The 114,332-nt window shown below is 41.5% G+C and overlaps 3 protein-coding genes and 1 pseudogene across 16 annotated transcripts; 1 reads left to right on the plus strand and 3 right to left on the minus strand.

Moving 5' to 3' along the window:
• Positions 1 to 1,590: 1,590 nt before the first annotated feature.
• On the minus strand, positions 1,591 to 49,202 carry GTF2H1 (general transcription factor IIH subunit 1). Of its 7 annotated transcripts, XM_063671098.1 has the most exons (17): positions 48,720 to 48,916; positions 47,176 to 47,239; positions 45,314 to 45,520; positions 38,196 to 38,364; positions 35,473 to 35,665; positions 33,143 to 33,308; positions 31,756 to 31,849; positions 30,000 to 30,149; positions 29,803 to 29,882; positions 23,669 to 23,796; positions 23,465 to 23,552; positions 19,519 to 19,607; positions 19,025 to 19,142; positions 10,637 to 10,727; positions 10,038 to 10,153; positions 7,954 to 8,046; positions 1,591 to 2,868 (listed from the first exon to the last, which is right to left on the minus strand). In XM_063671098.1, the coding sequence occupies exons 4-17, from the start codon at positions 38,347 to 38,349 to the stop codon at positions 2,782 to 2,784; spliced, it is 1,647 nt and encodes a 548-aa protein (XP_063527168.1). In that variant the 5' UTR covers positions 38,350 to 38,364; positions 45,314 to 45,520; positions 47,176 to 47,239; positions 48,720 to 48,916; the 3' UTR covers positions 1,591 to 2,781. The 7 variants fall into 7 exon arrangements, with proteins under 7 accessions (XP_063527168.1, XP_063527170.1, XP_054293777.1 ...); XM_063671100.1 differs by lacking the exon at positions 7,954 to 8,046 and having other exon boundaries at positions 48,720 to 49,202; XM_054437802.2 differs by lacking the exon at positions 47,176 to 47,239 and having other exon boundaries at positions 48,720 to 49,160.
• Positions 48,957 to 92,977, plus strand: HPS5 (HPS5 biogenesis of lysosomal organelles complex 2 subunit 2). Of its 8 annotated transcripts, none has more exons than XM_063671092.1 (25): positions 49,009 to 49,328; positions 53,621 to 53,777; positions 59,516 to 59,626; positions 60,092 to 60,156; positions 60,610 to 60,802; positions 62,478 to 62,611; positions 65,162 to 65,374; positions 66,005 to 66,076; positions 67,637 to 67,712; positions 70,028 to 70,098; positions 70,559 to 70,647; positions 72,532 to 72,710; positions 73,785 to 73,943; positions 74,512 to 74,698; positions 75,374 to 75,497; positions 76,326 to 76,475; positions 78,540 to 78,617; positions 79,502 to 80,079; positions 83,541 to 83,661; positions 83,864 to 84,019; positions 84,840 to 84,959; positions 86,151 to 86,264; positions 87,707 to 87,813; positions 89,389 to 89,659; positions 91,805 to 92,977. In XM_063671092.1, exons 2-25 carry the CDS (start codon positions 53,670 to 53,672, stop codon positions 91,863 to 91,865), a joined length of 3,537 nt encoding a protein of 1,178 aa, XP_063527162.1. In that variant the 5' UTR covers positions 49,009 to 49,328; positions 53,621 to 53,669; the 3' UTR covers positions 91,866 to 92,977. The 8 variants fall into 8 exon arrangements, with proteins under 8 accessions (XP_054293771.2, XP_063527162.1, XP_063527161.1 ...); XM_063671091.1 differs by having other exon boundaries at positions 49,151 to 49,515; XM_063671093.1 differs by lacking the exon at positions 49,009 to 49,328 and adding an exon at positions 57,029 to 57,126 and having other exon boundaries at positions 53,654 to 53,777.
• An 8,832-nt stretch (positions 92,978 to 101,809) lies between these two features.
• On the minus strand, positions 101,810 to 105,547 carry LOC129007229 (serum amyloid A-1 protein-like). Its single transcript, XM_054437804.1, has 4 exons — positions 105,461 to 105,547; positions 104,782 to 104,876; positions 102,452 to 102,590; positions 101,810 to 102,057 (listed from the first exon to the last, which is right to left on the minus strand). The coding sequence occupies exons 3-4, from the start codon at positions 102,577 to 102,579 to the stop codon at positions 101,919 to 101,921; spliced, it is 267 nt and encodes an 88-aa protein (XP_054293779.1). The 5' UTR covers positions 102,580 to 102,590; positions 104,782 to 104,876; positions 105,461 to 105,547; the 3' UTR covers positions 101,810 to 101,918.
• A 3,276-nt stretch (positions 105,548 to 108,823) lies between these two features.
• Positions 108,824 to 109,964, minus strand: LOC129007230 (hsc70-interacting protein-like; annotated as a pseudogene).
• Between the last annotated feature and the right edge of the window lie 4,368 nt (positions 109,965 to 114,332).

Below are 114,332 nucleotides of genomic sequence, written 5' to 3' on the forward strand. Positions count from 1 at the left end.
TCTTCAGTTGTGGGAAGGAAGTGAGATACAGCAGAAAAAGTGTTTGGCACAATGCTGGTTTACGGCAGCCCTCAACCATCAGTGGTGCTATTATTTTCCACAAGAAGGAGAAGGGCCATAAAAGGCCTATACAGCTGCTGAAGTTCATTGTTAAAGGTATCCAAGGCTCAAATATTTCAAGTGCAAGCTAAACATGAAATTCACAGCTATCTCTGTGAATCACCCTTGATTCCTTCACTCCCTGTGAGTTGGTCACATACACTGTAGAAATGCCTTTACTCAGGCCCTTCCTATTTACCAGGACTTCATTTTAATGTAGACCCTTTCCTGTGTGGTTTATTCAAAAAGTCTTCTAAATCTGTCCTAATTGCCAAGTTATTTAACCCCTCCCTAACCCCCCACCACCAGAAAAACCCCCCATAAAAGCAACTTGCTTAAAATTTTCTCTCAAGTCTCCCATGCCTAGTAGGTAAGGTCTGAGTATTTTCCTTTAGCATACAAGGTCATTCACAACCTGAATTAAAATGGTTTTCTGAGCCTTACTTGTCACTCCCAACTCTCCAATCTAACACATTTTTCCTGTTCGTCTAAGATAGTTCAGTCTTTCTAACCTTCTCACCATCATGCTCTTCCCTCCGTCTAGAAGAGATGACTATCTTCCCTACCTCACAAAATCTTACTCAACCTTCAAGACTTAGCTAAAATGCTCTTTTAAATGAAGTCTTTCCTTCAGGCTTTATATATATATATATATATATATATTTATTTATTTATTTATTTTTTGAGACAGGGCTTTGTCTTACTGTCCAGGCTGTAGCGCAGTGGTTTGATCATAGCTCATTGCAGCCTCAATCTCCTGGGCTCATGCAATCCTCCCGTCTCGGCCTCCAGAGCAGCTGGAACTACAAGCACATACCACCACGCCCAACTAACTTTTTTTACTTTTAGTAGAGATGAGGTTTTGCTATGTTGCCCAGGCTGGTCTTGAATTCCTGAGCTCAAGTGATCCTCTTGCCTTGGCCTCCCAAAGTGCTGGGATTACAGGTATGACTCACCATGCCCAGCTTACAACTTAATTTTCAACACAGCACTCAACAGAACATTCTATTTCTTATGTCTGCTTTCCCAATAGCCATTTTTTTAATTTCCACCATTTTTCTATTTGCCCCACTGTGGCAGTAACACATTTAAAAATACTTTGTGAAAGTGTAAATTTTAAGGGATTATACCATTATTATACTGATCTGAAACAGAAATGGGAAGACTGAAGGCAGAAAATGATGTGGCCTCTTTCCCTTTACCAGTTCAAGGTCTTGATAAATTTTTCTTTTTTTTCTGTAAAAAAAGAGATGAAGTCTCACTATGTTGCTCAGTCTGGACTTTTGAACTTCTGGGCTCAAGTGATCGTCCTACCTCAGCCTCCCAAGTAGCTGGAACTACAGGCATGTGCTACCATGCCTGGCTTAGGTTCTGACCTTAGCAGTCATTATATGAAGGATAACCAGTTTGTAACATGGCCTAAAATACAATGAACAGTTCTCAGGCAGCCCACCCAAGGAAATTCAGACATAATGAGAAACCAGAGATGTGTTAGAGTTAAAAGAGTAAGTATAAAAAGTTTTACTTTTTTTGTGTAATTTTTAATACAAGACATCTAAAGTCTTAAACATTAAGTTGATCCCATCAGGAACAAAATATGGCACGAAGTTCAGAAACAAGAACATCTTTTTTTTTTTTTTGCACTTAGGCTTTTCAGTCATTATGCAATGATTATCGATTCGCCAAGGACAGTAACAGTCAAATACTAGAGAAAAGGAGATAGGAGAAACATCTTTTATTTCTTCTAAAGAGGTGAAAATAAGATTTTTTAATATTTCTCACTCATAAGTTTTTAAACTCTTAAAAATGCAATATCCTCTTTTCAAAGCACATGCCATCTTAAAAAAATCTTAGCAATGTACATTTGCACTCAAAGAAAAACATGCAGCGCCACTGTCTTCTGACAAAATTCTGCATAAAAAAACCCTATGCAACTTTCTGCAAATATGTTCCCTCTTTATTATTCAGGGACTCCAAACCACAAATATTCAGTGCAATATTTATTGTTTCTTATTTCCGTAGGAAACAAAGGACCAATGATGTCTTCTGACAACTGTTTCCTGATGGTTGAGCAACAGTCTCCCTTTGCTTTATTTCAAAGTACTCTTTTTAACTTGCTGATGTAAGGTATAACTGGAATTCATTAAAACTTGAGGATCCAATGGAGGGTGAAGAATGAAGGATGGAAGAGGAATACTTAAGGTCTACCCTGTGCCATAAACTTAGGAAAAAAATGTACACAGAAAAAACAACAACAACTAAAAAACCTCAGATTTTATCAATGCACCCTTTAAAAAGTGTTTTTTTTTCTAAATTTCTGAAAGCAGCTTAATGTGAATCAAAAGCAGTTCCTGAGCAACTGCAGTAAACAGTCTTTTAAAATATATATATGTACATACACATGTACATATATATGTGTGTGTGTATGTGTATATATATATATATATTTGCAACTTAGCTCATTTGGTTCTGTCTTAATTTACCTCCCCAGCATTTAGTCCCTTCTTTCCTTTCAGTCTCCAATGTGCAAGTACAATAGCATCAGCTCTGGGAGTTGGCATGGAGCAGATGTTTCTTATCACTCCTGTGAGGTCATCTGCTTGTCTGTCAGGCCAGGTTTCCAGAGTTGCTGCAGGTCATAGTTCTCTCAATCTCACAAAACCTGTAAGCATCATGGCCACCTCACGTTTTCTTCATCAGACGCCGTGACTGCCATGTGTGGAGCTTGTTGTAGGCTGTCTGGAGCATCTCTTCTATGTGACTTACCAACTGAAAAACACAGCAAGACATTTAACAACTGGGCAAAAACAGGGGAAGTTAATCCTTCCAACCCAAATCTGGCACATACTTCAGAGTGTAGTTTCGGAGCTCCTCTGTATTTGATACACCCCAGTCAATGAGGTAATGTGCAAGCCCTCTGAGAAGGTGCTGTCAGACACATTTTGTATGGAAAGGAAAGACAGAAAGTAGGGGGCAGTGAAAAGGCTGCGGTTGTAATGGCTGTCCTGTCATTAACCAACAATAGGACAATATGAAAGTCACAACTGTGCTCCAGGCCTCAATTCCTTCTGTCAAACGAGGGGTCTGAACTGTATTTATGATTTTCTAGATTTGAATACTGGTCAGCCAACTAAGGCCAGGATGGTAGTATACACTTTATTTTATTTTACTTTTTGAGACAGAGTCTTGCTCTGTCACCCAGGCTGGAGTGCTATGGTGTGATTTTGGCTCACTGCAGCCTCCACCTCACAGGTCCAAGCAGTTCTCATGTCTCAGACTCCCGAGTAGCTAGGATTACAACCATGAGCCACCACACCTAGCTAATTTTTGTATTTTTAGTAGAGATGGGATTTCACCATGTTGGCCAGGCTGGTCTTGAACTCCTGGCCTCAAGTGATTCACCCACCTCAGCCTCCCAAAGTGCTGGGATTACAGGCCTGAGCCACCATGCCCGGCCACATTTTTTTTTTTTTTTTTTTTTAAATAGTAGAGATGGACTCTTGCTATGTTGCCCAGGCTAGTCTCGAACTCCTGGGCTCAAGCAATCTTCCTGCCTCAGCCTCTCAAAGTTCTGGGATTACAGGCGTGAGCTGCTGTGCCCAGCCTTGTATATACATCTTGGCAGAACATTGGAAAAATGCCTTATTCTCCTGAAGATTCTGATTCAACAGGTCTGGGATGAGACCCAAGAATCTTTGATTTTCAAAAGCTCCTGCAGTTAATTCTGCACAATTTTGTGAAACAGTTTGCTATTTTTAGGGTTTTTCCAACTCCAGCATTTCAGGAGTTCAATATAACTCAGCAGATTACAGAAAACCTAAATGGTTTCAATGCTTCACACAATGTGCTATGTCATGTCTTGGGTCAGGACTATAGATCTTTGAATAGATTAAGAATTTTGCCCTCATCATGGACATAGCTAGAAGTCAACAGGATCATATGGAATCTTTTTTATTTTTTTGAGACACAGTCTCACTACGTTGCCCAGGCTGGAGTGCAGTGGCTATTCACAGGTGCAATTTTAGTTTACTGTAGTCTCAAACTCCTGATTTCAAGTGATCCTCCTGCCTCAGTCTCTTGAGTAGCTGGGACTACATGTGCATACCACCGCATCTGGCATATACTGACTTTTGAGGTAGAAGTCTCTGGAATATGTTTCCTTGGAGGTGGACAGTGTTTATGTGTTTAGAAGTAAAGCTTTGCCGAGTCTGGGAGGATGGAGATGGAGATCAGGAAGTCCTAAATTCCTTTGGCTTGTCAATGTTTAGGTTTGAGGGGTACAGAGTTAAAAAAATTACCCTTACTGCCATACCTGTTTATCATTATGGGGGATAGGAATGTTTAGCTCTGTCTGGAAACTATAAAAATTACTTATTCTGCTTGATGGGCAGCAGTATCTATATTATCAATTGGAAGAGATGAACACCATATCCTTCTGTAAGGCTGCACATGGCCTCAGCATCCTTTTCTTTCTTTTTTTTTTGAGATGGAGTTTCACTCCTGTTGCCTAGGCTAGATGCAATGGCGTGATCTCAGCTCACTGCAATCTCCGCCTCCCAGGTTCAAGCAATTCTCCTGTCTCAACTTCCCGAGTAGCTGGGATTATGGGCACCCGCCACAACACCCGGCTAATTTTTTGTATTTTTAGTAGAGACGGGGTTTCACTGTGTTGGCCAGGCTGGTCTCGAACTCCTGACCTCAGGTGATCCACCCACCTCAGCCTCCCAAAGTACTGGGATTACAGGTGTGAGCCACCGTGCCTGGCCCTCAGCATCCTTTCCAACACAGCACTCCAAGCAGTTATAATCAATTGAGAAGGCACATGACCTGAAACCTATCTGCCATCCTTGCCCTGCTGTGAGAAGACACTCCAAGCTTCTATTCTGATTATAAGTAACGCTGTTTTGTATTTTAAGAAAACCCACTTAGAATATTTAGGAAATAAATACAAAAAATCTTGCTGATGATTTTTCAGCTTTCAATTGTAAAACTCCCCTTTTAATTATCCTACTTATTGAATACTGATTCTTAAATTTGTTAACTAGAGTCATGTGCCACATAATGATGTGCATATATGATGGCGGTCCCATCAGATTATAATAGAGCTGAGAAATTCCCATCATCTAGTGATGTCCTAACATCATACAGCAGCACATTATTCACTCGTTTGTAGGGATGCTGGTGTAAACGAACCTATTAAGTAGCCAGTTGTATAAAAATATAGCATGTACAATTATGTATAGGACATAATACTTGATAATGATAATGAATATGTTACTGGTTTATCTATATACTGTATTTTAAAATCATTATTTATGGTGTACTCCTATTTATATATATAAAAAAGTTAACTGTAAAAGAGCCTTAGGCAGATCCTTCAGGAGGTATTCCAGAAGAAGGTACTGTTATCACAGGAGATGACAGCTCCATGTGCATTACTGCCCCTGAAGACTTTTCAGTGGGACAAGATGTGGAGGTGGAAGACAGTGATAATGATGATCCTGACTCTGTGTAGGCCTAGCCTAAATGTGTGTTTGTGTCTTAGTTTTTAACAAAAGTTAAAAAAAAAAAAAATTAAAAATAGAAAAAAAGGGACTGGGCGCGGGGGCTCACGCCTGCAATCCCAGCACTTTGTGAGGCCGAGGCAGGTGGATCACGAGGTCAGGAGTTCGAGACCAACCTGGCCAACACAGTGAAACCCCGTCTCTACTAAAAATACAAAAATTAGCTGTGCGTGGTGGTGGGTGCCTGTAATCCCAGCTACTCGGGAGGCTGAGGCAGGAGAATCACTTGAACCCAGGAGGCAGAGGTTGCAATGAGCTGCAATCATGCCACTGCACTCCAGCCTGGGCGACAGAACTAGACTCTGTCTCAAAAAAAAAAAAAAAAAAAAAAAAATATATATATATATATATATATATATATATATATACACACACACACACAGACACACACACACGGAGAGAGAGAGAAAGGCTTATAGAATAAGAATACAAAGAAAATGCTTTTGTACAGCTATACAATGGGTGTTTTAGGTTAAATGTTATTCCAAAGAATGAAAAACTTTAAAAATATTTAAAAGTTTATAAGGTAAAAATGTTATAGTAAGCTAATTTATTATTGAAGAAAAAAAGCTGTATTGTAAATTTAATGTAGTCTAAGTGTACAGTGTTAGTAACCTCTGCAGTAGTGTACAGTAATGTCCTAGGCCTTCACATTCACTCACTGAGTCACTCAGAGCAACTTCTAGTCTTGCAGTCCTGCAAGCTCTATTTATGGTAAATGCCCTTTACAGGTGGACCACTTTTTATCTTTTATACTGAATTTTTACTGCAACTTTTCTATGTTTAGATACACAAATACCATTGTGTTAAAACTGTTTACAGTATTTAGTACAGTACTATGCTGTATAGGTTTGTAGCCTAGGAGCAATAGGCTACACCATATAGCCTAGAAGTATAGTAGGCTATATAGCTAGGTTTTAAGTACACTCTGTGAGGTTCATACAACAAAACTGCCTGTCAATGAATTGTTTAGAACATATCCCTGTGGTTAAGCAACACGTGACTGTACCATTCTTCCCAAGGTACCTCTGGGAGGGCTTGTATAACTGCACATACAAATGATCTGATGTGGTTGCTCTAACCTTGTTTTAAATACAATGCTAAAAACGCTGGGCATAAAGTGACACTTCTCAATACCTCATCCACTGACCTTCCCCACTGTAAACAATCAGGGAAGCTGATGCCAAATAGAACCCAGGAACAGTTTTGCTTACTGTGAGTAGCGGTAATTCTTTCCTTACGCTGCTAGGTTTGTGCTTGCTACTCAGTTTTTCCAAATTAATAAATTAGTAATATGTATTTTTCAGAACATACACATAGATTATAAAACTTTTTGAGACAGAGTCTCACTGTGTCACACAGGCTGGAGTGCAGTGGCATGACCTCGGCTCACCGCAACCCGTCTCCCACGTTCAAGCAATTCTCCTGTCTCAGCCTTCCGAGTAGCTGGGACTACAGGCATGCGCCACCATGCCAGGCTAATTTTTCTATTTTTAGTAGAGACAGGGTTTCGCCACGTTGGCCAGAACTGGTCTCAAACTCCTGACCTCAAGTGATCGGCCTGCCTTGGCCTCCCAAAGTGCTGGGATTACAGGCGTGAGCCACCGCACCCGGCCAGATTGTAAAACTTTTCTAAGGGAAAGCATGGAGATGGTTATCACAAATGCTTTGGTTAGTTATGACCTCTGGAGGGGAAGAGAGAGTGGTATGCAACTGGACAGGGGCACTCAGGGAATAACTATGGGTTATGGCAACATTCTACTAATTTTCCTGATTGGTGAGTAAACAGACAGTTATTTTATTATTTTAAAAATATGTATGTATTTTATATACTTCGGAATGCATGACACATTTCAATATTAAAAAATAGTACTTTGAGCAACAGAAAATAAAGTATTGGCTGGGTGTGGTGGCTCATGCCTGTAATCCTGGCACTTTGGGAGGCCAAGGTGGGCTGATCACCTGAGGTCAAGAGTTTGAGACCAGCCTGGCCAACATGGGGAAACCCCGTCTCTACTAAAATACAAAAATTAGCTGGGCGTGGCATAATGCACTTGTAATCTCAGCTACTCAGAAGGCTGAAGTAGGAGAATCGCTTGAACCCAGGAGGTGGAGGTTGCAGTGAGCTGAGATGGAGCCACTGCACTCCAGCCTGGGTGACAGAGTGAGACTCCGTTTCAAAAAAAAAAAAAAAGAAAATTAAGTATCTACTCATTTACATGAAAGCAAAGTCAATTTCATCATTTTACTACAAAGAGAAGATCAGGCAAAAATCAGATTGCTGCCTTACATTTGTGCTTAAATACTGTCTCCGAATCTTTTCTTGGAATGGACAGAGCTTCGTAACTTGGAATCGTTCCAAATTACTTTTCATTTTCACTACCTAAAAAAGATGAGAAACAATAAATTACAGAGAAATCTCAAAGAAGCTGTAGAGACCAAGAGAAAAACAATCTTCTACATATGAAAGTTACTTTTCTTGTAGAATTTTTTTAAATGTAAAAATAAAAGAAAAATATACCAATTATATCACATTGTTAACACTTCAATGTGAATATCTTTCAGTCATAAATACTCATTTGGCCGGGTGTGGTGGCTCACACCTCTAATCCCAGCACTTTGGGAGGCCGAGGTGGGCGGAACACAAGGACAAGAGATTAAGACCATCCTGGCTAACATGGTGAAACCCCGTCTCCGCTAAAAATGCAAAAGTTAGCTGGGCATGGTGGCACACGCCTGTAGTCCCAGCTACTCAGGAGGCTGAGGCAGGAAAATTGGTTGAACCCAGGAGGTGGAGGCTGCAGTGAACTGAGATCACACCACTGCACTCCAGCCTGCCGACAGAGTGAGACTCTGTCTCAAAAAACAAAAACAAACAAACAAAAAACCCCAACTCATTTAAATAGTCACTCATTCATTTATTCATTCATTTAGAGACAGGGTCTCATTCTGTCACCCAGGCTAGAGTGCAGTGGCAAGATCATGGCTCACTGCAGCTTTGACCTCTCTAGGCTCAGGTGATCACCTGAGCTACTTTTCGTAATTTTTGTAGAGACGGAGTTCTGCCATGTTGCCCAAGTTGGTCTCAAACTCCTGAGCTCAAGCGATCTGCCTGCCTTGGCCTCCCAAAGTGCCCGGTGTAGTGGCTCATGCCTGTAGTCCCAGCTACTAGAGAGGCTGAGGTGGGAGAATCACCTCAGCCCAGAAGGTAGCAGCTGCAGTGAGCCGAGATCACTCCACTGCACTCCAGCCTGGGTGATAGCGTGAGACCCTGTCTCAATAAATAAAATAAAATAAAATAAAATAAAATAAAATAAAATAATCATTGTCTTTCAATGTGTGAATATACCAAATGCTTCTCTAACCAACCCCCTTCTGGTAGATATTTAGGCCATTTCCTCTATCTTAGACAGTGGTAGACCATCTCCAGCTAAGTATTTGCATTCCTAATTATTTCCTAAATTTCTAAATGTTGAATTTCATTTGAAGTTTCATTTGAATGCTAAAGTAAAAGCATCTAAAAAAACACTAGCAGTGGAAGAAACGACTCTTGGCAACTTGGTCAACATTGATCATTTTAAGATTTTTGTTCTTTTGCAAATTAGTAGGTGAAAAAAATACTCTTTTAAAAAATTTATTTATATATTTTTTGGAGACAGAGTCTTGCTATGTTGTCCAGGCTGGTCTCCAACTCCTGGGCTCAAACAATTCTCCCGCCTCAGCCCCGCCAAAGTGTTGGGATTACAGGTGTGAGCCACCGTCCTTGGCCAAAATGTTCTTTTACTGTAGCTGTAATTTATCTGCATACTGGTAAGTGTGAGCATTTCCCCTTAATCTTCCCAGGCCACTCCATTCTTTAGTGAGTTGCTTGTAAAGTGTTTGCCAATGAGGTCTTTATCTTTTACTTAATCATGGTTTATAAAAGCAATTTATAATATTACTATTAATGTTACATTTTTCCATTTGTCAACTGTCCTTTAATTGGTTAAAGCGGTTTTAGTGTTAAAAAGCTAGTGCTATATTTGTTGTCAGTTATTTTGGATTTTGCTATCCCTGAAAAACTTATCAAATATAAATAATTTTATTGCTGTAATTTGTTTTGGGTCTCTATTCACAGTGGCTTGGAGGTAGATACAAGTTTTAAGTTGTATGATTATTAGTTATGGAACTCGTCTGGATCTCAGTTTCCAAATCTATAAAATGGGTACCAATAGCTACTCCATAAAGATGCTGTGAGGTTTACATGAAATGATGTATGCAGAAGAGTTATCCCAGTGTCTGTCACATGGTAAGACTTAATAAAACTTTCCAATTTCAAAACATCTTGTAAGTCACTACCACAATTATCTGGCTGTCTTCAGAACTGGTTCTAACCTTTTCTTCTAGGAATGGCGTATTAACAGGAAAGCAGGACCAGAAATGCCGTAGAAGTTCTCCAACAGCTACATATAAGTGTTTCAATTCAGACTGAATATCATTTGGCACCATCTCTGCAAAAGAAGAACGAGGCCCATAGGTTAAGAGCTATTTTAACATATACGGTCTCGAAAAAAATGACCACTCAGAGAATAAACTTGAACGTGTACTCTTTGTCAATGCCAAACCAGGATATGCTATTTTCAGATAAATTAGTAATTTTGTGGCTGAGAGATCATAAAATTTAAAAGCTCTTGGGATTTTAAAGAAACTTTCAGGTTTCCCCTTTATTCTAAGAGGTAGGGGAGAAGAAAGCAGCTTTTAGTATGATATTAGAGAAACTAGCAATGTACCACTATTTGTAAATAGTAAGACAGTTCTGAAACCTAAGATCTTGTCTAGATGTGTTTCAGAATCTGAATGTATAAAAACAAATCTACAAAATAGAAATCCCAGGATTATTCCAAGGAAAAACCAATAAAAGTTCAGCACTCCTCCCAGCTTGCTTTTTAAAGCTGATTTAGGCAGAAAGTAGTAGAAGATGGCCCGGCACATACGGTTAATGGCTTGCTGTGTTCCTCCCTGCATAAGTGCCCCTCCAGGTGACAGTGCTGTGATGGTACTACTGGCAGCACTACTTGAGAGAACCTGAAAAAAATGAAGATGCATTAAAACTGGTTTTCCTCCCTTTTTTTTTTTTGCCACCTTTCTTTCTTAACATTTTAATTTTAGAGCAAAAGATGAAGCGTTTTCCTTTTGTTTAAATACTACATCATTTACAGTGGTCAAAGTGAACTATTTTCCTTGAGGGCAGAAACACAATCCATGTAGAAAGAAGATACCTACAAATCTTCCAGGCATGCCAGGCAAGTCCACAGGGACCTCAAAACTCCCAAAGTTTTGCCTAGTTAAAGCCCTTTCTTAAGTACCAATTCAATTTAACTTGAGAACTCTTACCACTGAAGGTAAAATTGAGTTTAAGGAAAGAAAACAGGTAAAACAACATGTTAACCTATATCCTTTGTTTCTGTTAAATTTATTTTTCTAAGAAACAAAATCTTGTTATGTTGCCCAGGCTGAACTTGAACTCCTGGGCTCAAGCAATCCTCCTCCCTCAGCCTCCTGAGTAGCTGGGACAGACTACAGGTGTGTACTCCGCACCTGGCTTTGCTAACATATACCCTTGATAGCAGATTGGGGGAAAAAAAATCAACAGAGCAGAAATTTATTAACTGTCATTTAATTTTCAAGGAAGTGAATAAATATAGCCAAAAGGGGGAAAAATATACTCCCCACTGTATCAATATCAACATTTAGGAAAAAATTGACCTATCTATTCAATGAGTGCCTATCAAGTGCCAGGCACTGCAGGGAGGCACTGCTATAGGGAGGAACAAATAATTTGTGAAACAGCAAGTGCAGGGTTAGCATCTCTAAGATTTTCCAATGAAGTTTTTATGAGTAGAAATCCATCCATGTATAGATTGGATGAAAACATTTTTTCAACTTAGTGTAAAAGTACAGTATGGGACAACCATGAGTGAAGGGGACATTGGACTCACTTTATTCCTATTTCCTTTTGTCAGATACCAGCCTGGGCAATATGGACTCACTTTATTCCTATTTTCCTTTTGTCAGATACCAGCCTGGGCAATATGGTGAAACCCTGTCTCTACAAAAAATACAAAAAAATTAGTTGGGCATGGAGGTGCATGCCTGTAGTCCTAGCTACTCGGGAGGCTGAGGTGAGAAGATCATTTGCGCCTGGGGAAGTTGAGGCTGCAGTGAGCTGAGATGGTGCCATTGCACTCCAGTCTGGGCAACAAAGCAAGACCCTGACTGCAAAAAAAAAAAAAACAAACAAAGATTGACTACAGTGTAAAAAAATTACTTGGGGAGAGCTGGGCATGGTGGCTTACAATTATAATCCTAGTGACTCAGGAGGCTGAGGTGGAAGCATCGCCTGAGCCCAGGAGTTCAAGGTTGCAGTAAGCTATGATAGTGCTACTGCACTCCAGTCCGGGTGACAGAAACCTCATCTCTAAATCAAACAAACACCACCAGCCCCAGGACAAAAGTTATGTGGGTCTACTTGGGCCCAAGGGCCAGATATTGGACAACTATAGTCTACATTGAAAGAATCTGTCAAATAATCCCAAGTTGGTTATGTGTGCATATATGTACACATATGTATTTTCTAGCTTTCTGCTGAAGGGACAATGACACCCCAATGTATACCTAGTGCCCAGATTTTTTTTGTTTTGTTTTGTTTTTTGAGACAGAGTCTCACTTTATTGCCCAGGCTGGAGTGCAGTGGTGCGATCTCGGCTCACTGCAACCTCCGCCTCCCAGGCTCAAGCAATTCTTCTGCCTCAGCCTCCCGAGTAGCTGAGACTACAGGTACGCACCACCATACCCAGTTAATTTTTGTATTTTTGGTAGAGACGGAGTTTTGCCATGTTGGCCAGGGTGGTCTAGAACTCTCAAGTGATCTGCGTGCCTCAGCCTCCCAAAGTGCTGGGACTACAGGCGTGAGTCACTGTGCCTGGTCCCAGATCTTGGTTCCTACCTTAATCCACTCAGTGCTAAAAAGAAAATTCCACGCCTGGGACAGAGCAGATATAAGATAAGCCTGGAACATCTATCTTACTATACCATTAAGTAAGGAGGGGCTAAGAATGATGGGGATATTGTCAGAAAGACACAGGAGAGCCTGTGTGAAGGGTGTAGGAAGGGTTTGACTATAAAGGGGCATGGGTAGACTTTCTGGGGTGACAGAACCAGTTTTTTTAAATCTTGATTTTGTTGGTGGCTACACAACAGCATGTGTTTATCAAAACTTGTAGAATAGCAGACTTAAAACGATAAATTTCATTTTGGGAGGCTGAGGCAGGTGGATCGCTTGAGCTCAGGAGTTCGAGACCAGCCTGGGCAACGTGGTGAAACCCTGTCTACACACAAAAATATAAAAATTAGCCAGGGGTGGTGACACATGCCTGGAGTCCCAGCTACTTAGCTACTTGGAGGGCTGAGGTGAGAGGATTGCTTGAACCTGGGAAGTTGAGGCTGCAGTGAGCCGAGATTGTGCCACTGCACTCCAGCCTGGGGGACAAAGTGAGACCCTGTCTCAAAATAGATAAATAAATAAGTAAATTTATTTATTTATTTATTTTACTGTATGTTGAGTTGTACCTTGGTTAATAAAAAGAAAAAAGGCCGGGCGTAGTGGCTCACGCCTGTAATCCCAGCACTTTGGGAGGCTGAGGCGGGTGGATCACGAGGTCAGGAGATCGAGACCATCCTGGCTTAACACGGTGAAAACCCATCGCTACTAAAAATACAAAAAAATTAGCCGGGCGTGGTGGTGGGCGCCTATAGTCCCAGCTACTCGGGAGGCTGAGGCAGGAGAATGGCGTGAACCTGGGAGGCGGAGCTTGCAGTGAGTGGGAATCGCGCCACTGCACTCCAGCCTGGGCAACAGAGCAAGACTCCGTCTCAAAAAAAAAAAAAAAAATAAATAAATAAAATAAAATAAAATAAATTTAAAAAAAAAAAAAAAGAAAAAGAAAAAGAAAAAAATGGCCTGTAATCTCAGCACTTTGGGAGGCCGAGGCAGGTGGACTGCTTGAGCTCACGAGTTCAAGAACAGCCTGGGCAACATGACAAAACCCTGTCTCTACCAAAAATACAAAAACTTTGCCAGGCATGGTGGTGAGTGCCTGCGGTTTCAGCTACTTGGGGGGCTGAGGTGGGAGGATCGCTTGAGCCAGGGAGGTGGAGGTTGCAGTGGGCCAAGATCATGCCACTGCACTTCAGCCTGGGTGACAGAGTGAGACCCCAACTCAAAAAAACAAACAAACAAAAAGAAACAAAGAAAAAAAGATAGCAACAGTGTTTAACTCATAGAATAATAAATGAATCCATGCTGATATAAGTAACAAACAGAGAAGAAGGGAATGCTCTTCCTTTCATGTCAGCTGATAAACATAGAAGGGCTGATGGAATTAGAAAATCATCATTTAACAACCGCTCTTCAGGCAAGAATCATCAATGATTCTAAAAAAACTACCAGATGAAAGTTTGTTGTGTGGTGACACATGCCTATAATCCCAGCTACTCAGGAGGCTGAGGCAGGAGGATTGCTTGAGTCTAGGAGTCTGAGGCTGAACGGAGCTATGACTGTGCCACTGCACTACAGCCTGGGCATCAGAGCAAGACCCTGTCTCTAAAGATAATAATATTAAAAAATAAAAAATTTGGTGACAAATGGGGTATTTATATAGTCTCAAAGTACAGCTTCACAAGATATTTATTAATTACAAAGGGAAAAATAGTTAACTTTTTGGTGGAGAAACGAGGCAAATACTACCTTTAACCAAGTGAAAAAATTTAATATCACAAGCTAGGATATATACAAATCATTTGCCTCCTGATATGACACACTGAGTAGGATACAACATTACTTCTGTGGAATTTCTGGCAAAAATGACTAATGTGAATCTAGTCATGAGGAAACATTAGATAAATTTAAGGTCATTCTACAAAAAATTGCCCAGTACTCTTTCAATGTCAAAGTTATGAAAAGACAAAGATTGACGAATCATTCCATTTTAAAGGAGACTAAAAACACATGAGAAATAAATACAACTCACAAACCCGGCTTGTCTGCTGGACCAAGAAAAGTTTTCTTTTGCCACGTAGAACATTAGTGGTGTAACTGGTGAAAATGTAGTAAGATCTATAGACTAGATAATACATCATCAATGTTAACTTACTAATTCTATAATTGTATTGTTATTTAAGAGAATGCCTTAGTTTTCTGAAAATATACATCGAAATATTTAGGGGTAAAGGGAAATTATGCCTGTAACCTTCTCTCAAAATGGGTTGGAAAACATATTTTTCTGTCACTTTCTGTAAAATCTGAGATTTCAAAATAAAAAGTAAAAAAGTAAGTCTTGATGTATGATACATACCGTAATATAGGTATACACTCAGTGCCTCAGTGCTCATAAAAACGGAGAAAAGGAAAAAACAAATTCTTCTTTGCACAAGTTAAGGATTACTTTCCAGAGGCAATGAAACTGGAGCTGACTGAAATTGTGGCAATAATCAATAGCTTACTAACCAAAAAGAGTCCAGGACCAGATGGATTCACAGCCGAATTCTACCAGAGGTACAAGGAGGAACTGGTACCATTCCTTCTGAAACTATTCCTATCAACAGAAAAAGGGGGAATCCTCCCTAATTCATTTTATGAGGCCAGCATCATCCTGACACCAAAGCCTGGCAGAGACACAACCAAAAAAGAGAATTTTAGACCAATATCCTTGATGAACATTGATGCAAAAATCCTCAATACTGGCAAACTGAATCCATTAGCACATCAAAAAGCTTATCTACCATGATCAAGTGGGCTTCATCCCTGGGATGCAAGGCTGGTTCAACATACGCAAATCAATAAATGTAATCCAGCATATAAACAGAACCAAAGGCAAAAACCACATGATTATCTCAATAGATGCAGAAAAGGCCTTTGACAAAATTCAACAACCCTTCATGCTAAAAACTCTCAATAAATTAGGTACTGATGGGACGTATCTCAAACTAATAAGAGCTATCTATGACAAACCCACAGCCAATATCATACTGAATGGGCAAAAACTGGAAGCATTCCCTTTGAAAACTGGCACAAGACAGGGATGCCCTCTCTCACCACTCCTATTCAACATAGTGTTGGAAGTTCTGGCCAGGGCAATTAGGCAGGAGAAGGAAATAAAGGGTATTCAATTATGAAAAGAGGACGTCAAATTGTCCCTGTTTGCAGATGACATGATTGTATATCTAGAAAACCCCATTGTCTCAGCCCAAAATCTCCTTAAGCTGATAAGCAACTTCAGCAAAGTCTCAGGATACAAAATCAATGTACAAAAATCACAAGCATTCTTATAAACCAATAACAGACAAACAGAGAGCCAAATCATGAGTGAACTCCCATTCACAATTGCTTCAAAGAGAATAAAATACCTAGGAACCCAACTTACAAAGGACGTGAAGGACCTCTTCAAGGAGAACTACAAACCACTGCTCAATGAAATAAAAGATGACACAAACAAATGCAAGAACACTCCATGCTCATGGGTAGGAAGAATCAATATCGTGAAAATGGCCATACTGCCCAAGGTAATTTATAGATTCAATGCCATCCCCATCAAGCTACCAATGACTTTCTTCACAGAATTGGAAAAAACTACTTTAAAGTTCATATGGAATCAAAAAAGAGCCCGCATCGCCAAGTCAATCCTAAGCCAAAAGAACAAAGCTGGAGGCATCACGCTACCTGACTTCAAACTATACTACAAGGCTACAGTAACCAAAACAGCATGGTACTGGTACCAAAACAGAGATATAGATCAATGGAACAGAACAGAGCCCTCAGAAATAACACTGCGTATCTACAACTATCTGATCTTTGACAAACCTGAGAAAAACAAGCAATGGGGAAAGGATTCCCTATTTAATAAATGGTGGTGGGAAAACTGGCTAGCCATATGTAGAAAGCTGAAACTGGATCCCTTCCTTACACCTTATACAAAAATTAATTCAAGATGGATTAAAGACTTAAACATTAGACCTAAAACCATAAAAACCCTAGAAGAAAACCTAGGCATTACCATTCAGGACATAGGCATGGGCAAGGACTTCATGTCTAAAACACCAAAAGCAATGGCAACAAAAGCCAAAATTGACAAATGGGATCTAATTAAACTAAAGAGCTTCTGCACAGCAAAAGAAACGACCATCAGAGTGAACAGGCAACCTACAGAATGGGAGAAAATTTTCGCAACCTACTCATCTGACAAAGGGCTAATATCCATAATCTACAATGAACTCTAACAAATTTACAAGAAAAAAACAAACAACCCCATCAAAAAGTGGGCGAAGGACATGAATAGACACTTCGCAAAAGAAGACATTTATGCAGCCAAAAAACACATGAAAAAATGGTCACCATCACTGGCCATCAGAGAAATGCAAATCAAAACCACAATGAGATACCATCTCACACCAGCTAGAATGGCAATCATTAAAAAGTCAGGAAACAACAGGTGCTGGAGAGGATGTGGAAAAATAGGAACACTTTTACACTGTTGGTGGGACTGTAAACTAGTTCAACCATTGTGGAAGTCAGTGTGGCGATTCCTCAGGGATCTAGAACTAGAAATACCATTTGACCCAGCAATCCCATTACTGGGTATATACCCAAAGGACTATAAATCATGCTGCTATAAAGACACATGCACACGTATGTTTATTGCAGCACTATTCACAATAGCAAAGACTTGGAACCAACCCAAACGTCCAACAATGACAGACTGGATTAAGAAAATGTGGCACATATACACCATGGAATACTATGCAGCCATAAAAAATGATGAGTTCATGTCCTTTGTAGGGACATGGATGAAACTGGAAATCATCATTCTCAGTAAACTATCACAAGGACAAAAAACCAAACACTGCATGTTCTCACTCATAGGTGGGAACTGAACAATGAGAACACATGGACACAGGAAGGGGAGCATCACACTCTGGGGACTGTTGTGGGGTGGGTGGAGGGGGGAGGGATAGCATTAGGAGATATACCTAATGCTAAATAACGAGTTAATGGGTGCAGCACACCAGCATGGCACATGTATACATATGTAACTAACCTGCACATTGTGCACAGGTATCCTAAAACTTAAAGTATAATAATTAAAAAAAAAAAAAATTGAACTGCAAAAAAAAAAAAAAAGCAAAAAAGAAACTAGAGCTGAGTCTTGAGTGATTATTAGTTCCTTGGGGGAGAAACAGTGCTAAGGGAATTCTAAGGAGAAAGAGCATGAGCCACAGCACAGGAAGCATGAAGGAGATAATGTGATCAAAAGACTCTGGACAGCTTAGTGTGTTAGGCTGGAACCCTTGGCCATGTGTGGAAGTGAGTAGTGGAGACTATCGCTGAAGATGAGACTCGAGTAGTAGGCTGGGGCCAGACTATAAAGAGTTTTGCAGGCCAGACAAAGGCACTCAAACTACTGCAGTGAAGGGAGGCAGTGAAGGTTTTCAAGCTGCAGTGATAAAATACATGTTTTTATTTTTAAATATTTAAATATTTATTTATCTATTTGAGATGGAGCTTTGCTTTTGTTGCCCAGGCTGGAGTGCAATGGCGCGGTGTCAGCTCACTGTAACCTCTGCCTCCCAGGTTCATGTGAGTCTCCTGCCTCAGCCTCTTGAGTAGCTGGGATTACAGGCGTGTGCCACCACGCCCAGTTAATTTTTAAATTTTTAGTACAGACGGGGTTTCACCATGTTGGTCAGGCTGGTCTCGAACTTCTGACCTCACGTGATCCACCCACCTCGGCCTCCCAAAGTGTTGGGATTACAGGCGTGAGCCACTGTGCCTGGCCAAAATAAGTGATTTTAGAAAGACAACTTGCAGTAGCATTATGGAAAATCAATCAGGTTTGCCTAAATAAGGGTGATAGAATCAAGAAGTATTATTGAAGGCAGAACTGACAAATTGCTGATCAACTGAAGTACGAAGAGAAACAAAGAACAATGATGAGCTGTTTTACATATTTTAAGCCTGAGTCATGCAGAATATTCAGAGAATAATGTCCAGACAGAATTTGGAAATCTGGGAGATTTTACCAATAAAAGTATATGGAAGTAAAAATCACAAAATTCATCACCTTTTTTCATTATCATCTTATCTTCAGATGCCTCTTGAATATGCCAAACACCTTTTCTTGCTACCTCTTGATTTTTTCAATTTATTTAGCAGAACTATGTCTTTAAGCCCAATTAAAATATTAGTTGTATAGTTCAATCTGCTTGTGCTCATAAACTGAGGAAGGAACTATGGGAATTCTGGCCTTCAAACAGTAGAAGTCACCTACCTGAGTTAACTTGGGTGTATAAGCTTCCATTTCTTGTCTAATACTTTGAAAAGAATTAATAATGTCCTGACTTGTTGCATACTGTAGTGACTGGATTGGAGTTGGACCATGATAATACCTGCAGTTTAGCACAGAAGAAATTACTAATCACACACAGTAAAGATGCTCAACATTTGTCTTTGCAACATTTTAGCAGTCAGTACTAAGTTCCCCTCAAGGCAAGAAACGATAACTAAAGAGATTTCAATAAAATAATTTCAATAAAATAATTTAATTCCCATAAGGGCAGTAAGAAAGCAACAGCAGAAAGATCCAACATTTATTGTCATGGGTTTGATCATTTTTGCTTCCTGAGAAGCCTACATTTTAAACAAAAAAGGATATTGTACTTTGATGGTGACAAACTGATTAAAACATGAGTGCTATACTTGCAGGATATATTTTGGACTGAATTGTGTTACATAACTATTCTGCTTAATATTGACCAAACTTACCTATCTGACTTCTTGAGGTTTAGTGCAATCGTTTTTACAGAATTATTTTTCCCCAAGTCTTCATATTCAATGGACTCTTGTAATTTCGCCTATAATTATTAACACAGTACTTTTTATTTTGTCACAACTTTCTCTTACACAATAAACATGACTGAAAAAACAAAACTGTACAGAGGGTAAAAAATGAAGTCTTCCCACCATGAGCTTCTCTTCCTAGAGATGACTGTCCTACAAATGGTTGAACCAATTTTCTCAACAACTACTTAACAATACTAGTTTTCTTACACTCTGACCACATGAAGTATTATTGAACTTTTTACTTTTGCCAATCTGGTAGGTCAAAGTTTGCATTTTATTATTTTTTCCCCAAATGAGTGATCTGTTATGCTGTCCACTATTTTTATATTGGGTACTTTTTAAAAAATAAGACTTTTAAATATTAAGGAAACAGTCTTTTACGTGTTGTAAATACTTTATCTTCCAGTTTGGTGTTGTTTTGTTTTGTTTTAATTACTAAAAAATCCATCTCCTCGGCAGGTGCCTGTAATCCCAGCTACTTGGGAGGCTGAGGCAGGAGAATCGCTTGAACCCGGGAGGCAGAGGTTGCAGTGAGCTGAGATCACGCCACTGTGCGCCAGCCTGGGCGACAAGTGAGACTTCATTAAAAAAAAAAAAAATTCCACCTCTTTGCCCGCTTTTTGCTTATACATTTGTGGCTTAATTTTATTTTATTTTTCTAGGCGCATTCTCACCATCTCCCCAGCCAAACTCAGTCTCCTAAATTGCGGAGATTACAGACACATGCTACCATGCTCAGCTTGTGGCTTCATTTTCGCTTGAATCTTGGATCCACTCAGAATTTATTTTGGATTAGGAGTAAAATAGGGAATCTAAGTTTCTTTTAACAAAATTATCAATCAGTCCTTCTAACACCATTTGTAAAATAATTTACCTTTTCCCACTGATTTTTAAAATGTCATGTGTATCATATATGTGCTTAATTCCTCCATGTATTTGGGTTTACTTCTGGATTCTTTATTTTTAGTAATTTTATTCATTAATTTTATTAATCTGTTACCCCCTGTGCTATTAACAACCTGCTTAAATTTTTACAGCCTTGTAATAATAAAAACATATTACTTATGAAAGATACATGATCTATGTAAACATTTGTGCAAATCAGCCTTGCAATATTTCATCCTCTACAAAGCTATGAAATTCATCTGGTCAACTCTTATTGACTACCAAGACTAGAATCAGAACGTTCAGGTTATTAACTATATCTCAAAAAATGTCAATTTGAAAACCTAACGTTTTAAATTGCTCCAGCTTTAAGATTCCAAATAGTCCCTTTATGGTACAGGAACAAATCTGACCTCACAGGATACTCGGAGAAACACATCCTTACCTAGACTCAGCCTTTTTTTTTTTTTTTTTTTTTTTTTTTTTACTACTTTCTCAACTCTATACCTTTCAGCCAACTTCAAGGATTACTGATGTCTTCATGATTTTTGACATATGTCAAGCTTATCTCTACCCCTGCTGTTGCCTTACCTATGACATGTCCCTACCCAAGCTCCCTTAACAATCCAAATCCTAAACTTATGCCAAGACCTAGTTAGGTCATCTGACTTTCACACTTAAATGAAAGCTCCATCAAGGCAGGGACTCTGTCTGCTATTAATTCTGAATCTCTCATTCTACAAGTGAGAGAATCTATACATTGTAACCCTTTATAGAATAAACAGCAGTCAACCACTGACTTGGAAGAATAGTTAGAGCCAGCATTTACTACTGAATACTGATAGCCCCGACTTGCAATGGTTTGACTTGGAATTTTTCAACTTTATGATGGTGTCAAAGTGATACACATTCAGTAGAGAAACCATACTTTGAGTACCCACACATTCTGTTTTTCACTTTCAGTATTCAATGAGTTACATGAGATATTCAACATTTTATTAGAAAATACGCTTTATAGTAGGTAATGCTGCCCAACTATAGGCTAATCTAAGTGTTTGGAACACGTTTAAAGTAGGATAGGCTAAACTATGGTGTTCCATACATTAGGTGTATTCAATGCATTTTCGATTTACAGTATTTGCAACTTATGATGAGTTTATCGGGATGTAGCCCCATTTAAGTCGAGAAGCATCTGTATTGTAAAAATTCACACAAATAAATAAATTTCTTTTTTATTTTTTCTTTGAGATGGAGTCTTGCTCTGTCATCCAGGCTGGAGTGCAGTGGCGCGATCCCAGCTCACTGCGAACTCCGCCTGCCGGGTTCAAGTGATTTTGCTGCCTCAGCCTCCCAAGTAGCTGGAATTATAGGCGCACGTCACCATGCCTGGCTAATTTTTGTATTTTTAGTAGAGACAGGGTTTCACCATGCTGGCCAGGCTGGTCTAGAAATTCTGACCTCAAGTGATCCACCCACCTTGGCCTCCCAAAGTGCTGGGACTACAGGTGTGAGCCACGGCTCCTGACCAAGAAATTTCTGATAACTTGTTCACCACCAAGAATCAAGGGTACTCAGTGCAACAGTACACAAAGAAAGTATCACTTAATAGATTTCTTCTCTAACTTCTCTATAACTTATTATTAGCTTTGCTTTAGTTCAAAAAAGAAATACCTCACTGGTTTTATTAATTTTATAGGTAATACATGCCTGTAAAAACATTAAGTTACTGAAATAGGCCGGCACAGTGGCTCATGCCTGTAACCCCAGCACTTTGGGAGGCTGAAGGGGGCGGATCACATGAGGCCAGGAGTTCAAGACCAGCCTGGCCAATATGGCAAAACTCCATCTCTACTAAAAGTACAAAAATTAGCCAGGTGTGGTGGTGCACACCTGTAATCCCAGCTACTCCGGAGGCTGAGGCAGAAGAATCGCTTGAATCCAGGAGGCAGATGTTGCAGTGAGCTGAGATTGCACCACTGCACTCCAGCCTGGGTGACAGAGCAAGACTCTGTCTCAAAAAAAAACAAACAACAACAACAAAAAAAACATTAAATTACTGAAATAAATGAAATAAATTAAAACTTACCCATAATCTCTTTATTGAAAGATAACTGTTTAGCATATTCATTTGAAGGCCCTTTTAAAGGTCACAAACTATTTTTTTTGTGTGTAAAACTGTACTGTACAATCTGTTCTGTGAACTCTTTGATGCAATATATTAATGCTTTCAAAATAATGAACAGTTGCATCAATCTCTATTGTATTAATGCAACACAGTTAACAGAATCCTTGCTACTGTCTTTATTATGATACTGTAATGAATATTTCTATCTAAATCTTAGTATACATCTTTCTTAAGAAATAAATGTCCACAAGTAGAACTAAGGGTGTAAAGCTTTAAACATTTAATACACATTGCCTAACTGCTCTCTAAGAAAGCTTTATCATAATTAGGAAGGGAGGTACAAAATAGCGTGGCAAAGTTGCAGGAGAAGAATAAATACACAAGAAGCTAATCCTGTCCATCCTTCTCCACACCCTCAAATGATTTCTTCAAAATTTAATGAGAAGACACTTTCAGCTCCGAAATGCTAGGTTTAACATGGCCAATTCACTTTCTTTTAAAAATCATATATATGAAACTTCAGTTTTTCTGTCATATTGCCTCTGTTGAATGAAGATTTTATTCCCAGAGAACAAAATCATATATAAGAACAATCTGTATGTATGTGTACATGTGGGGAAAACAAATAAACAAACAAAAAACAATAAAAATGGCTAACAGGCTAGAGTCAATGGAAAGTTGGCTGGCAAGCCAAAGCTGGGGAAATACTCTTTGTAATTCTATACACTTTAAGCCAAATGCTTAACATCTTAGTCAGAAGAACTGAGTCACAGGAAATAAGCGTATACGGTACTTGCAGTCACATAAAGTATTTGGAGAAACTTGAGCCCCAAATGGTTCATATTTTTTTGCCCATACCCTTTTGACTGCCGGCTGAAAGCAGTCTGCATCTCCGGAATATCCATCCATGTTGCTGGGCTCACTATTTTGTTCATTTTGTGCTTCTCTTAAAATAAAGGGAAAAAAAAAGTTAATGTTAAAAACCACAAGCAAAACACCACCACAACTCCATCTGGATATCCTGAAAAGCCCAGTTACTGCACCTCTGCATTTATACTTAACTGTTTTCTGAGTCCAGCTGCCAGGACCATGGCACTGTGATGGTTAAATCTCTTGATGATGGCAGCATTACTATTCTCTTTTATGGATTTAGAATTGGAAGCAGATGGCACAGAGGAAATGCCATAGCCCTGTGAGAAATAATTCAGTAGATTAAAAATTTTTTAAAAAGGTTCTGCTTTTCTTATTATAAGACACGCTTAGCTGAAAAAATTTGCTGGATGATGGGACTTTTATTACTTCTCACGAACATTACTAAATATTTATGAACAAACATTTAAAAACAAGTGACGTCATGCACATAAAATATTAACAAATAGTACTAACTCGTTTTAGCATTACAAAATACAACTTAAACTGAATTTCTCTCTCTTTTTTTTTGAGATGGAGTCCCGCTCTGTTGTTCAGGCTGGAGTGCAACCTTCGCCTCCTGGGTTCAAGTGATTCTCCTGCCTCAGCCTCCTGAGAAGCTGGGATTACAGGTGCCTGCCACCACGCCTGGCTAATATTTTGTATTTTTAGTAGAGATGGGGTTTCACCATGCTGGCCAGACTGGTCTTGAACTCCTGACCTCAAGTGATCCGCCCACCTCGGCCTCCCAAAGTGCTGGGATTACAGGTGTGAGCCACCATGCCTGGTCTGCATTTCTCTTTTAAAGAACAATTTGGATCTAGTTATCAAAACGTTAAATAAAAGCAATAGAGGTCAGGACACCTGTAATCCCAGCACTCTGGGAGGCCAAGGTGGGCGAGTCACCTGAGGTCAGGAGTTCAAAACTAGCCCGGCCAACATGGTGAAACCTCATCTCTATCAAAAATACAAAAATTAGCCAGGTGTGGTGGCACACACCTGTAATCCCAGCTGTTCGGGAGACTGAGTGAGGCAGGAGAATCATTTGAACCTAGGAGGCAGAGGTGGCAGTGAGCTGAGATTGCACCACTGCACTCCAGCCTGGGTGACAGAGTGAGACTCTGTCTCAAAAAACAACAACAACAACAACAACAACAAAAAAAAACCAACCAGTAAATAAAAAGCATAGAATATAGTGAGAAAAACATACACAGACTATGGATTCAGAAAGATAGAATCAAATTCTTTTTCTAACATTAATCTAGGCAAGATAAACTTTTCCAACCTCTATAAAGTAGGATAAAAGAGAATAAAATGAGATTATATTTTAAAACATGTATTGAGTGCATGCTACTTGCTAGACCATGTAGATACAAAATTGATTAAGACCCCAGGCCATAGGAGCCTAAATACTAGTTAGTGGGAAGCTGGGCTGGACAGAATTACTAATCAATCCTACTGGAGAAGAGGGTTCGAAAAAGCTTCACAGAGAACCATAAGATAAACTGGTGCTTGCCAAGTAGATCCGGGAGACAATAACATTTCAGGGAGAGGAAACTGCTTAAACAAAGGCAAAGAGGCACTGTGGTCCTGATTATTTGGGAGGCTGACGCAGAAGAACTGTTGAGCCGAAGAGTTTAAGTCCAGCCTGGCAACATAGTGAGACCCTGTCTCTATTTAAAAATAAAACAAAACAAAAGCAAAGAAGCAATGTAGTACATATTGTGTCATGAGACTGTATATGGTTCAATACACTAATAATGGTGGTCCAGGAATTGGTGAGGCTAAAAAGGTAAAAGAAAGATCATAAGACTCAAATGGGCCGGGCATGGTGGCTTATGCCTGTAATCCCAGCACTTTGGGAGGCCGAGGCGGGTGGATCACGAGGTCAGGAGATCGAGACCATCCTGGCTAACACGGTGAAATCCCGTCTGTACTAAAAATACAAAAAATTAGCCGGGCGAGGTGGCGGGCGCTTGTAGTCCCAGCTACTCGGGAGGCTGAGGCAGGAGAATGGCGTGAACCCCGGGGGGCGGAGCCTGCAGTGAGCCAAGATCGTGCCACTGCACTCCAGTCTGGGCAACAGCGAGACTCCGTCTCAAAAAAAAAAAAAAAAAGACTCATATGTGCTGGATGTGGTGGCTCACGCCTGTAATCCCACCACTTTGGGAGGCCGAGGTGGGTGGGTCACCTGAGGTTGGGAATTCAAGACCAGTCTGGTCGTGGTGAAACCCTGTCTGTACTAAAAATACAAAAATTAGCTGGGCATGGTGTGTGCCTGTGATCCCACCTACTCAGGAAGCTGAGGGAGGAGAATTGCTTGAACTCGGGAGGTGGAGATTGCAGTGAGCTGAGATCACGCCACTGAACTCCAGCCTGGGCAACAGAGCACGACTCCATCTCAAAAAAAAAAAAAAAAAAAAAATCCATATGCTGTTCATCAATGTATCAAATAATTACTAAGTGATTATTACTACATGACATGCGCTGGGAACAGGCCAATAAACAGAACAAAGTCAGCTTCATGAAGATTACACTCTGAGACGAGAGTGAATGGAATTATCAAGTAAAACAAGGTAAACACAATTTTTTTTGAAAGTGGAAAACGTCATTGAAGAAAACAGAGGGTAACATGACGAAGTGACTGAATTTGTGGGTGGTTAGAGAAAGCCTCTCTGAAGCAAGCAACTTTATTATTTTTAATTTTTAAATTTATATATTTTTTTGAGACAGGTTCTCGCTCTGTTGCCCAGGCTGGAGCGCAGTGGTGCAATCACAGTTCACTGCAGCCTTGACCTCCTGGGCTCAAGTGATCCTCCTGCCTCAGCCTCCCGAGTAGCTGGGACTGCAAGTGTATACCACTATGCCCAGCTAATTTTTAAATTAAAAAAAAAAAAAAAAGCTTACAGATGTGGTCTTCAATGGACTCAAACGATCCTCCCACCTCAGCCTCCCAAAGTGCTAGGATTAAAGGCATGAGCCACCCCACCTGGCGAGAAATGACATTATAACAGGTATCTAAAGATAGGCAGAAGCTGGTTAGGGGACAAGCAGGTAGAAGATCAGTTAAGTGCACAGGCCCTGAGGTAGAAAAAGTGTGGCATGGAAGTGAAAGGTCATTATGTCTAAAGCACGAATGAGTAGAAGTGGCCCCATCTGAGAAGTATGCAGGAGCCAAATCAAGCAGTCTTGTAGGAGTTTTGATTTTATTCTAAGCTCAATGAGAAGATAATGAAGAGTTTCGCATAGGGGATTATTAGGATCTGATTTATATTATAATCCTTTTTTTTTTTTGAGACGGAGTCTCGCTCTGTCGCTCAGGCAGGAGTGCAGTGGCACAATCTTGGCTCACTGCAGCCTCTGCCTCCCCAGTTCCAGTGACTCTCCTGCCTCAGCCTCCCGGGTAGCTGGAATTACAGGCATGTGCCACTAGGCCCGGCTAATTTTTGTATTTTTAGTGGACATGGGGTTTCACCATGTCGGCCAGGCTGGTCTCGAACTCCTGACCTCAGGTGATCCACCCGCCTTGGCCTCCCAAAGTGCTGGGATCACAGGCACGAGCCACCGCGCCCGGCCTATATTATAATTATTACTGCTAGGGGAGAATAAACTATAAAAGACAAGATAGCAAAAATAAAGGTTAGGAGGCTAAGGCAAGCAAACAGGCCAAAGATGATGATACCGTAAACATGAAAGGATGTAAGCGTTTGTGCAGATCCCACAGATAAGGGGTGTATTGTACAAGGCTTGCTGATACATTGAATGCTGGACATAACAGGAGGAAAACATGGCTGGCTGCAATGGTTCACGCCTGTAATCTCAGCACTTTAGGAGGCTGAGGTGGAAAAATAGCTTGAGCCCAGGAGTTCAGACCAGCCTGGGCAATATAGGGAGACCCTGTCTCTACAAAAAATAAAATTAGCCAGGTGTGGTAGCCTGTGCTACAGTCCCAGCTACTCAGGAGACTGAGGCAGATTGCTTGAGCCCAAGAGGTCAAGACTGCAGTGAGCCATGATTGTGCCACTGCACTCCAGCCTGGGCGACAGAGTGAGCCCATCATAAAAAACAAGAGGAAGAATCAAGGAGACTCGCCGACTCCCAGGTTTTTGGCTTAAGCAAATTGTAATGCTTTTTACTAAGAGAAGGAATACCCACGGAGATACGTTTATGAGGATGGGAATCAAAGATTCCATTTTACATGTGAAGTTGAGATGTCTCTGAAATACGTGAGAGGAGATGTCAAGTAGGCAGTTAGAGCTCTGCAGTCAAAGACACAGACTATGGTTATTCAGGATTCATCATTATTTAACAAGAATGTTTTTATTTTTATTTTTACTCCCTCCCCTGTTACCCATATCTAGTAAAGCAATGGAATAGAGAGAATGCATTCAGGAGGCCAGAGATCATAGCCTGTGATAGTTATCATAATCAGAAGATTGATAAAGGATGAAGGAACACCAAAGGAAAAATGGCATCAACCAACATTTGTAGTAAAAAGATTGGTTATATAAATGTTGATATACCCATACCAATGGAATACTATGCAGGCATCTAAAAATACAGATAACAACAATAATGCCTATTACCTACTACTTATTACGCACTAGGCTCTTTTAACTCATAGAAATCCTATAAGGCAAAAGTACTATTAGCCTCACTAAGGAAAAAAAAAAAACCAAAAAACTGGGTTTGGACCAGGCGCAGTGGCTCACACCTGTAATCTCTGCACTTTGGGAGACCGGGGTGGGCAGACCACTTGAGGTCAGGAGTTCGAGATCAGCCCAGCCAACATGATGAAACCCCGCCTATACTAAAAATACAAAAATTAGCCTGGCGTGGTGGCATGTGCCTGTGATCCCAGCTACTCGGGAGCCTGAGGCAGGAGAATCGCTTGAACCCAGGAGGTAGAGGTTGCAGTGAGCCGAGCTCAGGCCACTGTACTTCAGCCTGGGCAACAGAGTGGGATCCCATCTCAAAAAACAGAACAAAACAAAACAAAACAAAAACCAAACAGGGCCTAGAAATGTTAGAAAATATCAGAATCTAAGTCAGCTAGTTTGGTTTTAAAGTCTATGTCTTAAACTACGGGATAGTTTATACAGATATTGATACTAAACAAGATAAAGTTACGAATGTACATGTACAATATGCCATCATGTTTATTTTAAAGAAAAAAAAGCACTAAAAAAGTCTTCCTTTCAAAGTAAGTTGTAAGTCTAAGCGCCACTAAGCTTTATTTTCTCAGGATAATTAAAGAGGGCCATGTTTGTATAGATTCTTCTTCACTTCTGAAAGGGTGATGTCCTGAAAAACTCACCGTATGATGAAAGCATAAACTGAAAATAACATTGGCTGGGTGCGGTGGCTCATGACTATAATCCCAGCACTTTGGGAGGCCAAGGCGGGCAGATCACCTGAGGTAAGGAGTTTGAGACCAGCCTGTCCAACATGGCAAAACCCTGTCTCTACTAAAAATACAAAAATTAGCTGGGTGTGGTGGCACGTGCCTGTAATTCCAGCTACTTGGGAGGCTGAGGCAGGAGAATGGCTTTAACTTGGGAGGCAGAGGTTGCAGCAAGCCAAGATTGCACCACTGCACTCCAGCCTGGGCAACAGAGTGAAACTCTGTCTCAGAAAAAAAAAAAAAAAAAAAAAAGAGAGAAAGAAAAAGAAAAAAAATAAGAGCAGGAAAATGAAAACTCAGAGTAAAGGGAATAACTGAGGAAGACAGGTTCTGGCCTAAAAGATAGAGGCAGTGATAAAATTATCCTTGATCACACACACAACAGGAACCATCTCTTTCTCTGCAACTAATCTGTAGGTCTGGAGTCATGATGCTGAGGTAGGTGGGTCATATATGATGGCCTACTTGCTGAAACATTGGGGTTGGCATGGTATAAGGGTCACGAGCGTGCTTAAGGTTTGGCAGATAGTAAGCAATCAACTAATGTTTGTTATCTTCCTTATTTATTAATTTATCCATATTTCTTTAGATTAAATGTTAGCTAGAGCATAAAGCTGAACTCATCACGTTAAGCCTTTATTATTACTAGGGAACTGCGGATGAGGGAGCTAGAAATTTATTTTTAAAAGGTTTTAGCAACTCACACAGGAATTTCATTTCTTCTAGGCAATTTCAATGGCAAACAACGCTATTTCAAAGCACTTCTGATAACAGTATTTTGCTTATCTGACATTCTCACAAGTGGAATAGGTCTACGCTTAAGACAATGTTGAAGACTAGGAAAAGACTCTTTTCTCTCAAAACTTCTTTTATTGCTTCTTACCTCATCTAATGGTTTATCTTCCAAAGCTGTTAAATCTAGTAGTGGGTTTTTCACTCCTAATGAAACCATTGTTTTTAGGCCTAGAAAATCAACAAAATAAAAAGTTCAGCATGTCTTATCTGTCTCAGAAATTAACACCTATAATGTCTAGAGGGTGGCAAGTTAAATACCAGTGTCTATCAGAGATAAACAGTTACCTTTTTCATCTATTTTGGCACATTCTGCAAAGAGATCCTTTGACCCTGTATTCAGCCGATCCCTGTGAAAATAATGGGACTGGAAAAAACGTGTCCAGAATTCCTTCTCTGTCATGTTATGGGGAACGTTTTCTGCGTATTTCATTTTTACTGTGGAAAAAAACCCACAAATATTATATACTGAATTTCCGTTTTTAAAACCTCTCAAATTAGGTAACTGAAATACAAATAGCAAAATCTAGACCATAAAGCTCTCAACTCTACATACTATATGTTATAATCTAATTATAAATATGAAATGTAACTTGAGAGATTAGGTGAGGTATGACCTTTATAAATCTTACAAATTACAAACAAAACCTTATCTGCACCAACAGAATAAGGTTTTGAAGTTTTAGTAGAAATACCAAGAATCTCATGAGTCAGAGCCGAGTCTGCTTGTTTGCTCATTTATATATGTGCTCTCTCAATCCAAGGCACCGTGTTAGCTGGTGGGGTAACAACAATCTCAATATCCACTGGACTGTCAGCTCAGCACTCCAGGGGCTTACACCCTAGCAAGGTTAGAGTTCAACAGCATTGTTTCCTGAGCTCTGAGTTTAAAATTCTAGGTCTGCCACTTTCTATCTGTGTGACCCTGAGCAAATTACTTAATCTTTCTGTACCTTGGTTTCCTCATCTGTAAAATGAGGGTCATAACAGTACCTCTACTTCATAGGTTTACGTGATGATTAAATCAGTTACTATAGAAAAAGAACTTAGAAAAGTGTCTGGCACATAATAAACACTACACAATTATGTTACTATCAGAAAGATACAAAAGAGCCAGGTGCTGTGGCTCAAGCCTGTAATCTCAGCACTTTGGGAGGCCGAGGCGGGCAGATCACTTGAGGTCAGGAATTCAAGACCAGCCTGGCAAACAGGGTGAAACCCCATCTCTACAAAAAATACAAAAATTAGCCTGGCGTGGTGGCACGTGCCTGTAGTCCCAGCTACTTGGGAGGCGGAGGCAGTAGAATCACTTGAGCCTGGGAGGCGGAGGTTGCAGTGAGCCAAGATTGCACCATTGCACTCCAGCCTGGGTGACAGAGCAAGACTCTGTCTCAATTAAAAAAAAAAAAAAAAAAAAAGAGATAGGGTCGTTTTGTTGCCCAGGCTAGTCTTGAACCCCTTGCTTCAAGGGATCCTCTTGCCTCAGCCTCCTGAAGTGTTGGGATTACAGGCATGAGCCACTGGGCCTGGCCAGGATTTCATAGAGGTGGCAAGGAGGTGATGCTTGAGCTGAGTCCTGAGAGAGAGATTCCTAAGGACTAAAGGGGTAAGAGTGGGGAAGAGGGAAGCAAGAACAGAATACAGCTTAAGAGAGTACTGCTTAGTCAGAAGAATGACTGACACACTGGCTCTCACCCTTGTCTACACATAATAAATCACTGAGGCTGGGGTCAAGGAATGTATACTTTTAGGATGGCATCTGCATGGGAAGTAATTTGTGGGTTAGGAAGGTCACTCTGGATGCAGAATGAAGAATGATCTGAGTTAGTAGTATAGACAGACTCGGATGGCAGTCATATTAGTGAACTGATGACAACACATTATTTACTGAGCCCCTAGTATCTACCATATGTCAGGCACTGGGTAAAGTACTTTACATAATTTATTGCACTTGATCAGGAATGTGAAGCTTTTTGTTTTTCACTGATATACTATAGAATACATCCATATATTTTAATCATCTGAAAGAACTGATTCTTCTTACCTGCTGGATAGGTCCTAAATATGGACTCAATGATATCAGAAGTTAAATTATATCTTAGACCATTACACCCATCAGTTTGGGGCCGGACATCAGCCTAAAACAAAGCCCATACACACATACACGTTAGAGCATCAGGGAAAGATGGCTAAGGTCCCAGTGGACACTGGACAAAGGTGGAAAAAAAAATTTCTAAACTAACTGCATAGACAGACAAAGTCCCTCACCTTCACTTTTTGCACAGAGGCAGGACTCAAAGAAGCCTGACTGGTTTCTCACGGTCTTAAGTGACCTATAAAATCTGCTTCTTTGGAAGTCTAATATGGTCAAATAGGCATGTTTAAGTATGAAGGCAGAGAGGCAGTGGAGCTTTAAGATAAAACTTGTACAGTCACAAAAACCACTACAAACCTTGGTTAGTAAATAATTAAATTAACATTAACGGACTGACTTCTTTGGGAAAGGCCTTATTAATTCACTTGACTAATAAACATCCAAAAAAGATACCAAACATACAAATAGTATTCAAAATTTTGTTGAATGTGTTCATACTATTCTGGTTCCACTAGAATACCAACTGACTGAATTCCATTCCATAATTCCACAGATAAGGTATTCCCAATTGTTCTAATATAGTTTACAAATCTTACATTTTCTATAATATGCTCATGATACATTTAACCTTGTATTGTAAGTAAAATATGGCAAAGATTTAAAAAGGCACCAGAAAGCCCTACATTTGAAAATATTTGAAAAAGTAAGTATTAGTCCCAACTCTGAAAGAGTCATTTTCAAATTCCATTTGACTACCAGCATGCTAGGGTCAAGTCCAAAGGCCAAGAAAACATAACTGGTAAAAAGAAATAGAAATTTTAAAAAAATTATATGTATTTTAAAAACATTCTGGAAGAGGGCTGAGTGTGATAGCTCATACTTGTAATCCCAGAGCTTTGCAAGGCTAAGATGGGACGAACTCTTGAGGCCAGGGATTTGAGACCAGCCTGGGAAATACAAAAAGAGCTGCCCCCCGCCCTATAAAAATAAGAAAATTTAGCCAGGCAAGGTGGTGCACACCTTTAGTCCCAGCTACCTGAGAGGCTGAAGCAGGAGGATCGCTTGAGCCCAGGAGTTTGAGGCTGCAGGGAGCTATCACTGTGCCACTGCACTCCAGTCTGGGTGACAGAGTAAGACCCTGTCTTTTAAAAACAAACAAACAAACAAACAAACATAATAATAATAGTTCAATAACAGTGAAGAATACCATGGATACTCAATTTTCCATTACTTTCCTTTAAGGAAATGCTAAGTTTTACAAAAGGAATAATGGTCTTAAGACACATACTGGGGTTTCAATTTTTATTTTCTTCAGAAATCTAGAAGGGTCACATACCAGAAATGCAGCAGAAATGCCAACATCCTGCTTATGATTGGATGTGGAAGAACTATCTGTTGCATTCACATTTAAACGATTGGCCCAGAATTCCTCAGCACTGATCACTTGACTCACAACAAGGTCTTTATAAAGCTGAAACAAAACAGGATCTTCTTGCAGCATTCTGTAAAGCAGAATATACTGAATATAACTGAACTTCTAGAATAAAACACCATTTAGGTACATTTTAAAAAGATTTTGGCAACACAAAACATTGAAACACACAACTTTTATTTTGTGATGTTTGAGTAGCAGAGGTCCTTCAGTTCACTTTTCAGTAATTAAGAGAAAAATACCCCACATTTTTGGAGGAACAAATGAAGTGGTGATAAATGGAGGTAGGTGTAAAGGAAAGATTAAACCCTTTGAGGACATGGGTTTGATCTTATTCATCTCCGTATCCCAGTGATTCAAAGATCACCACGTCTGCAGTGTACTGTCTGCTGGTACCTGAAAATGCTCAAGTCCCTTAGATAAAATGGTGTATTTACATACAACCTATACATATCCTCCCATATACTTAAATCTTATCTTATAATAATAACTATTTATAATATCAAATACAAGGTAAATAGTTGTTATACTGTATTTTTATTTGTATTATGTTTAATTATTGTACTGTTTTTTTTTTCCCAAGTACTTCTGATCCAAAGTTGGTTTAATCTGTGGATGTAGAACTCCTGGATATGGAAGGCTGAATATATTCTCTTTCACATACAGAAGTAAATGGGCAGAAGAGGAGGTATGCTTGAAAGTTTCCAGCAATGAAGTTTTTTTTTTGAGACGGAGTCTCGCTCTGTCACCCAGGCTAGAGTGCACTGGCATGATCTCAGCTCACTGCAGTCTTTGCCTCCCAGATTCATGCGATTCTCCTGCCTCAGCCTCCCAAGTTGCTGGATTACAGGTATGCGCCACCACACCCAGCTAGTTTTTGTATACATAGATATATATTTTTTTTAGTAGACATGGAGTTTCACCATGTTGGCTGGGTTGGTCTTGAACTTCTGACTTCAAGTGATCCACCCACCTCAGCCTCGAAAAGTGCTGGGATTACAGGCATGAGCCATTATGCCCCGCCTTCAGCAATGGATTTTTCATGGCGCTAAGCATGCACAGATATAAGCACTGCTGGCCTGAAAGATATTGGTGATGGAATAATTCATAAGGAAATTGTGGCCAGGTGTGGTGGTTCACACCTGTAATCCCAGCACTTTGGGAGGCCCAGGCGGGCAGATCACTTGAGGTCACGAGTTTGAGACCAGCCTGGCTAACGTAGTGAAACCCTGTCTGTATTAAAAATACAAAAATTACCCAGGTGTGGTGGCGTGTGCCTGTGACACCAGATACTTGGGAGGCTGAGGCAGAAGAACTGCTTGAACCCAGGAGGTGGAGGTTGCAGTGAGCTGATATCACGCCACTGCACTCCAGCCTGGGCAACAGAGCAAGATTGTCTCAAAAAAAAAAAAAAAAAAACTCATTATTTTACATACTGTCTCACTTTTTCAGTGTGAATTATTTTAGGTTTCTTGTTCGTAAGCATACTTCCAATGGCTTAGCGTCTTCTCTGTGACAGAGAACTGGGAAAAGAAATTAAGGAACTTCAGCACCTTCCAATCCCGATTCTGCTCCTAAGCAGATGTTAAGCGTGATGCAGTTAATTCAGCTTCTGGGTTTGCACATTCTCATTTCCCAAAGTCAAACAAGCAGTAAGATTTTAAAGCTGAAAACTAAACACCAAGGTAAAGACACTAGAGCCCATATTTTCCTACATTACAGTATCATAGCAAAAGTGAGGATAGGTGGCCAGGCGTGGTGGCTCATACCTGTAATCCCAGCACTTTGGGAGGCTGAGGTGGGTGGATCACCGAGGTCAGGAGTTCGAGACCAGCCTGACCAACATGGTGAAACCCCGTCTCTACTAAAATTACAAAAATTAGCCGGGCGTGGTGGCACACGCCTGTAGTCCTAGCTACTCGGGAGGCTGAGACAGGAGAATTGCTTGAACCTGGGAGGTGGAGGTTGCAGTTAGCCAAGATTGTGCCACTGCACTCCAGCCTGGGCAACAGAGTGAAACTCCGTCTCAAAAAAACCAAAAACAAACAAACAAACAAAAAACAACCACCACCAAAAAAACCCCAAAAAACAACAAAAAAAAAACCAAAAACAACAACAATAAAAAACCAAAACCAAAACCAAAAAAACGTGGGGATAGCTAACAAGCTATTACCCTACTAGGAGACTATAGAGAACCCAGTATCTCTTTCAAAAGGCTATTCTTTTCCTCCCACCTGTTCTTCTCTTCCAGTTCTTTATTTGCTTTCCTCTTGAATTTGGGCAGCAGCTGCTGAAGAAGGTCTTTTACTGCATCTCGCTCTTTCACTGCTGTGCTTTCATTGGAAAAATGGAAGTTAGTTGTGTCCCCTGCATGTAGGACCAGCTGAAGCTGAATTTTAGCTTTTCCTTCTGGACTAATTTTCTGGCCTAAAAAGAAGCATGAGGGCAGTTAGATGATGACTCTTACACTGTGGGAATAACCATACAGTAAGTTACTTCTCCCAAGATGATTCAGGATTCCTTTGGGCTTTAACTGCCCTATTCCAATACTGATGCTTTTGTAGAATGCACTCTTCTTAAATGATCCCATACAACCAGAGCATGCTCATCAAACTCACTAACACTCTGCTTCCTTCTTTGGTACTCTTGTTGTGCAGCACTTCTCACCCACTGCTACTACCTCCAGATATTAATGGGCTTTTGTTTCCATTCAACTAGGACAGACCTCTTTAAAGCTTCCTGAATGTATTTTAAACAAACTCCCCCAAATCAACATTATCATTAATAAAAATGACCTATCATGATCCAAAAGACTGCAAAATGCGGCCCATGGCATTTCATTTTGCAAGGGAAATACGTAATTTTATATTCGAGAAATCTGGTGTCACCACTTTAATAAAGTTATCAAACTTAGCCTCATTAAAAGTGAGACAACCTGACACTATATGCTTTCTGAGATGATGGAACAGGAAGTGAATGTCACTATGTATGTTATTATTCTTGCACAAAATGTTTAAGCTGAATATATTCAAGCCTTTAGATCTGATTTTTAGCTTATAAAAAAATACAGGTATACAGGAATAAATTAAAACCTTGAGGAGACAATCAGAAATATTCAGAATGTTTGATATTTGACAAGGCTATATACCCTGAAAAGGACTAAAGAAATGACAACTGCAAGAACCTAGACTGGATATCGTTTTTTTAAAAATAAAAAAAAAAACAAAAAAAACCAAAAACCACAACTATAAACATTATTGAGACAACCAATGGAAATGTAACAATGGCTATTTTTTATTAAAATGTTTTCAGTGTGATAATGGTATTACAAGCAATAAAAGTGCACACACATATAATAAAGCAAATATGGCAAAATAATAACTGTAATATCCAGGTGGGGCATATTACGTAGGTTTTCACTGTATCATTCTTTAAAATTTTCTGTAACTTTGTCAGCTATGATAAGAACTAAATCAATTTCAATTGCTTCTTTCAGATGTGGGCATTCCTTCAAATATTCAACTTGAAACTGTTCTGGTGCAAATCTAGTTTTGGGTATGCACTGCTTTCACCAATAACTGAGAAGAATTGCAGAGAAATTGGAGATGGGCATACTGTTTATTGTACACTGTGGTTATCACAAAGTGCGTGTGTATTACACAAAGCTATGGGGCTAGCTTCCCATTTGAGACAGATGTTAATACTCCTAATTTATAAGTCTGTTGATACAGAAATGTTAGCAGCTAAGGCTGTTAGCTACTAACAGAAATTTGCAGGGCATTCTCTCAGAAATATATATTTATTTCTTTTTTTGAGAAGGAGTCTCGCACCCAGCTGGAGTGCAGTGGCGTGATCTTGGCTCACTGCAAGCTCCACCTCTTGGGTTCACACCATTCTCCTGCCTCAGGCTCCCGAGGAGCTGGGACTACAGGCGCCCGCCACCATGCCCAGAGAATTTTTTTGTATTTTTAGTAGAGATGGGGTTTCATTGTGTTAGCCAGGATGGTCTCGATCTCCTGACCTCGTGATCCGCCCACCTCGGCCTCCCAAAGTGCCGGGATTACAGGCGTGAGCCACCGCGCCCGGCCCTTAATTTTTGTATTTTTAGTAGAAATGGGGTTTCACCATGTTGACCAGGCTGGTCTCAAACTTCTGATCTCAGGTGATCCACTCTCCTTGGCCTCTCAAACTTCTTGGATTACAGGTGTGAGCCACTGTGCCTAGCCCATGCCTGAAATTTATAAAAAAAAATTCCACCATCTACATTCACTATAAGGTTGAGTCTTCTCAAAAGAAGATGGCCACATAAGCAAAGATCAGACAACTTGCCTAACTGGTACAATTTTAGTGAAGGAATATCTGGCATCATCTATCAGCATTTTAAATGCATAAACCTGGCCAAGCATGGTGGTGCATGCCTATAATATAATCCCAGAACTTTGAGAGGATGAGGCAAGAGTGTTGCTTGAGGCCAGGAGTTTGAGACCAGCCTGGGCAACACAGCAAGACTCTGTCCCTATCAACAATAACACAAAAAAACACATCAACTATTAAACAGGAAATTCTTTGCAGAAATGTATCCTACACACACAACCTTGAAATGATATTAGTGCAAACACTGCAATAAAAAAATTCTGGAAACTTCCTAAGTGTCCAACCACAGAGGGCTGGTTAAATACATGATTGTGTATTCATTTAGTGGAGTATTATGCAACTCTTAAAGTGTGTGGAGATCTATACGTCACGTAGATTTACATATTATATGTAAACCTGTACCTGTTTTATTAAGTGAAAAGGTCAGGTTATAAAACAGTATATATTCAGTGACCCCATTTTGTAATTATTTCTACATGGTTGATTTTTTGATATAAAATAAAGATTATTTATATAATCTTTTTACAAAATTACTAGCAACTATGACATACAAATACATCAGAACTTAGTAGAGCTGACTTACATTTAATATCTGCATACATATGGCTGATTGTAAATCTATCTTTGCCTTCAGGTGCCCAAGCAATTCTTTCTGCCATGAGGTATAGAGCTCCATCCTGCTTCTTTTGACGCACTTTCTTTACAATCAGCAAAACTTCTTCAGATGAGGTTGCCATGGTGGCTAGAAGGTGCTAAGAGAGAAAAAAAAAGATGAAGAAAAAAACTATTCCACACATCAATTAGGGTTGAATTTGTTGACTTCTAGAGTCCCTTTCAAATATAAAATCTAAACTGTAGGAAATTAACGGGGAAGAAAGTCTCTTTTCTCATTCAAAGTTGAAGATAAAGTTGCACGGCATCATTCCTCTACAGTTAAATTTCATTTTGCTCATACCACAGGTGTAAATTTATACAACACTCATATGCTAATGAGTATTATCAATTTATTTTCCTCAGTTATATCCTTATACACACACAATCTGAAAATATGTAGTCTTTCATACAGTCTATATTTACAATTGTAAAACTGTAGAATTACAGTCATATTTATTATTTAGTTCAAATTTGTTTCAATTGAAACTAAAGTCTGCAAGATTTGTGGGGACTTCCCAGAACCATTCCCAGAGCTGAAACCATACCAAAGTTTCCTGATTTCTGGTCTGTTTCTTCTGTATAAATAAAACTGAGAGAACTAAATATTTAACACTTCACATGCTAATTTCCTATCTTTTAACATTCAAATGTCTTCAACTGCTCTCCACATCTTGGCCATGATTCATTGGTATAATGCCTAACTAGTTACCTAAGAAAGAGTCTGGTCCCTCCACCTCCATCCCCTGCCTCTGAGAATCTTAAATGCCCAACCCAAATCCTCCAGGCTTGAGTGTGGCTGTCTGGACTCAGTGAGAAAGACTGCTGACTGATGGTGCTGTCTGCCATGGGCCAGGATGGGGAAAGTTGTGGCACCAATGCCACATATATGCCATTTCTGGTGAAGTTATGACTTTAGTTTTCATCCCCAGAGGAATGGCCAAAATATAATTTAACAATTACGTTTGCCCTGGGCAAATAAGTGAAGCTTTACTGAAACATTTTTCTGAGGGTTAAAACGAATGAAAACAAGCCAAGTGAGGTGGCTTACACCTGTAACCCCCGCAATTTGGGAGGCCAAGGCAGGAGGTATCACTTGAGCCCAAGAGTTTGAGACCAGCCTTGTCAACAAAGTGAGACCCCGTCTGTACAAAAAATAGGTCTAATTACTTTGGGAGGCCAAGGTGGGAGAATTGCTTGAGCCCAGGAGTTTGAGGCAGCAGTGAGCTATAATCACCGCACCGTACTCCAACCTGGGTGACTGAGTGAGACCATGTCTCTAAACAAATAAAATGGGAACAATGAAATACTGGATCTGCCATTAGTTCTCCAAAATAATTGAGAACTTCTATTTGAACATAATGGGAAAATAAGTATTAGGAAGGGGAGTATGGCAGGGATTAAAAACAATAGAAATCAGAAATTCTTGTTATAAAGTTAAAAAAAAAAAAACCCCAAAAAACTACTTAAACCATCACCTCTTTTTTTTTTGAGATGGAATTTCACTTTTGTTGCCCAGGCTGGAGTGCAGTGGTGTGATCTCAGCTCACCACAACCTTCGCCTCCTGGGTTCAAGCGATTCTCCTGCCTCAGCCTCCCGAGCAGCTGGGATTACAGGGCATGTGCCACCACGCCCAGCTATTTTTGTATTTTTAGTAGAGACGGGGTTTCTCCATGTTGGTCAGGCTGGTCTCGAACTCGTGACCTCAGGTGATCCACCCGCCTTGGCCTCCCAAAGTGCTGGGATTACAGGTGTGAGCCACTGCACCCAGCAAACCATCACCTCTTAAGATTAATAAATACGGCTGGGCACGGTGGCTCCTGTCTATAATCTCAGCACTTTGGGAGGCTGTGGTAGGTGGATCACTTGAGCTCAGGAGCTCGAGACCAGTCTGGGCAACATGGTGAAACCAATTCCCACAAAAAAATACAAAAATTAGCCGGGCAAAAGGATGTGCTCCTGCAGTCCCAGCTACTTGGAATGCTGAAGAAGGAGAATCAGGAGAATCGCTTGAACCCAGGAGGCAGAGGTTGCAGTGAGGTGAGATCGCAACATTGTACTCCAGCCTGGGGATGAAAGTGAAACCCTGCCTCAAAACAAAACAAAACAAAACAAACCACTGGATTAAAACAATTATTACTTCTTATTCACTCAAACAATGAGTTAGAAATAAAAAATACAGGGAAAAAAGTGAAATCTTGCTTTCTCTGAAGTTGATTATCTCAAGTATGAGTAGTCAGATATCCCTTTTATAGGTCTTTACAGGCTATTCTATCCCGAGAATAGAAAGGAAATAGGTCAGTGTGAATACATTTATCCAACAAATCTGTACTGAGCCAAGGAGCCTGGGGACTATCCAAAGATGAATGTCTGTTGATTTCTGCTTTCAAAGATCTTCCAGTGCAGCAAGCAAGTGTGTATATGTGTGCTATTTGTTAGTGTATACTAATTAGAATGTGTGTAGAGTCCTAATTAGGGAAAAGGAGTCAGGCTGGTGGGAGCAGGGGAAAGCAAAAAGAAAAAGCAGATAAGCTACAAGTCAGCCTTTCTTCGTGGTCCAGGACACACAGCCCTCCCGTGCAAATAATTCACAATCTTCCTGTGCCCCACAGGAAGATTCTATCCTCAGCGGATAGAAAAATGCAAGTTAGCTCACTGCAGCCTTGGGTACTTCATGTAGCCCTCTTCAGCAAAAGCACAATCCTATAAAATCCCCTGGAAGCTTTTGTCTCCTTGCAGTCAGCTCTCCTCTTGCTAATCTGCATGCTGCTTTCTTGCAACATATTTTCCTACTTTCTCTAACAAATCTGCCTTTCTTTACCTACAACTGTCTTGGCAAATTCTTTTTACTACTGGGGCCACCAGCCTCAGACAGTTGCTACCCACGACATGAAGTCCCAAAAGGGACACAAAAATGTTCCAAGTTAGGACTCAGAGGCAGTTTCTTCACCCAGAAAGCCATGAGAAATGTTTGCCACAGAATTTTTTAAAAGCCATCTTAAAAAACTACGATATAATTAACAAACCAACAAATGCATAGGTCTTAGGCATTCTGTTCGACGCGTTTTGACAATAGTACACACCCATTTACAGTTACCCAAAATGAGACACAGAACATTTCAGTCACCCTTGAACATTCCCTCATGTTTCCTTCAGGTCACTCTCTTTTCCCCAACCTCCAGCAACTACTCTGATTTCTATCACCACAGATTAGTTTTTATCTGTTCTAGGATTTCATATGAAAGGAATCATACAGTATGTACTCCTTTTGTCTCTAGTTTTTTGCTTAACATGTTTTTTGAAATCCACCACATTGTTGCATATGTATCAGTTCATTCTTTTTAATACATAGTTTGGTTATAAATTGGGTCTTGAAGAGAGGACTTCTACAGAGAAAGTAAAGGGAAACAGGTGTCAGAGGCAAAGGGAATAGTTTGGGGCAGTGGATTGAAACTCTCTAGGAATGAGTAATCTGCTTAGGATATAGCATAAGGTTCATGAGATCAGTAGGATATAAGGTTGGATGGTAAAGATGGAGGCATATAGCGGAGAAGGCCACCCTATGTGGCAAACAACAGAAAACTTCTGAAGACTTTTGAATAGGGAAGTGATTTGTATTTTAGAAATTAATCTGTGAGCAGCAGGAGAGACTGGAGAGGAAGGGACAAGGAGGACCACTGAAGCAGCAGAATGAACACTTGTTCATTTAACAAGTGTTCAATGAGCACTTGTTAAAGTGCTGAAGGAAGCGTCATGGTTGCTTGCCCATACCCCATTTCTGAGCCTTACTGACATGAGCACAGTGGTACCATTTTCAGAAATTAATGAGAAGGAAGAGCAGATTTGAAAATGAAGATAAGGAATTCAGTTCCAGACATGATGAATGTGAGGTACTGCTGAGTCATGCAGGTGGAGATAGTCTGCATTATGTGGGCATTTGCAAATGCTGGAATAAAGCCCGATTAGATGACTGCTTTTAATTTAAAAGGGATTTAAAAAATTCCATAATGTCACAACCCTAACATCAATTTTCCTCATTTTTAATTGTGCTTACCTTATCTGTACCCACCTTACAAATGTAATCATAAAATACATTCAAGTCCATTATTTTGTGATTTTTACTCACCAGTGAGAATTTCTCTGTGTTTTCTTACAATCCCATTTTGATATCCATATATCAAATATGATAAAGGATCACAATTCTTAATAAACGATACCACCTTTCAACTGACTTATTTGCTGTCTTAAGACTTTTGAGACTTTTCCCTTCTTGAAGTTTAAAAAACTGTTTTAAGACTAATGACATGAAAAGATACACAGAAAAAAAAGGCATGTAGTTTGATTCCATATTCTTTTTTTTTTTTTTTTGAGATGGAGTCTCACTGTCACCCAGGCTGGAGTGCAGTGGCACGATCTCGGCTCACTGCAACCTCCGCCTCCCGGGTTCAAGCGATTCTCCTGCCTCAGCCTCCAGAGTAGCCGGGACTACAGGCATGTGCCACCACGCCTGGCTAATTTTTTTGTATTTTTAGTAGAGATGGAGTTTTGTTGTGTTAGCCAGGCTGGTCTCGAACTCCTGGACGCAAGTGATCCGCCCGCCTCAGCCTCCCAAAGTGCTGGGATTATGGTGTGAGCCACTGTGCCCGGCGTGATTCCATAAAATTTTTTTTTTTTTTTTGAGATGGAGTCTTGCTCTGTCACCCAGGCTGGAGTGCAGTGGCGTGATCTTGGCTCACTGCAACCTCCTCCTCCCAGTTCCAGGAAATTCTCCCTGCCTCAGCCCCCCAAGTAGCTGGGATTACAGGCTCCTGCCACCACGCCCAACTAATTTTTATATTTTTTAGTAGAGATGGGGTTTTGCCATGTTGCCCAGGCTGGTCTTGTACTCCTGACCTCAGGTGATCCACCTGCCTCGGCTTCCCAAAGTGCTGGGATTACAGGCGTGAGCCACCATGCCTGGCCCCATATTCTTTTTTTTTTTTTTTTGAGACGGAGTCTCACTCTGTCACCCAGGCTGGAGTGCAGTGGCCCGATCTTGGCTTACTGCAACCTCCGCCTCCCCAGTTCAAGTGATTCTCCTGCCTCAGCCTCCTCAGTAACTAGGGGGTTAGAGGCACATGCCACCACAGCTGGCTAATTTTTGTATGTTTAGTAGAGATGGGGTTTCATCATGTTATCAGGCTGCTCTCGAACTGACCTAGTGATCCCCTGCCTCAGTCTCCCAAAGTGCTGGGATTACAGGCGTGAGCCACTACACCCGGCCTGCCCCACATTCTTAAATTTAAAAAAATCTAAAATTTAGGCTGGGCAGGGTGGCTCACGTCTATAATCTCATCACTTTGGGAAGCCAAGGCGGACAGATTGCCTGAGACCAGGAGTTTGCGACCAGCCCGTGCAACATAGCAAAACCCTGTCCCTACAAAAACTATAAAAATTAGCTGGCCCTGGTGGTACACATCTGTAGTCCCAGCAACTCGGGAGGCTGAAATGAGAGGATTAACTGAGCCCAGGGAGATGGAGCTGTGATGACACCACTGCACTCCAGTCTGGGTGACAGAGTGAGACACTGTCTCAAAATAATATTCTCCATCATCTAGAATTTGCTGAATGCTTAATAATGTGTCAGGTGCTGGACTAAGTTTCTTATAGGCATTATCTCAGTCCCCAGTTAATAATCCCATGAGGTAGGTTCTATTATTAGTTACATTTTGTAGATAAGGAAACTGGGTCTGAGAAATCAAGATGCTTTCTTAAAGCATCAGGGAAGTAGCAGAACTGCGTTTGAATCTGGGTCAGTCTGTCTCTGAAATTCCCCTATGTTACTCTGAAAATATATGCGACTGAAGGGATAGATACCAAATTTAATAATGATTATCTATGGGTGATAAAAATACAGATGATTTAAATGTTCTCTTTTCTCATCTATAATAATTATGTATTTTATACTAACGCAGTTATTAAAAAAAAAAAAGTCTTCCCAAGAGTTTCTTCTCTATCAAACCAAATGTTTACAAAGGTAACCCAGGAAAGTGTTAGGGGTGCTAGTGTGAGAATTTGAAAACAGTATTTTCTATTTTCAATAGTTTAACATTAATTTTCTAGTATTCTTTATAAAAACATATAACTATGCAATTCTTCTGCCAGAACCTCCCGAGTAGCTGGGATTATAGGCGTTTGCCACCACGCCCAGCTAATTTTTCTATTTTTTTTTTTAGTAGAGATGGGGTTTTGAGGCAGGTGGATCACTTGAGGTCGGGAGTTAGAGAACATATTTTAAAAAGCCCACTCTGTAGAATATGAAACTGGACTGCAAACCATACAAATTGGGAAACATGTTTTAAGAAAAATGAATTAAAATCTAAGAAAGATGAGAGGGGAGGATTTGAGGGGGAAGTTGGCAAATAATTTTAAGTATGTTGATACTTCATTATCCTACTTAAGTAGGATAATTTTAAGTATGTCAGTAGTTGGAAGAGAAGCAGTGAGCAAGGACAGCTGATAGAGCAAGTCTCCAATTAACTGGGCTTACAGGCACAAATAAAGTGTTAGCATTGTAAAATAATACAAAAACCTTTATGAGTTGAGAAGGTAAAAAAATGCATGAAGACAGAGAAACTGCAAAGTGGAGAATACATGAGACAGAACTGACTACATCAACTGGGAAAAACATAATCTTTTTTTTTTTGAGGAGTCTTGTTCTGTCACCCAGGCTGGAGTGCAGTGGCCTCATTTCGGCTTACTGCAACCTCCGCCTCCCGGATTCAAGCGATTCCCTTGCCTCAGCCTCCCAAATAGGTGGGATTACAGGCACGTACCACCATGCCTCGCTAATTTTTCTATATTTGGTAGAGATGGGGTTTCGCCATGTTGGCCAGGCTGGTCTCAAACTCCTGACCTCAGGTGATCTGCCTGCCTCAGCCTCCCAAAGTGCTGGGATTACAGGCGTGAGCCACCGCGCCCAGCCATAACCTCTTATATATAACATATAAAACTATTTTATCAAAATTCATTTATGGGGAAATTTAAAAAATAAATCTGAGATAAATTACCGAACATTGGGCACAACTGGTCAATTGTCTCACAGCTAATTTGCTTGGTAAATTTTCCTGGTCATCTGTAGCACCTCTTAATTGTTCAAGGACCAATTTCAGGAGGTTTAACAGAACCACTGTAGCTATCTTACAATGCCTTCTGTGATTTCCAGGTTTTTCTTGAGTGTATTCCTTGAGTGGCAAACACTTCTTCCCAGGAGAACTCTATAAGAGCCACAGAAATTTATGAAAGTTATTGGTGTAGGCTACATTTAAACAGATCAGGTCAATGAAGATCTCGCTTTACTAAAAGACTATTTACTTTATGAAATGGTCTGTTATAAGACTTCTTTAAATAGCAAGATCTTTAGTAAAGGCATTAACTTATTTGCAGTTAAAAATGTATTTGTCCGAATCTAAATTCATATACCTTGCTCTGAGCCTTTGTACATTCTCTTCCTTTCCCATCAACTGGCTTTCACTCATTTTTTTTTTTCAGTCTATGTTAAGCTTCAAAGTTACCAGCTAAAGTCTCCTATTATTTTCTTCATGGCACTTACAACAACATAACTTTTAATGTAATTCTTTTAATGTACACGTCTCCTGACAGATTGCAAGCTTCATAAGGGAGGGCAGAGGCCATATATGTCAGGTTCTCTGTAATATAGCACCCAGTAATATAGTGTTTGGCCTATAGGAAGAGTCCAAGAAATATCAATGACATCATTTAAGATTTTGCTGTTAAAAGAATACAATCTCTTGCTAAGACATAATAAGGAATCTTTGCATATACATCTTTGCCTAAACTCCAGGAACCACTATAGTTTTCAATTCACAGATCAATGTACCATCTCTCATACAGATTCTAGTAACTGGATCTTGCCCTTAAAAGGCAACAGTGATAAGGAAGAATTTGAACTGGTTGAACACAAATCTTTACATTACTGCACCTCTGCATTTCCATTACCTACATCCCCTTTTCCAATGTGCAAGAGATAAATGGAGGAGAGGAGATAGGGGGCAACAAGTGAAAGAGAAATCTTCTGAAAGAAGGATTACTAGAGAGCACTGTTATATCTGCCAGCATACAAAAATGGAGATTTGGAATGCTGCTTGCCATCAAGCAATCCAAAAGTGTTTGAACAATTCAGCATTATAGGGAATAACTTTATAAGTATGTAAAGAGTGACCAAAATGTACTGTTTTAAGGATAATTTCACAGACAAGGAAGTTATTAAGGAGAATAACTGATGTGGCAATTTTAGGACTGAGCACTTGTACATTTTACAGCAGTGCAGGGAAGAGGCAGGAGGAAAATGCGACAGAGATGCATGACAGAGGAAAATATGCTCATATCCACTAATAAATACTGCATGCTGACAAGAGTATATTACCAAAATTGAGAGAAGAGTAATCAGTTGGTAATCAAAGTGGTGAAAAGAGGAACTACTAGGTCAATGGCTGATACTGCCACACTGAAGGCAGGAAAGAGAAAGAAGGAAGGGCACAAAGATATCTCTATCAGCAGTATCCATAAGGCAGAGATAAATGGTGGCCAAAATGCTAGGAAAGCTCAAGGTATGCCAGACAACATTCTGATGGTAGGGAATAAAATAGCACAGAGAAGCAGGTTATCAGAGGGCAGGACACATGGTACCAGCAGGGAGAAGTTACAAGCCTTGAGGGCAGTACACACAGAAGCATTCACAACCCAGAACTGGTGCTGGTCGCCGGCTTCACTACTTTTAACTGATTCTTCTCCCACACTGCACCAATTTGCCTAGTATTTTTCAAAAGCCCTCTCTGAATTTGCTTTGATTTTTTTTCACATTTGTACTGCAATGTGTATGTAATATCACCTAAGAGAGACTCAAACTTACCAATCTGTCGCACTGCTACAAGTCGGCTGAATGGCCTGGTCAACATGGTGAAACCCCGTCTCTACTAAAAATACAAAAATTAGCCAGGCATGGTGGCGTGCCCCTGTGGTCCCAGCCGCTGGGGAGGCTGAGGCAGGAGAAGCCCTTGAACCCGGTAGATGGAGGTTGCAGTGAGCAGAGATCGCGCCATTGCGCTCCAGCCTGGGCAACAAGAGCAAAATTCCGTCTCAAAAAAAAAAAAAATGTCGGCTGAGTAAGGATAGCAGACCATCTCTTTTTTCTCCTTTCTGAATGAGGAACTTAAGCCTGCTAACAGGTACAAAGTTCTCTCCAGAGTCTAGTCCTTCTGTAAGCCCAAGGCCTGCTACTAGAGGTTACCTTCCCTGCGGTTGTGACTTCTCCATCTCAACTGCTCTGGTTTTGTCTTTTAAAAAATCTTAAGGTTGGCAACTTTGGCTTAATTACCTAAGTCCAGGTTCAGCGGTTTTCAAACTGTGTTCCAAGGAGCAGCCTCTAGGATAGACGTTAAGTGGGGTGGTGGGGCCTGGCCCTCTTAAATATAGTTCCACCAGAGCATGCTGCTTCATATATTGGGTTCCAGATAAAAATTCATGGGAAGAAATTGTTCCACTCCTTTAAAATGTTTGAAAATCACAACTCTGGATATTGGTTTGTATGGAGTCAATACTCACTGCAAAGCATATTTCATTCAAATCACTGTTTTTTTTTTGTTTTTAAGACTGGGTCTTCAAATGGACAAAATGTGTATTTTTCATATCTTCTTTCCCCATCCCCATTTTACTGATGCTAAAATTGGAGTTTAGGGGTCATTTGGGGCCAAGCACTGTGGCATAATTCTGGCGCTTTGGGAGGTCTAGGCAGGAAAATCGCTTGACCCCAGGAATTCGAGGTTACAGTGAACTATTATCACGCCACTGCATTCCAGTCAGGACGACAGAGCAAGACTGTCTCTTAAAAAAAAATAAGAAAAGTCACCTCCTTATTTAATGTGGCCTTTGAGAACACTGGGGGATTTACAAAATAATTACATATATCCAGGTACTCATGGTCTATTTTTCATCATTACACGACAATCAAATGACCAAAACTAGGAGTGTGTGGACTGGCACGTGTTAAGAAGGTTTTTAAGAGAGGTAGATTGACAGGTGGAAGCAAAAGGTGTGCAGACACCAAGGTGACAGCTTTTCTCTTACAGAATCCCAGACTCAACAGCACATTTCCTGACCGGAAGGGCTTCTCTGTCTGGGAGAGGCCTCCACTTCATTCTCATAAGCCAAATCTGATCCTGGCTTTGGGTAAACCTGCTCTCAATCGAAGAGCAGGCTTCCTTTAGACAAGTAGATTAGGGGTCGCCTCTTCCTCGCCTCGGGATAAGGGCAAACAAGACGCTAGGCTTGGGCGTTGGGAGGACGGCGACAGCGACGCTGGGAAAAGGGGTAGAGTCCACGCCGTCCTGCGGCCCCCAGGCCTGTCAGCTCCTCACCCGCCCACCCACCCGCCTGCATTCTTCGGTCTAAACTTACCAGGTGGAAGCTACAACTCTAGACAGGAAGTAACTAACTGGGTTGGATCCGGTCGAGTTCCGCTGCGCTTCTTAGAGCCGCTGCTGGGAAGAGACCGAAACCCAGTGGCCGCAGCAGTAGCCACCACCTCTGTTACTGGGGGGTCTCGCCTCCATCGCGGACTGCGAGGAGTCTGAGGGCACGTGACCGGAAGTAGCAAGGCGGGCCCTAGACACGTGACTCAAGAGCGCGGCCGCCATGACACCTTCCGCTAGTTCCCTCCCTCCCCCACGGGTTCCCGCCTGTTTCGTTTCCTCTCTCCGGTCTCGAGCGGCGAAGGGTCCTGGGATCCTGGCTGACCCAACCATTTGGCCTAGAGCTCCTCCGGTTCCAGTCGGCGCCCTGTCTCCAGCCCGCAACGGTCCTCCGGCTGCAGGCCGTAGAGAGCGTAATCGCGACCGCGGCCTGAGGGGGAGGGACCACGCGCAAGGAGGGGCGTGACTCGTCACGTGATCAGGAAGTGCCGTTAGTAGCGTTGTCTCCAGTCCGCGGCTCTCCTGGATGACGTCAGCAAGGAAGGGGAGGAACGCGAGGGGAGACTGAAGTTCACGTTCCGCTCTTTAGCGCGCGGTGAGTTCCCCGGCGCTAAGCCGGGAGACAAGATCCGATCCACTGAGAGCTGCGAGGTGCTGGCCTGGATGTGGTGGAGCTGGGCTGGGACCTCCGGGCTGCTGGTCTGTGAGCCTGGCTTTGAAAATTGGTTACTGGGTCTCCTCTCAAGAGATCTCAAGATATTAAAATTACTGCTGTTAAAAAGGTAGTAGTTCCACTAGGCAAGGAGCATTTTGTGGGCAGGGATTGTGTTTTGTTCATCCCTGTGTCTCTAGCGGCGTGTTCAGGTCCTGGAACATAGTAGGGACTCAGAATATTGAATGAATGAATGTATGAATGAGTCAGTCGCCATTTGTCTGAGGCAGAGAGTTGTTTTCTGATCATTTCTTCTTGGTTAGAAAGATCCCATTGTGAAAATGAGGCAGTCTGCAACTTCCCCTTCTCATTTCTTCAATTTTTGCTATCTTTCTTACTTTTTGCTATCTTTCTTCTTTCTACTCTTCTTCCACGCACCTACTGGGGCAAAAGAGAACATATTTGCATTTGATGTGTGAGCAACAAACACTGAACTATTTTACGATAATGGAAAGATGAGATTTGGATTCAGGAGACGTGTATTCTAATCTCAGCTCTACCGTTTATGAACTCTGTGATCCTTGGGCAAGCCAGTCTCCCAAAAGTTGTTTCGTTTACTTTGGTTAAGCATTTGTCGCCAACTTCTATGTTCTTAGTTTTTGGTAGAGTGACTTCACAGAAGTAACATTTAAACTCAGCTTTGCAGAAAGGTAGGGTTTTGGTAAATGGGGGAAGATTCCATAAACATCATATATTAAACCATGGAGGCACAGCAAGTTTATGGAATGAAAAAGAAAAAAAGAGTCGAGTCCAATGTAGTTGAAGAATAGAGAGGTTAAGATGGGAAATGAGGCTGGAAAAAGAAGTAGGGAGGAGATACCAGATTTTCAAGAAATAGAGCCATTGAAGGCTTGTACAATATTAAGTATATATTTTTAAAATTTTATTGTGGAAAATTTCAAACGCAGACAAAAGTAGGATAATAAATTGAACCCTCATGTACACTTAATGCAACTTGAACAATTACCAGCATTCTGCTGTTCCTGTTTATACTGTTTGTACATTTCTAGGTACTTTTTATATCCATTGTTGCATTTGATTAATAGCAGCTTTCAATTTGAGCTCAGTTCTGCTGTATGTAGCTACTGGCTAAGAAGATTTTATTTATGTAAACAATTTCTTTGGGTTTTAGTTGACCACTTGCTCTGTTGAATCAACGTGTAACATGGCCACTTAAACACAACTAATACTATTTTTAGGTTGTAATATAGAAACTTAGTGTCTAGATCCAGGAAGTTAGTGTGTCTACTCTATTCTGGGCTCATCTAACTACTTAAGGAGTATTATGCTCAGTTCTAGGCACCTCATTTTTAGGCAAACTAAAGTGTCTCTGTAGAAGGTTGACTGGAACAGAGGGTTGGAAAATGTCATGTCAGGAGTGATGAAGGAACTGAGAATGTTAAATTTTTAGAAGACCTGATAATGCTTTTCAAATACAGAAGGATTGTTTTGGAAAGAGACAGCTTGTTCCCTTCAGCTGTAGAAGCTACATACAATTAGGAATAATGGTAGAGCTCTAAGTGATCAGGCTTCAGCACAGTATTAAAAAGAACCTTATAATAGTGAGCCTTGTGGAGGACTGGAATTGGCAGCTTCATGAGAGTGAGTGCTTTCTTTCCATGGCTGAAAATATTCAGGGATCTAGGGCAAAACTAATTTCTGAATTAGGTGGACATGTTCACTGAATTACCTATGAATCTTTTTCCATCTTGAGAATTCTAGGAAGTAGGGCTCATGTGCGATCTTGAAAGCTGGGTATGGTTGGATAAGAAGATCTGGAAGGGAAGCAGTCATTTCAGGGAGAGTAAACATAAAGTATAAAGTTGAAGTTGGTTTAACACTGTCATTCAGCAGCTTCTCTGAGAATTGGCATTGCTTATGCTGTTTTTATTTTCCATTCTCATTTCTGTTAAATTCTTTTTTTCTTTTCAGTAGAACTTACTAGGTGTGTCCCCCTGCCCACCCCCGCATTATATTATAACTTCCAGGACATTCTCTTTTTACTGAGATTAAGGCAAAATGACCTATCTACTTCGGAGTTTCTTTGTTTCAAGATCACAAGTAGAAGAGACACTATGATATTATCATTCCTTTCCATCTCTTGGATCCTGTACCATGGTTTTATCTTTTTCTTGAATCTTCAGTCCCTTTCGTTCTGGACTCTACTTTTAGTTACTACCTACAAATCTGTTGAAGAGTCTCCCCAATAATAAAGTCAAGAGAGGTTTTCTCCTTTTCCACCAGACTTCTTGAGTAATTGAAATGTTTTATCCTCATTTTCATACCACCCACCCGTTTTCTCAAGTCTTTGTTTTCTAGCATCTAACCACCCACAGCACTTTACAGAAATTGTGTGACCTCCCCACACCAAATTCTTCAATTCCTTTCTGTTGCCTGCCAAGTTAAGTTCAGGTTCTTTGGTTTGAAATTCAAAGTGTTTTGTAACTTGGGCCCAAATTAAGATTCCAGCTTTATCTTTCATTATTCCGTTGTTTGTATATATTCAACAACATGTATACATATATATATTCAATCACAAAACACGTCTTTCAACCAAAGACTAAATTTGTATTCTTCTAGTATACTCTGCATTTTTTTCTTCTCTATATATTTGCTTATTGCTACCCTACCTGCTATCCTTTCCCTTTTCCTTGAGATAAAAGCCTAGTCAGCATCAGTACTACTTTCCTTAGAGAGTTTTCTTTGGTTCCCTTTCATTCAATGTGATCCCTCTGTCCTGTAAAGTTCTAACAAAGCAGTCTGCTTATGTTTCCCTTATAAGACGTGTGTGTGTGTGTGTGTGTGTGTGTGTGTGTGTGTGTGTTATTTGTCTTTTCCTCCGTATTATAAACTGACTGACTTCTGGAATTATTTTACTTGTCTTATTTTTACCACTGTGCCTGGTACTTTACTAGGTACTCAATGAAATGAATGAGTGAAAACAATGAGGGAAGATTTTCTTAGATCAATAATTTTCAAATATTTTGAGTACAGGCATGTGAAAGTTTCTTTTTGGGTTTTTTCTTTTTTTTTTCCTGAACATTCTCCTTGCAGAGGTCAAGGTATATAAGGAACAGTGCTACTAGCAGAAAATAAGATTGTGTTATGTGTGTGCAATAAAAAATATTATAGTCTTCGTTTTGCCACTAGAAAGTATGCTGTATGAGGGTTAGAACTTTATCATCTCCAGGACCTAGAATAATGTCTGGCACATAGGTGGGTGCTCAGTACAAATTTGTTGAATAAATGAGTGATTGAATATATATGTTTCTGGAAAAAAAGTCAAAAACATAAAGCATGAACAAACAACAAGAATATATAAACAGTTCATGACTTTTTCTGTTGTATTAATTTGCTTTCTAAATTTGGCAGGTAACAAGTGATTGGGAAAAGTTATAATTAATGAGTAGAATTTTCTTTTCTTTTTTTCTGGAGATTGGTGCAAGTTGACAAAAAAGTGCATTTGAGAGTAGGTGAACACATAAAAACTTTCGTGTTACTTTACAAAGTCCTCACTGGTTATTTGGCATTTGTTACCTTGTATTCTTATCCATATTCTGTCCTATCTAGTCATTTTTGTTGAAGCGCTTATTTTTCTTTGTGCTGTAACTCCCTGTACCTTCTTACTTAGTAGATCTGTTCATTCATTCACCATACTTACTAAGCCCCTGCTTGGTTGAAGAGAGAAGTCTAGTGGCCTATTCCTATAAAGCACTGTTAAATTGTTAGCTGATAACTGTAGGGTTTGCTGATAACAGTTAATAAGTTGAGGCCTTTACAGAAGATTGCGTTTTAATGAGTGACTCCTAAAGACAGAAGATTTAGTACTCATAGAAATGCAGCAGCAAGGTTGCTGTTTTGCCTCAGGGGAGATAGGCCAATTTTCCTAAATCCTACTCTGCCTATTCTGTTTACTCATACTGTTAGATAATACAGGGGGATAGGATTATGGAGGGCCCTGAGAATCTGTACCTGCTACTCTGGTAGTTTTAGAGTCAGGGAATGACACAATGTAAACACACTGTGGCATACAGTGTTACCTGTATATGTTTTCTTTCTAAGTCCCTGTATAGTGGGGACTTTCTCATGTTTCCCTCTGTTCCCCACATATTTGTTAAATGCATGTTAAATGAATGGTGGGCTTCTTAAATTATATTTTTGTGGATTTTATTCAGGTGAGGAATACTGTATCTATCATTCAACAAGTTTCAGCTTTCTGGCTAAATGACTTTTGTGCCAGTGATACCAGAGTCCTACAGCCATGTTCTTGCAGAGTTTGAATCTCTGGATCCATTACTCTCAGCCCTGCGGCTGGACTCCAGTCGTCTAAAGGTGAATTTCTTGATCCTTGTATCAGTTTCATTTTCATGTGCTCTCTTGTTACTGTGCCCCTACCCTCCAGTTCCTTAACATTTTGTGGAATCTTGGGTGTTCTTACCTGTCCTAGTCATACTTTTGTGGGGGAAAAAAAGAGGAAAATGAACTTCTTATCTGAGGAATGTGAGCCCCTTTAAATTATCAGGCCCAGGCTGGGCGTGGTGGCTCACACCTGTAATTCCAGCACTTTGGGAGGCTGAGGTGGATGGATCACTTGAGGCAAGGAATTCAAGACCAGCCTGGCCAACATGGCGAAACTCTGTCTCTACTAAAAATATAAAAATTAGCCGGGCAAAGTGGCATGCGCCTGTAATCCCAGGTACTCAGGAGGCTGAGGCACAAGAATCACTTGAACCCGGGAGGTGGAGGTTGCAGTGAGTCGAGGTCATGCCACTGCACTGTAGCCTGGGCAACAGAGTAAGACTCTGTCTCTAAAAAAAAAAAAAAAAATTTATCAGGCCCAGAGAAGCATTGGAATGAAACAGCAGTCTCTTATCACTCTTTTTTTTTGAGACGGAGTCTTGCTCTGTTGCCCAGGCTAGAGTACAGTGGTGTGATCTCGGCTCACTGCAAGCTCCACCTCCCGGGTTCACACCATTTTCCTGCCTCAGCCTCCCAAGTAGCTGGGACCACAGGCGCCCGCCGCCATGCCCAGCTAATATTTTGTATTTTTAGTAGAGACGGGGTTTCACCATGTTAGCCAGGATGGTCTCGATCTCCTGACCTCGTGATCCGCCCACCTCGGCCTCCCAAAGTGCTGGGATTACAGGTCTTATCACTTTTGTTTGAGCTAATTAATTACCTCTTGAGGCTACTTGCTATGTGGGCACTAGACTAACTGACACCAAGTAGTGATAAAATGCAGTACACTTCATAGTTCAAAAGTGTATAGCCAATCACCAGTCAATGTTATTGCTGTAAGCCAATGAGAATTCCTGACAAACAGCCTCTTCTGAAAACTTGAGTTTCTTGTTTTCCAGAGCATTCCCCAAGGCAACTTGGAAGTGTGTCCTAGGCTGCATCCTCAACCTTGGCCCAAATAAATTCAATGTTAATTTGGCCTCAACTTCTTCCTTTTAGGTTGACACTTTACATAGAAGTACAATTTTCATAGCTCTTTCTTGATTTATTTTTTGAGCTATCTTTTGAATTCTAATTTACCATCCCTGGAAACCATGATACTGACTTGCTTCATTTTTCCCCGTTAGTGTTCTTGTTGTCTTCTCTCGGAAAGTAATGTATTTGATTGAAAATAAAATGGTATAAATGAGTATATCTCACAAAGACCAAGAGAAAACTGTCTCTTCATCTTCTGAAGGTTGGCTGAAAATCAACTAATAAAAATAAGATTAATAGGAGAAAAGGCATATGAAATCTTTTCTTTTCTTTCTTTTTTTTTCTTCTTTTGAAACAGGTTGTCTCTGTTGGTCAGGCCTGAGTGCAGTGGGGAGATCCTAGCTCACTGTAACCTCAAACTCCTGGGTTCAAGTAATTCTCCTGCCTCATCCTCCTGAGTAGCTGGGACTAAACATACTCGATACCATGCCAGGCTAATTTTTAAAAAGTTTTTGTAGAGATGGGGTCTTGCTATGTTGCCCAGGCTGGAGTACAGTGGTGAGACCATAGCTCATGATAGCATTGAACTCCTGGCCTCAAGCAATCATGTGCCTTGGCCTTTGGCCTCCCTAAAGCACTGGGATAACAGGAGGGAGCTACCATGCCTGGCTCTGTGTACCCTCTTTCATAGGGAAGTGGGGATATGGAGAATGTAGATGATTGTTTTCAGTGGCAATAAATCATTATGGAGAATGAATAGACCTAGCAAGTGGGAGGCAGACATGGGAAGGTGAGGGATGGAGCTGCATAGGAACAATCTGACTTATGCAGGTAAAATCCCCCAGATAAACTCTTGGAGCTACCTTCAGAAGAATAAATGAAAAGTCTATCTGGGCATGATGATGACTCCCAGTCTCTTCTCTAGTGGTTGATTTTTCCTGGTTATTTGATGAGATCCTTAGGGAAAGGGTTTAGGACAATTGCATTTCTTTTGGAAGGAAGCTTTCTTTTTTTTTCTTTCTTTCTTTTTTTTTTTTTTTGAGATAGAGTTTCACTCCCTTGCCTAGGCTGGAGTGCAGTGGCACGATCTTGGCTCACTGCAACCTCCACTTCCTGGGTTCAAGTGAGTCTTGTGCTTCAGCCTCCAGAGTAGCTGGGATTACAGGCACCTGCCACCACGCCCAGCTAATTTTTGTATTTTTAGTAGAGACAGAGTTTCACAATGTTGGCCAGGCTCGTCCCAAACTCCTGGCCTCAGATAATCCTCTTGCCTCTTCCCAAAGTGCTGGGATTACAGGCATGAGCCATTGAGCCTGGCCCCCTTTGGAAAGAAGCTTTCTTGGTTAGATAAGGAAATGCCTCTGGAGAGAGTCCCACTCTGTGCTTGGTGGAGAGGTGGAAACGAGACAAGTTTAAAGGGACTTTGATTTTGAGGCAGCTTCTAAGAACTGTCAGCATGTCAAAGCTCCCTATTTTGGGGTATTGGTTGCTGAGCCCCAATAACCCCTTTACATTTTGAATAACATGAATCATCGTAGTTATACTAAGGTCATTCTAAAACAGGGAGTCTGGTGTAACCCTCGTTTTAGGGAGAAAAGCAAAAGTTAGTTAGCTCTGGGCAGAATGTCGACCTAAGAGGAAGAAGCTGAGGCAAGTGCCCTGGCTTGGTGGCTCATGCCTGTAATCCCAGCAATTTAGGAGGCGGAAGTGGGAGGATTGGTTGAGCTCAGGAGTTTGAGACCAGCTTGGGAAACATGGCAAAACCTCCATCTTTACAAAAAATACAAAAATCAGCTGGACATGGTGGTGGGCATCTGTGGTCCCAGCTACTCAGAAGGCTGAGTTGGGAGGATTGCTTGAGCCAGGGAGGTTGAGGCTACAGTGAGCTGTGATCGCTCCACTGCATTCCAGCTTGGATGACACAGCAAGACCCTATCTCAAAAGGAATAAAAAAGCCCAGAAAACAAAACAGACAAAGGCAAAAATAGTATAAGCAGATAGTTTATTAGGGCCAAGCTTGAGGATTACAACCTGGGAACATAGATAACAGTTGCTTTAAATATACACTTTGATTAGCAGCAGTTACAAGTGGATTATATATTTATTTATTTATTTATTTTTTTGAGATGTAGTCTTGCTCTTTTGCCCAGGATGGAGTACAGTGGCACCATCTCAGCTCTCTGCAAACTCTGCCTCCCGGGTTCAAGTGATTCTCATGCCTCAGCCACCAGAAAGGCTAGGATTACAGGTGTGTACCACCATGCCTGGCTAATTTTTGAATTTTTAGTGGAGACGGGGTTTTGCCATGTTGGCCAGGCTGGTCTTGAACACCTGGCCTCAAGTAATCCGCCCGCCTTGGCCTCCCAAAGTGCTGGGTGGATTATTTTTTGAGATGGGTGGTCGGGGGAGGGGGGTTGCGGTCTTACTATGTTGCCCAAGCTGGAGTGCAGTGGCTATTCACAGGCATCATAGCTGAGTCATAGCACACTGCAATGCACTGTAGCCTTGAACTGGCGTCAGGCAGTCTTCTTGCCTCAGCCTCTCAAGTAGCTGGGACTACAGGCATGTACTACACCACATGGCCTGCCTAATTTTTATGTATTTTTTAGAGATAGGGTTTCATTATGTTGATATGGCTGGTCTCAAACTCCTGGGCTCAGGCAGTCCTTCTGCCTTGGCCTCCCAAAGTGCTGGAATTACAGGCATGAGCCACTGCACCCAGCCTTTTTTTTTTTTTTTTGAGACAGAGTCTAGCTCTGTCTCCAGGCTGGGTTCAGTGGTGCAATCTTGGCTCACTGCAACCTCTGCCTCCCGGGTTCAAGTGATTCTACTGCCTCAGCCTCCCAAGTAGCTGGGATTACAGGCACGCACTGCCACACCCAGCTAATTTTTGTATTTTTAGTAGAGACGGGGTTTCACCTTATTGGCCAGGATGGTCTCGATCTCCTAACCTCGTGATCCGCCTACCTTGGCCTCCCAAAGTGCTGGGATTACAGACATGAGCCACTGCGCCTGGCCTGGATTTCTTAAAAATAAAAATGTTTAAATTAGGGCTGGAGTCTTATTCTGTTGCCCAGGCTGGTCTCAACATCCTGGCCTCCCAAAGTGTTGGGATTATAGGCGTGAGCCACGTTGTCCAGCCCAAGTGGATTTTTAAAGGAAAAGAAGAGGCAGATTCTGAGATGTTTACCAAAAACTTATATTAAAATAACAAAAACTATTGATTGGCTATACATTGTTCTTTGTATCACAGATTTCAGTGACATGAAGGTAACAGGTGAGACAGCTAGTCAGTGACAAAATTACTTTAAACAATAGCCCCCAGGCATGGGTGCAGAGAGTGGGTGCATGACTGATATCTCATATTCATTTCTGTCTGGGCCTGCATACTTCACATAGCTCAGACTGCCCTGAGCTTTTTTTTTTTTTCCTCAACTATGTGTTTTGATTGTCCTTGGAATTCAAAGAACTATGTACTTCCTTCAGTCTCTGAGTTATTTTGATTAAACTCAGGAATGATGTGGTAAAAAACAAAGTTTCATAACCAGTACCAAAATAATTTCATTTTTGTACTGTTGCTACTGCCCTAAAGGAAATACTAGCATCTGAGGAAAGGGAAAATAGGAAGTGATAGACAAAGTAATATGAGTAACAATTTTGAGGCTTGATATCAGTTAGACATTTTTTCAGCTGCAAATTACAGTATGGTGTAACATATTAATAGGAGCTTAAGTGGTAAAGATGCTTATAATCTCATAGGAGGTTAGTGTTCTGGGTTTAGTGTAGTGGCCCAATGATATAACTAGCTCTCATTTTTCCTGTTCTACCATTGCACATATGTTAGCTTTTAGCTGCTTTTGCAATATGTGTCCCGTCTCCAGTCTTACTGTTATCATTAACATCTCAAGAAAGCGGGGGCAAAGGGCAAAGGCTTTCTGCAGGCTCTGCCTTTCATCTGGAAAGGTAAAGCTTCCCTTCCTGAGAAGCCCTCAGCAGCCTTGGTCTTATTAGCTAGAATTAAGTTACATGACAACCCTTGGCAACTAGGGAACTGGGAAGGTGAATATTTAGGTTTTCCAACTTCTATGGTGAAAAGCAACAAAATTGAAGAAGATTGGGAATGTCTCTTAGTCAATCAACTAATAACTTTTGCCACGGGGTATTGGGCACGGCATGACCACTGCATTCTCTGATGGAGTCTCACCTACCCTAAGACTTGTGGATGTTTTGTGGTGTTTGTACAGATTAGAAATGATTTAAATGAACGAATATTTAACATGGTTGCTTTATCTTCTGGTAACTTCCTTGGTCTTCCATTGTTGTAGTCAGCATTGGAATGACCTAGCCAAATTACACAAAATGTGAAGTCTTAACGGCCAGCTTTTGCCAAGGGAAAATTACTCATACAATGGAGTCTATTCAGCCTTTGTGAGATTCATTTAGAAGTTTAAAAACAAAATGTTCTTTCTTCAGTATTTTTTACTATTCTAGAATTAGAGAATAAGTGTCATATTGTGTCCATTTGGGCAGAGGGTAAAATGAGGGAAGGAGCCTGATGCGTAAATCATCAGTATTTATTTTCAGTGGATAGTCTATTTGGTTAAGTAGCTGTGATTATCTCACACTTCTCTTCACAGTGTACGAGCATAGCTGTGTCTCGGAAATGGTTGGCTTTGGGCAGTTCAGGAGGAGGACTCCATCTCATTCAGAAAGAAGGCTGGAAGCACAGGCTTTTTCTTTCACACAGGGTAAGATTAAGGGCAGCTCTGTTACACACTATTTGGAGTCTCTTTCATAAATGCAAATTTCTCCAATATAAATAATCATTTGTAATAAAAGAATCTAAAACTTGGCTTGGTGCAGTGTCTCATGCCTGTAATCCCAGCATTTTGGGAGGCCAAGGCGGACGGATTACCTGAGGTCAGGAGTTGGAGACCAGCCTGGCCAACATGGTGAAACCCCGTCTCTACTAAAAACACAAAAATTAGCTGGGCGTGGTGGTGGGCGCTTGTAATCCCAGCTACTTGGGAGGCGGAGGCAGGAGAATTGCTTGAACCCAGGAAGTGGAGGTTGCAGTGAGCCGAGATCGCACCATTGCTCCCCAGCCTGGGCAACAGATCGAGACTCAGTCTCAAAAAAAATAAAATAAAATAAATAATAATAATAATGTAAAACTTGAGATTTAAAAAATGTTTTTTCTTTTTGTGCTCTAGGAAGGTGCAATTTCTCAAGTCGCCTGTTGTTTACATGATGATGATTATGTTGCTGTAGCTACCAGGTAAGAATCTGTTCCAAAACTATCTGTCCTTTTTCAAATGCATTTTAAATTGACACATGTGTTTGTTAGGGTGACCAACCATCCTGGTTTGCCTAGGATTGTCCCAGTTTTAACAATGAAACTCCTGTGTCTCAGGAAATCTCTCAGTACCCAGCAAACCAGAATGGACAGCTGGTCATCCTAGTATTTGTAGAAAATGCTAATTTAAGGTTACAACATTTCAAAGGCCTTAAAAGACAAAGGGAACAGAGATAATTTAGATCATTTAACTTCTCCTATTAAACTGGTTTGGTGACTAAAACAAGGAAATTAATACCTTGACTTTTTATAATACTTCCTCTTTTCTGAAGAACAAGAGTTGCATATGTATTTGATATAGTTGATACTGTGATGCAATAAAATTGTACCTTGTTCACCATTGCCAAGTTTGCCTCTGTGACTCAATTCCTGCAGTCAAGGTCTTGTAGTTGTTTGGGAATTAAATCAAGAGCGTCGTGGGAAACCAGAACAAATGTATGTGTCTTCAGAACACAAAGGCCGAAGAGTCACAGCTCTCTGCTGGGATACAGCTATTCTTAGAGTTTTTGTAGGTGATCATACTGGGAAGGTTTCTGCTATCAAACTCAATACTTCTAAACAAGCAAAGGTGAGAAGCAGTCCCATTCTTTGTGTATGTAGTGAGATACAAGGTGTTGTCTTATAAAACTTCCAATTAAAGGATGTGATTTTATCTGCTGTATTTCTTGGGAGACTAATCTGGAGTCCAAACTTGGAGATTTTGAGGAGACCTGTGTTTATATACTACACATGGTGGCCTGTTTTAGCTCAATACTGTTACAGAATGGCTTTTGTGAACTAACTTCAGTACTTTGCACATTATCTATTGCAGTCCTTCCTGATTCACCTGCATGGCTCATTTAAAGCATTCTTTAGTATAAGGCTATTAAGAAAGAAAAGATATCTATTTATTATTGGTGTGAATAAAGTGACAAACATAGAAATGACACCAATTGCCCAGGCTCCTGGTCTTCTCTGCTTCTTGTGTAGAAGAAACTCATAGGTCTAGGAATATTTTTTATCAGGATGGATATAACTTATTTTGAATGGAATCTTGAAGACACCTTCTGGCTTTGCTCTGCTCTGCAGGTCCTCAGGCTTCCTGCTGCAGTTATTGCTGAGTAGAAGGGTTGAGACTCAGGTTACCCTAACAGAACGCTCCAGTCTGTCATTAAGACAGAATAGACCAGCTTCTCATTGTCCTGCTCCTCTACGGCCATTACATCAGAAGTAGAGGGATTTGTCTCGCATTGGCTTATTTCTATTTAGGATCCTGGCAGAAAAGAAGGGCTCTAACTACTATTGGCTAAATTTATTTTGTTTTATTTTTTATTTTATTTTGAGACAGGTTCTTGCTCTGTCACTCAGGCAGAAGTACAGTGGTGAGATCATGGCTCACTGCACTCTTGATTGCCCGGGCTGACGCAATCCTCCCACCTCAAACCTCCTGAGTAGCTGGGACTACTGGCTTGCACCACCATGCCTGGCTAATTTTTAAAAACTTTTTGTAGAGACAGGGTTTCGCCATGTTGCCCAGGCTGGTCTCGGACTCCTGGGCTCAAGTGATCCACTCACCTTGCCCTCGCAGAGTGCTGGGATTACAGACATGAGCCACTGCACCTGGCTATTGGCTAAATTATTTTATTTTAATGAACACATCAGAATATTTTTCTGGTTTTGCCGTCATGACCTATCAAAGTTATCAATTGATTCTTAATATATTTTGGACCCAAAATATAGAAACCCTAGTAAACTTATTTTGTCTTTCTAAAAGGGAGAAGTACTATCTACAGGTGAAAAATTCTTTCATATACTCCAAAACTTTATTTATCTAGAGACAGGTTCTTCCTCTGTTGCCCAGGCTGGCATATAGTAGCATGATCTTAGCTCACTGCAGCCTCAAGCTCCTAGGCTCAAGCAGTCCTTCTGCCTCAGCCTCCCGAGTAGCTGGGATTGTAGATGTGTGCTACCATGCCTGACTAACATGTTCTAAACCTTGCTTCATCTTTTTCATTCTAACCTCTAAGATTAGATAATCACAAACAGAGCCTTGAGAAATCTCTTCTGCAATTACGTACCAGATTATTTAATACAACTTTTAAGTGACTAAAACTTTGACATCCTTACAAGCAAATTAAGTTTTGGCTTATTTGAAAATTTTATTTTGCTATTCATGTTATTTTCATTTACAAGGTAAAGAGAAAGAGATTGCATGTATATCTTATGATTAAATAAACTTTATTTCTTTCTCACATTCCTTTTAGGCAGCTGCTGCTTTTGTGATGTTTCCTGTTCAGACAATAACAACTGTTGACTCCTGTGTTGTACAGTTAGATTATTTGGATGGAAGGCTACTTATATCTTCACTTACTCGATCCTTCTTGTGTGACACTGAGAGGTATATTGACCAACCATTAGTCATCAGAAATGCAGAATTTTAGAACTGGAAGGAACTTAGAAGTTATCTACCCCAAGCCCCATCAATCAGTTATACAGATTTTTTTTCTTTTTTTGAGATGGGGTCTCACTCTGTCACTCAGGCTGGAGTGCAGTGGTGTGATCATGGCTCACTGCAGCCTTGACCTCCCCGGCTCAAGCGATCCTCCTACCTCAGCCTCTCAAGTAGCTAGGTCTACAGGCACATGCCACCATGCCCTGCTAATTTTTTGTATTTTGTTTAGAGACTGGGTTTTGTCATGTTACCCAGGCTGGTCTTGAACTCCTGGGCTCAAGCAATCTTCCTGCTTCAGCCTCCCAAAGGGCTTGTATTATAGGCATGAACCACTGCCCCTGGCTATACAGATGTTAAGGAATCAGTTGTATGCAAGCTGATGTTAGAGAGCAGAGAGGAGGTAGAGGAGTCTAAGACAGTCCAGTGGGTGACTAAGACAAGTATTCCGTGAGCCCGTTGCTGGTGAGACATATTCTAAGTGCCATGAGAGAAGGCTAAAGGCCTGTTTTTATATGGGGAAGCAGGAAGGCTTCTTTGAGTTTTGTTGTTTTCAAGATTTGTTTTATTTTAATAGAATTTTACTAAAGGGTAAAATTGGGTGAAGAATAATTAAGAGCTTTATGAAGATAAGTATTTCATCAAAATCTCAAGGGTAGATAGAGCCAGAGGTCCAATGAATGGCAAAGGAGTGCATTAGAGGTAGCTGTGAAATACCAGAGCAGAATAGCAGACAGCTGGAAATGAATATTATGCATCACTATGCCAAAGTTCTCAGCCATTTTCACTGCAAGGAAATTTTCACTGGCCATTTCTTTTTTTCACCGGACCTGGCAGCTATCGTATTTCTCAGGACCATCTCCTTTTAAAAATTTATCATGGAGAGTTTTGAGCCTACACAAAAGAAGGGAGAATTGTGTAATCAACCCCTGTGTACCTATTTCATAACTAAAGTTGGATGACAGTATCATAGAACCTCCTGTAAAAATAACATATTTAGATGTGCTTACTTTCTGTTAGCTAGAATTCAGTTTTTGGGGACATGTGTAGTATAATAAAATATATACTTAATGTTAAAAAATCTTTTTGTTTCAACCTGTTTTCCCTCCCAATGAACAGTTTTTTTTTTTTTTTTTTAAAGCTGGGACTCCTAGTGACTAGCCAAAGTGATAGATATGACTTTGCTTCATGTAACTTTAGTGTTAAGGATTAACTAAGGTAGTATATGTGAAAATACTCAACTTTGTGCCTGTGACGTATTGTTTGAAAAATAATAGAAAGTAAGATTAATGAGTATACAAATGATAATGAATTGATTGCATTTTTCACTCAGCAAACATTTATTATATTCCTCCAGATCCTTAGCACTGTATTAGGTACCATAGAAGATATAAAATGAAGAAATATATTTTATTTCCCAAATAAGGAGTGTAAGTAATAAAACCACTATTTCCTGTACTGCTCTGTATACATTTCAAAGCACTCTTACACCTATGGTCTTAAAGTAAAGCAAATGTTATATTTTATTCATAAAGCAATTAAGTACAGAAGTAGTTATTGAATTATCTGAGGTTATCTAGTAAATTCATGCTAGAGAGCGTATTAGATCACTCTTCGATAAAAGAGATTGAGTTTATGGAACTCTATAATGTATTGAGTGCTTTTTGTAGGCCTGACACTGTGCTACACACTGGGAATTCAACTGAAGAGGAATAAGAATTGTCCTTTGCCCTGAAAAGTCATGATCTGCTGTTTAAATAGACATAATTGCCATATATCATGTCATAAGTGCTATGAAAGCAAGGCATAGGAAGCGTGTAATTCCATATATGGGAATCAAGGAAAGTTTCTGAGGAGGAATGATGGAATCATGGAGAGTAAGTAACAGGAGTTTTTAGGAAGAGACATCTCGCTCATCATTATCACCTTCCATGTTCCCAGGCAGTGTACTAAGCTCTTTTATATATCTAACTCATGTAATCCTAAGGGAACAGAATGCTCCAAGGTGCAGAGTTTCAGAAGGACCTGGGTTTTTGAGGAAAAAGTAAGTTTATTGGGTGTTTGTGGTGAGGAAGTGACTTGGAGACAGGGTTGGAGAACTTGATTAGTAGCTTCCATGGAGTGTCCAAAGAACATTTTACAAAGTGACTTTAGAAGCAATTAGTAGGATTCAAGGATGTACGAAATAGTTTGGTATCACTCACCTTTTAGATTTGAAAGGGGCCTTTACATTAATTCTGAGCCTCTTATTCTGTGGATAATAAACTGAGTACTAATATGAAATGATTTGCTTCCTGTCACAGAAATAGCTAATGGCAAATCAGAGCCAGAATCCTATTTTGATCTTTCCATTCTATTGTTTTTTTCAGTATATTGCTAATATGAATGAAGGAGAAGGCATTGTGAGTGGAGTTATTATGCCCAGCTGATTTGTAGTGCCATTGTTTTTGACTTTTTTTTTGTAAGTAAATCTGCTTTCTCTTCCTTTCTGGATGTTAGAGAAAAGTTTTGGAAAATTGGAAACAAGGAAAGAGATGGAGAATATGGAGCTTGTTTCTTTCCTGGAAGATGTTCTGGGGGCCAGCAACCTCTGATATATTGTGCTCGCCCAGGCTCTAGGATGTGGGAAGTGAACTTTGATGGAGAAGTTATAAGTACACATCAGTTCAAGAAACTCCTCTCGTTGCCACCTCTCCCTGTGATTACTCTAAGGTAATGATTTGTATGGCTGGTTGGGATTGTTTGAAGAGCTTATATATAGAGGTTTGGTGAAAATCTCTGACATTCTATCTGTGTTAAAGATTTTATTATACCTGGCTGGGCGCGTTGGCACACGCCTGTAATCCTAGCACTTTGGGAGGCTGTGGCAGGCGGATCACGAGGTCAGGAGATCGAGACCATCCTGGCTAACACGGTGAAACCCCGTCTCTACCAAAAATACAAACAAAATTTAGTTGGGCGTGGTGGCGCATGTCTGTAGTCCCAGCTACTCGGGAGGCTGAGGCAGGAGAATGGTGTGAAGGGAGGTGGAGCTTGCAGTGAGCCAAGGTCGTGCCACTGCACTCCAGCCTGGGCGACAGAGCGAGACTCTGTCTCAAAAAAAAAAAAAGATTTTATTCTATGTTTTCAGAGTGAAGTTGAATTTTTATTAAAAGATTCAGAAAAACCAAAGAAGTCTTTGATAGTTACCTCTCCTATGATTAGTGTGAGTCGAATAAGGGCAGATGCAGTTAGGCTCTTGAATTTGTTTTGGAGGCAAAAATTTCCCTATATTGGGAAAAGTATAATTTTATGTTATACTTTTAACAGATAAACTCATTAACAGATGTGTTTACTTTCTAGATCAGAACCTCAGTATGATCATACAGTTGGATCCTCCCAATCTTTGTCTTTCCCCAAACTCTTACATCTTAGGTAAGTTTCTCCTTTCCTTTGATCTGGGGGGTAAAAAGAATACTTAGCTTTTTATCTCTGTTTCTTGTTCAGAAGTAGTTTTTTAAGGTTATTTTTGCACTAAATTACTTTTAGAAAGTTAGGAAATAATTATGTTACATGAAGTGTTCTGTATCTAAAAGGAATGGAAAGATCCTAGGAATACACTTCTCTTTCCAAGCCAATTGGAGAGTTTATAATTTGCCAAGAAACTTCTAACAGTAGGAGCTAAGATAGCTCTACTAACCTCATAACCTCCCCTGCCTAATGGGATGCTATAATGAAAGCAAGTCCCAGATCAAAATCTGCCACACAGATGTATGTTTTTTAGCAAGCAGGCACAAAAATAGTTGTAGAACTTGTTCTTGTACGCTTGGTGAAATTTCAGCTCTCTATCCTGTAGGTACTCTGACAAATGCTTGCATGAAAGATCTGCTGGAGGCAGTTTCAGCCATATTCTAATGTCAGAGTTCAGCCAGCCTTCTAGCTGGATTAGGTGCAAAGTCCAGCACAAAGTGTTGCCCTAGAAGTTGTTAAACTGCTGGGCCTGCCAGTTCTTACACCTTGTTCTGCAAGAGCAAGAGTGCCAGTGTATGATTTCCAGCCAATATCTTGAACTCTGTTTCATCAATAAAAAATTATTTCTGATATCCCTTAGGCTAGTTAATAAGATCTCTGATGCAAATTCAGCAAATGTTGTATGAAGTTGTTATATGGTACACTGGAGTATGAACACCTGATTCAGTTCTTTCAAAGGCTAACTAACGACTCTTTGTGATTTTTAAAAATAATTGAAGTGTTAACTAATTGCCTCTAAGGGTAAGGATAAAAACCAGTTCATGTGTTTGTCATACTTCCTACACTGAAGTATTTAAAAGTGAATTATAAGGCCGGGTGTGGCTCATGCCTGTAATCCCAGCACTTTGGGAGACCGAGGCAGACAGATCATCTGAGGTCAGGAGTTCGAGACTAGCCTATCAACATGGAGAAACCCCGTCTCTACTAAAAATACAAAAATTAGCCAGGCATGGTGGCATGCTCCTATAATCCCAGCTACTAGGGAGGCTGAGGCAGGAGAATCGCTTGCACCTGAAAGATGGAGGTTGCAGTGAGCCGAGATCATGCCATTGCACTCCAGCCTGGGCCACAGAGCAAGACTCTGTCTCAAAAAAAAAAAAAAAGTGAATTATAGACATTATAACACTTTAGTAACTCCATAATTCATCATGAAAGTTACTAGAGAAAGACATTTATTTGCCCATAATTAGATAAAGCATATTAAAAACTCTTCCTCCTTTAGCATTCTTCCTTTGTGGCACTTGTCACAGTTTATAATTACATATTAATGTAATATTTATACATGTCTTACCCTAAACAGTAAACTCCATGAGGGCTTTATTTCTGTTTTGTTGACTGTTATTTTTTCAATGCTTGGTCTAATGCCTGGCACATGATAGATACTTAATAAATATTTGTTGACTGTGATGTGATGTGCGGGATGTTGGGAAGTCTCTTACCCAAGTTTTTTTTTTTTTTTTTTAGAGACGGAGTCTTGCTCTGTCACCCACATTGGAGGGCAGTAGCGCGATCTCAGCTCACTGCAGCCTCTGCCTCCCAGGTTCTAGCAATTCTCCTGCCTCAGCCTCCCAAGTAGCTGGGACTTACAGGCACACGCCACCACGCCTGGCTAATTTTTTGTATTTTAGTAGAGACGGGGTTTCACCACGTTGCCCAGGCTGGTCTCGAACTCCTGTGCTCAGGCAATCTACCTGCATCGGCTTCCCAAAGTACCCAAGAATATGTTTTCTAGTAGTCGGGCCACAATACACTTAGCTCTCCTGGTAGAGTTATTCTTTTGATTGTAGCTGTTTAAAGCTCCTGTTACAGTCCCTACCATGGTAGACAAAAAGCCTTTGATGATCTGGCTCTGCCTATTCCTCAGCTAAAGCAACAGTTAATGCCACTTTGAAACCTCTGCTGATTCCTCCAAGAGGCTTACATTAAACAACCTATTTCTGCGCATGTACTGTTGTCAAACGATATTCATTCCTTTATCATTGCCACTCTCTTATTGTATTATGAATATGCATACCAGCATCAGATTGTCAACTCCATTTCTATGGGCAGTGCTAGACACATAGAAAACTCTCAAATGATAGGGAATTCAACAAAGAGTTTTTTCAAAAACATGAAGAGGAGGGCTTTTTTTCATTCCAGTTTGTTTATTTTTTTCATTTGTACACTGTGCCCTATGGGACTTTTACTGTTGCAACCCATAAATCCCAGAGGGGGCATCCTTATGTACTTCGTTTCCTTTCAGGCACATTGGTATCACTTTCCTTTCTGGAACTTCTAAAACAATGCTGTTAGGCTTATGTCCCCATTTATTATCAGTGAAGGGATAAGGGGATGAGGAATGTATAAATTACAAGTATCAGCTTTTATCTAAGTTCCCGTCCTCAGCCCCCCATCTAATCTAGGTTGCTATTCCTAAGGAATTTTCCAAGCTGAGTGTCAGGTTCAGTATCAAAATTATGATCCTGTATCTCTTTCTCAGGGATCCTCTGGGCCCTCCCCCCTTTTTTTTCTCCTTTGACTCTTGAAGGCAGCCTTCTCAATTTTACTTTGGATTAAGATTGTGACCATTTCTTGCATTTTATGACAAAGATTACTTTCCTGTAGGGATAGTGATCTGGTCTTTCATATTGACAAAATGTTTAACACTTACATGAGGACCCAACTCCTGTTAAAAATCAATTAGTTTCATAGCCACATGGAACCATTTTTAGTACTCTTGGAAACATAAAGGAAAAAGAAATATAGTCCCTGTTCTTAAGAGTATAATTTATTGGAGAGATGTGATTTATTTCTCCAAAAAGTTTAACAACAATAAGAAGTAAGAGTTGTGACAGTGCAGTACATGATTAAGTGCCATATGAGCAGAGTATAAGAAATAGGTTGAGTGCAAAAATAGGGTGAGTGTTGTGGGCTGTAAGGGAGGATTTCAGAGGGAAGTAGAACTTCCGATCCTTGAGAGGTGGCTAGATTAAGAACATTGTAAGTTGGAGAATGTCCTGAACAGCATTAGGAAGTGGAGATTACCAGTGGTATATAAAAAATAGTATCGGCCTTGAGAGAGTAAATGAAATATATGAGATAAATTTATATGAGTAAGTATAGATAAAGATGAGTCCTCCAGACCAGAGGACTGGAGAGAAAGAGAACCAAGAAAATGCAGTGTCCAGGAGCCCCAGGAGGTGAGGTTCAAGAAGCAGAGAACAGTTAGCAGGGTTGACGTCTGCTTGGGGTTAAGAAAATGGGAAGTGATGAAGGGTTACTGGGTTTGGCAGTTTGGGAATCTGTGACTTTTTGAGAATTCAGTTAAGTGGAATAGTTAGGATTCCAGATAATAGTGGGTAGGTTAGTGAAGATAAGTGGAGGAGGAAGTAGATTCTGTGTTATATAGGAAAAAAGTCCAGGTTTTGGAGCCAGACTATCCTGTATATCCAGTATAAATTCTGACTCTTCTACATTTCATGCTGAATGGCCTTTGGTATATTATTTATCTCTCTGAGCCTTAGCTTTTTCTCTTTTTAATAAAAAAAGGATAGTATATCTACCTTGATTGGCTTCTACAAAGTTAGGTAATATAGACAGAGCCTTTAATAAAGCTCCTGGCACATTGTTGACCAGGAGTTCTCAGCTTTTTGTTGCCCACAGACAACTAACAACATCAAAATATTACTGTTCCTAAAAGTGGCTCACTAGAGTAATGATTGGCAGTAAGATGTTAGTCTTTGTTTTAAATGCGCCCCTATCATGTCCAGTATGGGAAGTTTAGCTGCTTTAACAAACATCAGGTAAAGGTCCCTAAGCTTTTCTTTTTCCAGATACCAGCCTTTTCTTTCTTTCTTTTTTTTTTTTTTGAGACAGAGTCACTCAGGCTGTCACCCAGGCTGGAGTGCAGTGGCACAATCTTGGCTCACTGCAACCTCCGCCTCCCGGTAAGTGATTCTCCTGCCTCAGCCTCCCGAGTAGCTGGGATTACAGGTGCATGCCACCATGCCCGGCTAATTTTTCTATTTTTAGTAGAGACAGGGTTTCACCATGTTGGTCTGGCTAGTCTCAAACTCCTGATCTCAAGTGATCCACCCACCTTGGCCTCCCAAAGTGCTGGGACTACAGGCGTGAGCCACTGCACCCAGCTGACCCTTTTCTTTTTCTGGAAAATATCTAGTATGTGTGTCTGAATTTTCCCAATTTGGCATCATTTTATGCTATTTATTAGTGGGCTGTTGTTACAGACAGAAAGGAGTTGTTAGGACTCGATTAGCTGGATCACCCTTATGTTTTCTTTGTATAGTCTGATTTTACTTTAATAGCTAATGCAAGGATCTGAATTCGGGGAATTATAAACTTTTGTATTCTAGCACACTTGAATTCTCTTGACTTCTTCTCTTGCAGTGAGCATTGTGTGCTGACTTGGACAGAAAGAGGAATTTATATTTTCATTCCTCAGAATGTTCAAGTTCTTCTTTGGAGTGAAGTCAAAGGTAATTATATTTTTCTTTGTAATTTTTAATCTCATGCTTATGAAAATTTGATTATTGTAGGAGCATTCTCTTGTAATTTAAGAAGTTAAAAAATAGGATGGAATGACTTTTTTTTTTTTTTTTTTTTGAGACTAAGTCTTGCTTTGTCACCCAGGCTGGAGTGCACTGGTGCGATCTTGGCTCACGGCAACCTCCGCCTCCTGGATTCAAGTGATTCTCCTGCCTCAGCCTCCTGAGTAGCTGGGATTACAGGCATGCACCACCACACCTGGCTAATTTTTGTGTTTTTAGTAGAGATGGAGTTTCGCCATGTTGGCCAGGCTGGTCTCGAATTCCTGACCTCAGGTGATCTGCCGGCCTCAGCCTCCCAAAGTTCTACAATTACAAGCATGTATGATTACAGGTGTGAGCCACCGTGCCCAGCCATGTTTCTTTTAAAGATTGACCATAGATATTTCCCATTGTAAGGTACTTCCCAAACATGCATTAGTGAATTTGTATTCAGCTATTTATTTTTTCATGAGTCATTTTATTTATTTTTTAATTGACACATAATTGTACATATTTATGGGGTACATATTATGTACACTATACACTACATGTATCGAAACATATTTATGGGGTACATAACCCCATAAATATGTTTCGATACATGTAGTGTATAGTGTACCCTGATCAGATCAGGGTGGTTAGCGTTATCTACCGTCTTAAACATTTGTTAGCTCTTCGTGTTGGGAACATTTATTATCCTTCTAGCTCTTTGAAAACATACATTATTATTAACTATAGTCATCCTACAATGCTATGGAACAGTAGAATTTATTCCTCCTATCTAGCTATAATTTTGTATCCTTTAACAAGTCTTTTCCCTGTTTTCTCCTTCCTCTTACCCTTCCCAGAATCTAGTCATCTCTGTTCTGCTTTTTTACTTCTGTGAGATCACATTTTTCTAGCTTCTGCATATAAATGAGAACATGTAGTCTTTAACTTTCTGTTCCTGGCTTATTTCACCTAACATAATGTCTTCCAGTTTTCATGAGTAATTTTAAGTGCAATTTTCATTAGTAACTGCTGAAAAGTAACAAACAGGTTATTTTTCCCTCTATTGCCCTGAGTCTTTATCCCTGCCAGAAGTCTTGCTTTGACTCCTATTTTATATCTTTATAGTTTGGGGTTCAAATTGTTCTTGTGGGAACAACAGCCATTATATGTGACTGAGACAGTAAATCAATCTCTATATTCTTTGGGTTAAAACCAGAAGTGGGGGAAATCTAGCTTTTTTACCATTGCTGCTCAGTAGAGTGTATGTTGACTTTTTGGTTCTTTTTCTACTTTTGTAAAAACCAAAAAAGGAGAGAGAGAAAGAAATCGTTACTTACTGGTCTCATCAACAGTGATTTTCTTGTGGCTTAAATTTCTTAAGTATGTCCCTTGAAAAGTAGTCTTTGAAGTCCTTTCAGGATACTCTGCCAAGACAGATATTTTCTTGAAGGCAGATATTTTCTCATGAACCGTATATTGATTTACATACTATGTTAAAATCCATTCATTGAGGACCAGGTTGTAACGCTCAGGAACTTTATAGTCTGGCCTCTAATGTAGAGTATCCTCTTTTAATGTCCCAATTCCTTTTCACAGAAAACAGCATTTTTAAACATAAGACTTTAGGTCAGAGAGATATAGTTCTTTCTTCACATCTTTTATTCTTGATCTTTTTAGAATAGTTTCTAAAATATGATTTCTTCTTGAACTGCAAGTACAAAAATAGAGATGAAATTCAGTCAAGACAAACCCTACATATTTATTAGAATAATTTCAGCCCTTTTAAAATTGTAAGGGGTATTTGGTTAACGTTTTGTATGTTCACACCTGTGGTTTTTGTAGATATTCAGGATGTGGCTGTCTGTAGGAATGAATTGTTCTGTTTGCACCTAAATGGGAAAGTCTCACATCTCTCCCTGATATCTGTGGAGCGCTGTGTGGAACGCCTGCTAAGAAGAGGCCTGTGGAACCTGGCTGCTCGTACATGCTGTCTTTTCCAAAATTCTGTCATTGCCAGCAGAGTGAGTCAGAGCTGACCTAGACATCTTTACCATGGATTGGTGAAACTATCCTAGCTTGCAAGATTGTGTTACAAAGTTGCTTGATTTTATTAACCCTGTCTGTATGACCTACAGATACAGCGATACATGCCCAGAGAAAGCATGATAGATATATCTAGGGGTGGGTAGAGGGTAAGAAAGAGGGTACAATTTTCATTTAAAATATCAAATTTACATACAGATTTGTTTCAGAACTTGTTTTTAAGGGGGATAATTGTGTATATGGTAAATTTTAATTAAATTATTATTATTACTGTTATTTTGAGACAGTCTCGCTCTGTCACCCAGGCTGGAGTGCAATGGTGCGATCTCGGCCCTCTGCAACCTCTGCCTCCTGGTTCAAGCAATTCGCATGTCTCAGCCTCCTGAGTAGCTGCAACTATAGGCACTCGCCACCATACCTAGCTGATTTTTTTTGTATTTTTAGTAGAGATGGGGTTTCACCATGTTGGCCAGGCTGGTCTCGAACTCCTGACCTCAAGTGATCTGCCCACCTTGGCCTCCCAAAGTGTGGGATTACAGGTATCAGCCACTGCACATGGCCTTAAATTCTTAATCCTAAGAAAATTCTCATTAAATCTTTCTCTAGCTTGCTAAGCCTTTTTAAAGCACCATTGAAGTTTTATGTTCTATATTAGACTTCTTTCTTTCTTTTCTTTTTTTTTTTTTTTTTGAAATGAAGTCTCACTCTTGTCCCCCAGGCTGGAGTGGAGTGCAATGGCGTGATCACTGCAACCTCTGCCTCCCAGGTTCAAGCTATTCTCCTGCGTCAGCCTCCCGAGTAGCTGGGATTACAGGCGCCTGCCACCACGCCCGGCTTATTTTTGTATTTTTAGTAGAGATGGGATTTCACCATGTTGGCCAGGCTTGTCTCGAACTCCTGACCTCAGGGGATCTGGCCGCCTCGGCCTCCCAAAGTGCTGGGATTACAGGCGTGTGCCACTGTGTCCGGCCTAGACCTCTTTCAGTATGTTGGCCATTTGAATACAGATTTACCTACCAATAGCTATTCCATTGGCGATATTCTTTTATTAGGCAAGGAAAACTTTGACTGCAGATAAACTGGAGCATTTGAAATCTCAGCTGGACCACGGCACCTACAATGATCTAATTTCTCAACTGGAAGAATTGATCTTAAAATTTGAACCTTTGGATTCAGCTTGTAGCAGTAGAAGAAGCTCCATTTCATCACATGTAAGTATTCTCCCCTTTAAAGGATTTTGTAGGGTAAGATTTTTCCACCTTCGGTTGTTCTTATTTACCTCTAGGATCCCCAGATTTGTTGTCCTTTCCATTTATATTTTTTGGTGGGAAGGGGTGAACTTTTGTTCAGCTAGTGGCCCAGCTCTGTGAAGCCTCCATTTAGGTGTGTCTTGGAGCCACATTTTGTTGTCATTGTTTATTATTTTCTGTTCCCTGATATATAGCTCCCAGCATAAGTTACGTTGCTCTAATATGTGATTTCAGGTGCTTCATGCTAATTTGAGTCTGAATGAAGCTCCAGATTATCTCATTTAATTCCCATTCTCACTACCATGCTTTATGAAGACAAGCTAGAGAAATATGGCAGCTGATGCCACTAGCACACGGAGTGACCCAGCTGCCAGGCACCTAAGCCTTCCTCATCAGTTTGTTCTAATAAGCCATAATGGTTGTTATTAGCTTTCTATTTGAGTGTTGGTATTTCTCTGCAGAAGTTATGTTAACGTTATAAAGGAAATTTTTACTTTTTTTTTTTTTTTGGAATTCTTTTAATTTTTAGGAAAGTTTCAGCATCTTGGACTCTGGTATTTATCGTATCATTAGTAGTAGAAGAGGCAGTCAGTCAGATGAAGACTCTTGCTCCCTTCACAGCCAAACCCTCTCAGAAGATGAGAGATTTAAAGAATTCACCTCACAGCAGGAAGAGGACCTGCCAGATCAGTGCTGTGGCTCACACGGAAATGAAGGTGATGAATGTGTCTGTTGTTGGTTCCTGATGTGAAGCCATTATTTTCCACGAGCTCTTGTTACCAGGATTATCTTGTGCACAGAAGTTCTCTGAAGTGTTAATAATTTTTAACATGTTGATAGAACTTTCCAACCAGATCTACAGATCTGCTCCCTACTAGAAGAGTTGGTTTATGTTTAGTATTTTTCCCCTCATGTTTGGACTAACATTAGGGCCTGTTTTTGATCATGCATCAAAATGCTGGAAAGGTTATGAAAGAAAGGTCATTAACCAAAAGAGTGGGAAGATTTTATTCTGACTAACCAAATTATTTTTCATCAGGAATGAAAAATTACTGCAGTTTTTGGGGGTCATTGCCTTCCTTTTTCGATGTGCCAGTATTCCTGTGGCTGAACTAGTGAGAAGAGAATAATAGAGATCCTAAACTCCCTTTTTGACTTATGGGGACTCAGGGTTAGTAGGCAAATGAAGGTACCTGCCTCAGTGTTTCATGTGGACCATCCCATGCGTTTTGTAAACCTGTGTTCCACTCATTTGTTTCTGGGTCAGTTGTAATTTTGGTATTGAATCCTTCATTTCTTTGGGTTTGTTAATTTCAGAATTTTTTTTAAAGATTAAAACAACTCCCACTTGATTAGATTTTGTTTCTTTTTTTCCTGATTCCATTCATTAGACAATGTTTCTCATGCTCCAGTGATGTTTGAGACAGATAAGAATGAAACTTTTCTCCCCTTCGGCATTCCATTACCATTTCGTTCTCCATCTCCTCTTGTGTCTCTTCAGGCTGTCAAAGAAAGGTAAACCAATTAGTCTTGTCATTTAATTCCATTACTGATCTTATTTCAGTTCTCACATTAGGTAATTTGTGCTGAGAATGGAAAATGAGAAAAAGGAAGTCTCTTGTTTTCCATATAACTTGTCATATGGAGCTATTAACTTCTCATTTACCTTGGGGAGTCTAGCTTCCCTCTGTTTTAGCAGCTGGTATTTGAGTTGTTGCAGATGTAGGTGCCCCCACCCTCAAGAGATCAAAAATTAAAAATCTCTGATGGGAATAGTTTCCACGTATCATTAGTCTTTAGTTGATCCTTTCTAATGGTCAGTTTGGGCTCAGACTTGGAGTCTTTTCAGAATTCTTTCTAGCTACTCCATGGGACCAGAGTTGACATTTGAGTTTAAGAGAGAAGACTTTGTGCAGCTACTTAACTGCTTATCTGAGTCTTACTGGATACAAATTTTGCTTAAGAAGGGTATATTGTGACTAGTTAACAGCTGAGTTACATGAAGCAATTCTTTGTTCTGTGACCAGAATGGGGCTGATGATCACATGGCTTTTCCTAAGTTGACAGAAATATTACAGATACAGCTGGAGTTAAAGACCTTTTCTTTAGCGCTGAAACACTGGTTTCTTAGGGCAGTTTAGTAAATAATGTGAATCATTATATTGTAAGTTTATATACGTGAAATACTATTATTTGAACAGAGAAGTTGCTATAAACAGTCTTTACTGAGTCCAAGTTGCCTCCCTAGGACTAACAGAAACACAGAAAACTGAAGAATGAAAACCTGAGTTTTCTCAGTAATAAGTTTTTATTCATGTTAGTTTTTTGTTATTTGACTTCTAGTGTTTCTAGCTTTGTGCGTAAAACTACTGAGAAGATTGGCACCCTTCACACAAGCCCTGATCTGAAAGTGAGACCAGAGCTCAGGGGTGATGAGCAATCATGTGAAGAGGACGTGAGTTCAGATACCTGCCCAAAGGAGGAAGACAATGAGTAAGCCCTTACACATAAATCTCTATACATTCTAGGGAATCCAGCTGTCAGTTTTAAGAAAGCTATAGACCAACCTTGTGCAGCCTGCGGCCCGTGGGACTCATGTGTTCCAGGACGGCTTTGAATGTGGCCCAACACAAATTTGTAAAGTTTCTGAAAACATGAGTTTTTTTGTGATTTTTTTTTAAATAGCTCATCAGCTATTGTTAATGTTAGTGTATTTTATGTGTGGCCCAAGACAGTTCTTCCCATGTGGCCCAGGGAAGCCAAAAATTGGACACCTGTGCCATAGACTATGTCCTTTTCAAGAAGCCACATGTATGTCTGCATTCATTGAAGATTGTGTAGCTTATAAAAATTGTGAAATTCCACAAAGTGTTGAAAAATTACATCACCCTGAAGCAGATCTATTGAGCAGAGTTTTAATTTAGTACTTCTTCCATCTTTCCCCTGCATAACTCCCCTCCTTCCCCCATAATCTCTTCAAACTTCTGGGATCTCACAGGAGTATTATATTAAGAGTAGGATGACCAAGGATCTAGACCTTGTCCTGGCTCTGCATATGACTAGTATGTGACTTTGGGAATGTCACTGATGCTCTCTGGCCTGTAAGATCCAAAATGTGCTATTATTTGATGAATCAAGGACTCATCAAGCAATAGCAAAAGGACCACCTTTTATATTCATCTAGTTGTCTCATGTAACATGAGTGTAATACTTTATTCTCTAATAAAGAGAATATTAGATTGAGATAATGAAAAAGAAAAGAAGGGATTCTTTAGGCAATGAAGAAACCATTGATCAAGCAGTTGGCATTGATGTCTTGTCAGGTACCTTCCCATGATATGCTGGTGGCCTGGTCCTTGTGTAGTAGAGTTGTAGCAGAGCCCTTGATGGGGCATAGTGTGGAGTATCTTGTCTCTCTGGCTTCTGCCTTATAGTTCAGGGAATCTGGGTATTAAAGGCAAACAAATTCAGCCCTTACCCAGGAATTAAGAGAGAAACCCATGGGACCAGTGTATCTGGACAGTCAGATGAAATAAAAGATTTGTAATCCTCAGAATAACTTAGTGAATCCATATGTTTATAGAAAAAAGTACAGATTTTTTGACATGGCATTTAATGCAGCCTTCTATCTGACCTTAGCTACCTTTCTAGCCACATCCTTCGAAGTGCTATAAATTTCACTCCTATCGGAGAACTAAGTGTGTACATTGACACTTCACTACCTTTCTTCATGCTATGTCTTCTTTCCAGAGTATTCTCCCGCCATTTTTTGTGACACAAATAATACCTCCTTAGGAATATGTTCCTTTCCCTACTCAGAAAAATTATTTCGTTTTCTCTGCTTTCATATCACAATGCTCTTTAAAGAGCTGCTCTTTGGTATTCAACTTATTCTTTTTTAAAATTATACTTAGTTGTTTGCATGCCTTTCTTTCTAATGAGAGCTTACTGGAGTTTATCACCTTGAGGCCAAGGACCACCTTTTCTATTCATCTATTTTTCTGATGTAACATGAGTATAATACTTGCCGTTTAGTAAGCGTGAGAAATATTTGTCTAAGGGCCAGGCGCGGTGGCTCATGCACTTTGGGAGGCCGAGGCGGGTGGATCACGAGGTCAGGAGATCGAGACCATCCTGACTAACATGATGAAACCCCATCTCTACTAAAAATACAAAAACAAAATTAGCCAGGCATGGTGGCGGGTGCCTGTAGTCCCAGCTATTCGGGAGGCTGAGGCGGGAGAATGGCTTGAACCTGGGAGGTGGAGCTTGCAGTGAGCAGAGATCATGCCACTGCACTCCAGCCTAGGCAACAGAGTGTGACTCTGTCTCAAAAAAAAAAAAAAAAAAAAATGAAAAAAGAAATATTTGTCTAAGAAAGCTCTGAGGCTGAGGCAGGGAGAATTGCTTGAACCCGGGAGGCGGAGGTTGCAATGAACCGAGATCACGTCACTGCACTCCAGCCTGGGCGACAGAGTGAGACCCTGTCTCAAAAAAAAAAGCTCTGATCCCCTCTAACTCTTGTGAATGTTATTGTTATTTTTCACACTTTCTTAGGGAGGAAAAAGAGGTAACTAGTCCACCTCCAGAAGAAGACAGGTTCCAGGAGCTTAAAGTAGCAACAGCAGAAGCAATGTGAGTATAATGAGAAACTTTTATAGTGGCTTCTCAAGGCAGTTTAGTAAATGAAGTGAATCATTATATTGTAAGTTTTTTATGGGCCTTATATGAAATATATAGTTGATTAGAGAAGTTGCTATAAATGGTCTTTCCTTTTGTTAAGTCCAAGTTGCCTTCCTAGGACTAATAGGAAAAACCCAGGCACTGAAGTTTTCATTCTTGGCAGCAATAAGATTTTTTTCACGTTAATTTTTTGGTATTTGACTTCCAGTATTCCTAGCTTTGTATGTAAAACAACTGAGAAGATTGGCAGCCTTCACACAAGCCCAGAATGGGAATGATTTTCTGAGTCCATCAGTAGTGGTCCTGAGACAGTTTGGGGCAGAGGTAGCCTCATTTGGAGTTGAAATTGAAGAATTAGGCTGGGCGTGGTGGCTCATGACTGTAATCCCAGCATTTTGAAAGGCTGAGGTGGGCGGATCGCTTGAGCTCGGAAGTTTGAGACCATCCAGGGCAACATGATGAAACCCCAAATACCAAAAGTAGCTGGGTGTAGTGGGTGTAGTGGCATGTACCTGTATTCCCAGCTACTCAGGAGGCTGAGGCGGGAGGATCACTTGAGCCTGCAGTGAGCTATGTTTGTGACATTGCACTCCGGCCTGGGTGACAAAACAAGACCCTATTTCAAAAAAAAAAAAAAAAAAAAGAATTAGTAAAACACTACAAAGTTTATGTTCTCTGTTTTGTCATCTTGTTGAGATAGTTTTTATTTAAAGAGTTGAAAAGTAACGTTTATTCCAGATGACTATGTTACATTGGTTAGGTTAATTTAGTACGAATTAAGTTGTTTTACGAAAAACACATGAAACATAAATTTCATACTTGTCTGTCTTGTATAGGACCAAGCTACAGGACCCTCTGGTTTTATTTGAATCCGAGTCTCTGAGAATGGTTTTACAAGAGTGGCTTTCACATTTAGAAAAAACATTTGCCATGAAGGACTTTTCAGGCGTTTCAGATACTGACAACTCATCCATGAAATTGAACCAGGACGTACTATTAGTTAATGAATCAAAAAAGGGAATATTAGATGAAGATAATGAAAAAGAAAAAAGGGACTCTTTAGGCAATGAAGAAACTGTTGATAAAACAGCATGGGAATGTGTAAGGAGTCCAAGGGAGTCTTTGGATGACCTGTTTCAAATATGTTCTCCATGCGCCATTGCAAGTGGTCTTCAGAACGACCTGGCTGAATTGACAACATTATGTTTGGAGTTGAATGTATTGAATTCTAAGATCAAAAGCACCAGTGGACATGTGGACCACACTTTGCAACAGTACTCTCCTGAAATTCTGGCTTGCCAATTCCTGAAGAAGTACTTTTTTCTCCTGGACTTGAAAAGAGTGAAGGAGAGTATCAAGCTTAGTTACAGTAATAGCCCTTCTGTTTGGGATACTTTTATTGAAGGATTGAAAGGTAATACTCAGATTGCCTTATCAAAGATAGAAATTTGTATTAAAAAACATTAGCAGTTTTGAATTTTGGGGTTTAAAAAAAAGATTTAAGTAGAAAATCACATCTGTTCTGGTCAACCCTTCATTCTGTTTTCCATTCATTTTAACTTTTAATAGTTCTTTCAGACATTGGTTAAATTTACAACTGGATTATAAGAAATTAGTTTTTAAATTTTTATTTATTTTATTTTATTTTTTTTGAGACAGAGTTTCACTCTGCTGCCCAGGCTAGAGTGCAGTGGCGCCATCTTGGCTCACTGCAACCTCCGCCTCCTGGGTTCAAGTGATTCTCTTGCCTCTTGCCTCAGCCTCCCAAGTAGCTGGGACTGCAGGCATGCACCACCACACCCAGCTAATTTTTGTATTTTAGTAGAGATGGGGTTTTGCCATGTTGGCCAGGCTGGTCTCAAACGCCTGACCTCAAGTGATCCACCTGCCTTGGCCTCCCAAAGTGTTGGGATCACAGGCATGAACCACTGTGCCTGGCCCTATTTTTTATTTTTAGAGACAGGGTCTCTGTGCCCAGGCTGGAATGCAGTGGTGTGATCATGGCTCACTGTAGCCTTGATCCCTTGATCCCTTGGGTTCAAGCAATCCTCCTGCCTCAATTTTTGGAGTCATGGGATTACAGGCATGTGCCACTGTACCCTCTGATTTCTTCATATTTTATAGAGATGGGGTCTTACTGTGTTGCCCAGGTTGGTCTTGAATTCTTGACCTCAAAGCAGTCTTCCCACCTTGGCCTCCCAAAATGCTGGGGTTATAGGTGTGAGCCACCATGCCTGGCCCTAGAAATCAGTTTTATTTCTCTGATAATGACATTCAGAAAATGGTAGAGCAGTGCTGGGGAAGTTGAGGTTAAAATAAAATGTTTATAAATGCAGATGTATTAAAAGAAGAAAATCTGTCATGTAACTTACTAATACAGAAATACTATATGAGGTACTTATTGTCTGGCAGATATTATGGTAAACACTTTTCAGCATTGTCTCATTTCATCCTTACAATAATCTTTGGAGTAGATGGTGTTATTCCATTTTATAGATAAGCAGTCTAAGGCAGAGAGAGATCTTAGGTAGCTAAACTGCTGTGATAAATATCTGATAATGTAGTAACTCAGACATAAATAGAAGTGTATTTCTTGCTCATGTAACAGTCCAGGACAGGTATTCCAGGTCAGTGGGTAGCTGTCTTCCAGGTGGTAATTCAGCATTCTGGCATTCCAAGTTCCTTCCATTATTTTCAGCTCCAGCTTCCCTTAAGGGTTGTGGTTGTGTTTGGGTTGCTATGTCTGGGGAAAGCATGTAGAAAGTGCTGTCTTACAGGCCTGGCCTGGTAGTGGCTTACATCTCTTCTGTACACATTTCCATTGATGAGAATTCTATCATATGGCCACAACTAACTGCAAAGGAGACTGGGAAATGTAACCTGTCCAGGAGGAAAAGAATGAATATAGGTGAAGAGCTTGCTTACATGTCTGCCTCAGAGACTTTGGTGCATAGCCAGCAGTATCTACCTTGGCTGAAGGTCACATATGTCATCCTGACATATAATAGAAACCAGTTCTCATACCCTAAAAACTATATGCATTGCCCTTTCTGCAGCCATAGTCCCATGTTTTTGAAGAAGTGAATTCTTAATTCGAAATCCTACTTGAATAACAGATGCCATATGCCATATTTCTAACAATTTAGACTTTAAGCAAACTTTTCATTCATTACCAAAAGTGAATAGAGATACATTTTTATGTCATATTACTTAAAGATATTTTAGCTTTCTAGAAACATGGGTCTATAGTTACAGATCTGCTTTAATTCAAATATAGCAGTTAAAAGCATAATAATTTTTTTTTTCTGAGTTGAGGTAGATTGTCTTGTGTGTGAAATAAGAAACAAGTTATTTCTCCTCAGGTAAGTTCAAATGGTGACATTATTACTTATTGTAAATTTACTGTTATCTGTCTCTATTATGTGATCATACCCAGTCACAGAAGAGCAGAAAAGAGTCTCCATCAGCCAGAGTGATAATTGTTACTACCAGTGCTGGCTAGAGGAAGCATGGTGGGCAATTTGAGTGATATGGCTGCTTACTTGAATTTAGGTGGATATGTCTGGTTTAGCTCCCACACAGTCATCAGGCTTCCCCAAACCTCTGAATGGCTTCCTCCTCTGAATTCCTTTAAAGTACTTATTGCCTGACACAGTCAAATGGGAAACAATGAGACTGGGAAAAAAATGACTTTTTTAAAAAAGCATGTATCAGAAATTGAGTGTTGGCTCTTAGAACCTGGTTAGTAGGCCTCACCCTTCTAATGATGTTATAATTATGGGAAACAGCTTTTGGAACTATTATTTGGGATTTATCTTCAGAGCCAGTTGAAAAATACTTGCCCAGCCTGCGCAACGTAGCAAGACCCTGTCTCTACACACACAAAAACACACACCAGCCTATGCAATGTAGCAACACCCTGTCTACACACACATACACATAAACACACACACATGCCAGGCTAGACAACATTTCAAGACCTTGTCTCTACACACACACACATGCACACACCCAGGTATTGCAGCTAGGCAACGTAGCAAGACCCTGTCTCTCCACACACGCATGTGTACATGTGTGCACACACAGGCACTGCAGCTAGGCAACGTAGGAAGACCCCGTCGCTACACACACACACACACACAGAGCCAGGAGTTCAAGGTTGAAGTGATCGCCACTGCACTCCAGCCTGGGCAACAGAATGAGACCCTGTTTCTAAAAAACTAAAAAAGAAAACTACTTGGAAAAAAACCCACTTTACTTTAGATTCATACTTTTTTTTTTTTTTTTTAAACCACAAATAGTTTTAGATCATCACTCACTTCTTTCACCAGACTTGACTTTAAATGACTTGGTTATTCCAAAAAGTCAAATCTTTTGTTCTTCAGAGAATGAATATTTGCTATACTGATATCTTTTAAAAAAGGTCAAATATTTTAAAATTAATTTCATTGAATTTAATTCTAAAAGATGGAGTAGGAATACTAGTTCTAGAAAAAACTGAGCAACTTGGCATTGATGATAGCTATGTATATTGGTTTTTGATGTGTGCTTATATGGACAGTCGCTATATATAGGCCTAGATACTCATTATTTTAACAGTAATAGTCACTGATGTATTAATTATATGTTGCTTTGTCTTATTTAAAACTTTTAATATGCTTTGCCTCCGAATTTGATTTTAAGGTTCTTAAAAGTAGAGATTACATCTCGTTCTTTTATTTGTTTCTCTTACAATGCTTAACAAACATTGGGCCTTGCACATAATAGGTCCACACAGTAGGTACGTGACTAATGATTGCTGAATGAACATGTTCATAAATTGAATATTTCCGCCTAAGAGATAAAGTTTGGAAAAGGATATGCTTTATATTTCAGAAATGGCAAGTTCCAATCCTGTGTATATGGAGATGGAAAAAGGAGATCTACCAACAAAGTTAAAGTTACTAGATGACAAGGTTCCTTTTGATAGTCCGTTGTTGGTTGTTTATGCTACCCGGTAAGTTGTCCTATATATTGTTTATATGAACTAAAGCACATGCATTTTTTTGTGTATTTTAGTCTCTAATGTGTTACTCGTTTGCATATGAGGCAGATTCTGTTAGTATATTTATTTTCCTTTGTAATAAGTAACCTAAATGTAACCAAGTTATATCATTTCACTGAAATTAGAGACTAAAGTGTTTTGTTTTTAAATGCAGGTTGTATGAAAAGTTTGGGGAATCTGCTCTTCGATCCTTAATCAAGTTCTATCCATCCATTTTGCCATCGGATATCATACAACTTTGTTATCATCATCCTGCTGAGTTTTTGGCCTATTTAGACAGTCTGGTGAAATCAAGACCTGAAGATCAGCGGTGAGAAGGAGAGCATATTTGCAGACTCTCTTTTCTTTTGACAGGGCATTGTTTCTCTTTTATAAGCAGGTGTCACATTGTTACTGTTAATTACCAAGGGGTTGAGGCACATACTATGGAAGAGGAGGATTTGGGAGGCCTTGTAACATTCTGCCACATGTCACAGCACACATCACAAATGTGCATGTACCACACTTCTTCACTCCCTCTCAGGGATTCTCAGATCAGTGCAAGATTAATCCCTTGATTCAGGGCCTGAACTAAGAAGATAAGCTTCTTATTGTCTTTGCAGTGAGTAGATTCACTGCCATCTTTTTATTGACATAGATCTCAGTTCCAGCTCTTCTCTTTTTAGGCTGATGTCTGATTTTCTGTCTCCCCATGGGTGTAACACTTGTGACCTGTGCCCCTGGCTTATTAGACTAGCAGCTTCCTCCTTTCTTCTTTTGATTGGTTCACATTTGCCACAATGTTGCCCAAGCTGGATGCAGTGGCTATTCACGGGTGTGATCATAGCATACTACAGCCTCAAACTTATGGCCTCAGTGATCTTCCTACCTTGGCCACACTGGTTTTTATTTGTCTCTTTCTTTCTCTCTCTCTCCCTTTTTTTTTTTTTTCTTTTTTGGCCCTTTGACATTTCCTTTGTTATCTTGGAGCTTAGTCACCAGCATTTCTAGACATTTTGTAGCAGAAGAGTTTTCAAGTTATTTCTTCTTCTATATTCATCTCTTAATCAGATTTTCTTCACACTCCCCACATTTTATGTTTTATTTCTTAGCGTGAAGATTGGTGACTTTTTTCCCCAACTTTCTCTTAGGTCATCTTTTCTTGAGTCCCTTCTGCAACCAGAGTCTTTAAGGTTGGATTGGCTGCTTTTGGCAGTGTCCCTTGATGCTCCACCAAGCACCAGCACAATGGATGATGAAGGTTATCCCAGGTACAGAAGAAGTCCTCTTTCTTCCTTTTTTTCTTTACTTTTTTTTTTTGAGACAGGATCTCACTATGTCGCCTAGGCTGGAATGTGGTGCTAAGATCATGGCTTCCTTCAGCCTTGACCTCCTAGGCTCAGGTGATTAACCCCTCCAACCTTAGCTTCCTGAGTATCTGGGAATACAGGAGCACACCACTCTGCCCAGCTAATTTTTTGTACAGATGAGATTTTGCCTTATGGCCCAGGCTGGTCTCGATCTCCTGGGCTCAAGCGATCTACCTGCCTTGGCCTCACAAAGTGCTGGGATTATAGGCATGAGCCACTGTGCCTGGCTAGGAGTCTTATTTCTAAGGATTAAGCTCCAGTGTTCCTTTGGAATGGAACTGGTTTATTCACATACGGCATTCTGGGCTCACTTTAGAAATAGCTATGGAAGAGACTGACCCAAGTCATGGTAGTAATGAGATTAAGTGTATTTCTTAGTGGTTCTGAAATTTTTTTGGGTCACCCTATAAGACTCTGATGATTCCTTTTAGAAAAATGCAGTCATGCAAAACTTTGCACAGCTGACCCCCTGCAGGTTTTTCATGGGTCCACATTAAGAGACCTTGGTGATTAAGCCTGTGAGAGGATAAAACTGGGTGGGGGTTTTAGGGAGATAGGTATGTATGTGTTTTCTTCCTAAAAATGTGTCAAGGAATTTCTAGACATAACCTGATTTAGGACTTTAAAAATAAAATAAAATTAACACAAAGTACACACTGGTACTTGTGTCAGAACTATTGCTTGTGTTTCCCCCCAGGAGAAGCTTCTTAAAAGACCCCCAAATGCCTGTCTTATATTCCTAGCAAAAAGTCTGGAAGGATATGCAATGGTTATCTGTGAGTGATGGAATCATAGAATTAAAAGAAGAAAAAAGAATTTATTTCTTTTGCTTTTGATTACCTAAAGTATCTAATTTTTGAAGAAAAAAGAATTTATTTCTTTTGCTTTTGATTACCTAAAGTATCTAATCTTTAAAAATAAACAGGTTATAGGAAAAATAGCTATTTTTAATTTGTCAAAAGCCAAATAGCAGTGTTTTTAAAATGTAGTAATAGAATGCAGTTAAACTCTATTCTTAACTATTAGATGATAAATAAGCATTTTCTAGAGTTTATTTCCTATCTAATTTACTGATTCCTTTTCATTTCATAGGCCTCATTCACACTTGCTTTCTTGGGGTTACAGTCAGCTGATCCTTCATCTAATTAAACTTCCCGCAGATTTTATAACCAAAGAGAAAATGACAGACATCTGCAGGTCTTGTGGGTAAGTGAGAATTTTTTAGAAACTGAAGTTAAGGTTAGAAACATTTCAGTTAACAACCTTATAGTTAAGGGTCTGAATTAATACACATTAGTATTTGGGGATTCTCTTTGCTATTTAAAAGTACCTTTTTGTTTTAAGTGATAGTAAATTAAACATCTTTTTTCCATTTAAATGTCGTGCTTTTTTTTTTTTTTTTTTTTTTAAATAGCCTTAGCTAATTCCCTTCCACTCCCTCTGCTTAGTTGCCAGCCCCAGTTCTCAGGCATGTAGATAGTATTTAATTAAGCACCAGATTATGTGATACCAATTATAATTGATACAGACTTTTATAATTAATACAGTAAGAGAGAGATCAAAATGGGTTCAATAGCATCGCTGGTGAAGGACTCAGGGAGGAGGTGAGATTTTGGAGGTAAAACCTAAAACCTGGGTAGGATTTGTATTTATAAAGGAGCCAGGAGAGGGTGAGTTAGGTGAGAGAAACAGAGCAAGGGCGTGGAAAACTGGCATTGCTTATTATCCATGTCACACTTCAGTCAGTTATTTATTGCCTGGTGATACTGTCTTATGGCTCCAACTGGATTATAATCTTTTGGAGATAGCGACTTGTGTCTTTCTTTTCCCTCATAATGTCTATATCTAATTTGTATAGGGGTAGGCACTTGATACATATTTGTTCACTGTAATGAGGGCTGAGTCTGGCCAGGTGGTGGGTGACAAAATCATGCAGGACCTTGAAAGCTGGTAGAAGAATTTAGTTATCAGTAGAGACCCTTTTAGACTAAACTATTTGGTGCAAAAATTGTGTAATGAAAGTGGAGCTTTCTAGAGATCATTTCTGATGTCATACATGAGAAGGCTGGAGACAGAAGGCCAGCTAGGAAGCTGTTGGAGTAATTCAGATATGAGTGGATTGGTGATTAGTAGGGCAGCAAAAGGAGCACATCCAGTGGGCATTTCAAAGGAAAATGCGGTGGGACATGCTGATATTGGATATAGCAAATGAAGGAGGAGGAAGAGTCAAGGAAGACTTCCAAGGTTTGCATATTTGGGGAAGAAATATGCTAGGTTTGTATTGAATTTTAAAGTGTATAAAGTGAATAAAGCTTAAATGCCTTATAATTGGAGCTTGGCCTCCAATGTCAGCATTTGCTGCTAGTTTTTTTTTTCCCCCCCCTAGATCAGGGTCATCTAATAGAACTTTCTGTGATAGTGGAGATATATTCTACTGAACTGTCCAATGGTGGCCACTAGCCACATGTAGCCACTGACTACTTGAAATGTGAATATGTTAACTGAAAAACTGACTTTCAGATGTTATTTACTTTTAATTAATTTAAATTGAAATAGCCACATGTGACTGTGTCTACTGTTTTGGGCAGCACAGCTCCAGATAAATTCATGGCCTTTTATTCCTTTCTTCAACTTTGGTCTCTTTAAAGTTTCTGGCCTGGATATCTAATTCTCTGTTTGGAGCTGGAGAGAAGAAGAGAGGCCTTCATCAATATTATGTATCTGAATGATATGAGCCTGATGGAAGGGGACAATGGTATGTCAATCCTAACTGGTTACTCTTGGTTGTCAGTTTTTAGAAGTTACTCCAGACCTCTCAACAAAAAAATTTGGTGAACCTTTCAATGATCATGTATTTAATATATGATTCTACTTAGTTGTCACATTTGTGGAGTTTTTGTTTTTGTTTTTTACCTATAGCCCTTGATATGTTATGAAATCACAATTAAGAATAAACTACAGGCAACTTTTCTATTTCATGAGTGCCTACTATGTGTTAGGCCCTATACTATGTGCTTTCCATATGTTGTTTTAAATGAGAGAACAAACTCTGGGGATAGTTACTATTATTTCCACTTTCCAGATAACAGAGGTACAGAAGGGACAGTTAATTGGCCCAAAGTCACACAGCTACTAATAGTAAATGCTGGAGCTGGGGTTCGGACCAAGGACTTCCTCCAAAATTTGTGCTTAGGCTCTTTTTTTTTTTTTTTTTTTTTTTAATTTCCCATTAATTAAAGAAGATTCTGGCCAGGCGCAGTGGCTCACGCTTGTAATTCCAGCACTTTCAGAGGCCGAGGTGGGCAGATCACCTGAGGTCAGGAGTTTGAGACCAGCCTGGCCAACATGGTGAAACCCCGTCTCTACTAAAAATACAAAAAATAACTGGGCATGGTGGCTCATGCTTGTAATCCCAGCTACTTGAGAGGCTGAGGCAGGAGAATTGCTTGAACCTGGGAGGCGGAGGTTGCAGTGAGCTGAGATTACACCACTGCACTCCAGCCTGGGCAACAGAGCAAGACTTGGTCTCAAAACAAAAAGGAAAAGAAAAATTCCTTGAATTCATCAAGTTCTTTCCTGTGTCACATTGTCTTCCATGTTTCCTTTATCAGAAATGCAGGCCCCTTATTTCTGATGGCTCCTACTCCAAGTTTTCACATTATGTGGGCCCCATGCATATGTCCTCTAAGCTTGTCTCGTCTTTTAGCTTTCTGCTTCAATGTCACTTCCTCATAGAGCCCTTCTCAGATCTTCCAGGCAGAATCAGCCACTCTCTCTGATGCTTCCTTGTTCTTTTTTTTCGTAGTGCTTAGCATACTTTATAAGTATATATTTACTTACGTGTTTAAGTTTTGTCTCTTATACTAGACTGTAGGCTCCACAAGAGTACAGGGATTGTGTCTCTTCCGTTCTTCATTACATATCCAGTGCCTAGCATAGGATATGCCCTGGGTAGTTACTGAGTGTTTGAAAGAATTCTGAAGCTGCCCTGGTGTGGTAGCTCATGCCTGTAATCCCAGCACTTTGGGAGGCTGTGGTGGGAGGTTTGCTTGAGCTCAGGAGTTGAAGACCAGCCTGGGCAACATGGTAGTGAGACCCTGTCTGTCTTTAAAAAGAAAAGAAAAAAATCAAAGTTAATTTTGTGGCTTCTCTTTCTCATGAACAATTTATACAACAAATTTTCAGAAAACAACTTGTGTTAGGGTGATGAGATTGTGTTCTTGAATATTTTTATGTTTTGGCATTAAACATTTTCACAGTTTTTACCATCTCCTGCATCCAGTCAGCGTGCTAAGAGTGGTCAAACTGACGTTTCCCTGTGTGCGTGTAGGTTGGATCCCAGAGACCGTGGAGGAATGGAAGCTTCTCCTTCATCTCATACAGAGCAAGAGCACGAGGCCAGCCCCCCAGGAGTCACTAAATGGGAGCCTCAGTGATGGGCCTTCCCCCATCAATGTGGAGAATGTGGCACTTCTGTTAGCTAAGGCCATGGGCCCAGATCGGGCTTGGTCACTGCTACAGGAATGTGGTCTAGCCCTTGAGTTGTCAGAGAAGTTTACCAGAACCTGCGATATCCTGAGGATTGCTGAGAAAAGGCAGAGGTAATACCAGTTTGTCCTACCCTCTGCATAGTGCTTGGAGAAGGTAGAAGGCCACAGACTTTCAGAGGTAGATGTGGAGATCATTTAGTCCCGACCCATCACTAACATGAGGAGACTGAGACTGATCTGGTAATTAAGGGAAGAGGCTAAAGTAATATTTCATTCACAGTCATGACCAAGATGCTGTTCAGATTAACCTGAATAATCTGATATGTCCTTGATTCTTTAAAAATATTACTGGTACCAGGCTGGTCGTGGTGGTTCACGCCTGTAATCCTAGCTCTTTGTGAGGCCGAGGTGGGCAGATCATGAGGTCAAGAGATTGAGACCATCCTGGCCAACATGGTGAAACCCCATCTCTACTAAAAAAAAAGAGTATAAAAATTAGCTGGGCGTGGAGGCGCGTGCCTATAGTCCCAGCTACTTGGGAGGCTGAGGCAGGAGAATTGCTTGAACTCAGAAGGTGGAGGTTGCAGTGAGCCGAGAACATGACACTGTACTCTAGCCTGGTGACAGAGCGAGACTCCATCTCAAAAAAAAAACAAAAAAACAAAAAAAACTGGTATCTGGCTGGGTACGGTGGCTTATGACTATAATCCCAGTACTTGGGGAGGCCGAGGCAGGTGGATAACCTGAGGTCAGGAGTTCGAGACCAGCCTGACCAATATGGTGAAACCCTGTCTCTACTAAAAAGAAAATACAAAAAAAATTAACTGGACATGGTGGCAGACACTTGTAAATCCCAGCTACTCGGGAAGCTGAGGCAGGTGGATAACCTGAGGTCAGGAGTTCGAGACCAGCCTGACCAATATGGTGAAACCCTGTCTACTAAAAAGAAAATACAAAAAAAATTAACTGGACATGGTGGCAGACACTTGTAAATCTCAGCTACTCGGGAAGCTGAGGCAGGAGAATCGCTTGAACTCAGCAGGCGGAGATTGCAGTGAGCCAAGATCACGCCATTGCACTCCACCCTGGGCAACAAGAGCAAAACTGAAGAAAAAAAAAAAATTACTAGTACCAGATACCTAATGTCTCAGTAATTTTTTTTTGTGGTATAATACACATAAAATTTATCATCTTAACAATTTAAAAATGTTCAGCTCAGTGGTATTAAGTTATTCACATTGTTTTGCATCCAGTCTCTAGAACTTTTTCATTTTGCAAAACTGAAACTCCACACCCATTAAACAGCAACTTATTTCCTCTACCTAGCCCCTGGCAACCACAGTTCTACTTTCTGTTTTTATTAATTTTACTATTCTAAATACCTCATCTCAGTGGAATTAATACATTTGTCATTTTGTGACCGGCCTGTTTCACTGAGCATAGCGTCCTAAAGGTTTATCCACGTTGTAGCATGTGTCAGGATTTCCTTTCTACTTAAGGCTGAATAATATTCTGTTGTATATATATGCCACCTTTTGTTTATCCATTCATCTGTTGACAGACACTTGAATTGCTTCCACTTTCTGGCTATTGTGAATAACACTGCTATGAATATGAGTATACAAATATGTCTTCCAGACACTGCTTTCAGTTCTTTTGGGTATATACCTGAAAGTGGAATTCTGGAATCATATGGTAATTCTATTTTTAATTTTTTGAGGAACCACCATACTGTTCTGTAGAGACTGCACCATTTTACTTTCCTGCCAGCAGTGCACAAAGGTTCCAATTTCTCCATGTGCTAGCCCCACATTTGTCATTTTCTGTTGTTTTTTGTTAAACAGTAGCTATCCCAGTGGGTGTCAGGTACTATATATCTCATTGTGGTTTCGATTTGCATTTTTCTAGTGATTAGAGATGTTGAGCATTTTTTCATATGCTTATTGACCATTTATATAATTGTCTTTGAAGAAATACCTATTCAAGTCCTTTGCCTATGTTGAATCAGGTTGGGTGTTTTTGTTGTTCTTGCTGTAAGAGTTCTCCGATATTCTGGATATTAACCCCTTATCAGATATATGATTTGCAAATATTTTCTTCCATTCTGTAGGTTGCCTTTTCACTCTGTGCATTGTGTCTTTTGATGCACAGAATCAGTCAACTTTTTGAATCCTCTGAAACTCTAGTTTTTAAGTTTTCTGTGAAGAATGAACAATGACAACTAAATTTGCTTGTTTCTTTTCTTTGGGATTTCAGGGCCTTGATACAAAGCATGCTTGAAAAATGTGATCGATTTCTCTGGTCCCAGCAGGCCTAGTGGGAGAAGATTCAGCAGGATGTCACGACATTTTGAGAAAAACTAAATCATGCTCCTGAACCTTCTGAATGCATTTGTTATTGAAGGAAAGACACCACCCACAAATCCTGCCATCTTATTGGGGCTACTTTTGTCAGTGTCTGTACCCTTGGCATCGGCATCTGTGACTCTTTATCCATGACCTCAGTGTTTCTTAACCAAAGTTGTACTCAGCATTTCTTAACCAAAGTTGAATTTTGAAGAGTCAGTCCTTGTTTGCTGGAATTAGAATGCTAATGTCCTAGTATTATTCCAAACTATAGTATTATATTGCTTGTTGCTAGTGGATTAGAGAGATTCTTTTCTTACTGTGGCTTCCATGTTGGGAGCAGAAGCTTTTCATCCTGGTCACATGAAGACAGATAGTATTATTGACTGGAGTTGAATTATTTTTATATCTTGTCTGGCACAATATGGAAATTACTGAAATAAGACCATGTATAATGGAATTAACACCCAAAATAAGTAGAACACTGAAGATTTGAATTTGATATTTAAGTAAAATGGGACTGGGTGCAGTGGCTTAGGCTTGTAATCCCAACCCTTTGGAAGGTAAAGATGGGAGGATCACTTGAGGCCAGGAGTTCAAGACCAGCCTGGGCAACATAGAATGCATCTCTACAAAAAATAAAAAAAATTAGCTAGGCATAGTACCTGAGGCCAGGAGGTCCAGGCCGCAATGAGTTGTGTTTGTGCCATTGCACACCTGTCTGGGTGACAGGGAGAGACCCTGTCTCAAAAACAAATTAAATAATATGTCTTCATATATAAATTAAGCTAATTAAAAATATTTTTCCCTGTATTTATTTAATATTTTCTAATCTGAACCTATATACAGTTGACTAATTCATTCTTAGAAATGTGTTATCTGTAATCTTTCCTAAACAGAGTAACCCACAAGAATCATGCACTTTTTAAAATTATTTCTAAGAAGCCATAACAAAGCTGTGTACTAATAAAGACTGCAGCAAGCACTTGTGTTATTTAAATTATGTAAGTAGATTGTCATTTGTCAGGCTCCTGTACGTTTACATAGCATGTTATATTAATAATAAATGTAAAGTATGACTAAAGTTTTCATTGGAACAGAATGTAGACAGGAGGTTTATTGTGAGCATTTTGCAGAAAGGTGTGGAGTAAGTAAAGTGTTGGATGCATTGAACAATTCAACTCTTTTTTCCATTTATAACATAACCAGAGAATATGGACACAAATTACTGTTAAACTTACACATTACTCCTAGATATGATGCAACCATATGGGTTAAAGAGATGGTCGGGCTGGGCGCGGTGGCTCACGCCTGTAATCCCAGCACTTTGGGAGGCCAAGGCGGGTGGATCACGAGGTCAGGAGATCAAGACTATCCTGGTTAACACGGTGAAACCCCGTCTCTACTAAAAATACAAAAAAATTAGCTGGGCATGGTGGCTGGCGCCTGTAGTCCCAGCTACTCGGGTGGCTGAGGCAGGAGAATGGCGTGAACCCGGGAGCTGGAGCTTGCAGTGAGCCAAGATCATGCCACTGCACTCCAGCCTGGGCGACAGAGCGAGACTCCGTCTCAAAAAGAAAAAAAAGAGATTGTCAGGGAAAGGAGAATTCTTAGAATTCTGGGAAGTTTGGAAAACCTTCCCACTAGCATAATTTGCCTTTGGGCCGTATTGGATTATATTGAAATGTGCGTCTATACTGAGATAAGGGTGAGAGTCCCCGTCCACTGTCAGCACAGTGACTACAAGAAGGCCCAGAGGAAGTCCTGTGACAAGCAGACAGCATGAACTGGCACAATTGTGCAATCATTTCCTCACAGACCTTCTCAAGGCACAGCAATTCTCATTTGATAAAGGGTATGGAGAGAAATTTCTAATATAACAAACAAAAACAAATCTTGTCACTTGAATTTATTTTCCAAGGCAAACAAACAAAAATCACCTTCATGATATTAGATGAAAAAAAAAAATCTCCTTCAGTTAAACATTTAAACTTGCAGTCTATTTGGGTATTAGTTTTTAAATAGAACTTGTATCTTTCTTTCGCGTCCCTGAAAGTTCTAGGCAGATTGTGATTCATTGTTGCCTCCCTTTCGCTTTTGTTTACAGATCTGACCGCTGTTTTACAGGGCATCAAAGTGGCTGAGAGCTTGTGTTCTGAGGCTGACTGCCTTGGTTTGAATAACTGCTCTCTCTTTTGCTTCATGACCTTGGGAAGTTCCTTTGTGTTTCTAAGTTTTAGTGTTCTCATCTGTAGAATGGGGATGATAGTAGCTCTGATTCAGGGTATTTTGAGGATTAGATGAGATAATAGCACAAAGAAAGAGTGAGGTGTTAGAGCTCCTCTTTAGGGAGAATTAAAGGAGAAGGAAATGTAGGGCACAGTGCCTGTGATATAGCGTATAGGTAATAATGTTAGCTATTGTTAGAAAGGTTTGGAATGTCGTTGTTGGACCTGGTAGTTATCAGACCCATAGACATTGGATTTACATGAGCCAGAGACAGTGGGAAGACGAAAATTGAAATTAATAATTTCCTTGCATGTGTTAAATTTGTGACTGCCCTGGTCAAGGCTGAAAACCTTGTAGTAGTCATCCTTGCCTCTTCCTCCTCCTCTACCCTCACTTCTAATTACTAGGTACATACTCTCAATTCTACCTTGCTGGTGTTTTCCATTAGTCGTTTTTTTCCCATTGTCTCTTGCCACCAGCTCACGTTCTCATTATTTCTTGCCTAGACTATTGCCACAGTCTTTTTTTTTTTTTTTTTTTTTTTGAGACGGAGTTTCGCTCTTGTTGCCCAGGCTGGAGTGCAATGGTGTCATCTTGGCTCACAGCAACCTCCGTCTCCCAGGTTCAAGCGATTCTCCTGCCTCAGCCTCCTGAGTAGCTGGGATTACAGGCATGTGCAACCACACCCAGCTAATTTTGTTGTTTATTTATTTATTACTATTTTTAGTAGAGACGGGGTTTCTCCATGTTGGTCAGGCTGGTCTGGAACTCCTGACTTCAGGTGATCCGCCTGCCTTGGCCTCCTAAAGTGCTTGGATTACAGGCGTGAGCCACTGCGCCTGGCCCATTACAGCAGTCTTAAGTGACCTTCCTCTCTTCACCTCTAACCACTGACATCCCATCACTGCCACCAGTTCATCTCAGCACAATAAATCAATAAATGTAAACAATCTTAGATCTATTAAGAGGTGACAGCGTGCTGGCGACCCTCGCAGCCCTCGCTCGCTCTCGGTGCCTCCTCGGCCTCGGCCCCCACTCTGGCGCCATTTGAGGAGCCCTTCAGCCCGCCGCTGCACTGTGGGAGCCCCTTTCTGGGCTGGCCAAGGCTGCAGCCGGCTCCCTCAGCTTGCGGGGAGGTGTGGAGGGAGAGGTGCAGGCAGGAACCGGGGCTGCACGCGGTGCTTGCGGGCCAGCGCGAGTTCCAGGTGGGCATGGGCTCAGCGGGCCCTGCACTCGGAGCAGCCAGCCGGCTCAGCCGGCCCTGGGCAGTGAGGGGCTTAGCACCTGGGCCAGCATCTGCTGTGCTCAATTTCTTGCGGGGCCTTAGTTGCCTTCCCCTGGGGCAGGGCTTGGGACCTGCAGCCCGCCATGCCTGAGCCTCCCCCCGACTCTGTGGGTTCCTGTGCTCCTGTGCGGCTCAAGCCTCCCCGACGAGCACCGCCCCCTGCTCCAGGTCGCCCAGTCCCATTGACCACCCAAGGGCTGAGGAGTGCGGGCACATGGCGCGGGACTGGCAGGCAGCTCCACCTGCGGCCCGGTGCGGGATCCACTGGGTGAAGCCAGCTGGGCTCCTGTGTCTGGTGGGGACTTGGAGAACATTTATGTCTAGCTAAGGGATTGTAAATACACCAATCGGCACTCTGTATCTAGCTCAAGGTTTGTAAACACACCAATCAGCATCCTGTGTCTAGCTCAGGGTTTGTGAATGCACCAATCGACACTGTATCTAGCTACTCTGGTGGGGACTTGGAGAACCTTTATGTCTAGCTAAGGGACTGTAAATACACCAATCGGCATTCTGTATCTAGCTAAACTAGTGGGGATGTGGAGAACTTTTGTGTCTAGCTCAGGGATTGTAAGCACACCAATCAGCACCCTGTCAAAACGGACCAATCAGCTCTCTGTAAAATGGACCAATCAGCAGGATGTGGGTGGGGCCAGATAAGAGACTAAAAGCAGGCTGCCCAAGCTAGCGGTGGCAACCTGCTGGCATGCGCTTCCATACTGTGGAAGCTTTGTTCGTTCACTCTTTGCAATAAATCTTGCTGCTGCTCACTCTTTGGGTCCACAATGCCTTTATGAGCTGTAACACTCACCGCAAAGGTCTGCAGCTTCACTCCTGAAGCCAGCGAGACCACAAACCCACCGGGAGGAGCAAACAACTCCAGACGCTCCACTTTAAGAGCTGTAATGCTCACCACGAAGGTCCATAGCTTCACTCTTGAGCCAGCGAGACCATGAACCCACCAGCAAAGAAACTCCGAACACATCCAAACATCAGAAGGAACATTCTGGACATGCCACTTTTAAGAACTGTAACACTTAAACACTCACCGTGAGGGTCTGTGGCTTCATTCTTGAAGTCAGTAAGACCAAGAACCCACCAATTCTGGACACACTGTCACCCAGTCAGGTGATTCACAAACCTGGCTCCATATCAGAATCACCTCAGGAGCTTGTTAAAAATACAATTGTGGGCCAGGCATGGTGGCTCACACTTGTAATCCCAGCACTTTGGGAGGCCAAGGTGGGTGGATCACCTGAGGTCAGGAGTTCAAGACCAGCCTGGTCAACATAGTGAAACCCCGTCTCTACTAAAATACAACAAAAATTTAGCCGGGCATGGTGGTGGGTGCCTGTAGTCCCAGCTACTTGTGAGGCTGAGGCAGGAGAATCACTTGAACCCAGGAGGTGGAGGTTGCAGTGAGCTGAGATTGCACCACTGCTCTCCAGCTTGGGCCACACAGCAAGACTGTTAAAAAAAAAAAAAAATTAGCTGGGCATGGTGGCACACACCTGTAGTCCCAGCTACTCAGGAGGCTGAGACACGAGAATCTCTTGAATCCGGGAGGCGGAGGTTGCAGTGAGCTGAGATGGCACCACGGCACTCCAGCCTGGGTGACAGAGTGAGAGTCTGTCTCAAAAAAAAAAAAAAAAAATACAATTGGTAGAGACCCTGCCCCAAACCTGAAAACTGTAGATCAAGGGACTAATTTATTTTTATTTTTATTTTATTTCATTTTTGAGACAGAGTCTTGCTCTGTCACCCAGGCTGGAGTGCAATGACACGATCTCATCTCACTGCAACCTCCTGGTTTCAAGCGATTCTCCTGCCTCAGCCTACCAAGTAGCTGGGATTACAGGTGTGCGCCACCAAGCCTGACTAATTTTTGTATTTTTAGTAAAGGTGGGGTTTCACCATGTTGGCCAGGCTGGTCTCCAACTCCAGACCTCAATTAATCTGCCCGCCTGGGCCTCCCGAAGTGCTGGGATTACAGGCGTGAGCCACTGTGCCCAGTCTCAACGGACTAATTTAACCTCCCTCAACTTGCCATCGACCCCCACACTGTTCTGAGATTTAGATAGAGTCATCCTCGTGTATAGATGCACCACAGCCCCTGAGAAAGAGTGTTTATCTTGCTCTCATGGGAAGTTAATTGCAGATGCACTGCCAGGATCTTTGTCTTCTTGGGGCACAGTTATGCCACTTCCCAGTCAGAAACTTTCAGCGCCTCCCCTCTGTTTTCAGAGTACAGCCCAAGCCCTTGGGCTTGGCATTTACGGACTTCCATGATCTATTTTCAAACTTTTTCTCAGTTTCAGAGCCCAAGTTTGTCCCTTGTCCTGGGTCCTCCGTTCCTTGCATATGTTCTGCACTTTGCTCTTTTTGCATATGTTCCTGTTCAACTCTGGCGTGGCTTTTCACCCATTGCCCACCTGCTGAAATTTTCTTAGGATTCTGTCCACCTCACATGGATGTGAAGGCTGTATAATTGTCAGAACCCTGAGCTTATGAGGGCCCCCCACTTGGTTTAATGTTCTGCTTTCACTGTTTTGAAATTCTTAATAATTGATGGACAAGGGTCCCCACATTTTTTCCCGTTTTAGCTTCTCAACAAGTCCCTACTTTTTTTTTTTTTTTTTTTTTTTGCAGTAGTTCCTACAGATTAGGTAGGAGCTCCTGACTGCCACAATAGATCTAGGGTAGAGGCTGAGATTTTGCATTTCTGACAAGATCCCAGGCAATGCTGATGCCTTTGGTCCTTGGATCACACTTTGAGTAGCAAGGGTCAGTCTGAAGTATGGTAGAACCAATAACTTGGAAGGAACCTGAAAGACAGTATGGAGCTGAAGTCCCTGGCAGCTGAAATACTCATCACAAACTGTTAAGTGAGACATAAATTTGTATATTCCTTAACATTCTGTATTTTGGAGTATCTTTGTTAAAGCAAGTTAGCCTTACCCTACTAAAGGAAGTGAAGGAGAGCAGGTCTCACAGGTCTTTCTGTCCTTTTCTAATTTGGAAAAAGCCTATGAGGTGTGCAATGGGAACTTGGCTCTGAGTGGGTCAAACATAAGCTTATGCTCTCTGGTTCGCTTCCTCCAGTGCTGGTGGGGGCTGACTGGAATGGCCTTTCTGATCTGAGGGGTTGGAGACTGATTTTGAAAGAAGTCTTCTTAGACTTCTAGCCCAGACCATGCAGTGCAGCCCAACTTACCAGAGTTCTGCTTTGAAGTTTGGGGCCAAACCCCAACCAACAATAGAGTGCTGGTCATTGTCCTCAGAACTTATCTCCATTGGGGACCTTGTGGGTTTGATTGGGCATAAAATTCATATAGTCCTTGTATCCCCTAACCATAAAGGCCATCATATTACCCTCATTTTACCCCAACCTCTAACAAAGTACCTATGTTGTAAGAAAACAAAAACAAGTTATTTCAAGCAAAAGATTATGTAGTGTGTTACGATCTTGTTGCTAGGAATGTCACCATGTCCCTAAACCTATTAAAGCCCCATAGCATCCCTAAATTCCTTCAGTGTCTTATGGAGCACTGTGCTCCAAATCATGTACCCCCTGGGAGTGGCATCTGTGTGGGATCACAAGGGTTATGGCAGATTTCATTAGTCCATGGTGGTTTACATTTCTCTGTCTCTCCCAGTCGCCCTGCCTCTTTCCCCATCTTGGCTACCCAGTATAGTTTCTTCTTGTCTCTTTTATTCTCAGTCTAAGATCCAGTCCATTCCTTTGTTCCCAAGTGAACTTGCTGTGTCCAGATCTTACTTTCAAAAAGCAAAGCTTTGCACTGTGTATCAGATGCAGCCTATCAACTACTTCAGACCTGCTGGCCCCCTCCTCTTTCTCCAGCCACTGCTACAGCGATGAGTTCCACCATAGGCTTTAATTCATTTCACGCAGGTACAATCTGGCAGCACCTTGCTTTGGGTCTGCTCCGTGGACCTTCTACTTCCCACTCCAGGTAAACCCGCTGGACACCATGTGTGCATAGCCAACAAATGCAGAAAAATTAACAATGGTGGGGCCCCCTTTGACCAAAGGGAGATGGAAGCCAGTTGCTAGGTGCCTTTCATTTTGGACTCCTGTTGGAGAGCACTGAGACACTTTTTATGATGTTCCTCTGAAGGTCCCAGTGGCGTCAGTTATGTGGCTCTTATGCATGGCCAGCTGTATAATGTGTCCCTGTATTGGCCTTGCTCCTCCCTGTTTTACTCCACTGTCTCACTCCTGCTGCCCATGTTCATTCCCCAAATAAAATACCTACACACAAGACTTTGTTTCCGCTTTCTTTTCAGGAGAATCCATGCTAAGAATTGTGGAAAGGTGGCGGAGGTGGGAAGCGGGTGCAGTGGGAAGAGTCTGCTATTCTTTGAGGCTTTATCACATAGACTTAGTCTGTTATCTAAGTTGAGGGTGTATTAGGTAAGAAACAGTAGTTACCCAGTCATCATTGCAGGCTGGGTCTTCTCTCTCCACACGACTTGCTTCCTTTTCCTCCCACTTTGATGTCCTCCACATCTGTTCAGCAGAGCTCCCTGACCCTACCTGCAGATGCAGCACAACTTATGGCGTGGTATAGGAACTACTGAAGGATCCTCAACCTCTAGTCTCTAGGCAAGCCTCCAACTACACTCTGGGGTACTAGGGAGAGTGGCATATCCACACTTATTCAATAGCGAGAGACCCAAAGGCGTTGCTTCTGATCAAGGAACTAATTTTACAAAAAATGAAGTATGACGGGGTCGCATGCTTATGGAATTCACTGCTCTTACCATGTTCCCTATCTTCCTGAAGAAGAGAGGAGGTCTCCACTGCTGAATCTCTTGTCCCTGTTCAGTGTATCACAGGTTCTGGAGTCAGACAAACAAGCCTGCAGTCTTGGCTCTGCACCTGTTACATGTGTGACCTTGGAGAAGACCTGAGCACATACCTCTAAGCCTGTTTATCCAACTGAGAACATCAAAGGCTTCTCTGCAGTGTCAATCAGATAAATCATGTAAAGTATAGGACACAGTCTTGCAATTGCAATGTAAAAGATGGCAGTGATTCTAGTTACTATTCACTGGCGTTCCATATTCCAGCAGAGTTTGGACTGCCACTAGTGTGTGCCTGTATTGAGGCTCTTATTGTGTTGTGTCTACCTACATATCTCACTTTCTCTTTAGAACAATAAACATTGTCAAATGACAATGAGTGAGACTAATGTATCTTGTGAACAGTTACACAGGACAATAGAAATGAAAGTGTTTTTATGAACTGTTCAAATGCTAGTTATGTTACAGGGGCTTCCAGTCCAGCAGGGGAACTGACATACAAAACCAGTTCTGAGAGTAGGGGGTAAAGATGAACCAGCAGGTGTGAACAAAGTGCTTGGGAGCCACAAACTCTGCCCCAGAGTGTGGTTCATGGCTACTGGGAAGGCTCTTCAAGGAAGTGGAATTTTTGTCTGGACATGAATTCTAAGTCAGTGAAAAGAAAGATGAGGGAAACAAATGGGAGAGCCATTCTTTAGGGAGAATAAAGAGAAACTTTAAAAATTGGGTCAGTCAGAAGCAGGGTGATGTCCCTAAAAATAATAATAATAAAATAAGAAAATAAAATTTTAAAATGAGATCAGGAGTAGGGGCTAGTGTTGGTGAGATTAATGTATCAGTTGCCAGGACTCTTGGGATGAGGCTTTCCAAAGCCTCATGGAAACATCATTGAAGACAAGGCCAGGAGGTCGAGAAGGGGGCAGGACACAACTGACAGGGCAGTGAAGAGATCTGGGCATACAGAGGCCTGGGAATAGCAATAAAATGACTGGTGAGGCCTCTGCATGACCAGGGAGAGGGGGTGGGTGAGCGATGTGATACAATTGATCGACGTAGCCACAGGTATAAAAGGAAGGGTTTAACATAGAGAGTTATTAATGGCTAACATGAGATTAGCTACTAAGGGATAAAAAACACAGAAAGAAATAAATTCGGGAAAGGGCTCCTCACAAGGCTGAGATTAAATCTTGCGGGAGAGTGTGTGGCTGTAGCCACTGGGTGGCAGGAAGCTTTTGCTGGGTGCCACAAGCCAAAGCTGACAAGTAAGGAGCTCTCCATTGAGGTGCTGGCAAAACGTGCCGGGGTGCAGTTGAACTCACTGGTAATGTGGCTGGGGTTCCTACAAACTCACTGGGCAGCTGCTCACATGAGGCAAGGGGTGGGATGCTGCTGAAGCCCCTGGGATCCTGTGGGGGTGGCCACTGAACTCATCATGCCCTTGCCTCAGGGATGCCCAGTGTGCCCAGGAGTTGTCTCCCACCCACCAAGGCTCCACCTTCACCTAGATGTGCATGGATCGCCCCTTCATACTAAACAGGCAGTCTATACCACAAGGAATAACACAGTTTCCACAAATTCCACTTCTTAAGTATTTATTAGATACCTATTGTGTGCCCTCTCCCAGCTTTGTATCCCTGCCCTGAGGGCCTCACAGCCAGGTCTCCTGAGAGCAGAGTGAAGAGGCTCAGTATTTATCAGGCAGGCCAGCAGGTCGGAAGTGATTGGGGTCTTTGCCACTCCTGCCCCATTCATTGGCAGCCTGATCAGCCAGCGTGTCCTCCGCACCATGGCCTGTGAGTCTCTGGAAATGCTGTCTGGCATCACTTTAATCAAGGCAAGCAAGAAGGAGATTAATCATCAGGCCAATGAGCAACAGCCCACCCTCCCATTCTCCCCGTTCCAAGGGAGGGCTCAGAGAGGAGCCCAGAAAGACCAAGGAAGGAGGGGTGAAAACACTGACCCTGCCTGGGCACTGCCCCACTCAGCCAGTCTGGGCACCCCTAGGCTGGATGAACAGCACCCAGAGAGGGAGGGTGAGGAATCACTCACTCCTACCATCCACTCAGACCCTCACACTGAGCACAGAGGCAGAGAGAGGGCAAGAAGAGGAGGGACCGCAGCCTCTAACATCAATACAAGGAGCTCGTCTCCCTCCTGACTGTCTGAGGCAGGCAAGCTCTGCTCACCCAGCCCTGGCGTCCCAGGAGCTCCAGTTACCTGATCACTTCTGCGGCCCAGGCACCCCCAGGTCCCCTTTTGGCAGCATCATAGTTCCCCCGAGCATGGAAGTATTTGTCTGAGTTGATGTAATTGGCTTCTCTCATGTCAGAGTAGGCTCTCCACATGTCCCGAGCCCCTGGAAAGGAAAGGAAAGGCAGAAGAGATATCAGGAGAACATAAGGACTCCGACACCACCTTAGAGGGGAATGAAAGGACAACTCTTCCACTGACTTCAAGCTTTCAGCCTGTGATCATAGCAGCCTTGGATACCATGGGTTGAGAAGCACATTCCTTTATCCTAGTTGGCTTCTCCAGGTCCCCTGGTGAAGAGCCACTGCTATAGAATGAAGCTGCCTATGATAAGATCCAGGAGTGTATATGATGAGGTGGTGACATGGAATACTGATGCTGAGAAAGGTGGCAGACACAGAGTACTTCTGCCCTGACTACTAAAGTATATATATATATATATATATATTTTTTTAGACAGAGTCTCGCTCTGTCGCCCAGGCTGGAGTGCAGTGGTGCTATCTCAGCTCATTGCAACCTCCACCTCCCGGGTTCAAGAGATTCTTCTGCCTCAGCCTCCTGAGTAGCTGAGATTACAGGCATGCACCACTACGCCTGGCTAATTTTTGTATTTTTAGTAGAGACGGGGATTTCACCATGTTGGTCAGGCTGGTCTCGAACTCCTGACCTTGTGATCCCCCTGCCTTGGCCTCCCAAAGTGCTGGGATTACAGGCGTGAGCCACCGCACCCAGACCTAAAGTACATATTCTTGCAAATGGAATACACGTCATTGTGACCTGAGTTCCAGTGACTGTTAGGAGTTCAAAGGCCCTAAACACTTTCTCAGTAGGCTGTACTGATGCTGTGGGTTGCTTGAGGAAGCAATAGGGCAGTGGTGCTCCACCTTGGCTACACTTTCTTTTTATTTTTTCTTTTTTTTTAGATGGAGTCTCGCTGGAGCACACTGGTGCGATCTCTAGTCACTGCAACCTCTGCTTCTGGGGTTCAAGTGATTCTCGTGCTTCAGCCTCCTGAGTAGCTGGGATTACAAGTGCATACCACCACGCCTGGCTACATTTTAGTATTTTTAGTAGAGACGGGGTTTCATCATGTTGGCCAGGCTGCTTGGGAACTCATGACCTCAAGTGATTCATCCACCTTGGCCTCCCAAAGTGCTGGAATTACAGGTGTGAGCCTTGGCTGCACTTTCTAACCACCCAGAGAGAAACTGAAAGTCCCAATGCCCAGGCCACACCCCAGGCCAGTTTCTGCAGACTCTGTTGGGGAGTTGCAGGCATGGGTAGTTCAGGTGATGCCAAGGTGTGCCTGAGATTCATAACCATCAACCTCTAGGAGGTGGTCAGTGATGCATCTACCTGGTAAGAGCCCTGACCTCAAGCACAGCTGGGTTCAAACCTCTGCCCTGCCACCTGCTGACTGGCAGTAAGTCCCTGGGCATTGGCCTCAGCTGCTCTAAGCCTCAGCTTTCTCACCTTCCAAGAGGGGAAGATGCCTGCCTCACAGAGTCATTCTGAAACTAAATGAGAAAATGCTCTGGTCCTTGTGGGGGCTTCACGAATGTTAGTTCCCAGCTCTTGTCAAGAAGGCTGGAGAAGGAATGGAAATAGAACAAACCAGGAAGGGAGCCCCTGACAGAGTGAGGCTAAAGAGCCCTGTACATTATCCAACTAGGAAATCGAAGGAGGAAAGAGAAAGAAGACAGAAGAGTCAACAGCCTTAGCCATACTCTTATGCGATTTATGCTGAGGGACATTTTATACCAATTGCAGGCCTTATTTTGCATCTTCTACTCAAAACAAACAGCTCAGCTGCTCCTGGAAAGGATGATTGTTCTTTCTCTGAGTAACTGACTGACAATAATCCTCGACTCTCTAATCTGTGTAGCAGCTCCCCAGGCACCCGGCACATCCTGCACATTGGGCAGCACAACCTAAGGCAGCGGCTCAAATCTTAAGGAAGCACAAAAATACCCCGTGTGCGTTGTTACTGGATGCCCCGTCCCTTACGGCTCAGGAGATGTGTTTTTGATACACCTTGCAGCGGCTTCTGAAACGTGATCCATCCACTGAACACACCCTGAGAAGCTGCACTACGGGCAAAGGAGATATTCCCAGCAGCTCTGAAAGATTCGAGACAGGCAAGCCAGCAAACCCTAGTTCCTGGCAGGCCTCACCAACGCAGACACTAGCAACTCCATGGTTCAAAAGCAGCCTTCCGAAAGCGTCATTTTCCCCAGTTTATCAGGTCCAGGGCGATGTTTCTCTTCAGAAATCCTGCAAACCTTCTGAAGCCTTACCATCAAAAGCCTCACCAAGGAACGAAAAGAAGCTTCGGCTGCTGACACCCAGGACCAAGGAGCAGAAAATCAGGCCCGTGAGAAGCTTCGTGGTGCTGAAATGAAAGGAGAAGTCAGGCAGTCGCCCACAAGACTGGCACAGCTTCCCTTGGGACTTATATTCCGATGAGAGCCTGGTTATTTCCACTGGATCTTATTAGAGTCTCAGTGGCTCATCTAGGAAACCTTGCAGCAGGACCTCACTCAGAGCCAGAAGCCCTCGGTTCTGAACCCATCAGCCCTGAAGCCTGACTGCGTAAGAGGATGCCAACGTGGCATTGATGGAGGAAGGCGGGAGTTACGACCAGACTGTCACTCCCTCAAGTAACCTATAATTCCCCACAATGCATTTACTGTGTGTTCCCTCTGCCCAGCACAGAACTCAACATGGGATAAACACAAAGCAGGATGATTATTTTTTATTCTTAAAGCCTTTAGCACCTGGTATTCCCAGGTGGTCTCCCATCCAAGTACTACCAGGCCCGACCCTGCTTACCTCTCTAGATCAGAGGAGGTAAGACACCTTCAGAATGGTATGGCTGTATGCCCCAGGATAACTATTTTTTAAAGGAAATGACAATCTTGTTGGGAAAGAGAAAACACAGTAAGTTTTAAAATCGCTCCTTGATGTGCTCCTCACCTGATCTGTGCTGTAGCTGAGCTGCGGGTCCCTGCCTGCCAGAGAGAGGTGGCTGCTATTTATACTGAGCCTTCCATGCTGGTCTCTTGGGAGGGAAGAAAAGCTGGATGTGGTCCCTGGGGAAAGTCCCTGCAGGTCATTTCCCCTACAAAACAGTCTAAGACAAGTTCCTGGACGCCAGTGGTGTCTTCATTCCAGGTCATTTATCCCAGTTGTGCAACCTGAGGGAACAAGATGTGCCTGGCAGCTGTCAGGGCAGGAGACCAGCTCTGCTCCTCAGCATTGAGGGGGCTGAGGCTGCGGAGTTGAGAGTGGGAGCCCCGTGATGGTGGCACCTGGGCTGCTGGAAGGTGTGGAGTGAGGGCAGCTTTGAAGCCAGCTCCTGACTGTACCTGTCATTTCCTCAGGATGGGCTCTGCTGGGCCACATGGCAGATGCCTCTGAAATGAAGTCCCTCTGAGTTCATATCTAAAGCTTCAAAGCTGACAGACTAGGTCCAGCACAGTTGCTCACTCCTATAATCCCAATGCTTTTGGAGGCCAAGGCAGGAGGATCACTTGGGTCAAGAGTTTAAGATCAGTCTGTGCAAAATTGTAAGACCTTGTCTCTACAAAATATAAAAATAAATGGACCGGGTGTGGTAGTGTGCACCTGCAGTCCCAGCTAGTCAAGAGGCTGAAGCAGAAGGATTGCTGGAGACCCAGGAGGTCAAGGTTGCAGTGAGCTATAATCACGCCACTGCACTCCAGCCTGGGTGACAGAGCAAGACCCTGTGTCTAAAAGAAAACAAAATAAAACTAGCAGCCTAGCCCTGCCATGTCTCATGTGTGCCCTGGAAGGCTCCTTCCACCCCTCAGTCTAGATATCCCGAGATTTACCTCCTCAGCACAGAAAAGCCCTGCTCAGCTGGCCTAGTCAATTAGGAAATTAGGAAGGCAGGAAGGAAGTGGTCAGTACCAGAGCCCAGCAGGGCTGAGGCCAGGACATGCAGAGAGGCTGGTGGACACAGCAGCAACTGTGGTTTCTTCTTCTCCAGTCCATTTTCACTCTTTTATTTTTTCTTTCTTTCCTTCCTTCCTTCATTTTCTTCCTTCCTCTCTCTTTCTCCTTCCTTCCTCTCTTTTTCTTCCTTCCTTCCTTCTTTCCTTCCTTCCTCCCTTCCTTCTTTCCTTCCTTCCTTCCTCCCTCTCTGTCTTCCTCCTTCCTTCCTCTCTCTCTTCCTCCTTCCTTCCTCTCTTCCTTCCTTGCTTCTTTCCCTCCTTTCTTCCTCTTTCCCTCCCTCCCTTCCCTCCCTCCTTCCTTCCTTCTTTCTTTCCTTCCTCCCTTCTTCCTTCCTTCTTTTTTTCCTCCTTTCCTTCCTGTCTCTTTCTCCTTCTTTCCTTCCTCTCTCTTTCTTTCCTCTTTTCTTTTCTTTCTTTCGCACCTGGTATTCCCAGGTGGTCTCCCATCCAAGTACTACCAGGCCTGACCCTGCTTACCTCCCTAGATCAGAGGAGATAAGGCACCTTCAGAATGCTATGAATATAGGCCTCAGGATAACTACTTTTTAAAGGAAATGACAATCTTGTTGGGAAAGAGAAAAGAGTAAGTTTTAAAAACACTCCTTGGCATACTCCTCACCTGATCCTCCTCTCCTCCCCTCCTCTCCCCTCTCCTCTCCTCTCCTCTCCTCTCCTCTCCCCTCCCCTCCCCTCTCCTCTCCTCTCCCCTCCCCTCCCCTCTCCTCTCCTCTCCCCTCCCCTCTCCTCTCCTCTCCTCTCCCCTCCCCTCCCCTCCCCTCCCCTCCCCTCCTCTCAAGACAGGGTCTTGCTCTGTTGCCTGGGCTGGAGTGCAGTGGTGCAATCATGGCTCACTGCAGCCTCAGCCTCCCAGGTTTAAGTGATCCTTGCATCTCAACCTCCCAAGTAGCTGGGACTACAGTTGTTTGCCAACATGTCTGAGTAATTTTTTAAATTTTTAGTACAGTAGGAGTTTCACCATGTTGCCCAGGCTGGTCTCAAATTCCTAACCTGCAGTCTTCCTGCCTTGGCCTCCCAAAGTGCTGAGATTATAGGCATGAGCTACCATGCCCAGCCAGAAGTTCATATCTGATTGCTTCTATTTTTCAGTGAAATAGGAAGCAAAGTTGTCAACTGAGAAGAGAATGAACGAGGAGTTGTGGGAAGTTTCAGGAGAGAAGACAAGTAGAAAGTGGACATCTAGGAAAGGAAGAATGTGACTGAACTTGAGAAAGGTAGTGGATTGTCTAGTAGCTCAAGGTCAACGACCATGAATTTAAAGTGAGACTAGTCATAGCAGTCGTGCTTTTTCTTCTGATCACATTCAGCTGCCAAGGTTCACTTTTAGCAAGTGGCAAATTGAATATCACTGTGCAATAAATGCTTGTTGAATTGCATGACTGAATACATGTGAAGGTCAAAGGAGGAGGATTTATTTAAAGATGAGAGAGGGTTACAGGGCACAGGGAGAATGTTAAGAGAGAGTGACTGAGGGTAAAAGATAGGGCATAACATAGACTTCAACGACCAAGGGACCACAGAGCCACTGGGGACAAGGTTGCCCAGAGTGTAGCACGAGCAGGTCTTCCTCTGAGACAGGAAGGAGAGAAGCGATAACAAGGAAGATGCATTTTGAGATGAAGGACAGAGATCCTGAGGGAAACCAGCAGGCCCTTTCCTTTACCAGTCATAGAACTCATCGCTCTCCACCTGTTTGCATTTCTGAGTTTGACCCAGAGTGCACAAAACACAGGGATAGGAACCTTGTCAGGCTTATTGACAGATAACTGTTGTCTCTTTAACTCCAAACACAGCACCTCACCTGTAGCAGGTTCTTAGTCATTTTTATTTATTGAAGGAGTCAATGCATGAGTGAAGTAGGAGAAGTCATCTGCAATAGATTGACAGGTTGAAGGTTAAGAAGAATGGAAAAGCTTTGGAACAATGATGTCATTTAGAGATGAACATGGACTTTTTTTTTTAATGTTTGCCTCGCACTAATAACTTTTATTTCACTCAAATTAGAGCAGTAATCTTCCATATTCCCTGCCCAATAATTCAAAGAAAAAAAATCCACAATGATTAGTAAAGAAAAATATAAGAATTAACAGACCTTTTAAATTTGTTTTAAATATCTGAAGATTTAAAAAGTGTTTAAAGTTTGTAATTCCTAGTAGGAAAACATTATCTGAATGAATACCCTAATGGCAAACCACTGTAAAATGCTTCAGCTGCATCTGGGGGAGAGGGGTAGGGATTATCTTCAAAGCACCCCAGCTCTCTTGATGAGAAGGTCAGAGGTACATTGGTTTGTATTATTGCGACATCCATAAGGTGATCTAGGTTGCTTTTCCTTCAGCAGGGCTTTATTTATCAGAAGGGCATTACGCTTGACCTCCAAATTTGGCTGACAATTTCCTGATGAGATTCATAACCTTTGGGTTGCTCTGGTATTTTGACATATTTGCTGGGTTCTGAGCCACATCCTGGAAGGCCACCATAACTTCTGGATCCTGCATGGCTGCAAGAGCCTCTGGATCACTAAGAATTTAATTGAGTCCAGGCATTCCGGCCATTCCAGGCATGTCCCCTCCCATTCCAGGCATTCCTCTGGGAAAATTACCAGGCATTCCCCCAGGAAAGCCACCTGGAAAAGGGCCATACTGAGCTCCTGACTGTCGTCTGGCTTCTTCCTCCTTCTGGGCTCTCTCATGCTCTTCTTGAGCCTTCTTAACTCCTTCTATTCTTTCTTTGATCTCTCGCTCTTCATGTTTTTGCTCATACTTTCTCCAATGTTCTGCAATTTTCTGTGCCCTAGGCTGAACTTCTTTCAGCATTGCACTAGCATCTTCATCACAATCCAATTTACAGGCAAGGACAAGATCACGGACTGCTTCTTCCCAGTGGCCTAGAAGTCTGTGTGCTTTCCCCCACCACTTGTAAGGCTGAGCTGAATCAGGATTTATTTCAATGGCTCTGTCACAGTTTCGGATGGCAGCATTTGGCTTCTGTAATTTGATGAAGACACTGGCCCTCTTGGCATACAAAATGGCCAAGCGAGGATTCAGCTTGATGGCACCTGTGAATAAGTCAATGGCTTTCTGGAGTTCACCATCATTTAGGGCTTCAATATCAGCCACTTTTTTATCATTTGCCTGATCCATCATCTCCTCCGTTATCTCTGCATTTTCATCTCCCATTTCTTGAAGAGTCAGTGTCTGGTTCAATCACACCTTCTTTATCAATTTCTAGATCACTTTCCTCACTTGATGCTTCGTCTGCCTTTAAGTCTTCCTCCACCTTCTTACTATCAGGTTTTTCTTCCTTGGTATTTTCTTCTGATTTAGCTTTCTGAGTAGCAGGTGGTACTTTACCTCCCATGCTCTCCACCCACTCCCTCAGGAAGCACATTTCCTCGGTGTGCAGAACGCTCGGATCCTGCTTACACATTTTCACAAAGGCCCGAAGCTCGTTCACTTTGCGGGGGTCCATGGTAGGGAGGTGGTGGGTGAAGCTGGTGGGGTGCGGCCTAGTTCCAGGCCCAGGCGCTGGCTCGGCATGACTGCGCAGAAGGGGACGGCTGCCACGAGTGAACATGGACATTGTTAATATGCAATAAAGTCTCCAGCCTACTTGAAATGTTTTCATTAATTGTCAAAAAACATATTCAGAAGGCAAACCCTTATCATCTCTCCACTGCTCCCAGAGAGATGTTATTAGGCATCATCTTCTGGGTTATGATGGCTTCTTAACTGGCTTCCACATTTCCCCCTTTGCCGCCAACTAGTCTCTTTTCAATATAGCAGCCAGACTGTTACAACACAAGACAACTTCTACCACTCTCCATTCAAAACTCTCCAGAGGATTCCACTTCCACTCATAGTTGAAGTCAAAGCCCTTATAATGGTTTTCAAACTTTACTCAAACTGTCCTAGCTCCTTCCTCTCGTACCTCATCATCCAATTCTCTCCTCTTGCTCATTTTGCTCTGGCCACACTGATCTCCAAACCCCCAGGCACATCTTACCCTAGGGGCGTCAGATTAGCTGTTCCTTTCCTCTGGAACATTCTTTTCCCAGATATTTGCATATCAGGGCTTTGAGGGGGCCTTGATCCGGGAATGCAGGATACTGGAAGGTTCAACAATATAGTTATTGTCAATAAGAGTATTGGCAGTGAATGTGTTGGAAAGAGGGCTGTAAATGAACTGTGAAAATTTTCCATGAAGATGGGAGAGGACTGGAGAGTTTTGTCAACAAATACAATACAGAGATAGTTTGTCTCCAAACATCACTAAGCAGATTGTCTACACAGAAGCTTCTAGTGGGTATTTCTAGGCTGGGCACGGTGGCTCACACTTGTAATCCCAACACTTTTGGGGGCGGAGGCGGAGGATTGGTTAAGGTCAGGAGTTTGAGACCAGCCCGAGCAACATAGTGAGACTCCATTTCTACAAAAAATTAACAACTAGCTGGGTATGGTGGCATGCTCCTGTTGTCCTCATTACTTGGGAGGCTGAGGTGGGAAGACCACTTGAGCCCAGGAGTTTGAGGTTACAATGAGCTATGATTCCACCATTGCACTCTAGCCTGGCAACAGAGCAAGACTCTTGTCTCAAAAAAAAAAAAAGCAGATTCCTAAGCCATAATCTTGGAGGTCTTGGTCTCAGTTCAGCGAGTTGGGGGTGATCTTCAGGAATCAGTGTTTGAAAATCTTCCTGTTTGGAAATCACTTGTGCAGATAACATTAGTAAGACTGGAGAGAAGGTGGTAATGAATTTATCAGGGACTTCAAAGGGGACACATCACAGAGGTGAAGAATGGAGAAATGGTCATGGAAAGCAAAGAGGACGAGGACCCCACTTTCCCATTCTATTGTCTAGGGGGAATTGCAGGAGGCATACCCCGTGGGTAAAGATGAGAATAAGTGAAATCAACATGGGAAAGGCAGGTTTCAAGTTTTTGTAATGGGAAGGAAATAGGCAGAGATAAAGGGGCATCCTCACCGCAGACCCTTCATACGAGGAGCTCACTGGAAGGTAGTAGAAGAAGGGTGGGCAGAGTGTCAGGAGAGTTGAGGCTGACTCATAGAGAAATTAGTTGATGTGACGTGAAAGCAGGGAGATGAGAAGGGTAAAGAACATGGTGGTTGAGGGTGCTGGTTAGTGACAGCAGATTGGGATTCTTTATTGCTTCCGGGCTCAGTGTGGGGTGCTGTGCTGTGGGGGCTGATACTTATGAGCCAGTGGAACTACTCCCCAAAGCTCAAGTGGACTAAAATAAAAACAGTGAGGATGCCTTTCTGATCTTCTCCCAACCATGCTGAAGTCCTGAAGAGAATGGAAGTTAGCAGAAAGTTCTGGAGAGAATGAAGGGACAAGGCAGGAGGGGAAGGAAACGGTGGCTAGTGAAGGTAGGCAAGGAGTACTCTCAACACATGCTTAATATGAAACATTTATCAGCAAGAAACTAGTTTTTAAAGCTGACACACGGCATTCAAACTTGGAGGCCACAGGCCTCACAGGCCAGGTCTTCTACTTTTTGAGATCTCTAATTACTGGATCCAAACTTTCTCCCTGGGAAAGGGTAATTTGTTTTTGTATGAATTCATCTTCTACAGAGTCACAGCCAGTCCCTTCTTTCTAACATGTACATCACATCTCCTAGGCACGACTGTCTTTTACTCATTAAGAAAAAACTCCGCCTCCAAACTCCTATCAGATGGAGAAGCTGCGGAGAAGATAAATGGCTGATTCAAGGACCAGAACCCAGGGCACTCATGATACCTTGGCCAGTGCTCTTTCTTCTCCACTTCCTTGCCTCCATCCCTTAACAAGTGTTCTTTTCTGGGAACTTGGACATCCCTTGAAAAGATGAGGAGTGGTTTATGGTAATTCCAGGTTGGATTATTTGCTTTGGGAGAATGCCATTGGTCACAGCAGTCTCAGCTCCTGGCAGCAGAAACCTGAACTTTGTCTCCATTCCATTTTGCCATGCTTATCTCTAACAGAAAGTCCTGTTATGAAACACCAGAATACCTTCCCAGTAGAGGTTGTGACACTGAGTTCCCATCACAGATCCTAAAACCCAGCCACCTAGACTTGGAGGCAGTATGACTGGAAGTTAACAGCCAAGCCCTGGTTTCAGACAGACCTGGTATGACCTTGCCTCTGCCATATACTGATATTGTGGAAGAGCACTTAATGACCTGGAGAAGTACAGACAATCTCTTAAGGGAAAGAGTGAAATAGAATATGATCCCATTTTTGTTCAAAGACATGTTCCCATGGTGAAACACAACCTAGGAAGTTTTACATCTGTGTTTCTAGGTAGTGGTAACAGCTTGTGTTATTCTAGGTTTTTAGAATTTTTTACAATGATATGTCCATTCATTTATTGATTCATCATCAGTCATTATCCATGCACTCATCGAGTGCCTTCTATGCAGCAGATACTACAATAGATATTGGGGATACAATGAGGGGAGATGGCGGCTAACCAGGTCTAGGCTGTGCCTCCATGAAAAAGAGACTTATAATTGGGGAAAAATGATTATACATGTGTAGACATAAAGCTTATACTTATAATAAATCAGTAAGATTCCAATAAATAAATGGGAAAAAATATGTGTACAAAAAGTATAATGAAAGAAAAGAGAAAGCAAGGGGTATCACTAATCATTCTAAGATTGTTTCTCCTTAAGAACAACAGTCCCCAGGTACTAATATCATTGCTCATTCCTACCCTCTCTTATTAAAATAAATAAAATAAGAAATGGCTCAGCTGTCAAAAGGTCTCCTGCCACTTTACAGAAGTAAAGCCAGGCCATGGGCTATCAATTATCAGGAGGACAGGAGAAAAGATTCTCTCCTGTTTCTTCCACTTAGCAAGTGAATCACCAGGAACACGAAAGGACCAACTATTTAATTAAGGGGTGGACTCTTTTTCTTTTTTTTTTTTTGAGACGGAGTCTTGCTCTGTCGCCCAGGCTGGAGTGCAGTGGCGCGATCTAGGCTCACTGCAAGCTCTACCTCCCGGGTTCACACCATTCTCCTGCCTCAGCCTCCTGAGTAGCTGGGACTACAGGCACCCACCACCACGCCCGGCTAATTTTTTTGTATTTTTAGTAGAGACGGGGTTTCACCGTGTTAGCCAGGATGGTCTTGATCTCCTGACCTCGTGATCCACCTGCCTCAGCCTCCCAAAGTGCTGGGATTACAGGCGTGGGCCCCCGCGCCCAGCTGAGGGGTGGACTCTTAATTGTGTTTGCTCTGTGTCCCTTCTCACAAAGCCCACACCCTGTCATGGAGAGAGAACCCTTTCCTCCTGGCTCGGAGTTTCCAAGTTGCATTCTCTAGGCCCCAGAATCCAAACCTGTCTGCACTGAGTTCTGCGTCTCTTCCCCTATAGGTTGTTGGCTGAGGCTCATGCCTCTCTGAAGCATGCTGGCCTCTAAGTGATGACTGAATCAGGTCATGAAGGACTCGCAGCGGGGACATGTTGGGATTTGGTCACCAGCCCACTGTCAGCAACAGCAAGAGCCACTCTCAGAGTCTGGAACTGGTATTGCCAAAGGACAACAGAACTCTGCATTCTGTTTGAAAATATTTCACTTTATTCCTTTTCAAACATTTGCAAAAGGGAGGAATAAATTATAGGCAAGTGGATCACCTGAGGTCAGGAGTTCGAGACAAGCCTGGCCAACATGGTGAAACCCTCTCTCCACTAAAAATACAAAACATTAGCTGGGCGTTGTGGCAGGTGCCTGTAATCCCAGCTACTCAGGAGGCTGAGGCAGGAAAATCGCTTGAACCTGGGAGGTGGAGGTTGCAGTGAGCCGAGATCGCACCACTGCACTCCAGCCTGGGCAACAACA

The sequence above is a fragment of the Pongo pygmaeus genome, chromosome 9 (assembly GCF_028885625.2).
Source record: "Pongo pygmaeus isolate AG05252 chromosome 9, NHGRI_mPonPyg2-v2.0_pri, whole genome shotgun sequence".
In the NCBI taxonomy this organism is placed as follows: Eukaryota; Metazoa; Chordata; class Mammalia; order Primates; family Hominidae; genus Pongo; species Pongo pygmaeus.

Bases quoted from the DNA above. Each gene is read 5' to 3' on its own strand.
- GTF2H1 (XM_054437801.2), bottom strand. From the start codon at position 38,349: ATGGCAACCTCATCTGAAGAAGTTTTGCTGATTGTAAAGAAAGTGCGT. The intron at 19,608-23,464 runs GTATGGGCAAAA...TAATAATTATAG, and splicing joins TTCAGCCGGCAGTCAAAAGG to GCGAAATTACAAGAGTCCAT. The intron at 10,154-10,636 runs GTATGTGCCGGG...CTTCTTTTGCAG, and splicing joins AACACAGCAAGCCATTAACC to AGATGGTGCCAAATGATATT.
- HPS5 (XM_063671092.1), top strand. From the start codon at position 53,670: ATGACTTTTGTGCCAGTGATACCAGAGTCCTACAGCCATGTTCTTGCA. The intron at 70,648-72,531 runs GTAATTATATTT...TGGTTTTTGTAG, and splicing joins TCTTTGGAGTGAAGTCAAAG to ATATTCAGGATGTGGCTGTC. The intron at 80,080-83,540 runs GTAATACTCAGA...TTTATATTTCAG, and splicing joins TTTTATTGAAGGATTGAAAG to AAATGGCAAGTTCCAATCCT.
- LOC129007229 (XM_054437804.1), bottom strand. From the start codon at position 102,579: ATGTGGAGAGCCTACTCTGACATGAGAGAAGCCAATTACATCAACTCA. The intron at 102,058-102,451 runs GTAACTGGAGCT...CCTTGATTAAAG, and splicing joins TGGGCCGCAGAAGTGATCAG to TGATGCCAGACAGCATTTCC.